Source organism: Amblyraja radiata, chromosome 17, assembly GCF_010909765.2.
Source record: "Amblyraja radiata isolate CabotCenter1 chromosome 17, sAmbRad1.1.pri, whole genome shotgun sequence".
Taxonomy (NCBI): domain Eukaryota; kingdom Metazoa; phylum Chordata; class Chondrichthyes; order Rajiformes; family Rajidae; genus Amblyraja; species Amblyraja radiata.
In genome coordinates, this window is record NC_045972.1 from 32873996 (window position 1) to 32993350 (window position 119355).

The 119355-nt window shown below is 42.4% G+C and overlaps 1 protein-coding gene and 1 long non-coding RNA gene across 8 annotated transcripts; one reads left to right on the forward strand and one right to left on the reverse strand.

Annotated features, from left to right (window-relative positions):
• The first annotated feature begins 37541 nt into the window (after positions 1-37541).
• Positions 37542-42923, forward strand: LOC116982690. The gene is made up of 4 exons (XR_004414516.1): positions 37542-37797; positions 41362-41502; positions 41993-42140; positions 42632-42923. It is a non-coding gene; the product is annotated as an uncharacterized LOC116982690 (long non-coding RNA).
• Positions 42924-45097: 2174 nt separating this feature from the next.
• LOC116982691 (anillin-like) lies at positions 45098-98550 on the reverse strand. Of its 7 annotated transcripts, none has more exons than XM_033036052.1 (25): positions 98476-98550; positions 96049-96169; positions 93070-93270; positions 92816-92925; positions 91562-91628; positions 88448-88626; positions 80886-80993; positions 77394-77529; positions 76527-76661; positions 74566-74849; positions 69681-69823; positions 64582-64723; positions 63924-64059; positions 62486-62668; positions 61371-61497; positions 60080-60128; positions 59929-59982; positions 56889-56924; positions 53245-53266; positions 52141-52250; positions 48773-48826; positions 48094-48180; positions 47700-47807; positions 46744-46916; positions 45098-46076 (listed from the first exon to the last, which is right to left on the reverse strand). In XM_033036052.1, exons 2-25 carry the CDS (start codon positions 96137-96139, stop codon positions 45953-45955), a joined length of 2859 nt encoding a protein of 952 aa, XP_032891943.1. In that variant the 5' UTR covers positions 96140-96169; positions 98476-98550; the 3' UTR covers positions 45098-45952. The 7 variants fall into 7 exon arrangements, with proteins under 7 accessions (XP_032891943.1, XP_032891945.1, XP_032891946.1 ...); XM_033036054.1 differs by having other exon boundaries at positions 98454-98492; XM_033036055.1 differs by lacking the exon at positions 98476-98550 and adding an exon at positions 98426-98446.
• Between the last annotated feature and the right edge of the window lie 20805 nt (positions 98551-119355).

Genomic DNA, 119355 nt, shown 5'->3' on the forward strand with positions numbered 1-119355 from the left:
CAGCTACCACTCTCTGAGTAAAGAAGTTCCCCCTCATGTTACCCCTAAATGTCTGTCCCTTAATTCTCAAGTCATGTCCTCTTGTTTGAATCTTCCCTACTCTCAGTGAGAAAAGCTTATTCACGTCAACTCTGTCTATCCCTCTCATCATTTTAAAGGCCTCTATCAAGTCCCCCTTTAACCTTCTGCACTCCAAAGAATAAAGACCTAACTTGTTCAACCTTACGGTACACAAAATTGCTGGGGAAACTCAGCGGGTGCAGCAGCATCTATGGAGCGAAGGAAATAGGCGACGTTTCGGGCCGAAACCCTTCTTCAGACTGATGGGGGGTGGGGAAAGAAAGAAGGGAAAAGGGAGGAGGAGGAGGAGCCCGAGGGCGGGCGGATGGGAGGGTGGGAGGAGACAGCTAGAGGGTGAAGGAAGGGGAGGAGACAGCACAGGCTAGCCAAATTGGGGGAATTCGATGTTGATGCCATAAGGACGCAAGGACCCCAGACGGAATATGAGGTGCTGTTCCTCCAATTTCCGCTGTTGCTCACTCTGGCAATGGAGGAGACCCAGGACAGAGAGGTCGGATTGGGAATGGGAGGGGGAGTTGAAGTGCTGAGCCACCGGGAGGTCAGGTAGGTTAATGCGGACTGAGCGGAGGTGTTCGGCGAAATAGGTAGGGAACTGGAGCTGGAAGCCGTGGGGTATGAGATGATGGCGCAGGCAGGACCCGAGGAAGCAAACCTACCTGACCTCCCGGTGGCTCAGCACTTCAACTCCCCCTCCCATTCCCAATCCGACCTCTCTGTCCTGGGTCTCCTCCATTGCCAGAGTGAGCAACAGCGGAAATTGGAGGAACAGCACCTCATATTCCGTCTGGGGTCCTTGCGTCCTTATGGCATCAACATCGAATTCCCCCAATTTGGCTAGCCTGTGCTGTCTCCTCCCCTTCCTTCACCCTCTAGCTGTCTCCTCCCACCCTCCCATCCGCCCGCCCTCGGGCTCCTCCTCCTCCTCCCTTTTCCCTTCTTTCTTTCCCCACCCCCCATCAGTCTGAAGAAGGGTTTCGGCCCGAAACGTCGCCTATTTCCTTCGCTCCATAGATGCTGCTGCACCCGCTGAGTTTCCCCAGCAATTTTGTGTACCTTCGATATTCCAGCATCTGCAGTTCCCTTTTGAACACTTGTTCAACCTTTCTCTGTAACTTAGTTGCTGAAACCCAGGCAACATTCTAGTAAATCTCCTCTGTACTCTCTCTGTTTTGTTGACATCCTTCCTAAAATTAGGCGACCAAAATTGTACACCATACTCCAGAATTGGCCTCACCAATGCCTTGTACAATTTTAACATTACATCCCAACTTCTATACTCAATGCTCTGATTTATAAAGGCCAGCACACCAAAAGCTTTCTTTACCACCCTATCTATATGAGATTCCACCTTCAGGGAACTGTGCACAGTTATTCCTAGATCCCTCTGTTCAACTGCATTCCTCAATTCCCTACCATTTACCATGTACGTCCTATTTTGATTTGTCCTGCCAAGATGTAGCACCTCACACTTATCAGCATTAAACTCCATCTGTGACTCCATCTACTCCACCATTCATTCCTGTGGTACTCCAGTACATTCAGCATGTGGACCGAACTTCGTACATGTTCTATGTGTAAATGGCATCAAAAAATGGCGATGTGCGTGTGTAAGCTATGTAAAACAAATTTCAATGTGCGGTGCATACATGACAATAAAGAACCATTGACACATTGAATCATTAAACCATTGATGACTGATCTATCTTTCCCTTTCAACCCCATTCTCCTGCCTTCTCCCCATAACCTTTGTTTGACACCTTTACTAATCAATAACCTGTCAATCTCCGCTTTAAAAATCTGCTAAATCTGACAGGCACTGATCATCCCAAATTTCTCGTTCACATGTAACGTTCACATGTGCAGGAGTCACACTTATGACCTGAAAATGTAATACAAGGCACAAAACACAAACAGAGCCTGCTTCCATTAGACTGGCAGTTACCATGGGGAAATGTAATCAGAGAAACTGTATATCGCGATGAGTTGACAACCGGGAGAATGAGGGAGGTTGGAAATTAAGCAGAATTTGAGTTGATTCATATACACATCCTTCCTGTACTGGGGCAACCAGATGTGTACATGGATGTGCAGGGATATGGATCACGTGCAGGCAGAGTAGATTAGTTTCTCTTGGCATCATGTTGGGCACAGTCATTGTGGGCCAAAGAGCCTGCTCCTGCGCTGTACAGTGCAATGTTCTGTACGGCACAGTGGCATAGCTAGTAGTGTTTAAGAAGGAACTGCAGATGCTGGAAAATCGAAGGTAGACAAAAGTGCTGGAGAAACTCAGCGGGTGTGGCAGCATCTATGGATTGAAGGAAATAGGCAACATTTCAGGCCGAAACCCTTCTTCAGACATACAGACTTCAAACATACAGCATAGCTAATAGAGCTGTTGCCTCACAGTGCTAGAGACCCAGATTCTAGCCTGACCTCTGATGTTACCTGTGCGGAGTGATCACATTCTCCCTGCAATCAGGTGGGATTCCTTGCTGCTCAACTTTCCTTGCACATTCCAAAGAAATGCGGGTTGGGAGGTTAATTGGCCACTGCAAATTGGCCCTAGTATGGGTGAGTGATAGAATCCAGGAGGAGTTGATGACAATGTGGTAAGAATAAAATAATGGGATCAATATAGGATTAGTATAAATGGGTTTTGAATTTGATTTTTCCCCTATTTCCCACTGCTGATTTTAATCTGAGGATTTTATAATAAGACCTAGGTGGGTGATATATAATATTGATGGAAGGATGTGTAAATTCCACCTGCCTTCATTGTGTGAAATTGAACCTGGAAAGGCCAGTGATGAATATAACACTGGGTGGTGAAGCTGTCAACCTTTACAATTGCTTTAAGGAGAGGAAACTTCTGTTTACCAGTAATGTGCTCACATCTGTTTCCTGTTGGCCTTTCTTTATAAAAGCTCTCTGCTGTGTCACCAAATGGAATGAGCAGCTTTCTTCATGACCTGCCTTGGATGGGTGAAGCAGAGGGAGAATGGTGCGGCCTTGACATCATTCCATTGCTTGCCACAATAAGTTTGCTTCTTTAAAAAACTAATTGAGCTCATTATCAGTTTAGTGAGATTGCAACTGGAAGATCTTGCTGGCAACTAACACATAATAACTGATTGAGATTACTCAGTTGAGCAAAATGAGCAATCCAAGCAAAATTAAAGATATCCTTTCTCAATTTATAATCAATTGGATTACCAGGCAGACTTCCTTCATTTGTTTACCCACACCCACTAGAATCCACTGCACATTGCCCATTTTGCAATCTCTTATCCATGTATCCCATTTCTTGGCTCACATCTTCTCAAACATTATATTGGTACCTCTTTTATATCATTTCCTGGCCCTTATTTCCAGCCACTTGCTGGACTCTCCCTTCCATTCTGTCTCTTTCTTTCTCCGACCTGGCTCTGTACCCATTATAAGCTGTTCTTTATCATCTTCCAGTTCTGTTGAAACACTGTTACCCTGGAACGTTGACTCTTTCTGTCTCTGCAGCAGCTGTCTGACCTGCTGAGTACTTGAAGCATTCTATGTTTTTCTCTCAGTACCTATGATAGTTTGCTTTGATGGACAATGCAGTGAGCTATCAGTCCATCCTGACTGTCGGAATATGTCTTGGTTTTGAATGGGTTGGAGAGGTGTCACTCTATATTGTGTGTTGTGCACATGTCTGAAAGTCTGGCAGAAAGGAACTTCAAACATCTGACACATTTCATCATATTGCAACTATTTATTTGAAGCAGAGGAGCTCAAGCAAGAGAGCCATTTTTATCCTAGAAGTATCTCTAATGGACCATTTTAATTATATTTTTCAGTGGTTACATGACATTTGGCGGCATGTGGTCAGAGTTTAGCCAAACTCCCAATTCATGGAGGACAGTGCGTTCCCTATATTTCATCAATAAACACAGACTACAGCAAAACTCTGCAAATCTACCTTCCAACTATTTTAAATCCAAATGTTTCACCCTCTGGTTCACCAGGTGATTTTAGTCCTGCATTATTTCTGCTTACTAGGGCCCCAGTTCCCATCAACTTCTTGGGAAATTTATTATTATACCGTGTAACATCTAAAAAACAATAATAATAAGTGTTTCAGTATTAACTGAATTATACATGCATTTAGACAAGGGCTGATTAGGGAGAGTCAGTGTGATTTTGTACATGTCTCGTGAATCTGATTGAGATTTTTGAAGATGTGAGCAAAAAGGTTGATGAGGGCAGAGCTGTAGATGTATATATGGACTTCAGCAAAGCATTCAACAAGGTTCCACATGGTAGTCTACACTGGGAGGTTAGATCGCATAGGATTCAAGGAGAGATAGCTGAATGGATAGAAAATTGGCTTCATGGAATGGTGGAAGGTTGCTTCTCTGATTGGAGGCCTGTGACTAGTGGTTCAAGCCTCAAGGTTCGGTGCTGAGCCCATTACTGTTTGTCATCTACTGTATATCAATGATTTGGATGAGCATGTACATGACAAGATTAGCAAATTTGCAGATGATACAAAATGGGTGGTATTGCTGATCATGGAGCAGATTCTCGATCGGTTGGCCAGGTGGGCTGAGGAATGGTTGATGGAATTTAATACAGAGAGAAACATAGAAAATAGATGCAGGAGTAGGCCATATGGCCCTTCGAGCCTGCACCGCCATTCAATATGATCATGGCTGATCATCCAACTCAGTATCCTGTATCTGCCTTCTCTCCATACCTCCTGATCCCTTTAGCCACAAGGGCCACATCTAACTCCATCTTAAATATAGCCAATGAACTGGCCTCAACTACCTTCTGTGGCAGAGAATTCCAGAGATTCACCACTCTCTGTGTGAAAAATGTTTTCCTCATCTCGGTCCTAAATCCTCTTATCCTTAAACTGTGACCCCTTGTTCTGGACTTCCCCAACATCGGGAACAATCTTCCTGCATCTAGCCTGTCCAACCCCAGAGAAATGTGAGGTGTTGCACTTTGGAAAGTCTAACATGGGCAGGACCTACACAGTGAAAGGTAAGGCTCTGGTAAAGCTCTGTTGTAGAGCAGAAGGATCTAGAAGTGCAGATGCATCGTTCTGTGAAAGTGGCATCACAGGTAGATAGTGTGGTACAAAGGGAGCACTAATTTCCCTGATTCTGCTTCAACATCCCATTCCGTCAAGGCCAGTCCATCCACTGTGCACCTGTCTTCACAACATTACGCTTTGTTACCCAAACCTAACAAAATGTCCTGCAACCATTGTCTAGATATCCTGCAACCATTGCCTTTTGAGGTAGAGCTCTTGATTCCCACTGTCTTGGTGCGATGATTTCATCCTGAATAATCTTCTGCTCAGAGTCTGACTTGCTATCACAAGGAGGGGTCAATTAGTGAGCGAGGGAGTGCCACAAATAGCAGCTTTATTATAAAAGCTGATTGGGCCTTGACCTGTCTGGAGTTTAGAAGAATGAGAGGTGATCCCATTGAAATGTATAAAGTTTCTAGTTAATTTAGACAATGGCAATGCAAGGAATGAGTTTCCACTGACTAAGATGTCTAGAACTGAGGGCTACAGTCTCAAAGCAAGGGGTCGGACACTGAGAACAGAAATGAGAAGAAAGTTCTTCAGAGGTTGATGAATCTTTGTCTCTTTGAGGGCATTGGAAGCTCATTCACTGAGAATATTCAAAAGGGAAATGGATAGATTTATGCACATTAAGGGAATCAAGGCATGTGGAGATTGTGCAGGAAAGTGGTGCTGAAGTAGAAGATCATATGTGATCATATTGAATGGGGAAACAGGCACGAGGGGCTGAATAGTGAGCAAATTCTTATGAATGTATTGGCTATAATTTTAAAGTCATGTCTTGTATTTGATCCTCAGACTTTTTATTCTCCAAACTATTGAAATTGTTTCAATATTTTATACAGCTTTACTTTCTATACTTATACAGTCCAGCCAATTTAATTAAAGTTACCTGCATATTAATCCTCTGCATAGATAGGAAAGACAGATAGACTTTTTTTCCAGGGTAGAAATATCCTAGAGGGCATAGCTATAAGGTGAGAAGGGGAAAGTTTAATGGAGACGTGCATGGAGAGTGGTGGGACTCTGAAACACATTGCCAGGGGTGATGGTGGAGGCAGATACAAGAGTGGTGTTTAAGAGGCTTTTAGATAGGCACATGGAAGTGCAAAGAATAGAGGAATATGGATCATGTACAGACAGATGAGATCATGAACGGCACAAACATTGTGGGCCGAAGGGTCTATTCCTGTGTTGTATTGTTCTATGTTCTATGTTCTTTGTATCATTATAGTACAATCTGACTATGATTATAATACTCCTTGTCTGGGTGGAAATGGCAATAGACTGATAGGGCCAAAATTATTGTAGTATATGTGGGGAGGGGCGAGAGAGAACATGTCCTCATGTGATTGCCCAGCTCACGGATTCTCTCCTGGGTCATGAACTATTAGGAAAAGGTAAGGTCAATCCTCTCTTAATGCAAAAACAATTCATATTGCAAGGATTGTTTTGTTTTTGGGAAGTGCTAAAACAAGGGCTAACTTGACTACGCACACTGTATTTCACAATCCTGAATATTTCACACTGGGTAACAGCTTATGTTGCATTTGTGAAATGCTGTTGATTATTTTGTCACAATAAACACAAGATGTGAATAATGTTTCATTCACAAAAAGAAAATGTTGCCAGTCATGCAATGAAAGACAATGCATGCACAGTGTGATCTGAGCAAGAATGGAGGACTCACGTGGAAAAAGAAAAAGATGGAATAATTCCATATTGTTCCCTACCATTTAGTTTAGTTTAGTTTAGAGATACAGCCGGAAACAGGCCCTTCGGCCCACCGAGTCCGTACCGACCAGCGATCCACGCACATTAACACTACCCTAGACACACGAGGATAATTTACACTTATACAAAGTATACAAACCCAAGCCAATTAACCTACAAACCTGTACGTCTTTGGACTCCGAAGATCTTGGAGAAAACCCACACAGTCATGGAGAGAACATACAAACTCCGTACAGACAGCACCTGTAGTCAGGATCGAACCCGGGTCTCCGGCGCTGCAAGCGCTGTAGGGCAGCAACTCTACCGCTGCACCACCGTGCCGCCATAATTTATATGGAAAGTCGTCTGACTTCAGGAATAAAGAAAATGATAGCTAAATTGAGAGGGTTGTGAAAATAAACTGTGGATGTAGTGGGGAAATCGTAAGAAAACAGAAATGCGTTAAGTAATCAAACATGAGAACAGTGCAGATGCTGGAAATCTGAAATAAAAACACTATATGCTGGAAACACTCAGCAGGTCAGGCAGCATCTGAGGAGAGAGAAAATCAAAGATAACATTTCAGGTCACAGACCTCTCATAGGAACTGGGAAAGTGAGAAAAAACAAGTTAATTTTATATAGCAGAGAAGGCACAGGAGGGATGGATAGGACAAAGGAATAAGGATTATGGGTGGCATGGTGGTGCAGCAGTAGAGTTGCTGCCTTACAGCACCAGGAACCTGGGTTTGATCCTGAAGATGTAACAGATGTATCTCCCTTTCTCCTTCAAGGAGACCGTCTGTTCTGGGTCACCATCTCATACTTCCATCTCCATTATCCAGCTCCCTGTACAATCGTGGGGTCTGCCACACTCATCCTTTCATCTTACTAAACCTTTCTATTGTCCAGGATCCCAATCATTTTCCAGGCAAAGCAGTGGTTTACTTGCGCTTCCTCCAGCTTAGCATCACAATGTGTTCATCTTTTCTGTGGAGAGACCAGGCAACCGGTTTGCCGAACACCTCTGTCCCATCTGCAAGGGCGACTCCCAGCTTTCCAGTCAGTTGCCACTTTAATCCTTCATCCCACTCTCACTCTAAACTCAACCTCTCCCTGTTGCAGTCAAGCTCAGAGTACGCTGAGAAATAACACCTCAATCACAGCCTCCAGACTCTTCACTGAGCTCAACATCATCGCAGAATCACTGTTTCTACCATTTTTATTCCAGCTAACCTTCCTCTGATAATTTCAGATCATAATTCTGTTTCCCCACTTACATTTTCTCCAGACTGCTTATTAACAGTGATCATTTTCTGTCACCTTGCTCTGTCCACCTTCCCAGTTGTCCATCCTGATGTAGAACAAGTCATTTATCCATCCTCACTGTTACCTTTCTCTGCATCTTAAAACTCAAGTCACCTCTAACTTTGCTGAGTTCTGAAGAAAGATCTTTGACCTGAAACTGAAGACAGACACAAATTGCTGGAGTAACTCAGCAGGCCAGGCAGCTTCCCTGGAGAAAAGGAATAGGTGACGTTTCTTCAGACTGGGAGACACCTCTTCATTCTGAGTGTCAGAGGAAAGGGAAACTAGAGGAATGAAAAGGCACAGAACAAATCCTGCAACTGATCTTGTTTATTTCACCACAGATCAGATACCGATGTTGTCACTTTCCAGGGGATGAATCAAAGGTGAGAGGTTTCATCTGGATAAAAATATCCAGGGTGTATTTTAAAGGAAAGGATTGTCACATCTAGGTGGTTTGCTCACACAGTCAAAATTGTGGTCCTGAAATCTTCATCATATCATGAAGATGAAGAAGAACTAAAACTTGAAAATCCTGTAAGAAATACAAATTGAATGATTGATATTGTACTGCAGCTTGACAGGACAAGGGAATAGAGTCAAAATACAAATGGAAGGTATATCAACAGGGCTCTGATTCTCAGTAAAAGACAATTCACAGCCTGAATTATTAAAGGAATGTGACTTTTGGAACTGCAGAAAGGTTACTTGCAAGGTTACCAGGCACAGACAGAGAAGACTGCTCACTGCTAATATTAGCACACAATGGGACAGCACTATTAATCGTTACTGCTGCCCCAGCTGGTGTTTTGTTGAAACTCTAAATTTCTTTCTAAAGATCCAGGATAATTAGATCAGATAACCTGACCTGCCAGGTGCTGTTGCCGACCGTGTTCCCTGTCCATTTGACAGTCTATGGAAAAAGGGTTTAATCTACACAGCCGCAGTCAATGGGCAAAGGACAGTCTCTTCAGAACGGAAACAGAAACAGGATTAGCTGCTATACATATGGCAGCAGATACAGAAGCCTGAAGTCACACAACACCCAGGTTCATAAACAGCTACTTTCCTGAACCATAGGTTCCTGAACCAACCTGCACAACACGAATCCTACATCGGCAACAGAGCACCAAGGACGGCCTCTTGCATTATCACGGCCTTGTTTTCTAATTCTGTGTTAGACTAATGACTTATTTATTTGGACAGTTTTCCTTTTCATTGGCTTGTGCAGTGGCTGCACCGTGGCTACACAGCGCAGCAGTAGAGTTGCTGTCTTACAGCGCCAGAAACCCTGGGCAGATTGCAGAAAGAGTATTTCCTGGTATAAAGTCAAACATGAATAATGACCACATGGAATTGGATGGTCTAGGATTTCTAGCATTGCACTAGAGGGGTTGAAGTTGACTGAACTGGACTTCAGTGTTACTCCTGCTCTTGAGATAAAGGCTAATAGCTTCTATTGGCAAACTGCCTTATCACAGACATTGATAGCCTTCACTAAAATCATATAGCCGATACAGTCCCAGAACTTAGATAACGTTCACATGGCAAATACTTCCAGTGGTTCAACTAAAATCAGGTAATTTCACCCTTGGCAAGTATGGGACCCAGATGCATTCATTTGTAGCATTTGCAAGGATGCCTTGGAAGGAATCTATTAGATTAAGATTGGCCCTCTGAGGAAAAGCTAATTAATGATACCTGGGCGACACACACTAATGCAATCAGGATCTATGTGGAAGTTTACGCTTCAGGGCATGAAAAGGAGTTTTCACCTTAGGGAAAATGAGGGAAAGAGGTGGAGCTAGTATTACAATTTAAGAGAAAATTGCAGATTTACACACACATATTCAGATAGCACAGAGCACAATTTATACAACAGAGAAACGTAGGAGAATGGAATGTAACACAGAATCTATATCTCAGGAACTGATTACATGTAAATGTAAAGCAGCATGTTACACCATTTTCATATAATCAAAAAACATGCATTTCCCAAATCTTTTCTGTTGCTCAGGAACAAATCAAATGTTCTGTGTTAATTCTAGCTGAGTCGTTAATTTTAAATCTGAACTGATGGGGTATTGAGCCAAAAAACACTTCTGGAGGAACTCAGGACGTTAGGCAACATCTGACCCACTGAATTCCTCCAACAGTGTGTTTATTGCAGAAACCAGGAACTGCAGGAGCTGGTTTGCTTTTTATTGCCCCAGATTCCGTCATTTGCAGTTTCTAGTGTCTCCACTGATAGGATTTTGTTGACCAAATGTTTGAGAGATACAGGCAAAGGTGCCTGCATGTGAAATTCACACACCGAACCATCGCAGTTGCTGAATTATAGAAAAGGCTGAAAGTAGTTTAAGGTGTCCAGATATGTTCCTATAAATCCTGCAGTCCATCAGGACATTTTATGATAACACTAAGGTAGATTTTTTTTGAAGTTCTAAGGAGATGAGATAACAGGTTTTCCTCTCCATAGCTGGACCAGAGTGAACAATTGTAGCGTTGGCTGACCAAGGCCAATGTGACTTGCAGCAGTCTAGAATTAAATCAGGTATCTTATTTTAGTTTAGAGATACAGCATGGAAAGTGGTCCTTTGGACCACTGAATCCACGCTGACCAGCCACTTCCTACAATTAGCCAGTGAACCTGCATGTCTTTGGGATGTGGGGGAAACTGGAGCACCCAGACGAAACCCACGCGATCACAGAGAGAACGCACAAACTTCTCACATATTGCACCCGAGGTCAGGACCAAATGAGGGTTTTGGTGCCGTGAGGCAGCTGTTCGACCAGCTGCACCACTGTGCTGCCCCTCTTGGCTTTTCAGCTATTTGTAACACTAGGAAACATATTTAACCAGTAAGGTGCATTGCACTTTACTTCTGTCATTAGTGCTGCATTGAGCATGTGAGAACATTATAGATTTGAGGAAGGCCAATTGTCTAATTATAGTTGTGCCTTTGAGAGAGACCCGGTACTTTGTCATTATCATTCCCTGTTGGCCTTTTGACAATTCCATAAATTTGAATCTCTGCTATTCTATTTTGGACTTACTGTATGTGTTAATGAACTTGAAGTTAGGTACAAAGTTGTCTTTGAGAGTTTAAACAGCCTCTCAGTATTCTACACTTCCAATAATAATTAGAAGTAATTTTGCACAATGCAGGAGTCATCCTTCCTCCAGAATGAAAGGTCTGGATTGCTCCAGTTTTCCCTCATAACCAGATCACCTATGATGAACTATTTTGTCGGTCTTCTCTCTTGCTCCCCAGCGATTGTAGTCATGGGTATTTAGCTTAAAATATATGACATCAGGTGTCGGCCCGATAAAATAAAGATTTCTCTTCCTTCATCTGTGAAGTATCTATTGATTAACATAGTTTGATAATACAATACAATACAATACAATACAATACAATTCAATTTATTGTCATTTGGACCCCGTGAGGTCCAAACGAAATGCCGTTTCTGCAGCCATACATTACAACAAATAGACCCAAGACACAACATATTTTACATAAACATCCATCACATTGCTGTGATGGAAGGCCAAAAAAACTTCTCTCTCCACTGCACTCTCCCCCCCCATGTCAGAGTCAAAGTCAAAGCCCCCGGCGGGCGATGGCGAATTGTCCCGTGGCCATTAAACCACGCCGGGTAATGCAAGTTCGCGCACCGGGTCTTGGTGTTAGAGCCCCCGGTGCGCGCTCGCAGCCCGCCGCCATTCCAAGCCGCGCGGGGCGGTGCTGTAAGGCCCCGCTCCAGGAGCTCTTCAACCCCGCAACTCGGGCGGGAGAAGTCGCCGTTGCGGAAGCCCCGAAAAGCGGTCTCCCTCCAGGGACCCGCGGGCTCCCGGTGCCGTCCGCCAAACCCGCAGTTGCAGCCACCGAATCTCCGGGGGTCGGGCCGCAGCAGCGTCCACCACAGCTCCACCCGCTCTGGACTCGGCCAGCTCCGCGACGGTGAGGTGAGTGTCGGCACTGGAGCCCCCGGTTTTCCTGTTGGAGGCCGCTCCTCGTTGCAGCCCCAACGACAACGGAGACCCGACAAAGAAAAGGTCGGGTCTCCCGTGCAGGGAGAGATTTAAAAGTTTCCCCCTCCCCCCCACACCACCCCCACCCCCCCCACACACATACCCCAACAAAAATAACAAAAACTACATTAAAACATAGACATAAAATAATAAAAACGCAGACGGACTGCAGAGGCCGCTGCTGGCGAGAGCCTCTGTGGTGATGAAAGGCATTAAGATGAATTTTAGGGGGAATTTTAGGGGGAAACACCGATTATCCTGCAAGCACCAACACCAAACCTAAGTCATCATACTCAAATACCACTCGCAAATACTCAGACACAGACACAGACACACACACACAGACACACACACACTCAGACACAGACACATATACACTCAGACACACACACTCAGACACAGACACATATACATTCAGACACACACAATCAGACACACGCACATACACTCAGACACATACACGCAGACACACCCACACACTCAGACACACGCACACACCGGGCGAATGAATGAATGAATGAATGAATGAATGAATGAATGGCGAGGAGAGACAATAGTTCACTGGACGATCCCAATGGAGGTGAATCTACCTGAACTGTATGAAAAAAAAGAATTTTGCTGTACCTTGGTACAGGTGATAATAAAGAACCAATGAACCAATGAAACATTGGACCAAAGAGACCTAACTTCTGAGGAGGTTAAGGTGTTTATTGAGCCTGGATGTTGCGGTTCCAGAACATATCTTCACAGGATTGAACCATGTTCCAAAAACCTTGAGGACCAACAGGAACAATGAAACCTATTATCTTTTTGGGTTGGAATCTTGGGTTGACTTCCATCAGACTTCTGTGCATCTTCACCACATAAGGGCTGTACCAGGTATCATTGGCTGGGATTCATTCAGCCAATTGGTTTGACTATCACAAATACTCAGCTGGGTGAATGTGGTATCCACTTTGCCGTTCGGACCTTTCCTTTCCTCTGCTCGGTTTCATTGATAAATTGGCTGCGATGGAGACCAAGTCACATTGGGAATGTATTCCCCGGATGAAATTCATATATTGGAGGCTTCAGGGCGTGGAGATGACAGGATGTGATAATGAATCCTCCAGGGAACTGAGGTGAGAGCAGCTGTCTGCCTGGGGACTCCTTGCCCGTAGTTGTCCAGCAGGTTCCAATGTTTGAAGAACGCAGCGACCTCAACTGAGCACAGCACCAGCCCTCAGTCACCAGTGATAAGCTGTGCCCAATATGTGAGCTAGTGTTTTCTGGAAATTATTTATTAGGAACAGAACTGGAAGTCAACTCACTCCTCAAGTTGTCAAGCACTATATGTTTTATCTGTTCGGCTTGGTGATTTAGTTCCAAATCCTCTGTTGTCACACAGTGATATCTATTCCAAACCATCCAGGACAGCACCGGGGAGCTGGAGACGGGATAGGTTTTTTTATTTCTTAGAAAACTAATCAAGTCAACAGCTCCTTCACTGCTGCTGTCCGATCAGAGACCTGCATCATAGAGTTGATCTGGCATTTTGATGTTTCCCTCCATAATGTTCTCAACAGGTCGAAAGATGAGCATTCTCGAGGGTTCATTTTCAATTCCACCAAAACCTTTCAGGTGTGAGGGCGGCACAGTGGCGCAGTATTTGAGTTTTCTACCTTACAACGCCAGAGACGAGGGTTCGATCCAGACTACGGGTGCTGTCTGTACAGAGTTTGTACGTTCTCCCCGTGACCGTGTGGGTTTTCTCTAGGTACTCTGGCTTCCTCCCACATTCCAAAGATGTACAGGTTTAAATGTTAATTGGCTTCTGTAAAATTGTAAACTGTGTCTAGTGTGTAGGATAGTGCTAGTGTACGGGGTGATCACTAGTTGGTGCAGATTCAGTGGGCCAAAGGGCCTGTTTCCATACTGTACCTTTAAAGTCTAATGTACATTTTCCATGTTCTTTTGAAGGAGATTGTTCTTGGATTTTCCTGAGATCTATTTTGATAGTTCGAAGCTGGCTGCAGAGCTGAGGTTGAGGAGAAATGCTGTTGGAACATTCATAGAGTGGAGTGGCTTTGGGCCATGTGAACCTTGAGTACTGATTCACCCATTTTTGGAGGTAATCTTCACCTGCATCCCTACATCATCCCTACATCAGGAAACCAAAGATAAAGCCAACTAGCTGCAATGATACCAACCAAATAACCACAGAGCACACATTAAACAAAACTACTTGACTCAACATAACAATGTCACCTGATAACTTACATCCAATTTGGTAAATGTTCTGTGAACTATTCTGTTCTCTGGATCAACAATTTAAGAATTGTATTTTAAGCAATAATCTTCTTTGTTACTCTCACATTAACTCAGGTATGCACCATAGAGTAATCTTCCTTGAGCTATCACTGACCAGCTGCATTTAATAATAACCTTATAACGAGCTTGACCAGAAGAGAGTTATCAAGGTCAGCCCTGGATATTTGAGTATATACAAATCATCGGTTAAGGAAAGACCTGTCTATTCCTCTGTCTGAGTTTATCACATTGAGAGTGTGCTTATTCTATCCATGATAGTGAATGAGTGTTTATCACGCTGTTATATAGGTACTTTTCTGAAAGTTGCTTTACAAAGGAGGGCATCTTATATCAATTGAACATTGCATTCTGGAGGGTCAGCCGCAGCCTTCAAATATCCACCAATTGTTTGCAAGAAAACATGGAAAGAATCCCCAGCATTAATATACTGACACATAGAAACATTCACCTGGAAGTACTGTAGTTAATAAATTATCTTCCCGAATTCAGACTCTCCCCGGGGTTCTAGAGTACAATTCTAGAGTACAACTAATTAGCAGTAAGGGCAGTACAGTGGCACAATGCTAGAGTTGTTGCCTTACAGATCCAAAGGCCCGGGTTTGATCCTGCCTACGGGTGCTGGCCGTATTGGGGTTTGTACGTTCTCCCTGTGACCACATGGGTTTTCTCCGGGTACTGTGGTTTCCTGCCACATTCCAGACTTGCAGGTTCCTTCCACTTACCTTTTAGGTGGAGACATGGACCGGATCCATGAAGGCTGCAGGAAAGCTGGCGGGGGAGAACCGCGGAGTAGCGGGCAGCCGGCAGCAGCAGCCAAAGGCACGCTAATCTCCCGTAATGGGAACAGCTGTGCCCGACTTTCGCTCTCGACTTGCTCCCGCACCGGGCCCGGCCGGGCGGGAGAGGGAAGCAAAAATTAATGTTCCCCGCGCAGTATCCAGGGATATACAATAGAGTTTATACACAAGTACAGCCCTCCAGTTCAACATATACTGAACCGAATGTTCGTGCCTCCTGATAAAGGAATATCAAAAGCGCAAGCTGAACTGAAGCGGCTTTACATAAAAGGTGTAATTGAGAAAACTCAACACGAACCATTAGAATTCAGGTCCAATATATTTATCAAAAACAAAAAAGATGATGGTTATCGCATCATCATAGATCTGACAAAATAGATACCTTTGTTACTCCTTAACAATTAATTTCCAAAGGTTACTTCAATGACCAGCATCGATTTAAAAGATGCTTACTATTCAGTGCCTCTACGAGGTGACCACAGATGTTACTTAAAATTCAACTGGATGGGACAACTCTGACAGTATAAAGCACTGCCAAATGGGTTATCATCAGCCCCAGGCTGTTCACAAAAAATTTGAAAACAGCCCTAGCGTTTCTACGGAAACGTACTCACATGGTCATGGCATATTTGGATGACATACTCATTGTGGACAAAACTTTGGAATTGGCCAAACAAACTGTAACAGCCACAAAAAAGTTATTTGGAAAACTGGGATTCATTTTCCATCCAGTTAAATCTAAACTAACGCCTTCCACTACTATGGACTATCTGGGGTTTCACCATTGACTCAGTTCACATGTCGGTGACTCTGCCTAAGGGAAAGGCTAGAGATTTAATAGAGGCTTGCAATAACCTCATTGACATCAGCAAACCATCCACCAGATTGGTAGCAAAGTAATGGGCATAATGATGGCTGCCTTTCCAGCCACACAATTTGGACCTCTATACCAAAACTTACAGAGAGCAAAATACAAGCACTCTAAATTATGCAGGTCACTTTGACAGATCTATGAAACTACCAATCAAGCTAAAATGGAACTAAAATGGTGGATAGATAACATCTGGCTTTGTTCCAATCCAATCATTGTCAGTAACCCTTCCATGGTACTACAAACTGATGCCAGTGCACTTGGGTGGGGAGCCACCAATACCATCACCAGCTGTGGAGGTAGATGGACTGCCCAGGAGGCATCATTATTACTCACACTGGGCATAAACTACCTGGAAATGTTGGGGCATTACATGGCCAAAAGTCATATTGTACTGGGTCATATCACCAGCATGTTAGACACAGATAGACAATACCACCGTGGTAGCATACATTAACCACAGGGTGGAAACAAATCGACATCATGTGACAATCTGGCTATACAATTTGGCAATGGTGTATCCAGAGAGATATTTGGATATCAGCCACTTACCTACCAGGAAGACTAAATTTAGTGGCAGACACCAGGTCACACAAATTTAATGAAAACACCAAATGGATGTTGAATAAAATAGTATTTGCTGATATCACAGCAAAATATGGAACACCAGATATCGATTTATTCGCATCTAGACTTAACCACCAGTTATCAAATTATGTTTCATGGGAACTAGACCCTGGGGCAGCGGCGACAGATGCATTTTTGCTGCATTGGGGGGGGGGGGGGATATTGTCTATTTACGCATTCCCTCCTTTCCCTGCCTCATCAGTCGGGTATTAAGGAAATACAACAAGACTCTGCATCTGGTATTGGTAGTACCCGATTGGCCTACACAACCATGGTTCCCAGTGGTATCAAACATGGTATTAGAACCATGTATCACCATCCCTCATAGACCAGATTTACTGCTACAGTCTATATCAGGGAGTGGGCGATGCTCTGCCATAAAAACAACATCACCTACAGAGACATGAACATCCCGTCTGTTCTGGAATATCTGGCAGGCCTCCTCTATGATGAGGGGCTCAGTTACAGTGCCATCAACTGCGCCAGAAGTGCCCTATCGACTTACCTATGGCAGGGGACAGAGCATTACACTGTTGGGACTCACCCACTGGTACAAAACTTATGAGGGGAATTTTTAATACTATCCCCCAAGAACCAGATACTCCCAATTATGGGATGTAAGAATTATCCTGAAGATGCTCAGGAATTGGTCTCCAGCAACAGTTCTGTCCCTACACAGACTGACATTAAAACAGTCATACTAATGGTATTGGTCACGGCACAGAGGATACAGTCACTGCAAAAACTAGAATGGACAACATGACTTCCTCAACAGAAAATATTACGTCTCATATTTATGAGTTAGTAAGCAGAACAGAAAGGGATCAGCAGGCCTCAATATACAATTAGGTCATACCCAACAGATGACCGTCTGTGTATAGTAAGACATCTGTCGTTATTCATGGAGAAAACGAAAATCCTAAGAGGCAATGAAAAGGCACATTTTGGTCAGCCACTAGCAACCACACCAAGCGTGACGGTCCAGACCATCTCAAGATGGCGGAAACAGGTGCTAACACAGGCTGGGGTGGATACTAATATTTTTAAAATCTCTTTCCACCAGGGCTGCAGCCACATCGGCAGCGATACAGTTGGATGTACCAATGGACCAAATCCTCAAGGCAGCAGGATGGTCTAGGGAAAACATTCCAATTATTTTATAATAAACCAGTAATGAAACCTGGAACGTTTGCAGAAACAATTTTAAGTTCTGTAAATTAATTTAAACCATAAAAAGGGTTTCAATGTCGAATTCATGTCCAAATTATGTTAACACAATTCCTCCTACAGTCAAGGCATACGTGATGCATGGACTCGTTTCCACGGCATGAAACCACAGAGCTTTAAAATCTTCACATAGTCACTCACGTGACTCCGAAGTAAAATAGTAAGATTAAACGAGAACTTACCAGTTTGAAGTTTGATCTGTATTTTATGAGGAGTTACGATGAGGGATTACGTGCCCTCCGCTCCCACCCTGATCATATACTTAACTGGTATCTCTTCTCTAATCTTACTATGTTTAGTCATTACAGTTATCTGTGATTTCACACCGCTGCTTTGAAGAATGACACGCATGCGTCCTGGCGGGTTTCTTCACGTAATCCCTCATCGTAACTCCTCATAAAATACAGATCAAACTTCAAACTGGTAAGTTCTCGTTTAATCTTACTATTCTTTACCCGTTCCCAACTAGTTCAGGGGCCACTTGTACGTTGGCATTGGGACTATCCTGTCATGACATGCTTACTCAATGAGACAGCCAGAGAAAGCCTCTCAACGATTTACTTGCTGTTTGTCTTCCAAGGTATTATTGAGAAGTGAAAATCCTGGAAGTAATGTCAATGCAGAAATGTTCATAAGAGTAATAAACATCAGCTCAATTTAAACAGAGATTGGATCAGCCTAAAGAAGCAATAAGGAAAAAAGTTCTTTGTTTTAGCCAAGAAAGGGAGAGAGGAAGTCTATTTCTTCACTGTTAAATACATTTTTGAACTTTGTCCAGGTAGAGTATATTTACTTTTCTAGAAAGTCCTGTCTTGCTTATTCTTCCAAGCGAACCCAAATTCTTTGCATTTAACCTGTGGTGACTCAGAGTCTGTCTGTGCCTTGCTTTTGAGCAACAGGATGTACGTTTGGATTCTATTTTAATAAAACCACTTCCACAAGGATATTTTAAAGGGTCAAAAACAATTGGCAGCTCTTATTAACATGGGATAAGCTTGGAAAATACAACTTCTTTCCCACTGCGACAACACAGGCCTTTTAAAAAAAATCTCTGTCAGACTGTTATTGTCCCAGTCAGGTATCAAACACAGCTGCTTCATGGGGGTTTGTAGCTCTGAGCTATGGTCTAATATGCCGAGAAGAAATAAAGTGTTTCTTGGGGAAGTTACTCAGCAAATCACATCTGCCTCTCGTTACTGTTCTTGTAACTAATGCATGTGAACAGTAGACCTATAGTCCCTTAAAGATTGTACCACCTCATTATTATATAAATTTGATTGGTCCATTCTCTCTATTCGCCCATATCTCCTCCTTCTGTATCCCCCCCCCCCCCCCCCCCCCACATCTATCCAATGTCTCCGCAATCCTTTGTGTGGAGAAACCTCTCTGAAGTACTATTCTTGGACTCAAAAAACCCATAACAATGGTCTCTTTAGAAGCATTGGTTTGGGGCAGTAGAGACATAGAGAGATACAGCACAGAATCAGGTCCTTCAGCCCACCAAATCTGCATCGACCATCAACCACCCATTCGTTCTAATCCTACATTAATCCTATTGCGTTCGATTCTCCTCGCATTCCCATCATCTTCCCCCCCCCCCCCCCAGATTTAACCACTCATCTACATATTCGGGACAATTTACAGTTAGCTATTAACTTACCAACTCTTAAATCTTTGGGAGATAGGAGGAAACTAGAATGCCAAGAAGAAACTCACAAGGTCACAGGGCGAACATGCAAACTCCACACAGACATCAACCATATTCAGCATTGAACTCAAGTTTTGGGTGCTGTGAGGCAGCAGCTCTACCCGCTTCACCATTGCACCACCCAATATTGAACATAAAACAGTTCAGCATAGGAACAAGTCCTTCGGCCCACAATGTTTGTGTTGAACATGATGCCAAGATAATCTCCTCCCTACATTCCCTGTCACTCCCCACCTTCCATTCTTATTAGATTACACCATTTGCACCCTTTTGTTTTCCCCACTTTCACCTCCAGCCATCACCAACCCTCTTTCCCCCTCTCCCATCTGCCAATTGATATGAATCACCTGCCAGTGATCCTGACCTGCCCCTTCTCCTCATCTCCTTCTATCCCATCAGTCTGAAGAAGGACCTTGGCGTGAAACATTACCTGTCCTTTTCATTCCACAGATGCTGCCTAATCCACTGAGTTCCTCCAGCAGTTTTTTTTACTCAAGATTCCAGCATCCACACTCTCTTGTGTCTCCATACATTCCTTCATCCCAGAACCAATTCCTGGCTCCCAAAAATCTCCCAGTAGCTCCCTCAAGTGGTCATTGCTCATCGTTGGTCTGATGAGAGATGCCAGACTGTTTAGTTTTTGGCTCATTCCTTACACTTTATGGCCTAGTCCTCCCTCCCTAATAATATCAACTTCCACTGAATGGTAGTTTAGACCAAAATAATCCAATGGACATATTCCAGGGGTGACTGTAACACTCAGACGAATGATCGTGAATGAGACTAGTTCATGAAATGTACGTGGAATAAGAAGATAACATTTGTAATTATGACCTGGAATCCGTTGTATTGTTGTAAAAGTTCTTCCAATTCAATGATGATTCAAGGAAGGAAATCTTACTCCCACCTTTAAGTGCCTGTTTAGTGCTTCAGAACATTGCTCAAGTTATTGCATACAGTAAATGCAAGTCATTGCCTTATTTTCCTTAAGTCCCGCTGAGTTACTCCAGCATTTTGTGTCTATCTTCAGTGTTTAACAAGCATCTGTAGTTCCTTTCTACACCCTTAATTCTCCAGTTCTAATCTGGAATATTTTAATTTTAATTCACCTCCCCACATATCTGCCTACAAATGTAAACATATGAGGTAAACCTTTCTTGAATTCTGTATTTTAATAGGATTCATAAAAGATCTTTCAAATACACCAGTGTCTGTATTGAACTAAGTCAATTACTTTTCATTGAGTTTTGATGTCAAACAAACATTGTGGGTTTAATGAAAAAAGCACCAATGTGAAAAACAAACATGTACAAAAGTGGAGGAACAGCCCTCACCTCTCCAGCAGACCAGAGTTAGGACAGAGTTTCATCAAGTTGGGAAAAGGTTAATATAACGTGGTTGTTTTGTGCAGGAGGAGAGCAACTGACTGGCAATGAAACTGAAGAAGCCAAATGGGAATACAATCAATAATATCAGCACTGCGGCAATGAAGGCAAAGCAATGATCTCATTCTGCCTCATGTCATATGCAGCAAGCACACTGAGCAGAGCAGAGAATATGAGCAGACCTATGTCAGTGAACAAGAGACAGTGAGGGGGGGGGGGTGATGCGGTATTAGTCAAGGAGAATGTTGAGCTGGGTAGTGGGGGAGGGGTGGGTGTAAATGAAAAAAGCATTGGATTGTGTACATGAAAGTATAAACATGTGAATGAAAATAAGAAGAATGCAAAAATGTTCACTCTTTTAAAAAAAGGCTTTCAAGTGAGTTTAATATCACAGTTCAAATGGTCGTGATGCTTTTCACAACTGGATGCTGATATTTGTAAAAATGATTGTCCCAAAAATGATGGTCTGAAAAATTATATTTGCTGTTAATAACTTGCATCTTATCGCAGCACAGAAGGCCATTCAATCCATTGAAGAGGATGATCTCTTTGTTCGAATGTGATCACATCCAGACAAGCTGCACCCAAAACCAAAGATCCTATAGCGGATCTTTGCCCAAAACTGGAGCCGGAGATTAAAGTTCCACAACATCTTAATAACTGCAGTTACAAAATTCCGTCCCTGAGTACAGGAGACTGCAGATTCTGTAATCATGAGAAAAAAACAAACGGCTGGAGAAACTCAGCAGGTCAAGCAACATCTATGGGGGCAAAAGGAATGGTTGATGTTTTAGCCTGATGGTCAACCTGAAACATTGACCATCTCTTTCCCCCCACATTTGCAGCCTATCCCACCGAGTTCCTCCAGCAGTTTGTTTTTTGTCCCTTAGTGTGTGGGACATTGAATACAGAAGTGAGGAGGTTATACTCAAACTTTATATAACCTTGGTCAGACTTCAGCTGGAATACAAAGGACAAAGGACAAAGGACAAAGGACAAAGGACATTTATTGTCACATACACCAATTGGTGCAGTGAAATTTGAGTTACCATGCAGCACACAAGATAAGATAAACACAACACTATAGAATTGAACATAAAACATGAAAACTGGGTGCAGTTCTGGTCACTGAGGTATAGGGAAGATGTTATAGTGCTGGAGAAGGTGAACAGGCATTCCACCAGGAGGTTGCCTGGGATGGAGCATTTCAGCTGTGAGGATAGATTGGAGAAGCTTGATGTGTCCTCCATAGAGTGGAGGGAGTTAAGAGGGGGATATTATTGAGATATATGAAAACATATATTTCCCTCCTGGGATAGAATTTCCCTCCTGGGATAAAAATAATTATATCGTATCGTATCGTAACATGAAATGTATTGTTAGAGTAGGCTACAGGAAACTTATCCCCATCTCAGAGGTGAATGAAACCGGAGAACATATAGTGATGAATAAGAGATGTAGAGGGGATCTGAGGGGGACCTTTTTCACCCAGAGTGTGGTGAGTACCTGGAATACCCTGCCTGAGAGTGGTGGAAGCAGAGCCATTGACAGCATTTAAGAAGTGTCGAGACAAGCACTTGAATTGCCCAGGCAGAGAAGTCTATGGGCCAAGTGCTGGGTGATGGTCATTCCACTGAGGCCACTAATCAGTGTGGATGAGTTGAGCCGAACTGCCTGTTTCCATGCTGTATTAGTTCAAGTTCAAGTTTATTGTCATGTGTCCCTGATAGGACAATGAAATTCTTGCTTTGCTTCAGCACACAGAACATAATAGGCATTTACTACAAAACACATGAATAAATAAACTGATAAAGTGCAAATAACAAATAATGGGTTATTAATGTTCAGAGTTTTGTCCGAGCCAGGTTTAATAGCCTGATGGATGTGGGGAAGTAGCTGTTCCTGAACCTGGTTGTTGCAGTCTTCAGGCTCCTGTACCTTCTGCCTGAAGGTAGCAGGGAGATGAGTGTGTGGCCTGGATGGTGTGGTATTATTATGTAAACATCAATATGACTTGCAATGTTGCCATCATACTGATCTTGTGGTGAGTTGTGAATGCAGCCCAGCTCATCATGCAAATAAGTCTTTCTGATAACATTAGGTATTTCATCTAATTACAGCAAAGTGCACAATCCCCAGACAATCAAGAATACAAACTCTGGCTGGTTCCATCTCCTGCCCTCGCAATAACAGAAGCAAACTAGAGTACCGTGCCTCATGTGTATTCAGCCGTAACACTGGACCTTATTGATCGGTGTAAATTATTGGGCATTGAGTTGTCTTAATTCCTCAAACAAGAATGTATTTCAAAATTGTGAGGAGATTTTAATACGGAGAAGAACTGTCCCCTTAGGAGAGATTAGCAACCGGAGGACAATTTACAAGGTGATTAGCAAATGATTGAGAGGACCTTTGATTTCATTCATGGATATTTTTCCTCTTCATTCCACCGAATTAAATGTATTCAGAAGGAATATGTATGGATGGAAAATGTTTTGAGGGCTATGGATAGAAAAGATTTAGTGGGACATGGATGAAATGCAGGCAAATGGGACTAGCTTCGATGGCGAGCTGGGGCTGTGGGACTGTTTCTGTGTTGTATGACTCTCAAACGTCTTTCCTCCAACACAATGATTTATTTTTGAGCTGCAATGGTATTGTCTAAAAGTGGGGAAAGTAGCTTTCAGAAGGAATTCACGATATACTTGAAGTGGAAGAATTTCCATGGCAACGGAATGACCGCAGAGGGGTGAAACTAATTGGAAAGCTCTTTTGAAAAAGCCACAAATGATGTTACTTGAACAAAATGGAAAGAGAGCCTGTTTCAGAGAACCTGAAGTGTTAGCACGTGATAGATTGAAAACAAATTAGCCAAATGTCTCTGAACGAATGGTCCCCCTGAAAAACAAACTAATTTTTCACTGCGAGGTGGTCAAACTTATTGCGCACTTTCAGTATTTCTCTTTTTGTTTAACACCAGTTTTCTAGCATTCACCACGGTGTCCCAGGAACAATCCTCAGGGAACTGACAACACAGTCAGTCAAGTTTTGGCCCATCTTGGAACAGCTTGATTAAAGACTGAGAACAAAAGGAAAAGGCAAGTTCCCACCCAACATGCCTAGAATTATTAGGTTAGCAGCCGATTTTGATTGATTAATTGATCGAAAGATTCAACATAGAAAAAAAGGCCCTACGACCCATTGTGTCCACACCAACCATCGACCCGCCATTTACGCTAGTACCATCGTGCTAGTTCTATCACGCTAGCTACTTTGCGCTAGTTCTCCCTACACACTGGGGTAATTTTACATAGGCCTACAAACCCTCACGTCCTTGGGATGTGGGGGAGAAACCAGAGCATCCGGAGGAACACATGTGGTCACAGGTAGAATGTGCAGACTCCATACAGATGGCAGCTGAGGTCAGAATCAAACCCATTGGATCTCTGGCATTGTAAGGCAGCAGCTTTACCAGCTGCGCCATTGTACACATTTTTGAGGAAGGTTTTATCCTAACTAGCCACAGTACAGACATGAAACGCTTATCCCATTGACTCTTTTGGAAATGGTAACCTAAAGCATGGATGTGATTCCATACCTGTCTGACCCTTCTGGTTTTTCATGTGCTCGCCAACATAGCAAGTGTGCACAGACTAGGTGACCTTGGGGGAAAAACGAGACTAAAATCTGTGATCTTTCTGCAATATGTAGATGTTGGTGAGGTTTGTGTAGGACTGACTCTGGGTGTCTGGAATCGTATCTTGCCACTGATGTGAAGTAATGCATGACTGGGATCAACAAGCATTGGATCATTCTGTTTGGCAGATCCGGATAGAAAATCATGCTTTGTTCATATGAAGAAGCACAAATGGAGGAAGCAAAGAGGAACAAAAACTCAAGAACCACAGCATTCCTACATGTCTATGATACATGTATCAGGGAATTTATGTGCCCATATTGGCCTACTCAGCCATCTATGCACGCTTTGAAACGCTATAAACTAGATGGTCTCACTCGAGGACAGATGACGAACAACAACAATCAACAAGATCAACCTTGGAAATGATTGAGGATGTTTTGCTTAAAAAAGAACTGCAGATGCTGGAAAAATCGAAGGTAGACAAAAAAGCTGGAGAAACTCAACGGGTGAGGCAGCATCTATGGAGCGAAGGAATAGGCGACGTTTCTCGACCCGAAACATTGTCTATTCCTTCGCTCCATGGATGCTGCCTCAGCCGCTGAGTTTCTCCAGCTTTTTTGGCTATCGAGGATGTTTTGTTGATCTCCAGCTCACCGCAAGACGAGGTTCACACATGAAGATAAACCGGATCCAACCATGAAATCATGTCCAGAATCTGAGACTTCAGCATGAGATGTGGGGGAGGGGAGGGTGCGGCGTGGGTGTGCTAAGTGAAGGATACAATTAATAACTCTATTGTGTAAAACATTTTCCAATTCTATTGTGCAAAGAACTAGAATCAACTGGACCAACTTATGCTCTTTCTCAACACAACCAGGGATGAGCTCCCATTATCCAGTCAGCATGTATCAATTCACTGGCTCCCCACACAGTTGCATGACAGAAGTCCAAGAAGAATAGATTTTATGTCTGAAACGCAACAACACAACACACCATGTACTATGGATAACAACACTCTGTTCTCTAACATTAGAACCAAATGTCCATTCACCAGTTCCATGAGCTGGTCACTGTCAAGGCCAAAATGCACAGGCCTGGGATCTCAATTTTCTGTCTGCATGGTACTCACGGTCTACTTTACTGCTGCAGTTGACCCAAGCAGTCTTGGATTTAGGAAAGGGTTACATTTGGGCTAGGTTCACATTGCTGCCAAGCCAGAGCTGTAATGGTTGGATGAGGACAAAGGAATGGACGACAAATGCAATGCAGCTCTATTCCAAACCGTTTGATCTCCCAGTCCACATCACTCAAGCCTTCTACATACCTGTAGAATCAGGGATATGTGTGACTGCTGAAACCTGTGATGACGCAGTGGGAGTGCTGCCTGATTCACCGCTGGATAAGGGTGCTCCTCTACACTATGGCTCTTCCGATTTTGAAGTGCAACCATAAAGATGAAACAAGAAATACTATATTTAAAACATATTTCAGGATGCAGGAGAAGGCGCTAGGGGATGTATTGAAGCTCAGTGCAGCCTTTTTAAACGTTTTTGGGAACAGGATCAAAGTACAAAGGCATGGACTCAGAGGGTCTGGTTCCTGAGTATTAGCCTCCCAAACAATTCATGGGAAAATTGTTTATAAACCTCGAGTAGCATTGTTTATACACCTCGAGTAGCTTTGATGTATTGTAAATAACATGGATGGATTTGATTGTACAATGAATATAGAGAAAGACACCCACTGATTGCATTATATTCACTGTATGTATTTTTGATGAATAACGTATTATTTGATTTTTTTTCCATGAATCATTATTTTTTTCAAACTTCAAAGAACATTTTCCACAAGGATCTCCTGGGCTCAATGATGAGAATTGCCTCTTCATGCTGGTTGAACAGGCAATGGTGTTTTTGATAATAAGGATGCCAAGGGAAATGAGGTTGAGTGCAGCAAAGTATACTAGATGGAAAGCTTCATGCAGGCAAAGAATTTCATTGCACCCTGGTGCCGATGACAATAAACTAATGTAATCTAATCTAAGATTGCCAATGATCTTCCTCAAATACAGAGCAGGAACATTTGGGCTGACTGCTCCCGCCATTTCTTATTAACTTAAAGACCACAAACAGAAAGCATACCAGGAAATAAATGAGACATGACACAATTTTGATTAAAAACTTTAATCAATGTACACAATGCTAAATAAAGTCTGGAATATGATATATTTGATAAATGGTTAAAAAAAAGGTTATTTTGATGATTGATTATATTTTGTATTACACCTGTACATCGCAGTGCACGTACAGAAAATTAGAACTAACATCTCAGTCAAACAATAATTCTGCAAGGATGACACTGAGCTCACCAGCAGATCTCCTCAAATTCATCCTTGCAGGGCACCCTGGAGACTATTGCAGACAATGGGATGGAAACAAGATCCAGGCCTTTATTTCTTAAATTATTTAATTTGAGACTAAAATACTAATATTTCATGCACAGGACAAAGGTGTCTGGCTGCAGAATGAATTTCAATATCACAAATGGCACTCAGTGGAGTTTGACCCCTTTTCTTGGTTACATTTGGGTCAAATTATTCAAATCTTGCACTTTTGGAAAGCTGGCAGAAGGTCATTAGAACTCTATCAGGTGGAAGTGTCATATTGGGGGAGATGGTCTCCAGCTTAGGGTTGAGGTGGAAGTCCACCACACAAACATTCCTCACCATGTTCTACACATAAATTAAAAATTCTCACACAAGGAAACTAAACAGGATGGCTCACTTGTTTGACCAATGGCAAGCATAAACAAGACATTTCACATTTTCAACCCATTCAATCCAGACTAGGACTGCACAGTGGTAGAGTTGCTGTCTTACAGTGCCAGAGACCAGGATTCAATCCTGATTGCATGTGCTGTCTATACGGAGTTTGTACGTTCTCCCCGTGACCTGCATGGGATTTCTCGGGAAGCTCCGGTTTCTTTACACACTCCAAAGACGTACGGGTTTGTAGTCGAATTGGCTTGGTAAAAATGGAAAATTCTCCCTAGTGTGTGTAGGATAGTGTTGGTGTGCAGGGAATGCTGTATTGTTTACAGTTTTGGTCTCCTAATTTGAGGAAGGACATCCTTGTGATTGAGGCAGTGCAGCGTAGGTTCACGAGATTGATCCCTGGGATGGAGGGACTGACATATGAGGAAAGATTGAAAAGACTAGGCTTGTATTCACTGGAGTTTAGAAGGATGAGGGGGGATCTTATAGAAACATATAAAATTATAAAAGGACTGGACAAGCTAGATGCAGGAAAAATGTTCCCAATGTTGAGTGAGTCCAGAACCAGGGGCCACAGTCTAAGAATAAAGGGGAGGCCATTTAAGACTGAGGTGAGAAAAAACATTTTCACCCAGAGAGTTGTGAATTTGTGGAATTCCTTGCCACAGAAGGCAGTGGAGGCCAAATCACTGGATGGATTTAAGAGAGAGTTAGATAGAGCTCTCGGAGCTAGTGGAATCAATGGGTATGGGGAGAAGGCAGGCACGAGTTATTGATTGGGGACGATCAGCCATGATCACAATGAATGGCGGTGCTGGCTCGGGGCCGAATGGCCTCCTCCTGCACCTATTTTCTATGTTTCTATTTTCTATGTAAGTGCTGGTCAGCGCAGACTCGGTGGGCCAAAGGGCCTGTTAGGCTGTGTCACTAAAGCTAGCTATAAGAGCAATCCCAGTTGTCCTATTATTTCCTTCTAAACTATTCTCTCTCACACACCGATTTTGACACCACTATCAACCCACACACACGCGCTTCTCTTACTACCCTTCAACACCATGACTAATTCATCTAAAAAACCACAGGTCATTGGGAATCAAGGGGACCCAAAGGAAACCCACACAGTCACGGGGAGAGCTTGCAAATTCTACACTGTCAGCACCACAGGTTAGGATTCAACCCGAGTCACTGGAGTTGTGAGACAGCTGCATTAATGTGTGGAGGGAGGTATTAGAAGGGAAGAAATATAACATTTGAGTGTTATTGAGGTTTACAGAAGGAAGTGGAAATGCAAGAATGCACAGGAGACGTTATGAAGGTGGATATCATGCTAAGTTGAGTAAAAAAGGGTTGTTCTAATATGTACTCAAACATTAGCAGCATGCAGACTGGATAAAATTATATTGATTTGAAACTTTCAACAGCATTTTGTAAATAAGATTCGGGCCGGTGCCATGATTTAATCAAGCACAGTTCATCACGCTATTAAAGAAATAAGGATTTCATGATTGAAACTGAAGTGATTAATGACTATCTAGATGCTGGTTAACTTCTCTTGTCTGGTGGTGAACTTGTTTTCATATTTGGAGGCATTCTAATTTTGGCCAATGTTTGAAAAGATGAGAGGGTGAGCTACAGATGGTGGCAGTGAACATATAGTGACACATAAAACATTACACATTAATAATAAACAATTATTGATTAAATATGTGAATTAAATAAAATACCAGAGCAAAAGGATGCTACAGATTTTTGGTTATTGAGTAGAGTTACTACTCGTGGAAAAAAGCTGTTTTTATATCTGGCTGTGGCAGCTTTGACAGTCCGGAGTCGCCTTCCAGAGGGAAGTGATTCAAAGAGTTTGTGGCCAGGTTGAGAAGGGTCAGAGATGATCTTACCCGCTCGCTTCCTGGCTCTTGCAATGTACAGTTCGTCAATGGAGGGAAGGTTGCAGCCAATAGCCGTTTCAGCTGATCGGACAATTAATCTCTATATAATCAAAAATATTATTTTTTGCACAATACATGTGAATCAAACTGTTGTGAATATTTAGTTCAAAAATAATGATCATGGAGACAGAATAACACAAAATATAGACGATTTAGGCGGCTTATGGCATGATTGTCCAAAAAAAAGGATTTAAATCATCTTGCGTGTGCGTGTTTCTGGAATTTGATCGATCGGAACGTTGCCGTTGCAGTTAATTGTGACCCCATATTGGCAGGAAAGACACTGCCGATCCGTATGGGGCCCAAATAACATTTTCGCAACATAAAATGAGACTAAAGCCACCCCAAGAAGCAAGACTATATGTGAAATACACGACTTACCCTTTGTTTTGTCCTGTTTTTGTGATCCGTCAGGTTGTAGGCATCGAGGGCGTTCGAAGTCGCTTTTTACTTGAATCCAGCGATTAAATTGTGCATCAATTTAAAAAATAAATAAACCGGGAACCGCTAGCAGCCCGAGGAAATCCTTCTCCGACAAGCGATACAAACCTGCATTCCTGCATTTTATTCCACCCCCACCCCAAAGGCGCCAGAGTCGCGCACATGGCCAGTGGCAGAACTGCAGCGCCGCTGAAGGTAGGTTTTGTAACATCGTTACCTTATTGACTCCTCCCCTTCTCAGCTCTCCCTCAGCCCTCTGGCTCCTCCACTTCCTTTCTTCTTCCCGCCCCCCACCCTACATCAGTCTGAAGAAGGGTTTCGGCCCGAAACGTTGCCTATTTCCTTCGCTCCATAGATGCTGCCGCACCCGCTGAGTTTCTCCAGCACTTTTATCTACCAAGATTAGAAGTTGTTCAGCCAGAACTGAACACGCTTCTCGGCATCTGCATACAGTGGTGTCTGTCTTGTCGCTTCTTGTGCACGGTGGTGGAAAGATTGGTGGATTAGGGCCGCGACGTGAACGCTCTTTCCTTGACCCCGTTAACATGATGTAAATAACAAAATGTATTAACAGCATTTTACCTTCACATCAGAGCATATTTTTTTACTCTGAAGCTCACAGTATAGTTGACAAATGGCTATGGAGGAATTAATGTGCCAGTTATCTGCAGGCACAGACTGTAACTGAGCTGGAGGAAGTGTGCTTGATGCTGGATTCTCTTTAACTTCGCTCAGCCCAAGCTCGAAGGAGGCAACACCCATCATTGCCAGATAATAACAGATCCATATCACGAGAGCCCTCGGTCTGACACAGCTCAGTCACGCAAGGCATTTGAGGAAGTAAATCATTTAGTGCACTGACTATTATTACAGATAAATATGGAAGAAAAGAACACCACTCAAAGATCACATGAAACCACTTAAAATAGTTAAAGCTAGATAAAAATGCTGGAAAAACTCAGCAGGCGAGGCAGCATCTATGGAGTAAAGGAAAAGGTGACGTTTCGGGTCAAGACCCTTCTTCAGACTGTAGTGGGGGTGGTGGGAGCGGGAAGATGAAAGGAACAGGAGGAGACAGTGGGCTGTGGGAGGGCTGGGAAGGGGAGGGGAAAGAGGGAGAAAACAAGTACTACCTGAAATTGGATAAAATAAAATAAAATTGTTTGATTATTTTGTTTTGATTATTTTGTTTTTGATCATTTATAGCTTCAAGATTCATAAAATGATTTATTTATCTTCCTTGAAATATTGAACCGTAATTAACCAGCAAACATATTACATCCTATTTATCTTCAGTCCAACAATGATGCCACATGGTGAGGCTTATAATGGAGGAGTGTGGCGGTGCTCGATTACCTTTGGGTTGGGGCAGAAGATGGTGGGCCAACATTGTGGCCAGCAGGCAATGCATGAGTGTATGATGGACATTAAGCATGCAATGTGGTGCCAGACACTAACTTTACCTCAATGGTGCACATTTTACCTATCAGAGTGGCTCACAAAAACAGGGAAGCAGATCTTATCCGTCAATTTAAGTTCTGGCTTTGCATTAGTTCAAGAGCTTCATCTTAACTAACCAGCTTACAGGTCTTACCTTTCCACCTATACTGATCATCTCCAAACCATTCTCTTGACTGCCATTATCTTCAGCATCCCTTGGCTAACATTTGCCTGAGCCCCCTGCATCCCCAACATCAGCCTAATTTGCCCCTCTTCCCCCATCAACTGAGTCCCGTCACCTCATCACTTGCCATCTGACACGCTCCTTTCTCCAACTCTTTTCCTCCAACACTGCTTTGTTTCATCATGAGAGGATGTGGAGAGAAAATGTAATACACTGTTCTCTGGTCTTCAAAACCCGTGCCTGACAAAATATCGTATCTTCTTCATTATCAGGTGTCAAGCCAAGAGCTGCTTTGAGGGAGATTTAAGTTGTCCCAATGCAAGAGTAAAATGGACACAAATAATGAAGACGTTTCTTTACTGGGAGAATGTGGGGTAGGGAAAAGGTTGAAAGAAATATATCTCGAAATCCCTCATGGCTGACCATGGGTGTCTCCAGGGTTGGAGGACGCCTGTGCGTGACTTTTTTTTTTAACGTGGAGAGACTGGTGCACAGACAGCCACCACATGGTCCTTGACAGATCTAGGTCAGGATCCAGTGGCATGGAGTCCAAGACGACTGGAGACCCTTTTCTGCTGCAACCTTCATCCGCCTTCCCAGCCGTTGTGATGCTCCACTAAGATCAGCCATCATCCTCTGCCTGTTCCACCGTTGAGGTCTTGGTTGGATTGCTCTTTGTCAGTGTCCTCCCCCTCGACCTTACCGCCATGGGTGGCCCTACCAGGAGCATAGCTCCAGATGCCGTCACTCTCAGGATCTCAGGACCGCACAAGCTTCTCCACCACTACAAGGTGACAATCCATGAAAATAGGCCACGTTGTTCAATAAGGCACAAGACACTGCAGATACTAGAATCTGGTGCAAAAAAAGAAGAGCTACTGGAGGAACTCAGAGGATTAAAACTGCATCTGTGGAGGGATGGATAGTCAGAGCTTCGCATCAAGATCTTTCATTGTTCAAAAGGCTTGTGTGTTCAGTGAGCAATACTGCTACCCTATTGTCAGAGAAGATGTAACTCGCACTGTAACAATATACTGGAACTGGAAAGAACTGTTCAAAACAACACCCACATTTTAAAAACAATCCATCATTGTAACTAAAAATATTCCACAGGAAATGCAACAATGTCACCAGTATGTATCACCAATTGTTGCAACATATGCAATTAATTCATTGCATTAAAAGAGACAAAGTGTCGAAGTAACTCAGTGGACCAGGCAGCATCTCTGGAGAACATGGATAGGTGGCATTTCATGTTGGGACCTTTCTTTCTAATTTTTTGCATTAGTTAATACTTAACCTCTGATGCTAGGGTACTGAATCAAATGATGCTCTCTTCATGGCTTTAGAAACAGGTTTCCTGCATTGAATTGCTTTGCTCCATTTTCAGAGACAAATTGAAAATCTCAATTACACCTGACCTCACCTTTACCTTCCAATCAGCTCCAGGACCTAAAAATGGACATATGGATGTGGCAGACCTCCCGCCTGTGTGATCAATACTGCCACTGTGAAAATGCAGGCACTTTAAGAAAGGAAGAGGAGGAGCCAGAGGGCTGAGGAGACAATAAGGACTACTGGAAATTGGAGAAATCAATGTTCATGCTGCTGGGGTATAAACTGCCCAAGCGAAATATGAGGTGCTGCTCCTCCAATTTCCAGTGGTCCTCACTCTGGCCATGGAGGAGGCCCAGGACAGAAAGGTCGGATTCGGAATGGGAGGGTGAGTTGAAGTGCTGAGCCACTGGGAGATCAGGTAGGTTTTTGTGGACCGAGCGGAGGTGTTCAGCAAAACAATCGCCCAGCCTATGCTTGGTCTCACCGACGTAGATCAGCTGACATCTGGAGCAGCGGATGCAATAGATGAGGTTGGAGGAGATGCAGGTGAACCTCTGTCGCACCTGGAACGACTGCTTGGGTCCTTGAATGGAGTCGAGGGGGGAGGTAAAGCGACAAGTGTAGCATTTCTTGCGGCTGCGAGGGAAAGTGCTCGGAGAGGGGGTGGTACGGGTGAGAAGGGAAGAATTGACCAGGGAGTTACGGAGGGAGCGGTCTTTGTGGAAAGCAGACAGGGGGGGAGAGATGGGAAGATGTGGCGAGTGGTGGGGTCACGTTGGAAGTGGCGAAAATGACAGAAGACTATTTGTTGTATTTTACCGGCTAGTGGGGTGGAAGGTGAGGACTAGGGGGATACTGCCCTTACGAGTGGGGGGATGAGGAGAGAGATATTGTTCCGGGGTATTGAAGAAACCCTGGTGAGAGCCTCATCTATAGTAGGGGAGGGGAACCCGTTCCCTAAAGAATGAGGACATTTCCGATGCGAGTTTGTTTGCGGCCTAGACAGAAAGGTTGATATGGGACTGGGAAGTTAAATTGGTTAGCAACCCAGGAGATCAAGCAAGGTTTGGCAGAACAGTTGCCTAGTCTATGCTTGGTCTTGCCTATGTCAAGGAGCCCACGTTGGGAGCACAAAATGCAGTAGTTGAGGTTAGAGGAGGTGTATAACTGACCAAGTAGCAAACTATGTACCAATTATTGAAGGGTATTGGAATAGTACCGAGATAGGTTTTGATCTCCTGATACAAGGCATGCAATGCAGATCTTGGAAAGAGGTGGCTTCTTAAAGGGAGAGATTTAGAAGCACAGTCAGGGTTCTTTATCAGATGTTGCCCTGATTCAGCAGAGAAGACTTACACGAGAAGAAGCCAAATTCCAGCTGAAAATACTGGCAAAAATCTCACCAATGGCTGCCTTTATATAAAACAAAGTAACTCAAATGAACTTCATTAAAAAAGACTTGGAATGGAAACTTAAATGTGCAACCTGTGCTAACATTTGACTAAATTTTCAACTTTTAGGGAAATTCTCTATCTCTTTTACAAACTGCCATGTGAATAGCCAGGTTATAAGTGATAGGAGTAGAATTAGGCCCATCAAGTCTATCTATTGCTCCCTCCTAACCCCATTCTCCCGCCTTCTCCTCATAACCTCTGACATAACCCCATCAAAACCCTATCTATCTCTGCCTTAAAATTATCCACTGACGGCCTCCACAGCCTTCTGTGGCAAAGAATTCCACAGATTCTCCACCCTCTGACTAATGCAATTTCTCCTCATCTCCTTCCTAAAAGAACGTCCTTTAATTCCGAGGCTATGACCTCTAGTCCTAGACTCTCCCACTAGTGGAAACATCCTCTCCACATCCACTTGATCCAAGCCTTTCACTATTATGTACATTTCAATGAGGTCCCCCCTCCTTCTTCTGAACTCCAGCAAGTGCAGGCCCAGTGCCGACAAACGCTCATCATAGGTTAACCTACCCATTCCTGGGTTCACCTACTCATTCCCAGAGTAGTCCTGGTCGATGTCCAGTATATTATAATCAGTAAGCTAACTATCTTAACTTTCCAATTTTAATACGTATGTAAACATCAAAGACACTGCATATGAGTGGGTAATATCGATTGGTTTTGAAGTTCTTGGTGCCCTGCAGCAGTGAATATCCTTTCACTCTAGAGACAAGTTACAATGTAACTTACAATATTCTTACAGGATTTATCATGGCTCAAATTTTATATTACTTTTCTCCTGACCGAGCACTTTTAATGTATAACTAGACCAAGTGGGACCCGTTGTGTACGAAGTTGTATAAACACTGAGTCATTCAGCTTTGTATATAAGTTCTTTATTGGCATAAACATATAGCGCGAATACACATAATTGGTGTAGGTTTAAGCTCCAAGATGAATCTGAGGAATAGCCGAACCGGCGCACTAGATGATGTAGTAGAAACCTGACTGGATTACGGATCGGGTGTACAACAGTAAAAACCAGACATGGATCAAATCAGCTAATAGTGATTGATCTACACGTTGGGTCCCTGTCACATGGGAGGCCTGGTCCCCCAACGCAATATTCGACCACTCAATATTCCAACTGTGCAGGTCGGCTCTCCCTCATTTTAATCTTTTAAAAAAGTGCAATTGTACTAAAGTTTTTAATTCTTTAATGTGATGTAGGTGCCATCTTTAGTTATCAAAATCTAATAATTAAACTTTCAATTTAGAGAGCAATTAAAAGGCTTTGCAATCACATATGTGCAGGGTTAGGCTGGCAGATTCTTCCCTGAGGACATTTGCTGCCAAGGACTCAATGTCCTGGGATAGCAACATTTTAGCCGGTAGAGCTACAATCCCATTGTGACGTCTTAGCTGCCGGTGCAGATTTGAAGAAATCCTTCTCAAAGTGGGATCTTGTAAAGCTAAAAATGTTAATAACTTGTAAAATATAACATCAATCAGAACAAAACTGGACAAAAACCACCATAGGACAATTGTGAGTAAGGAAAAATTTTAGTGCTATCGTGTACCGTTTTGGCGTAGTTCTGGGTAGATAGATAGATAGATGTTTTAGTAATATACTAGACCAAGTGGGACCCATTGGGTCCCTGTCACACTGGAGGCATGGTCCCCCAACGTAATATTCCACCACTCACCCATAGCCCCAGATGGAGGCCTGGTCCCCAATGCAACCTGTTCCCCAATGTAAGATTCCACCACTCATCCTTTTCCCCAACACAACCCGTTCCCCCAATACAATATCCCACCACACACCTATAGCCCCCAACTGTGCAGGCACGGCTCATACACACCCTCCCCCTTGTCTTCACCCTCCCTCTTCTCTCCCCTGTCCACCTCCCCTCCTCCACTCCCTCCCTCACCTCTCCCTTTCCCTTTCCCATTCCCTACCCTCAGTCACTCCCTCTCTCACCTCTCCCCTATCGCACTCCCCCACTAAACACAATGTCTCCTATCATCCCCCACTCATTCTCTCTCCTTTAAGAAATCTCTTCTGTAAGAAATCTCTCATTGCATTGGGTGGAGCTTATTCCTACACTGTTGATTAGCCGCTGAACTGTTCACAGCATCTTATGTAAATGTGATTGTGATTGGAGGTCTGTGAGATCCCATTGTGACATCATAGCTGCAAACTGCCAGAATCTCCCATCATCTGTCAAGTTATTGTTCTCAAAGTGGATTTAAAAAAAACTTTTAAATGTCAATGACTTGTGAAATATAACATCAATCTGAACAAAACATTATACAAACCACCACAGGACAATGGTGAGTAAGGTGCTGCAAAAAATGTTAGCACTACCATGTCGGTGATCTCATGGGGATAGATGGATGGATGGATGGATGGATGGAACATTTCCCACTACTATGAGCTACAATTTTAAAAAGCCCCCATTATTATTCAGCGCACTGAGATATTGTCTAAGTTTCAGCACATTAACCTGCCCTCTCATCATAGAAAATGCTAGTCATTGATCGGGTCAAGCCGCATCTCTGGGGAGAGAAACAATTGCCGTTTCAGTCAAGGGCCTTTCATCAAAAGGGGAAAGCCAACTGATATGTTGGGTCTTGCCCTGTGCGACACTGCATCAGAATAATAATACATAACTCAAAGGAAAAGCGACTGTGACACACTAAAATAATGAGCTATGGTGCTATTTGGACTGATTTGCTCAGAAAGATGTTGACAACAAGTTTATATTAGCGGTGCAGCTGATGCCAAAATTCATCAAGAGGTGATGAATTAATCTTGCTATTACCAATCTCAAAGTAGGAGATTGGAGAGCACAACTTCTTTCAGCTGCAATATAAACCTGGAATGACGATGTGAAGCAATCTCCAGGCACCCACCTGTTTGCAAGAAACTGCATTGCCTGTCACGGAACAGAACAGGCGCTCTGGACCAAAGATCGTTTCTCTGGACGGTCAGATGTCAATCAGGCGGAATTCACGGTCCTGATTGGCTCTTCCGCGGCAGGTCACCGCCCCCCCCCCCCCCCCCCCCGCGGGAGTTTCGTCACCGCGCACGGCGTAGTTACCATGGAGATGGCTGGGAGGAGGGGCAAGCGGAGGGTTCTCCATCTTTCCCTCCGTCTCCATGAGGCGGCAGCAGGTGAGGTGAGTGTCCGCTCCGTACTCGGGGTAACAGGGCGGCCCCGATCGCCAGTCAGGCACTTTCCCTCCGTGAGGCGGCGGGCCAGGTGCGTGTGCGCTCCCGCTCCAAGCTCGGGGTATCAGGGCGGCCACGGCACCTCCAGCTGCGAGGGTCGAGGAGGCCGCGTGTTGGGCCCTCCGGCGGCGGGTCAGATAACGCGCTACAATCCCAGGTTTATTCGTATTCAATCCCACGTCTATTTGGTACTTTCAATCCAATTTTACGGTAAGTAAATTGATTCTGAATGTTCTTAGGATTTAAATTAACACAACTAGTAAAGCTGCAGCCTGGCAACTCCATTGGTAAACCTTCTGATTTAGTATCGCCAAAGCTCGGCGTGGTCATTCATACTGAGATACAAAGTCTGAATTACAGGTGGTGTAACAGATGGAGCGCTCCAGCGACCCCAGTTCGATCCTGACCTCTGCGCGGTTTGCACATTTTCCCTGCGAGCACGTGGGTTTCCTAGGCTGCTCCAACTTCCTCCAACATCTCAAAGACTTACCCACTGATTCCCATTGTTATCTAGACAACACTTCTTCCCACCCTGCTTCCTGTAAACCCCCTACTCCCAATTCCTCTGTCTATGCAGCATCTGTGCTCAGGATGAAGTTTCCCATGACAGGTCATTGGAGATGTCCTCATTCTTTAGTGAATGGGGGTTTCCCTCTTCCATTTTAAACGAGGCTCTCACTACGGTCTCCGCTCTTGCTTCCCCTCCCCTCATTCGTAACAAGGACAGAGTCCCCCTCCCCTGTCCTCACCTTCCACCCTATCAGCTGTCACATACAACATATAATCCTCCAACGGATCCCACTACTTGCCACACCTTCCCATCTCCACCCATTTTGGTGTTCTGCAGAGACTGTTCCCACCACAACTCTGTGGTCAACTCGTCCCTTCCCACCCAAACCACCCCCTCCCCAGGTACTTTCCCAGCAACCGCAGGAGATGCAACACCTGTCCCTTTACCTCCCCCCTTGACTCCACCCAAGGATCCCAAGTCTTTTCAGGTGAGGCAGAGGTTCACTTGCACTTCCTCCAACCGCATCTACTGTATCCGTTGTTCCAGGTGTTAACTCCTGTATATCGGCGAGACCAAGCACAGGGTCTGCGATTGTTTTGCTGAACACCTCTGCTTAGTCTGTCTTAACTAACCTAATCTCCTGGTTGCTCAGCACTTTAACTGCCCCTTTCATTCACAATCTGACCTTTCTGTCCTGGGCCGCCTCCATTGTCAGAGAGTGCGGCCCAGTGCAAATTGGAGGAACAGCACCTCATATTTCGCTTGGGTAGCTTACACCCCAACGGTATGAACATTGACTTATCTAACTTCAAGTAGCCCTTGTTTTCTCTTTCTCTCCATCCCCTCCCCTTCCCAGTTCTTCCACCAGTCTTGCTGTCTCCGACTAGATTTTATCTCTGTACCGCCCACTCCCCTGACATCAGTCTGAAGAAGGGTCTCGACCCAAAATGGCACCCATTCCTTTCTTTCCTTCTGCTGCCTGTCCTGCTGAGTTACTCCAGCATTTATGTGTCTGTCTTTATACAAGTGTTTGGGTTGGGATACATTTCCTTTCTGTTATGCCCACATGCAGAGTCGGTCAATTCAGGCTGTCAATTCATTGGAGTGTTTTACTTGTCCATGTCTTTTTTCTCCTTTCCTGGCTCTGTGATGAGTAATGTTTGGCATGTATTACCTGAACAGCCTGTGATGAGTTGTGGAAAGTTACACTGAGAGCTTGGGACTTTCTTTCTGTTTCCTTGAATCCATGTTCTAATGATCTAATGAGCAGTAAATGTTGAAGTACTGCAAGCACATGATTCTTACAATTGTTGGAGAACTGTAGAACACTGGCATTTTTGTAGAGCCATTTATGTCTTTAATGTGGAAAGCATTTAGTGACATCCTCTGAAATACGGCAAGATCCTTGTATGACAGTAGGAAAAATAAGTTATCTGTTGTAAATGCTGGTTGTGGTTCCTGTGGAGAAAATCTCTGCTCTTCAAAACATTGTCCTTAATCTTTTGCAGCAGTCTGAGAGCAGAGGTAGCTTCGTTTGCCATCTGCTATAAAATGATTGCTCCAACAGTATAGGGTAACCCCTGTTCGATTAATGCCAACAAATGCTGCCAAAACAGTTCAAAAGGTTATTCATTGCATTGGTGTTTGAGGTGATATTTGGAATCTTGTGTGTTATGAATATGTCATGCAGTATGTCAGGATAGTACATCACGCAGTGGGCCGAAGGGCCTGTTTCCATGCTGCATAACACCATTGCTCTAAACTACCTTTGACATATTTGTCAGATCTGAAAATTGTTGGTTCACATGCTTGATCAATGGTGTTTTATCATTAATGTTTTATTATTATTAATGTTTAATGCTTTCTGAGTCATTCGTAACTGTCACTATGTCATGTTGTTACTTGTGGGCCGAGCACCAAGGCAAATTCCTTGTATGTGAATACTTGGCCAATCAACTTACTTACTTATTCCCCCATTAAGTTGCGTTGTGTGTTATGATGAAGTGAGCATTATCAGCAATACGCTTCCAGCCCGAACTCTAGACTGATCCAAAGACGTCTTATTAATATTCAATACTCATATCCTTGAACAGTGCACCATATCGACCTCGCCAAGAGACTGACGGGATGGGGTTATCTCGCATACATATATTCAGTGAGGTGCTTATTTGAAATGAATTAATGAAAACATTCATGAAACCACGATGTCCAGGGAATGAGGAGATGGGTAGGCAATCAGATGTACATGCAATACAGCCTAACATTAGCATTTCTTGCTGTTAGCAGTTTTAAATTCAAATAAACTAACTCATCAAAGCTATTACTCCATCAGAATTAATGGTATTTAGGATTTAGCTATGGATTTACATTGATTAACACCTTCAAAATACCTGTTAGAATATATTGACTCATGGGAGGGAACCATGATATTGACAGGAATCCCAGGGGGAGAATGTGCAAGCTTCACAGACAGTAACTTGTCGGGATTGAATGTGGAGCTGCAGTGTTAAATGCTGCACCACTGTGCTACCCATATCTTATCAGCACAATGAGCAGGAGGAACAAGGAAATCAATTCAGCACAAGGAAATCAATTTTTTTTAAATCAAGAACTCTTTGCCCATTAAATCAAAATTACAACGGGTATGGGCATATTACGTAGTAATCTGGAGACCTGGACTAATATGAAAAAACAGGAAGTTCAAATCCCTGTAGATTTGTTAAAAAAATAATTTTGTGACAACTGGAAATAAAAGATGGCGATCAGTAAGTGAATATCATGACTTGTGATGATTGCTATGTTACAAAATTGCCATAAATGTAATGCATGTCTTTTAGGAGAGGATGCTTTTCAGCGTTGTTGGTGTGGTCTTTATTTGATTCCAGCCCGACATCAATATGATTAATGCCTAATTATCCTTCCAGGTGGTTTTTGCTGTTGTGCTGCTTGCATAATGTCCTCACAGAATGGTGCCATTTTGGGGGGAAATGTGTTGTCACCGGCTGTGTGGAGTATCTGGGATTGTTGGCGAGCACCTGCACTGCCAGATGGCCCATTATCCTGACAAATAATTTCAGTGAAAAGCTATTGCATCAGTGACAAATGTCGACATTGATTAATGTGGAAATTGCAGGAAGGGGGGAAATCCCACAATTAGACGCAGTTAATTACCCCCTTTACACATCCATTGCCATCAATGTTTTTCTCCTTTAAAGATATCAAACTAATTTTCACATGTTTTTATTTCTCTTGCGTTTCTTTAGTCTGCTGAGGGCAAATATGGAAGAATGGGCTAGAGAGAGTGCGGAGATGGAAGGCAATGATCTTGTTTACAATGCTGAAAGCCACACATCAGAGAAGACCTGATGGGACAATGTAGTGCACGGATAGTTGTATTTGAAAAGGTATGTTTGGAACTTGATCAGAAGCAATAAGTTAAAATCAACTGAGTAATTGGACTTTTTAAAATAAATTAAAGAATCCTCATGCCTAATTTTGATTTTATAAAATGTACTTAATTTTTAGATTGATTGTGGAATTGTTCTCTTCCATCTAGTTTTGAATGATTTGCTAGTAAATCTGAACAACCATAAGAAGATTTGAAGCTTTGACTCAAGAAACATGGACAGTTTGTAGAACAGTTATATAGATACTTCCTTTCCCCTGATCTATATACAGATTTTTAGCATATATCCACTTTGGGAGCAATTACAGCGGCCAATTAACGTAAAAACCCACATGTCTTTGGGATGTGGGAGGAAACCCTCGCAGACACAGGAATTATGCGCAAGCTCCATGCAAAAGAAAGAACCCGAGGACAGCTTCACAAACAATAACTTTCAGGCCAAGTATTTAAAGATGTTTCACTAACCTTTTCTATTTGTTGGGAAACAGGATGCAGTCCCAATCTCGGTAAGGCATTTGTGAGGAAAGGTTGCCTAGTCTCCTATGAAGATGTTGGAAATACATGTGAAATGAATAATCGATGGGTGATACTGGAAACCATTGATGTCAAAACAGGGTGATATGCAAGGATAATGAGGTACAATACGATATATATATATATATATATTTTTTTTTGGACCATTGCAAGATGGTTTGATTGACAGGGTAAATGGCAGGATTTGTTTGGTATGCATGTTATAATCTTGGGTTCTATTAATAAACAATGTATTGATCAATATTTTTGCAGTAATTTTATGACTGTTATAATACTGTATATACTACACATATAAACTTTTTTTTGCATTCTGTTTAAAGGTTATTTTGACATTAAGCCCTGTTTTTTTTTCCAAGTCCCTGTGCCCAAGTTCAATGATGAGTGATGTTTGGCATGTATTATCTGAACAGTCAGTGAGGAGTGTTAAAATAATTACTCTGAGAACTTGATCTTTATTTTACTGACTGTAGCTGCCTCTTGCAGAGACGGCAAAGATGCTTACAACGCTGAGGCAATAAGTGCAGTACAGGGGAGGGGAGGGGGGTTGGAGAATGTTTTTGACAGGTTACTTCACTCATGGCGATTTGTTTCAGATGCAATGGAATGCAGAACTGGCCATTTGTAAACAAGACTACCACACACTGTTCTCAGATGTAACATGCATCAGATAATTTCCATAAACACCAGTCAGTGTAATTGGATTGAAAGTCTCATCCCAGAGGAGACACACACACACAGGAGGGACCCATTCATCTTTGATGGTATGCTGATGGCTGACATTTTGTAGCTGATCAAGAAGAAAGCCCACGTGAAGAACTGAGGTCGTTCTGGAATGTGTCTGATGTGGAAATTCTTGAAATAAAGGCCTTCTGGCAATTTTGTTTTTTTGGTCTTGTTCTTTGAACAATGCTGTGATGCTGGGGCATAGAGGAACATTACATTTAGATGCAGTTCACTTAAGAGCTTGCATAAAGTGTGGGCAACCCATGTTATGGTGGAAACACCCATACAGAATTCACAAATCCATACATGACCACTTATAAATGGCATAACTCAATAACACTTAGGTTAAAAGCTGATAAGTATCTGCAGTTACTTGGAAATGCTAATGTGGGCTTAAATATTTCTAAATTTAGAGCCAAAAATTAAAGCTATACTTGCTGGCCTAGTGAGTATAGATGAATCCTGAGTCAGAGGGCATAGTGTGCCTGAAAAACTGTCCATATTTTGATTTTCCACAATATGAAACCATATTTGGCAATCCCTCAAATAATGTTTTTCTTAATAATAATGAGTACTACAGCTGCTGGTCATGGTAGGGGACAAGCTGAGATTTGCTTTGAACTAGATAAACTGGCTTTGGGTAAATGTTTACTGGTTTGAGATAAGACCATGGTTCTAAGGCCCTTCTGAAGCCCCATTTACTATGCTGCCATCAACTTCAAGTAGGTTTATCGACTTCCCATTCATGGCACGTTATAGATTGTTTCAATGCCCTGGTGTATGCAAATCACCCCAAGTGAGAGAAGACATACCCTTTTACCCAAAGATCCTATAGCAGAGCAAGATGGGTTACTCTCACGCAAACGTGTAGTACGTTCATGGGCGATTTTATGACTCATTTTAGTAACCTGCCCCCGCCATCTTGCTTCCGGCCAAAGATTGGATCCGCAGCGGGGAGAAGGAGTGCGCGGCCCGGGGCAGCGGGGAGAAGGAGTGCGCGGCCCGGGGCAGCGGGGAGAGGGAGTGCGCGGCCCGGGGCAGCGGGGAGAAGGAGTGCGCGGCCCGGGGCAGCGGGGCGAGAGAGTGCGGGGAGAAGGAGTGCGCGGCCCGGGGCAGCGGGGAGAGAGAGTGCGGGGAGAAGGAGTGCGGGGTCCGGGGCAGCGGGAAGGAGGAGGGGGGGGGGAGACATTGTAGTGAGGGGGCAGGCGAGGGAGTGCCGGGGGGGGGGGGGGGGGGGGAGGATAAGGCCTAGTGTGTGAAGTTGCGGGGAGGTTTACAATGTTTCTTATTTAATGTCCCTTGTCTAGTCTGAAATAAAGTTCATTATTGGATCAGAAGAAATATAATTGTGTGTGTTATATGATTATATACATTTATATAATTTTCATGTATGTGTGTTTATAAACATTTTATTCTTTAACAAGAATTAACAGAATTATGAACTAACAGAATTATAAATCTAACCCTATATCACGCACAAAAACGTCCCCCGCAATGTCAATCACCCTGCGAGTCGGGTCGGTTCCGGTTACTACAAAATCAACGCAAACACTGCTTGTGAACCATTTAAAAAGAAATGATTTAAAAAACATTAAAAAAAAGACAATTACCAGAACCAAATTTTATTCTTGACAAGAAGTATGAACTGACAGATTTATGAATCTAACCCACACAAACTGTTTCCCCACAACATTGATTACACTGCGAGTCGGGTCGGGTAGGCTCAGGTTACTAAAATGGGCGTGGAAAAATGCCCATGATCCCCTCCATAGCGTACTACACGTCAGTCCATTGCATTTCGCAGGAGTAGCCTATCTTGCTCTGCTACAAGATCTTTGCTTTTACCTCTCTTTCCTAATGGTTACCAGCTGCAACAAAGTAAATATATTTAGCATTCTGCATTAACTACTTATATAAGTCTGCACTACAACACTGAAGCTAAATGCTTATGGGGTGACTGCATATTTGGTCAACTAGAACTGGGCTTTGGACAGGGAGTCTGATTTTGGTGTCAATGCTCATCTTCCAACTAAGCTTTTACAGCGAGACAGGCAGAAAATCCCACTTCACACTTGTTCTTAACCCATATTTTAATTGTTTGTATGTTATCCACCTTGTCTTGCATGTTTAGCTTTATTTAAGTTATCTTCCCCAACCTTTCCCTACACTTAACTGAATCTAAGACTACATACTGGCCCAAGAAGCTTGCTGATTAACCTGAATAATTCCAGCACCTGCAGTGTGTGGTTCATTTTATTGCTAGGCTATGAAATTAGTTCCAGTTTCAGAGAATGCAAGATGGCAATTGAACCTGAACAAAATAGGGAACAAGTGCACACGTTTAAATATTTATTTATTTTAATGACATGTATACAGAAAAGTTAATACATTAGGACAAATAAGATGTAGATATAGGATAGAAGATAGAAATAATAGATTGACATACATGTGCAAAGTTAATCATTTGTCATCTTGCCAAAGAGTTAATCTTGCAAGGAAATTCTGGCCTTGATTAAATAGTGATTTCTGAACTATTCTCTCCCCCTCCCACCTCCCCAATTATTACAAGCCAGTCCCTGCTCAAATTTCAAGATTTGCAGAAACAACTAGTCTCCATAAGACTGGTCAAAAATGGATATACTTATCTATCCCCTCATTTGTAAATTAGACTAGTCAGCCGTGGAATTGCCATCTTAGTCAAAATCTGTCCAATATTCTTATGCTGACAATTTGCTGAAGCGATTCAGGCTTATATTGAGCAAATCGGAGACCCCTTAACACTCCCATGAAGTAGTCAATGGTGCTGCCATATTTAAGCGTGTCTGATTTGGCATTCCTTGTATATCATATTGGGAAACTAGCTCTGACCTCTTAAAATAACCTGGAATTTCACAGGTTAGGATGGTGTTTCACACATAAAAAATTCCAAGCTTTTCAATATACCGGGGCAGGAATCCAAAAGATACCAACAAGGAAGAGTTCCGGAAATACCATTTTTTTTTAAAAACGTTCTTTGGATTAAATTTAATTTAATAATTTTTAGCAGCAATTATATAACTGGTTGGATATGTAGTCAACTACTTGCAAAGCACTTAAATATCAAATGCAGCCACGTCCCTTGTACCATTTGTAGTGGAATGGAATAGTACAGTAGTGAGGATGGCTGTGGTAGAGGATGAATAATCTCATTTTCAGATTCCATCCCTGCATGCCAAGTGTGGTATCTGCTGCCATGTCCTGAGGTTGATCAGGACTTGGTTAAGTTTCTCCATCCACAAATTCCTCTCTTCTTTCGTGTCAGCTGACAGCCAGTGTCTGCAAGTAACAGTAGCAGGTTACAAGGTAGCATTGGTTTGTATTCCACATGTTGAATAAAAGTTTTTCTTATGAAATACTAAGTATTTCACTTGCATAGCAAAAGTCTTGTCTTAAATCCAAGTCTTCCTAGCAACATTGCAGGCACTGCAATTCATGCAGATAATACAACCACTGCCTCTCAGCATCAGTACGTTTCAATCCTGACCACGGGTTCTCTTCCCCCACCGCATAAAATATGGGTTGTATTTTGCCGTGTGATAGAATTGGTGGGGAGGGGGATAATGAGTGCAGGGAAAATAACAAAGGGATTAATGCAAATGAGTGGGTTGATAGTGTAGACAGAGGGTCAAGTTCTGTTCTGCACCAACAAACAAGTGGAAAAACAGGAATAAACACAAAAGATCTACCATTCACCGATTCTACTACAAATCTGAAGTTTACAAAAAACATAACAGCCTAATGAACCACCAGACAGCAACATGTAACGCCATAAAGAGGTGAAAATGGATGCGAAGATAGCCAAACAACATGTTTCTCCCATATACCAGGACCATGAAATTAGGTGAAAGTTTAATGGCATCTTTTTTGAGAAGCAGTGGCTTGGAGAAATGTTTCGCAAACCCATTTCAAAATTAAGCATTTAATAATGGCTAATCCAACTTACTTGGTAAAGCAGAATTTGTCTCGACACTGTACAATTAGTGTTTCATGATCATCTTTAGACAGAGGCGATGCTGTGATCAGCTCCAAGGTTTTACGCCTGGAACAGAACTCACGACTGGCAGGTTCAATCTTGTCTGTGGTACAGTTGGCCAAGTTAATGCACCCAATAGGTTTCTGGACAAAATAAAGTTTTCCAATGCATTAATTTCCTGGGATAAATAAAGTTATATCGTATAATAATACAAATGTATAAATTGTTGTTATATGGCCAGCAATTCAAAGTAACTAATTACACCACACAAATTTTAATAGCAGGTATTTGAGTGAAGCCCAAAAGATGTACACTACATTCCAAAGCATTCAGAGAATTTTCCAAATCTTGAATCATTTATTGTTTCCTGGGTACACCTCAACCATAATAATGACCAGTATGGCAGTTCCTTAAAAATACAAAAGAAACTGGAATCTAAAATGATTAATATTGGTGAATTTGTGGATCCCAGTCAAGGCAGAGAACCTGTAATTATTCTCAAGGTCATTGACTGAAGAGCAAAAAAATCTGCTGGCGTTTCTATTCAATGCTCTTCCATACAGATATGGGAAGTAGAATCAAGCCCAGCCACAATGGCCCAGTGTTCAGATGCTCTGCTATCTACCAGATTATATAAAGAATTTCAATTTAATAAGTAAAAATATTGCTAGTACCTTTGGAATCATATGGTTTAAACAAGGGTTATCAAGGGGAGGAGGGGAGACTATGATGAAAGTTGTTTTGTAAACAGTGAAAGTGCAGATAAATTGTGAACTTGCATAGTAATATTAATTTTGGCAAAGGAAAAATAGATTTGCATTTAGTCTTGATTTTTACAATTCTACTTCATTTTGAAGTGGCAAATCATCCAATTGATTTGGATAGAGTACAAATCTGTAGTGAAAAAGTTGTATGTTATTAATCACCGTGTGTTTCTCTTCATTGGGGTAAGTCCAATAGGAAAGTGTGTTGCCAGACAACACAAACCACCGGCGATGCCATGCACCAAACCCACTCACATCCTCAAATATAGTCTGTGAAAAGAGGCAGTATCAGTACAAAATGATTCCATATTCAAGAACTAGGCAAAGCAGCTTTTGAAACTTCTTATTGCGCTGCTTGGTCAACAAAAGACAAGACAAATTTATTGGAGAATCCATTGTACACATCGGAATACTTCAGGCATTGCTGTTCTATATTAACAAACATCTTTAAATGGGTGTTTGGTAGACTGAGCATGAGTGGGAAGAAACCAAATTGCATCAATATCCTATTTGTAATACATTCACTTCAAAAAAAACTTTAAAAAACAGCAATTACCAGGAATCCCGAATACTCAATGGTGGAGTGAAAATGGCACTGCAGTTTCAAATATACGGCACCTTCAAGGGGAGATAGGAATGGGACCTGCATTTAGGTAAAGGAAATGCATTAGTACTTCAGGATAACTAATTTTACAGTACACCTCCATATATTTAATTCCAGCCCAACAGAAAGCTAACACGAATAGAAACAAGCTCACATACGTATGGAATAATAAAATTAGTAAAGGTTAACCACACTGTAAGGAACCAGAATGAGAATTTTGCAAGTGCAATAAATAGGGAAGCAAGCCATAGCTCAGTCCAGGCAACTTCTGCACTATGCCATGCCATGCTATGCTTGAAAAAATTCAAAATAGAACCATACAAAATCAAGGCAGAAATGGAGGAAATTCCAACCAGCTGGATCAGCTACTGCTACTTTGCACAAAGCTGTAGTTTCGACTAGAGAATATATGCAAGTTATCCATTTCCACACACTCCAAAATGAAAATCACAATTCAGTATAATATACAGCCACTACTGTATGAAATTTAAATATTAGAACAAAGAACAAATTTTGCTTTTGCAAATAGCAGGCAATCCAAAATACATTTTCTAGTCACAAACTAAAGCTGTGATACACAAAGGAAAATCTAATGATTAGAAGCATCTTGATATTAGTTAACTGCAGCAACCTTTTCCTGAAACTCATCTCCAAGCAGTTGCCTGACTTTTCCATCAAGCTTCATCTATAGTAAAGAGAGCACAAGCAAAAATTAATTGACATTTACAGCTTGCAAGTTTTGTTTTAAAAAGAGGAACCATCTCTGTCTGAATAGCACTTAAGATACCTCATCTGTTCTCACGTTCCAATGACTAATCTGCAGCTCAGACATTATGTGAACAATCACAAGAATGAGCACTGGAAGTTTTCTACAAAGATAATTCACAATGACCAGCAACCCATTGAGAAGAACATCACAAAGTAACCATTTCCATAAAGAGCAAAACTCAGTGGAAGGACTGATCCTCTGTTTCATGTTTAGCCTAACATAGCCTTTTGAGATTAGTTGCAAACTTTAATTGGGGTATTAAGTTTCATAGCGGCATAACATTCTAAATAGCTTACAGAGCATAAATGTTACTTGTTGTTAAACATATATGCATCTGTGAGTAGCGGGGATGATAATGGGCAACATCCCTGCAGTACACGTGCAACCAAGGAATTTTAGAGTTGTTGAGTTCAGGTCTGAAGCGCAAACATTGCACAGCATCAGGGAAGAATTGCCCGTATATTTGCGCATAAGGCGTTCACATCCCTTAGCTTAGGTAGGTTTAGAATACTAGAGGGGCTGTCCCACTGCAGCGACCTATTCTGCGAGTTAAGAAGAGTGTCTTCGACCTTCAAGCTGGAGGGCACTCGCCTGGAAAACCTCAAGCTGGATCGACCGTCAGGGTTGAATGCGAGCTGGATCAACCGACCGCACATACACACACACACATCGCAAAGGCGGGGGCCAGGGAAAGCGGGAGAGCACTGTCTGAAATTCAGACCCACGATGAAGAGGAAGGAAAGACGGCTGCACAGTCCTTTAGAGAGCGCGGAGGGGGGGGGGGGGGGGGGGGGGAAGGGAGGATAGAAGGAGTGGAGACACTTTTAAGAAGTACTAGACCAAGTGCAGACCCGTTGGGTCTGTTCCCCCAACATGCAGTTGCAGGGGGGCCTCCACTGCACTACGAGTTAAAAAGAACCATGCCGACCAAATTTTACTTGCGGGAATTTTTTCAACATGCTGAAAAATTTTCTGCGACCTATCTGAGGCCGCCCGCGAGTATTCGGGAACTTCCCTCGAGCATGAAGGAGAGTTCCAGTGGCCTCATAGGGCCTCCTAGGACCACATGTCGACTATGCTGCGAGTTTGAGTCGAGGGCAAACTCGTCTAAACTCGCAGATTAGGTCGCCGTAGTGGGATATCCCCTTAACAGATAGTATGCAATCACAGCAAATATGCAACTACCAGCTTTAATTAACAGGCAGTCCACGTATATTTGGTAATTCAGAACATTACACCTGGGTGGGTTGTCTGACTGACCATAGATTCCTAATCGGGACAGGATCGAGGGGAAATTACATGACTCATGTAGTGGCAAATCTTTAGAATTTTCCACCCAAGGGAGCTGCGTAGCCTGGTACATTCAAGGCGGATGGGAATTTTGAGGTTAAGGGAACCGACAGACCAAGAGAGATAAAAAGGTCAGCTATGCCCGTGCAACCCAAGGCGGCCTTGTTGAGCTACTCCCGCTTCTACCCCTATGTTCATTAGACTGCAACGAGAGACTTGATTGTATAATATAGTCATATGTAGCTATTCTATTACAAGTGTCTAGTGAGAGGTATAAAGCATCCTCCTCTCACTACAGTGAATATGCAGAGGCAAGGAGGAAGAGGCTGGTTTGTGTGATTGGCTAGGTTAGTTTCACAACTGCAATTTTTTTTGCAGTTTTGGGCAGAGATGTTGCCAAACCAAGCTGAGATGCATCTCCCAAAAGGATGCTTTTTATGGTGCATCTGTAGAAGTTGGTAATAATCATGGAGACATGCCAAAATTGCTTAGTCTTCTGAGGAGGTAGAGGTATTGCTGTGCTTACTTGGCCATAGCTTCAATGTGGTTGGTCCAGGACAAATCGTTGGTGATATTTATTGTTAGGAACGTGAAGCTCTCCACCACTTTGGCATAATTGATGCTGGCAGGGATCTAAAAGAGACTGATTGGTTCAGGAGTCTGATAGCAGTAGGAAAGAAGCTGCCCAGGCAACTTTTCCAAGAAAGTAGGAGAAAGGAATGAGTGGCAGGCATTCTTTATACGTTGAGCCTTCCTGATGCAAAGTAGTGAAAATGGACAAGATGGAAAGAAATGACGAGCCCATGATGTACGAGTTGAATATCTCACAGGTAAGCTGTATATTCAGAGTTTTATGGTCCTACAAGAATCAAAATAACCAGGATGGGGCAGAAAGAGTTAAATCAAAAATCCAGCCATGATTTTAATACGCAAGAGAAGACTTGAAATGTTGGATAGCCTGTTTCTACTTCTTAGACTCCAGTATTTAGAAGTTGGAAATTTATAGTCTACCCATAATTCTCTTATAAAACAATGCCAAAAATCAATTGGATACAAGTCTACTAAATCCTTAAGAACAAATAGTAAATCAAAATTGTTACTGCTTACAAAAAAATGTCAAGTTATCTTTCTTTGGGTAAAGATACTGTCTAAAATGTCAATCACCAGGCTAAATTCTATCGTGGAAGCACTAAACAGTTTCAACAATTGAATAGCTCGGGTGAAAAGGTAATGAGAAGCTCAAAGATAAACATTATGAGAAATCCAGCATGCTAAAAATCAATAGAGTGATACCACCAAAACTGTGGTAAGAAAGACAGGGAAGTTCACTGCACAGAACTCAATATATGAAAAGCGTGCTTAAGAGCTGCGCAATTTATGCCTTCAAGGATTAAAATTTGACTGGCGCAGATTAATGGTCTCATTCATAAATTGCCCGCCCCATCAATTATGAAGTTTCAGCAATTTAGAAATCTGAGATGATCTTAAATCACATTTTGTCCCTAGTTTGGACCAGATCATTCCTCCAGCTGCAACCACCATCTCATGGGTTAATTTTGGGTCAAAACCCTTCATCTGGACTGATATGGTAAAGGGGAAGTAACCAGTATAAAGAGGTGGGGGTGCAGGGGTGAAAGGGGCAGGGCAAGAGTTAGCAGGCGATTTTGGATACAGGCGTAAAGAGGTTGATAGAGAAATCTGGTGGGGAGGGAGGGGTGGAGATAGCAGAGGATGGGAGGCAATGAGAGGAGAACAAGCAGCTACAGATTCTAGAATCTAATAGGAAGGGAAAGTGAAGAATGGAACTGAATGAGATGTGGTAGCTGATGGGAACAAGAGGGAGGGGGAGGGGAAGGGGAACCAGTGGGAGCAGTGTATGGCGGAGCCTGGGAAAAGAAAGATACCGCCTATGACCAACATATTGAAAACTCAAGACTTACTTTGTCCAGTGCAAACTTGTCTTTGCCCAGAGATGCCAGAGTGATTGTGTGAGACCCAACCAGTACAAACCTACTGGCACGTATCGAACTGCCAAGAACAGGACTAGCACCTACAAAGAACAGTGGAAAGTGCAAGCAAGTGTTAAGTGAGCAGTAATGAAGTAAACAACAAAGGTAGAGTGTTAAATTAGAACAAGAATATTTAAGGGCATCCACAATGAGCGTGAAGAATAGTGAAATACAAGGCTGTTTTCACAAAACTGTTTAGGTCGAATAAACATTTAATGCCGATAGATTTAAGGATAATGAAATCGTTAAGCAAAAATGGATCTAGACAGGCCATGATATAATTGAAAGGCAGCACTGGATGAATAGTTTACCTATGCCCATGTTCCATCTGGTCATTCACAAACCATATATTCATTGCAAGCAATACTGATCAATGGGAAATAAGAAAGTCATATGCCATTCTGCAGATCTCCACTACAAGGTGGATAGGATTACAACAGCTTCCGCACCCCAAAAGGAAAAAAGGTCCTATGCTCTGCAAAAAGACATATTGACCACTGACAAGTGCCGTAAATATAGTGGATTGGGCAGGGACAAAGGAAAAGATAAGCAAATCCCAATCTATACATCTATGTGTCCAGAAAAACAGGAACAAGCCTGCTTCTCCATTCACGTGCCTGCTCAAGTACTTAGCGTCTTCTTTCATTTGACTTAATATGACAAATAACATTTGAAGTAAAACTAGTAGCTCATACCTACTCCAATCTGCAGTAAGAAAAACAATCTTAGATGGTTACAATGTTACTACATGGTATTTAAATACAATGATAACCTAGAGTTATATTATCACAATAGCAACAGTGGTGCACCCACTTTGAGTAGTTAACAGAGGATTCAATCACTGCACCATAAGGTCCAGATCAAAACAACATTCTGGTGAAAGATACAAGTGAATGGTCATCGTAAGATCTATTGTGATTGTATGATTGTACACTACTGCATAGAAAGAGATTAGATTTTTAAAAAACTACTAATGCAGTGACAATAACATTTAATAATTGTATTTTATGCAAATGTTGATTTCCATTAACTCACCAGGCGACTGTAAGTTTGTTTTCTGAAAAGGAAAAAGAATACAACATGAACTCTTTCCTTCTGGTGATTGGTTCTGAGAAGTACAATTCTAGAAACAAACCAAAGCATTAGATTCACCATGTTATGCACAGTAAAGATTGCATTTCAGCTTGTAAAGAAAAGTACAATCACGAACAAGGCATGCTGATGTGTTGTGAAGGGGAGGGGTGACAAATCAATCTTGAGGCACAAGCCTCAGGCATTTTCCTGTACCTGGTGTTAAAATGAAATGCTTTCTTCTGATTCAACAGCAAACTTAATTGACGGATGCGTTTCCATACAATACTAACAGCTACAAAGTACAAATAGTAAAGCAGCAACATGATCTGAAACATATACCTTTAACCTTTCAAGTACATTTGAACCTGCTGAAGGGAATTGCCAGTGTCTATCTCAGAAGAAGCTGAATGTCAGCTCTCAGACACCTCATCATTCCTCCCAAACACTAATATGACTCAAGATCTGCGGAAATAATGCGCAAATATGGAAGGAGGCAATTTAGGCCCATCACATCCACACCAGCCCAAACAGCAACCCAATTCTGCAAATTCTTCATTTTAACTATTCGCCCCACATTACAATCAACATCCCACCTTGTGCCAGGAGAATTTTACAGTGCTAATTAACTTACCGACCTGCAAATCGTTGTGATGTGGGAGGAAAGCAGAGCATCTGGGAGAAAACTCAGTTACAGGAAGAACACACAAACTCAATGCAGACAGCGCCCACGGTCAGGATTGAACTCAGGTTGCTGAAGCCGAGACCACAGCTGCTAAATATATTTTTCCATTGTGCATTCCTGAGAAATCTATTTAATTAAAAGTCTCATCTTGACCACTTCGTGTCTGCGCTGTATATCGATTTTAGAAAAAATTAGAAAAACCGCTACCCTGTATCGCTGTGATTTTTAGCGGTCTTATTCAGTCTTCCTCCGCTGAGCCAGCCCTGAGGATTTTTCCCATCGATGAAAAACATTTTTTTTTATGAGTTTAAAAAACCATGAGATCAGCTGATTGGTCCTCTCGCCTATAAAACCCCGGATGCCTGGACATGAGTCAGTCACTGCAAGATCGTGAGGGAGAGGCCACGGCTGTCATTCTAAGGCGTGAATCAACTGAACTGTGAGTCTGCAATGTACTTGCAATAAATGATTTGTTAGCTCTTAATGACAATCCCATGAGTTGTTTGGTCTGCTGCCCTGCCTGTGCTTGAAAGTGCAATGTTTTATTAGGTCAGATTGTGTTTGGAAGGAATAAATGCTTAATAGGTCCGACTGTTTAGTCCAAAAGTCCCGCTCATTTCGTGACTTCCGCTTAGTGGACAGATCGCACTGACTGCGTAATTTCCACGGAGTGCAGAGGTCACGCTGATTGCGGAAGTGCTGCTGACTGCAGAAGCCCCTCAGCTGTGTGTAGATTCAAGAAGGTTTACTGTCATATACATGGTGTGTGTGTGTGTGTGTGTGTGTGTGTGCATGTGTGAGTCTGAGATTGCGTGTGAGTCTGGGTGCGAGTGTGAGACACACACACGGTCCTCACCCCTTTGCCCAACTTAGGTGACAGTTTAGTTCCCAGTATCCATCAGAGGCTCATCAACTCCCCAGCATTAATCCTCCCTTTCCCTATGGCTGCCACTCCGTCAGACATAATTCTCAACCACATCTCCATTTCCTGCACTTCACTCACCCTTTTTTCGATAAGTATGTCATCTTCCACCCAAATTCGGCAGATCATCCTTCAATATTTCTGCCTCCTCCAACAGGATTCCACCACCAACCCACATTCCCATCCCCATCAACATTCCAAAGGGATATCCCCTTAAATGTCCTGTTACAAACCATTCTCCATCTCACAATATCCCATCCAAACGAAGATTTGGCACCTGCTATTTTACATCTATCTCAATATCTACGGAACCAAGCAATCTTTCTTTACGAAACAGAAGTTTAGTGCATTGCATTCATAGGGTTCTGCACATTAAATGGAACAAATTCAAGTATCCCCCTATCTCACCTACAGTATCTTCTACAGATGTAGGTATACTTTATATCAAATTTGTTTCATTTCTTCTTCATGCCTCCTACTGCTGATCTTTAACTCAATGTTACCTTGACAATACCGATTGCATTAGACACTCATGTTCTCTCCATGACCTAAAACATGCTTGTCTTCTCAGTTTTCCATTTCTGATAAAGAATCCTTGACCAGAAACTTAAAATGTGTCTCGCCACAGACACTGGATGACTTCCAGTATTTCCTGCAGATTTTAAGCTGCAAATACATTTACTCCGATCAGCTTAGACATGCATCACACAGGCCATGTTACTGGTGATTATTTCTTTGCATTTACTGCAAATAACATATTCTGTCATGCAACTTCATTGGAATTTTGCCCAATTTTTTAGTTACTACATTAAAACATTGCAAATTTTAAAACTTCAGTATGGGCAAAAGGTAAACCAATAGCATGCATTTTATGGCTTTTGTCTATTAAACATCTTCAGCATCCCACAACTTTGTATTCCAATTCTAACTGTGAAAACACTCTAGAAACAATCTGGCATAAAAACCTAATCTTTGACAAATCGTCAAAGTTTCTTCCAAATTCTCCCAACTCCTAACAGATGTACCTTGGTAACATTTAATATTTTGGATGGGCTTACATGCCAGCTTGCCCTCTTAGCGACACTCTAGCATCAATTCTTTAATTTGGCTGTTCATGGATTTAAAGACAGTTTCTCTTTTTCTGACATGCATAACAATTTTTTTGTTAATGAGAGAAGAGTGTTACGTGACTTTTCTCAGGGCCTCAAGAGTTATTCATAAATTTAAACATCTCTACATTTTAAGCCATATACTCCCTTCCCATTTCTTCAATTTCAGTTGAAGTTTTTGTGACAAATTAATTTACTTCTAGTAATTACAATTGAATGAGAACTTTCCGACATTTCCTCTCAAAGCACCAAAATCTTTACCCACTCATCCATTCAATTGTAAATTCAGCACAAGCAATGATCATGTCTTTGACCTAACATTAATTCTTAGCTCCTGAACATTATCAAAAAAACAAAGTTTAACAGCTCCTAAGGTAGAGGTAGGTGTGGATTTGGGAGAGGACAATGGAATTGTGAGAATTTTGGTGGAGGGGGAGGGGAGTTGGAGAGAAAATGGGTTCAACGGCAGTTGGCAATGGTAAAACACATTGGAAGATTAGCAAGGCTACCGCATAAGCAGATTCATGCACCCCACAGCCACAGACCAACTAAATTCTAGCAGTGTAAAAATAGGCCTCAATCCTATAAATACCTCTTGTGCAAGTGGTGTGGGTTCATATCCAACAGCCACACTTGCACAAGTGAATGTTATGGATGATTGCAATATGTTAGACTGGCAAAATAAAACCCAATGGTGGAGAGGCCTGCTTCTTCACTACTGATGACAAAAGGGCTCTGCAAATGTTAAACAAGAGTAGCACATCTCCAGGAAGAAAGATAGTACACGATCATGCTGAGCAATTAGATCTTGATCAAATGCCTTCACGTGTCACTCAAATGTTGTGTCATGTGAACCAGCTATCATGATTTTAAAGCAAATAAGTGTACTTACAGTTATTGACGTCAGGAGCTTTTTAGGTGTTAAAGCCTGTACAGTAGTAAAGAAACATTAGATTTCATTTTGACTTTTTTTTTGCAAACACATCAAAGTGACCTGCATTAATTATTGCAGCAGGAACATTTCATTCAAACACTCAAATCTAGATAGCTCCACTATACATCTGAATCAAAGATCCTTAAGTACAGATATATTTTCAATTTATAACTCACAGCACTCAGCCTTACAACAGGATTATCATGTTGAACATGAGCTTGGAGCTATTGACTAGCACTTTACAAACTTCTTGGAATTGCACTGCACTTACGGTGTATCTCAGTTTTAAGATTAAAATGGGAATATAGATCCTGATAAAATGTAAGACTTGTAATCAACATTAGGTTTGTGGGGAGATCAACACTGATGGAATGCTTTGCAGCTTGTGCTGGAATAATACCAAGTTTTCATTTTATGAATCAAGCATTACAGCATTATTTATTTGCAGACTAAAATTAGAGCTGCAAGAAATTTTAGAGCCATCAATGGAAAGATTTCATTGCAGTAAATCACAAGATTTGAGTTTTGCCAGTGATTGTGTCGAGGCTTCATTGAGCCCAAAACCAATGAACATAGGTCATATTTTTAGAACAAATTAATCAAGTTGAAGATCTATAAAGTGAGTGGCTTATAGCATGTACATTTAGAATTAGCAAATGACATTCATGCTCCTTGACAGGCTCCACAGCCCAATTTGTCCATGGCGACCAAGATGGCCCATCTGGTCTAATTCCATGTGCCAGCTTCTGGCCCATATCTACACCTTTCCTATCCATTCAAAATGTATTTTTGAATGTTATTGTAACTGCTTCAACTATATCCTCTTGCATTTGTTCCATATACCCACCACCCATTGCTTCCTGCCATAAAGCCGTTTCTGTATTCAGTTAGCTAGCTCTCTCTGGATCCAATTAGACCTAATCTTCAAGACTAATATACCATAAGGAACCTGAAGTTTTGCTTAAATCAATATGGACTAAGTCTATTGCCTTACCATGGTCAACCTTCTTGGTTATTTTATTTTTTTTTTTTTAAAACCTCAAAACTCATGACGTGACCTCTCATGTACTAAACCATGCTGACTAACCCAAATCAAACTCCATCCATCCAAATGTATGTATACCATACCCCAGAGAATCCTCTCTAGTAACTTGCCCAACACAGAAGTTAGGTATACTGGTCTATAGTTCTGAGTTCTTTTCCATCTTTGCAGCCCTTAGGTAGAGGCACAACATTAGCCATTTTTGTCTTCTGGCACCTCAATGAAAATTTTTATATCTCAGCCATTTATGCATTGAAGTCTCATCTCTTGCAGCTCCACACATAAATGATCATTTTGGTTACTGAGGGGCCTCTATTCACTCCCTAGTTCTCTCTTCAATCCCCTATGCTCCTCTATTGATGCACTTCATCCCAGCTATACACTCCTGAGCCATATCATTTTCCTAGACCAGAGCCTCACTTTCATAGAAACATATAAAAATAGGTGCAGGAGTAGGCCATTCAGCCCTTCGAGCCTGCACCACCATTCAATATGATCATCCAACTCGGTATCCTGTACCGGCCTTCTCTCCATATCCCCTGGTCCCTTTAGCCACAAGGGCCACATCTAACTCCCTCTTAAATTTAGCCAATCTGTGGCAGAGAATTCCAGAGATTCACCACTCTCCGTGTGAAAAATGTTTTTCTCAAATCGGTCCTAAAAGATTTCCCCCTTATCCTTAAACTGTGACCCCTTGTTCTGGACTTCGCCAACATCGGGAAATATCTTCCTGCATCTAGCCTGTCCAACCCCATAAGAATTTTGTAAGCTTCTATAAGATTCCCCCCTCAATCTTCTAAATTCTGGCGCGTACAAGCCGAGTCTATCCAGTTTTTCTTCATATGAAAGTCCTGACATCCCAGGAATCAGTCTGGTTCATCATCCAGGTTTCCTTCAATCAAACAGGAACATGCATCCCATTTTCAGAACATCCCTTTGCCTGCAAACAACCTAGTCCAATCAACTTTTCTAAGTTCCTGAAAATATAATCAAAATTAGCCTTGCTCCAGTTTAGAACTGTGGACTAACTGTGGCCTGTCCTTATCGATAACTATTTTGAAAGCTAATAAAACTGGTCACTGGTACCAATTGGCTCACATACTGACACTTCAGTCATTTGTCCTGTGCAATTCCCTAAGAGTATGTCAAGCTTTGTCCTCTCCCCTGTAGAATCCACTACAGATTGCCTGAGGAAACTTACCTGGACACTAAGCCCTTGGCACCACAGTAGTCCAAGTCGATATCAGGAATGTTAAACTCCAAAAAATAAAATCAGTACACTTAAGACCGTTTAACTGCATCAATTTCAACATATTTTACAATTTGCTTGCTGGTGGGTAACATAAGAAAAGCAATAACTTTGTAACTCGTATGCAGAAGTGAAAATCACAAGCAGGTTTTTCAATTTATTAAACCTCAGCATGTTCCTTCAAATATCAAATTATAATAAATTGCCTATCAAGAGAATAGAGACTCCGAGGTACCATTATGTAACAAGTAAGATAAACTTCATTAAATTAACATAAGTTCAGAATCTTGGGAAATTGTGGGTGGGGCCACGAGTTGCTTCAAAGCTGTAGTATCCAGATCAGCCCCAGGCAAGGAGCATTCCATAATGTGCAAAGGAGTTATTCGTTTGCAACATGCAACAAATCAACTTTAAATTGGCTGAAAGTTGCACAATATATTTCAGCAGTAAAGGATGCTTACTGTGAAAATTAACTCCAGATAGATTGGTTTTTCCTTTAAAATTATATGATTAAAGTGAAAGACTACAGAAAAATCAGTTAATAATTTCAAGCATGACCGAGGAGTGGACAATGGTTCAATTATAAGATGCATCTTTTGGGCTCATAAGCAACCACCTCTAACACCAATCGTGAAAGAGAATCAAGGACACAATATGACAAACCAAATGAAAGTTTACAGATTAGATGACTTGCTTTGAAACATCACCTTGGATCTTGACAATCTTCGCTTCTCAGCAGTGGTTACATTTAAAGACTGAGCCTACAGGGGACAAAAAAGTAAATCAATTTGCTACATAATAAATTGGGAGTTTTAAAACACCATCAATTAGCTTAATAATTGAATGCACTATGCTTACCAAGCTGTACACCTCCACATCAATTTCAAACTTGTAATGAATATCACTCCTGGAAGATCATTAAGATAGATCACATTTTAAAAAGACAATATATCAATAATTTAGCTTAGTGTGTCAATGCCTACAGTTAGGAGGCAAATTGGTCAGATATAATCAGAGAAATCATTCACGGTGTCATGCAATGAATTTTCGAATTAAGAAAATATTTTCTTTTGTCCCAAAATCGAACTTTAAAGAAATTGTACAAATGGTAAAATGAATGAGAATCTGGATTTAATCCCCAAACCAATATGTTAATCTTAAATCTTTTTATGGGAATAGCATTAAAACCAAGGAAAGGGTACAACAAAATTTATGGCACAAAAAACTGTTGAATTTTGAATATGTGGCTTTGAATTTTTCCTCTACAAGTTTGTGGGGAGATTTATGATAGTAGGCAGCTAACTGAAACTTCCCATTTAAACAATGCAAGGTTTATTCTTGGAGGGCTCTTCATGTATCACTCCGCCATTCATTGTGATCATGGCTGATCGGTCCCCTATCAATAACCCGTGCCTGCCTTCTCCCCATATCCCTTGACTCCACTAGCCCCTAGAGCTCTATCTAACTTTCTCTTAAATCCATCCAGTGACTTGGCCTCCATTGCCCTCTGTGGCAGGGAATTCCACAAATTCACAACTCTCTAAGTTAAAGTTTTTTCTCACCTCAGTCTTAAATGACCTGCTCTTTATTCTAAGACTGTGGACCCTGGTTCTGGACTCGCCCCACATTGGGAACATTTTTCCTGCATTTATCTTGTCCAGTCCTTTTATAATTTTTATATGTTTCTATAAGGTCTCCCCTCATCCTTCTAAACTCCAGTGAATACAAGCCTAGTATTTTCAATCTTTCCTCATATGACAGTCCCACCATCCCAGGGATCAATCTCGTGAACCTATGCTGCACTGCCTCAATCACAAGGATGTCCTTCCTCAAATTAGGAGACCAAAACTGTACACAATACTCCAGATGTGGTCTCACCAGAGCCATATACAACTGCAGAAGAACCTCTTAACTCCTATACTGAAATCCTCTTGTTATGAAGGCCAACATTCCATTAGTTTTCTTCACTGCCTGCTGTACCTGTAAGCCAACTTTCAGTGACCGGTGTACAAGGACGCCCAGGTCTCGCTGCACCTCCCCCTTACCTAACCTAAGATGTACCACAAGTGTTTAAGTCAGTGGTAATCCAACTCTCTCTTAAGCATATTTTTATTTTTTTTTGCAGACAACCTTAGAGATGGGAACTCACAGTGTAATGATGGTTGGGAAAATAATGGTATCACTCTGGTGAGCATCCTTTGCTGTTGCTAGTGGAGTTGCTATAATATTGTGTGGACCATATTTGATCATCAGCAAGAAATAATGCGTGGGCTTTCCTGAAGAAGAGAAGCAGAAATGTAAAATACGTATAAATATAGGTGGTTTCATTACACAAGATTTTTCAAACATAGGTATTTTTGAAGTTAAATCATTGCCATTCAAGCATCCTTTGATCTACCCTCAAAATGCACTTTCAACACAAATTATCAGACCAATCTTTGAAATTGTGTTGTTCATAATTCCTGGGTCAAAAAAATCTAGAATTCAACCAACATCACTGTGCCTTCACCAGAAGCACTGCAAAACTCGGGCAAACATCTAGTTGAAGAATATTCCAGATGCCTGAGTGTTTGTATGAAGAAGTTATGTTGATGTGGTACATGCCTGTCACATTCACCAGTTGTAATTTAGTTACAACTAGGTGTCACTAGGAGCAGAATATACAGCAAGCATCTTTATTGCCCTCCAACCTGCATAGCACATCTTTATTACATCCTCAGACCTTGTAATTAATTGACAAATATAAGGGAGGCAATTTGCTGGCTCATTGAGCATGTATCCACCAAAGAATGAATATACAATATAAATATTTAGGAGGCATTTACTCAGACAGTGCATTAAGGGTCAGGGTCCATATATAGGCAGGTGTGTTGTTTAGATTAGCAACATGGTTTTGCACAGATATCATAGGCCTATTCCTATGCTGTACTGTTCTACACTCTGACTCAGTGCAAATTGCGATTTAGCACAGAAAAATATTTCAGAGGGTTCAGTTTGTGGAATTTGTTTTAAACACCTGGAGGTTGGAAATACTGAAAAGATGCAGTTGGTTTTCGGAGTAAAAACATTGTTCAAGAAATGTACCTACTTTACAGTATTAAACAAGTAAAGCAGGCTAAGTAAGCTGGTTTAAAGGTTTCATGGTATTTATCATTAACTAAGCAACAATAACTTTTGATATAAAACAATATTATCAACAATCAAAATGAAACAAATTATGACTTTTTTCCATCTGATTCTCTGTGCACTTTATACCTCCCTTACCTTCTTTACATAATGCTTGAGACACAAATTCAGCTTTCAGAGGCAGGTGAAGATTAGAGATGCAGACATCGCCATAGCAGGGCTCAAGCCCATTTGTCAACTGGGCTGCTTCACCTCGGGATCCCGCATAACCTTCTCCTTTCAGCCTACTCAGCTCAGTTAGTAATGCAACACGTTTCTCAGCTTTAAAGTGAAACAATACATTTGAGATAATTAATTTCTAGTAAAGTTTCTGCCAAAATAGCATTCAACAAATTTAATATCTAATCAGAATAGTGCATCATATAAATGCCACAGACTGTTGGCATTCACACTATACATTCAACACAGTAAAAAGGTTAACAAAGGTTAACATAAAAAGACTTAACATTTGATAAATTTATGTTACTGAGCAAAAACAGTCTAAGAATACTGTATCATAAACTGAAATAATTCTATGACAATGGAGGCATAAACTGCCAATTTGGAGTGAATAAGGACTCAAGTAACAGTGTTGAATGAAGTTAGTGATATGAAGACACAGTTCACAGTGGGATAGGAAAAAAGACAGGTTTAGGGATCATGATTATGAAGGAAATGCATATTAAAAAAAGGTTCTGATTTCCTCCAATGCTATTTCATCTTGGAAGAGATAAAGTTAATTAATTAAAAAACATTACAGATTTTCGGTGACTCCAGGAGAGAAGACGGTGCAAGGGAGGAGAGGGCGGGGGAGGCGGTAATCTGAAGATCTGAAGCCACAGCTCCCCCTCTACCCTCCAGTTCCCATCACCGCCGCCTCCTCCTTCCCTGGAGCCGCCGACATACTCCACCTTGGAAGCGACAGCAGGTGAGAGGGAAGGGAGCCCAATGGTGCCCGACGGGGCACATTGTAACACAAAATGCTGGAGTAATTCAGCTGACTGAATTAGTCTGAGGGAGGGTCCCAATGTCACCTATCCATGTTCTCCCAAGATCCTGACCCACTGAATTACTCCAGCATGTTGTGTCCTCTCAGTGGGAGAGGATGGGCTCGGAGACAGTGGGAGCCGGAGATGAGTCGGTAGGTCATTAGTGTTTGTTTATATTTTCTATTTAAGTTTCTGGTACCCCATGGTGCATTAGACCCGGAAGGGGTGTCATTAACGGACCAGAAGTGTATTGCCGTTTCATTATTACATTACCTTTGTTAGTCCAGAATATCTGATAATCTAGGAAAAGTCTCTGGAACAGAGGGTGCTGGTGGAAAAAAAGTGTTCAATCTGTACTGCACTGCCAAGAATTATTGAGCAATTTCCCTGAAGATTTAAGCTGCCCAATTTCAGCTACAAAAGGAAACTCTCCAGTGTTACCCATTATGTAGGAAAAATCTCTCCTCTACTATTGTTTACTTGCACAGCATTGATTAATTCCAGCTACGCATAGCATCGGTCTGTGTTTCTGGCTCAGTGTTACTCACAAGCAATAAGAAGGTGACGCTCTGCTTCTGCTTCTTCCCATGAGCCTTTGCCGTGTTCTTTGTCTGTACAACAATTTAGTGCCTGGCTCGCCTGATGCATGATGTTGTGCAGTCTCTTAATTTCATCGTTAAGTATCTGTAAGGAAGGGGAAAAGAGTGATCTTATCAGTTGACCTTACAAATAAAGTATCCCATTTATAACTTGGTCTTTCACATTAATTGGCCATTGAGCTTTCAGAAAATTTCTGGTGATTAACATTACCATTTTCCCTCAGGGATAAAGTAATTAATGGAATTTGAATTGCCTCTAGTGTGGATTGACCTTACGATTCAAGACATTTAAATTTCCTTTTCTATTCCTCAATCTAATCCCGGTCATCACCAACTAACATGGATGTATTCACTTCAATTCCCAATCCATAAATCTAATTTGTTAAAGAGGCGAATCTCCAAAATTACAAAAACATAAGCAGCATGAAAGATCATTAGTAGTATTTTTAAAGTGCAGTAGCAATTAACTATGTGGCTGATTTAGGATTCAATTTTAAAATTCAGTAAATATTTGATCCTTTTATTCACCAAGGTCCCAGATGCTGCTTTGCTGTTGCACTTTGAGCAAGATTGTGGAAAAATACCTGGAGATAATAACTTCCTGTACCTTTATTTTCTCTTTCGTAGTGACTTGCTTTGTTTCAAAAACAGAACCTTCTGCTCCTCCTTGGGTATTTGTCTTGCTGATTTCCTTGTTTTTCCTTTCTTGCTGTCGAGCACTGCGACGTTGAGTTCTGTACAAATCAATACTGAAGATAAAAAAGAAACACTTCAGTGCTATACTAATGCAATGAAGACACAATGCATTATCTCCATAAAAAAGTGAAATACTGTATATCAATGCTGTGTGTTTTAATGGAAAAAGGACAAGGTCCTTAAAGAGGTGATTTTAAAATACCATTGAAAACATGGGATCAACAGAGATTTGACCAAAATATTTCAAGTAGAAATCATTGATGCCCTTGTTTTCTCCATACTTAACCATTATAATACTTTATCCCATTTTGCCCTTACATAAATTTGCTACTCATTCGGCAAAATCTCAACTCACTCAAAATTCCATCCTTGCTGACACCAATTTTTAATAATCTCAGTCTCCTTTCAAATTGCTCACTGCATTTTAAATAGGGTAAGAGGGTCCTTGCACCGAGGAAGTTTACCAGAACTAAGTCAATAGGTTCGGTTGGAGAAGTTAGCATTATTCACTTTGGTGCAAACGAACTTGGTGCTGGTGACCTGGATCTATTATATTATGAGAGGTCTGGAAGATTACAACAGGTTTAGATATGGGCAATATTTAAAAGGCAGGGGGTGATGATTAAGTAAATGCAACAAGATGTAAAAATCTAGAATTCAATTCCAACAAGAGGTGAAAAGGAAATTGCCACACATGTGCAGAAAATACAAACGTGCTCTTTCAGGACACATCAGGATTGTTCTACAAAGGCAGCATGGGACTAAATAGGCCCACTGGCCTCTAGTGTCATCCGATTATGACCGACATTTACAAGATTAATGCACCACAATTCTGGCCCAAGACCAGCTCGAAATTATTCCGCTATGGAGAACCAAATTGTCATATGCAAAGGCATTAAGCTCTGAAATGCTTCCAAATTTCAATGCATTCTCTACTTCCCTCCATTTTAAAATGCTCTCTGAAGCTGTTGCTGTGTTAAAATTTTATGAACTGGTAGTGTTGCTTTTTAATTAGTCTTGCTAGTATTTTGCCAAAGGCACAATCTAAATACATGCTGTGCCACTCTTCACCGTAGAGAAAAAGATACCAAACACTGCAGTGTAATTAAAAATGAATCAATAACTGGTCCAATAAAGGGAAGCACACGCAAGGTGAATTAAAAAACAAATCCCAGAGTATGAGGTTGAGAAATCTGCAGACACTTAAAACAATATTCCAAAAGCCCTTGAATCAGAAAGTTTCTCTTTAGACCTTGATGGTCACCTCCAAATAACTCAATTGTGTTATGAATTAACCTCAATTATACTAATAATTTGACCCAACACAGCCATATGTACAAGTTTATTTGCAATAATAATCACATTCAAAGTTAAAGATATACAGTATTTACACACCAAAAAGTGGGCAAAACACTGCCTGATCTTTTTCAAAGCAGGTTTGAGAGCATTCAATTTTGAATTAAAATGAGAAAAACTGGAGCAGCTTCTAAATGTTTAGTCCAAGAACAAACAAGACCCAAAGTGATTTGGAGTGGGTGCATGTTGTCAGGCACAAAACCCCAAAGTAGATAACCATGTAGCAACTTTTAATCAAGTAGAGACAAAAATGAAAAGAGAGGCCTTTCAACAATACTAACAACAGGTCAAGTGGCACCTCTGGAAGACATGGATTGGCGATGTATCCGATTGGAACCCAGGGGAGACAGATGTTTACATCCACCTCCAACCTCATCTACTGCATTCCAATGTGACCTCCTGTACCCCACTGAATTCTCTAATTTTAGATAACTAACTCACAACCCCCCCCCCCCCCGCCCGCTATCTCTTCCTCATGTCCCATGGACTTTCACCCATTTTTCCCCTCTCCTTTCACACCCTCAAGCCTCACAATTCACACCTCTTCCATCTTTATCTTGCTCCTTTTCATCTGACCTTTGTCAAACCACCTGCCTATCAAAAACCTCTCAACTGTATCAACCACTCGTCAGGCTTTGTCCTGGCCCACCTCTCCTCCAGTTTTCTCCTGCCCCATCACAATCAGCCTGAAAAAGGGTTCCAACCCGAACCATCACCTGTCTATGTTCTCCAGATGCCGCCTGACCTGCTGAGTTACAAAATAGACACCAGAGTGCTGGAGTAAGCCAGCATCTGCAGTTCCTCGTTTCTCCATGTTCATACCATTGGGCTGCAAGCTACCTCAGTGGAATACGAGGTGATGTTCCCCTTACGATTTTAAAGGGGCTGGTGTACTGTGTGATCGACTTTGGAAGGAATGCAATGTCGAGTCACCAGAATGCTTCAACATTTGAAGCACAATATTAGGAGAGTGATCATAAATTAAGCTTCTAATCATATATCAGAAGATGTAGAGCTAATTAATATTTGCAAGAATTGATATGCTCGAGGGAAGGCATTTTAGACTAAATTCAGAATAAAATTACATACAAAACGAGAAAGGAAGAATGTAAGCATGCAGGTGCAGCAGGCAGTGAAGAAAGCTAATAGCTTGTTGGCCTTCAATGCGAGAGGATGAGTTTAGGAGCAAGGAGCCCCTACTGTGGTTGTACAGGGCCCTGGTGAGACTGTAGAATCCACTAAATCTCACGACCGAAAGTAAAGCACAAGCAACACCAAGCTTTGCCAAACACCTTGTGCCTCGTTTATTCCAAAGCACCCTTTTAACAAAAAATCTCTTCAGAACTCCTCATGTGCAGCTAAGGCCAATTCGTGCCTTTTAACCTGCGGAGTTCTTAACCCGCTCTTGTCTCTCCACCTCATCTCCGGCTCTGGCCCCTCTAGCGGTAACAAACTGTACGATAAACCATGTGGGCATGAAGTCGACACAGGTCCCCACTTAGCCACCGAGTCACACAAGGTTTGTCCTGGCTTTGTCCTGCCCCGTACCGGTCTGGCGCATTGATTTTACAGCCTGATCTCGTTTGGTACTGCAGTGTGGGAGGTCTTTGACAGGAAGTGTTCGTGTCCTGTGACTTCACCCGCTCGATGAGTGAGGTTGTCGGTTGGTTTTGACACCTTTAAACATATTACCAAAAGAACATTTGCAGCAGTTATGTCCTTTGGCAGGAAGTGTGTCCTTTGGCCATTTCTTGTCAGTTAGTCTAATGTTTAACCCGTCAGATGGGTATAGTCGGGTTTAACAGCTAGTATCATAAAAGGCCTTTAGAAATTTCCTTGCAACCTGTATATTTTGTTATGCATAAATTACGTGGGAAGCAAGAGTGTTTCTGTACCAATAGCAATGATGACCCATGCTTTGGCCTTGTCATGGTAATTTTCGGTCCCTCACAGAAAACATGCTTGCATCAATCTGTAGTGTGCATGGTTAAGCATATATATGACCATGGTCCAGGATTTATTGACACAGGTTGATCATACGCTGAATAATACAACCACATTTTTGTTTGGAAGTGGAAAGAACTAATAGAAATTGCATTAATTGCAATGTTTAAAAAGAGTTGAGATACTGTATTATAATTTTGCTGCATGTCATTGTGGTATATATCATGTCTTGATTGGTGAATATGTTTAGTTTGTGACTTTATTTGAAGCAGAAATATGTGAATGCTTCATTGAGCATAATTCCGACTGGTAACTACACACTTCGTCCGAGCACATTATCGCACGCATCATGCAAACCGGCTTAAATGACCACCTAAACTGTCATTTGGCAACTTAAAAAGCTGCCAAAGTTGCCCGGCTGGCAACAGGGAAAAAAAGTTAAGTGACAGCCCTGCACATTGGGCCTCTTATGCATAGTTGTGTCGGCAAGAGTCCTTTTAGCAACTTTGAAGGCTTGCACTGCATCCTCGGGTAAACCCAACGGTTTCTTTGAAGACAATTTGTCCGATCCTTTGATTAAGTTGGTCAAGGGTAATAGGGAACCTGCGGCGTTCGGTAGAAATTTCTCAACCCCAAAAATCATCGTAATTGTTTTAACGAATTTGGCACTGGGTAATTTCGGATTTCCTGCACCTTTGATTCGCTGGGCAGGATGCCATTCTCCGTCATGCGATGCCCGAGGATAAGTGAGTTCGCGAGCGCCAAACACGCATTAGTTCGTGTTAATGATAATGCTGGGTTGGAGGCTGGTAAGGTGAGAGATAGTCAATGCCAGACGGCAGATGCAGTTCACGCATGCGCGAGTGCAGCAATCACTCAAGCGACGATTTCATAAATCCACCAGCAAAGAAAAGTGTGAAAGAAAGTCCGCTCCGATAATAGGGTTTGCGACTGTTAAAATCCAGCGAAACGTTTTCTGCAGACCGAAGTCAAGCATGACTGATTTCTGACCGAATGTCTGTATGCTAGAATTGTTCGCGGCAGTGAGAACACATCTGGGGTTAGGGTGTAAACGCTCTTAGGAACTGGGAGGACGACTGATAATTCGGCGCCGGAGTCAATAAGATATTGCATACCCGAAAGGCAGTCAAAGAGAAAAAGGTGAGGGGATAGTTTGGCCATGGGCAGCAGTCGCCTCTACCGGGCCTCGTCGTTTCCCGGGTTGGTCTTCAAGAAGAGCGGGTTTTTGCAAGCCAAAAGTTCTATTGCCAGTCACAAATTTTAAGGGATACTAGACCAAGTGGGCCCCATCCCCAACGGGGGAGAGGGCGGCAGTCGGCGCTTCCCGGAGCCAATGAATGGACTCTATTTTTGGGTCGGTGTCGGCGCTCCCTGGAGCCAATCAATCATGCTCACATTGGAGGGGGCAACTATATTATCGCCACACAGAATATTGGAACAGTCTGGGAGGGACTGATTGGCTCCTCATCTAATTGCAGATAAATATTGAAGACCAAGCTGGCTCATTGAAAGAGGGCTTACTGAACACAAAGTTTGTCAGTTGCAAAATGAAGATTAATGCCCTTATGTTGCACAATAATCAAAGTAGCATGTATAGCTAAAGGTGGTTTGGAACAGGTTCAATTCTGCAATAAAAAGTGTATACTGAGATACATCTGTGGGAAATAAGGGAAAGATCCATTGTATTACCTGTAGAATGGTGTACCATCCACTGCTGGTGAAAGATTTCCAGTTTGATTTTGATTCTGCCCAGTATTCTCCATCTTGAAAGAGGAATAGATGGAGGGACTGGATTCCGTTAGACTGTTGTTCAATGATGTCAGTACCGTGGCCTACCCAAATACAGAAGAAAAAACTTAAGATGGGTGACATAAACTAATCCAAACCCAATTCTTTACAACCCAGTGATATGAAAAGAATAGCACCTCATATTTCGCTTGGGCAGCTTACACCCCAGCAGTATATTGATTTCTCTACTAACCCCTGCATTCCCTCTCTCTGCCCCCTCCCCCATCTTAGTCATCCTATCAGTTCCACTGTTCGCATCCATATATCCCTTAAGGGCATGTCCCACTGCGGCAACCTAATTGGCGAGTTTAGAAGAGTTTGAAAAAGTGTCATGTTGAAGACCTCCTTCAACTAGCTTCAGGAAAATTGGACACCGAATAGTGGAGAGTGACGACGACCTCCTTCGATCTCCCTTTGACTATGTTGAAGACTATCTATGACTACCTTCGACTACCGTCGATTACCTACAAATAACATGCTGACCTACTTCGACTAAACCTACGAGTAAAAACAAAATCGATTTTTCCATGGCGACCTTTTTTCAGCATGTTGAAAAATACGCCGCGACCTAGCTGAGACCTCGAGTACGCAGGGACTACTCTCGAGCATGAAGGAGAGTTACAAAGACCTCCTAGGACCTCATGTCGACCATGCTGCGAGTACGAGTCAAGGGCAAACTCTTCTACGCTCACCAATTAGGTCGCCGCAGTGGGACAGGACCTTAAGTTATCACCTCTTCCACATTCAACAATGGACCATTGTAGGCTTCATCTTTCATTGGCCATCTGTGCCGGCTCAGATTTGTTCTGAACATTTTCATACCTCTAGTTTCCCTCTACCTTGACTCTCAGTTTGAGGGGTTTCGCCCCAAAACGTCACCCATTCCTTTTCTCCTGAGAGCTACCTGACCTGCATAGTTACTCCAGCAATATGTCTATCTTCTATGCAAATGCAAACCCCAGGCTCTTTCAAAATACAATAATAATAATAATAATAATAATAATAAAAATAAATTTTATTTATGGGCGCCTTTCAAAAGTCTCAAGGACACCTTACAAAAATTTAGCAGGTAGAGGAAAAACATGTAAGGGGAATGAAATAAATAGTAGAGACATGACTAGTACACAAAGTAAAGACAGAATTCAATACAAAACACAATACGAGGCAATTAATGCACAGATGAAAAGGGAGGGGGACGTGGGGCTAAGGATAGGCAGAGGTGAAGAGATGGGTCTTGAGGCGGGACTGGAAGATGGTGAGGGACACGGAATTGCGGATCAGTTGGGGGAGGGAGTTCCAGAGCCTGGGAGCTGCCCTGGAGAAGGCTCTGTCCCCAAAACTGCGGAGGTTGGACTTGTGCATGGAGAGGAGACCGGCTGATGTGGATCTGAGGGACCGTGAGGGTTGGTAGGGGGAGAGGAGGTCAGTGAGATATGGGGGGGGCAGATGGTGGAGGGCTTTGTAGGTGAGGGTCAGGATTTTGTAGGTGATCCGGTGGGAGATGGGAAGCCAGTGAAGTTGTTTGAGGACTGGAGTTATGTGATGCCAGGATTTGGTGTGGGTGATGAGTCGGGCGGCTGCGTTCTGGACCAGTTGGAGTCGGTTGATGTAGGTGGAGCTGAAGCCAAGGAGAAGTGAGTTGCAATAGTCCAGTCGGGAGGAGATGAAGGCATGGATGAGTCTTTCAGCAGCGGGCGGTGTGAGAGAGGGTCTGAGTTTGGCGATGTTGCGGAGATGAAAGAAGGAGGTTTTAATGACATGGCGGATGTGAGGCTCAAGGGAGAGAGTGGAATCAAAGATCACGCCAAGGTTGCGGGCCTGGGGAGATGGGGAGACAGTGGTGCCGTCGATGGTGAGAGTGGGGTTATTGATATTGTTGAGTGTGGCTTTGGAGCCTATGAGGAGGAATTCTGTCTTATCGCTGTTGAGTTTGAGGAAATTATGTTGCATCCAGGTTTTTATAGCTGACAAACAGGAGTTGATATGGGAGAGGGGGGGGATTTGGTGCCAAGGTAGATCTGGGTGTCATCAGCGTAACAGTGGAAGTCCAGGTTGAAGTGGCGGAGTATCTGACCAAGGGGGAGGATGTAGATGATGAAGAGGAGGGGGCCGAGTACGGAGCCTTGGGGAACGCCTTGAGTGACTGTGGCTGTAGCAGAGGTGTGGTTGTGGAGAGAGATGAAGTGGGATCTGTTGGAAAGGTAGGAACGAGCCAGCTGAGTGCAGAGCCTTCAATGCCGAGGTCTTTGAGTCTAGTGAGCAGGATGTTATGGTTCACTGTATCGAAGGCTGCGCTCAGGTCGAGGAGGATGAGGATGTTGAGGGAACCAGTGTCAGCAGAGGTGAGGAGGTCGTTGAGGACTTTGAGGAGAGCAGTTTCTGTGCTATGGAGGGGGCGAAAGCCAGATTGGAGGGGTTCAAATAGGTTATAACCAAGGAGGTGGGAATGAAGTTGCGACGCAACTATACGTTCCAGGGTTTTTGAAAGAAAAGGGGAGGTTTGAGATTGGGCGGTAGTTAATGAGAGGAGGGATCAAGACCAGGTTTCTTTAAGATTGGTGTAACAGCAGCAGTTTTGAAAGCGGAGGGGACAATGAGGAGTTGAAGAGATTAGTGAGGTAGGGGCAGAGAACGGGGAGGCAGGACTTCAACAGGGGAGTGGGGAGAGGGTCAAGGGAGCTGGTAGTGGGTTTGGAAGAGCTGATGAGTTTGGAGATTTCAATAGGGGTGACCAGGTCAAACTGGGAGAGGAAGCAGTGTGGAGGAGGGGTAAGGAGGTTAGTGATGATGAAAGGAGGGGCCTTGGTAGGTGGTGGAGTAGATGCTGGGGAGTCGGGTACAGGGGATAAAGATTGATAGATGGTGCTGATTTTATCAGCAAAAAAGTGGAGGAATGAGTTGCAGAGATCCGGAGTAGAGGTAGGGAGTGTTGGCTCGAGGCTTGAGGAGGTTGCCCACTGTGGAGAAGAGGGTTCTGTGGTTTAGGCAGGGATCGGTGAATATGGAGGAGAGGTAGGCAGATTTTGCAGCAATGAGGGCATCTTTGTAGTCAGTGAGGTGGAGTTTGTAAGCTTCAAGGTAGACTGTGAGAGATGATTTATTTGTGAGTCGTTCAAGTCGGCGACCAGTCTGTTTCAGTTTACGAAGTGCAGGTGTGTACCAGGGTGAAGATGTTACAATGATCAATGTAAATTCACAAAATGTAGATTACTGACAAAATCTATTGATTTTATACACATTTATCATCTTGTCTACCAGCTCAAAACAATGTTAAAATTTACAAGCTGATCACTAAGCAAACCTTAAACACAGTAAAAATTAATTTTGCCTACTCCCACTTGAAAAGGGTATCGCTTGATCTTGGCAACCAATCACGGGTGCACATCGTCTACCATTATGCTTTGCTTTAAAAACAAAATCTATTTCCCATTTTCCACAATTGAAGAATGCCAAAAACTGATACATTTTGGCTATATCTCAGATCTTACGCCAAATTCAATATTGGACAAATTAGACAAACAAGATGAATGTTTTGTATCAAATGCATCTATTTGATTTTAATAATCCACCAATAGAGGTTCAATTTGCTGTGGCAGCATCTAAAATTGAAATTGCCATGTTATACAAAGCAACCAACCATAGAAAACAGGAATTGTTTAAATCAGAAGGCATCAACCAAGCTTCTCTCACATTGTTGTATCAAAATTGAGGACAGTTCAGAGAGAAAAAAAACGTATGTTTCTACCACAACACATAAACTAATATTAGACACCAAATGGATATTTCAAGTGTATTAAGCAGATATAGTGGCAGAGGTGAGAGTTGGAATAGAGGTCATTACTGCAAAGAGGGACTAAATGAGCTACTACTACTAATTCTCAAGTCTCGACTGTGAATATATCAAGACAGATTCGAATAGAGAAGGATGGCATAAAAAAAAAATTTGTCAGATCAAAAGCTTAACAGACAGGTGCAACTGTGAACCCTCCCTGAAATGCATCAAAAACTAACAAGCTTCGGTTTACAGATTGGATATGCAGTGCCTTTCAAGTTGCCCTGATGAGAATGAACAATTAGAATAGTCCAAAGGTTATTGGTTTTGAAAACCAAAGCAATTTTATTTGCACTAGCCAGAGCTGCCCAGGTCCAGTGTGGCAAATACAAGGCTTTAAACTTCAGCCAAATCTGGAACAGTTATAATCTTCTTTAGATTTTCTTCTGAATGATTTGTAATAGGAAATGTTCAGAATGATAGTATGGCAAAACAGGCCGAGAGTTAAAACTACCACAAATTCTGGAAACTTGGAGCAGGCATCCAGCAGTATATGGTCTGAATTTACACTGTAGTTTAATTTAAATAACTATAAAAATATATTAATGACCATAGTAGTTCTCACAGCCCCTCAAGCTATCTCCATAATTTGGTAAGATCATAACTAGACATGCAATTTTCTTTTTGAAAAAGTGCTTCACTATAGTTCAATCCTCTGTAATTCAGAACCACTTGAATGGACTGATTATTTACAATTATATGTTAACTAAAATATCTCATCCGTCACAATGTAATTGAGACAGTTACTGCTTAGTCCTCTGCAGATTAGCGGACAGCCTGCAGTTTTTCCAATATTTAAAAAAAATCATGAACTCGGGAGTGCAAAAAGCAGAAAATAAGTTATTTTTGTAGATATCTAGGCAAGTTAGACCATTTCACAATCCATACTTTTAATTAAAAAGCGGTCAAACTAAAAACATATAGTACGACACGTGAAGGTCTTAGAGTACTTACCAAAGGAGCCATGGCATCTAATTTGATTGATTTGGCAAGTGGAGACACCACAGCTATTCTGGGAAGAGTCAGCTCATCTTTTTTTTCTTTTACCTCATTTTCAGATTTTGCCTCATCACTTTGCTCCTCAGTTTCAGGTTTATCCAACTCTACCACCATGTGGTCTTCAGCCTCAGGTTCATGTTCTATTTCTTCCTTTACATCATCCATGTCAAGCACGTCTTTAAACAGCTCATCAATTATTTCAGAGTTATTTAGCTCTTCCTGAGAGGACGATTCCAATTCTGAGAGAGAAATAAAGCCTCTACTTGGATGCATGGCAAAGCAAATGTATTGGTACAAAATATGTCTCTTTTAGATTACTGCAAAATTCCATTCACAGAAAGGGTTAAAACAAGGCTGAACAATTTTAGCATCTTTCAGCAATCTTTTACAAATCTGCAGGTCAGCAAAGTCTATATGATGCGGCAAAGCTAATTAGTCAAGCGATGCATACATGCAAAGATTCTGGGGATAAGATATGCATATTTGGATAGATGGGGGCTGATTAGTCAGCATGGGTTTCTACTTGGGAGATCGTAGATTAATAATTTGATAACAAGTTTTTTTAAATTAGTAACAAGAAGATTGACAAGGACAAGGTCATAGATGTCACCTTTATGGACTTCAACAAGACCTATTAGGCTGCTATAGGTTAGATCACATGGAATCCGGCGAGAGCTGCAAACTAGATACAAAATGGGCTGAAGGGAAGGAAGCAGAGGATGCTGGTGGAAGGTTGTTTGTCGGATAGAGGCCTGTGACAAGTAGTGCGCCTCAAGTTTGCAGATGTCATTAAAATAGGTGAAATCGTAGACAATGAAGATAGCCATAAAAAATTACAGCAGAATTTTGATCAGTTGGGCAAGTGGGCCGAGGGATAGCTCTGAGTTTAATGCATATAAATGAGGTGTTGCATTTTTGGAAGTAATCCCAGGGTAGTTAAACTACCTTCACAGTGAATGGTAGGGCCCTGGAAAGTGTTGCAGAACAGAGGAATCTAGGAGTACGGGTAAATGGTCTTGACCCGAAACGTCACCCATTCCTTCTCTCCAGAGATTCTGCCTGTCCTGCTGAGTTACTCCAGCATTGTGTCTACCTTCGATTTAAACCAGCATTTGCAGTTCTTTCCTACACAGTACAGGTAAATGGTTCCTTGAAAGTGGTGTCACAGGTAGATGGGTGGTAAAGGTGGTTTTTGGTATGTTGGCCTTCATTAGTCAGAATACTGAGCATAGATATTAGGATATATAATATTAAAGTTGTACAAGACATTCGTGAGACCGCATTTGGAGTATTGTGTTCAGTTTGGTCACCCTACTTTAGAAAGGATGTCATTAAGTTGGATATTGCCAGGAGTCAAGCTACAGGGATGGGTTGCGCAGGCTAGGACTTTATTCCTTGGAGTGCAGGAGACTGAGGGGTGATCTTATTGAAGTGTATAAAATCATGAAGGGAATAGATAGGGTGAAAGCCGAGTCCTTTACCCAGAGTAGAGGAATAATGAACCAGAGGACACAGGTTTAAGGTGAGAGGAAAGATTTACATTGAACCCGAGGGACAGCTTTTACACTCAAAGGGAGATGGGTAAATGGAAAAGCGACCAGATAAGGTACTGTAATTGAGGCAGGTGCTATAACATCATTGAAAGGACACTTGGACATATGGATAGGAAACATTTAGAGTGATATGGACCAAATGCTAACAAATTGGACTAGCTTGGATGGAGCATCTTGGTCGTCAAGGACGAGTTGTTCCAACGGGCATGTTTCAATGCTGTATGACTATATCCCATTTATAAAAGAGCATCAAAAAGAGGAATATTTCTACTTGTAGAGGCATCTTCATTCCTCAAACTGCAACTATATACAGAAATAAATTGCATCTGATAATTTCAAGTGGCCACAACAATGTTCTCATACCAATCTCAGAGATGCACTTTTCATCACTGTCAGTTTCTATATATTCTGACGATGGAATAGTTTGTGGCTCTAATGCAAAGGTGACCTTCTTTAGGGGAGTAGACCAATCCATGGGTTCTTTTCCCTTGCCGTCACCTAGTTTGGGATGAACACATTTTGCAAGGGTTACATGTTACGGGAGGAAAGCAAAATAGCAGGTAAATCGGAGGTATAAAGTTAATTATAATGTGCATTTTTATTCAGATGTGCATCTAAATACTTCAGTGATAGATCAGGACAGTGAGTTGGGAAGAAACAGAGTGTTAACATTTATTCCCATTATGTTTAATTCAAAATTATGGAAGAAACAAAAATTTAATTGACTGTAAACCCAACACATCAAATGGTGGGTCCTGTAGTTAAAAACAAGCTCTCATCACTTTCAAAATACAATTAAAAAAAATAATCAGAATTAATAACACAAGAGAATATATCCCAGAGAGTTGTGAATCTGTGGAATTCTCTGCCACAAAGGCAGTGGAGGCCAATTCACTGGATGTTTTCAAGAGAGAGTTAGATTTAGCTCTTAGGGCTAAAGGAATCGAGGGATATGAGGAAAAAGCCAGAACGGGGAACTGATTTTGGATGATCAGCCATGTTCATATTGAATGGCGATGCTGGCTCAAAGGGCCAAATGGCCTACTCCAGCACCTATTTTCTACGAAGCAGAGCTAAAATTTCAGTTTGTAGCTTGATTGTGGCGGTGCAGTTAAGCAAGGCAGACACTATGCAGAGGTGGTGTCATCGCTGACAGCATGCAACAAGCAAGAACACAAAACTCTTTTGTAAACCAACATCTGCAGTTCCTTGTTTCAACACAAATCTTACCTATGTCTTCAGTAATATGTAGGATTTCCTCATCATTTGGAGTGAACTTAAACCCCAAAGTGGTATAATTGCCAGGAAACATGTCCATTTGCGATTCTTTGCCTTCTTTCATCTCTGTCTGTTGTACTGTAATCTCCTTTTGAGGAAAGAATCAACAAAATTCGTGATTTTATGGGAGGCACAGTATCACCTATTTCAGCAATACCTTCAATTAATGATACACATAGAAAATAGGTGCAGGTGTAGGCCATTTGGCCCTTCAAGCCAGCACCGCCATTCAATGTGATCATGGCTGATCATCCACAATCAGTATCCCATTCTCACCACTCACAAGGCAATGCAGTTGAACATGATAGAAAAGTATTTAGACACAGATGATCATCAGCGTAGAACTATCAGGAATAACAACGATGAGATGAAATACAGGAGATAGAGAATCCTGTGACATGGTGTCAAGACAACAACATAGCCTTCTATGTCAGCAAGTCGAAACAGGTTGGTTGTTGATCCAGAGAGCGAACACAAAGCTGCCCTCATCAACAAGCTTCAATAGAGATGGTCAACAGCTGCAAATTCTAAAGCATCCACATTGCCAGCAACCTAATCAGATACCTTCACCACTGATATAGTGATCAAAAATTGCATCAACACATTTACTTTCTTAAGCGTCCGAGGTTTTGGCATGTCCATGAGAACACTCAAACTTCTGCAGATACTCCATGGAGTGTATTCTGACGAGGTGCATCTCGCCTGATGTGGCAACTGTTCTGCTCTCAACGCCCCTAACGTGGAGAATAGTGAGCACAAGCCAGTCCATCACAGGCTCATCAGTTCCTCCCATCCAATCCATTCTTACAGTGTATTGCATCAGGAAGGCTTGAAGTATTCTCAATGACACCTGCCAACCTGGCTATTTCCTGTTCTCTCTTCTGCCTTCTGGGAGAAGATACAGGAGCTTGGACTTCAAGACTTAAGAACAGCCTTTTGCCATTCCCATCAGACATCTAAACCAATGACATTTCACACCCACTTCGCAGAGGGATCGCCACATAATCCTACTTTTAATTCCACACTTTAGTTGTAACACAATTTTTTTTTTGAACTACTTCAGATTACATAGAAAATAGGTGCAGGAGGAGGCCATTTGACCCTTCGAGCCAGCACTGCCATTCATTGTGATCATGGCTGAACATCCACAATCAGTAACCCGAGCCTGCCTCCTCCCCATATCCCTCGATTCCGCTAGCCCCAAGAGATCTAACTCTTTTAAATTCATCCAGTGAATTGGCCTCTACTGCCTTCTGTGGCAGAGAATTCCACAAATTCACAACTGTGAGAATTTTTTTTTTCCCCTCATCTCAGTTTTAAATGGCCTCCCCATGATTCTTAGACTGTGGCCCCTGATTCTGGACTTCCCCAACATTGGGAAATTTTTTCCTGCATCTAGCTTGTCCTGTCCTTTTATTTCATGTTTCTATAAGATGCCCTCTTATCCTTCTAAATTCCAGTGAATACAAGCCCAGCCTCTCCAATCTTTCCTCATGACACTCGCCATCCCAGGGATTAACCTCGTGAATCTACGCTGCACTACCTCAATAGCATGGATGTCCTTACTCAAATTAGACCAAAACTGCACGCAATACTCCAGATGTGGTCTCACCAGGGCCCTGTACAACTGCAGAGGGACCTCTTTACTCCTATACTCAAATCCTCTCGTTATGAAGGCCAACATGCCATTAACATTCTTCACTGCCTGGTGTACCTGCATGTTTACTTTCAGTGACTGGTGTACAAGGACACCCAGGTCTCGTTGCACTTCCCATTTCTTAATCTGACACCATTGAGATAATAATCTGCTTCCTTTTTCTTGCCACCAAAGTGGATAACCTTACATTTATCTACATTATACTGCATCTGCCGTGCATCTGCCCACTCACTCAACCTGTCCAAGTCACCCTGCAACCTCCTAGCATCCTCTTCGCAGTTCACACTGTAACCCAGCTTTGTGTAATCTGCAAATTTGCTAGTGTTACTTTTAATTCAATCATCTAAATCATTAATATATTGTGAATAGTTGCGGCACTCCACTCACCACTGCCTGCCAATCTGATCTGGCCAGGTTTTCTGATGTTTCAATCGATTGAACTACAATCATTCCATCATTCTGCCCTTTTGTATTTGTTGTACAAAAGGTTTTGGGATTTTCTTTAATCTGACTCAAAGTCATCCATGGCCCCCTTTTAATCACCCGCTTGAGTTCTTTCCTTCTGGCTTTATATCCTTAAAAGCCCCACTTTATTTATTTTCTTAAACATTGAATTCGCTTCCTTTGTCTTTTTGAACAAATTTACAACCCTTTGTTCATCCAAAGTTTCCCCTACTTTGCCAGCCTTATCTCTTCTCCTTACTGGAACATGCCGGTCCTGAAGTTTGTTCAACTGCCATTTAAACAACTCCCATGCCAGAAGTAGACTTACCCCAGAACAAATGCTTCCAACACACCCTCCCGAGCTCTTGCCCAATAACATTGTAATTTGCCTTACTCCATTTTAGTACCTTCCCACAAGGTCCCCAAAATGCTCTTTGAATAAAACACCATTGACCTGGTCAGATCAATTTCCCAACACTAGGTCCAGTATGTTCTCTTCTTGGGATGTCTATCTACATACTGTTTCGGGAACCCTTCTTGGATGTACTTAAATTCTACCTCCTCCAAGCCTTCGGCTGAGCAAGTCCCAGTCAATGATGGGGAAGTTAATGTCACCCGATAAGACAGCGATAATGCTTTGGCATATTTTGGTAAGATGTCTACATATCAGTTCCTCTGTCTCCCACTGGCTATTGGGGGGCCTATAGTATAATCCCATTAGAGTGCTTAAACCCTTCTTACTTTTGAGCTTAGTTGAGTAACCAGATATTTGTCTGCTTGCTTTATTTGTTATATCAAAGACATGCTTGTACAATTCCCCACATTACAAGCTAGATGCCAGGAGCTGTGGGTGTGCCAGCACATCTGATGAGACATGGGTAGTCCTGAAGGGTTTTTTGCATCCAATGCAATTACACATTTCTTGGCACTGGGTTGGCTTAAGATAACTGGCCTGGCTTAAGATAACTGGCTTGAGAAGGGAGAATCTTCACGAGGTTGAAAACAATAATTTACTGGAATGCACTCAAGCATCGGCAATGTTTCTGCTTCAATTTTTGCATATGTGCTGGAATATAGCATTTGCCAGGAAGATAATCAAGGGGAACTGGCTCCTTTGGTTAAACAGGCCTCTGCCATTCATAACTGGATGCAACAGCAATAGTGTGTGCGCTACTGTGGTGAACACTTACTGCTCATCACGTGCAGTGCCATTGAAGCCTCATCAGGTTGACAAATAATGATTGAACCATTGAAAGTGGAGATACCAGTGGGGAAAACAATTCTGTTGAATAACATCCACCACCTATATTCTTCTAGAGGGAATAAAGTTCATTGTCTCTTACCTCAAGAGTTTCCTCACTTCCTGTGCAGGTCCTGGATGTTTTCTTTTTTACCCAAGGATTCTTCCCCTCAGTCTTGCCCCGAAGCATTGCTAGCTCCCGCTCGCGCTCCTAGAGACAGGAAAGCCAAGGTGTCAATCCATAGAATCAGAAACCCATCCACCACCCCACGTTCAGCAAAGAACAAACAGCAAATAAGTAATCTTTTACATTACAAGATGCCAATTAATCCTGGTCTAGTTTTCAAAATACACGACATATTACCAAGAGGAAAAAATGTTTACATTGAATTTTGCACGTTACCTATTCTTAGGGGATAACTAGGGGATGACAGAAGAGCAGTTCTTTGACTCAGCATTCACAATTGAAATCAGCAGGGAAAATGTAGCACGTACAATGTATGTTTTTTTTGTCCTTTGACAATAGGCTCTAGTTAATATGGGCCCATAAAATGACTAGTATGGCAAGCAAAGAAAAAAAAGAAAAAGCAGACATCGAGCCAAGAACTACATAATGCACACCTTTGTACACCGCAAGACTCCCACCTATAAAAACTTTAGTGTCAGTGTTAGAAATGTAATAAAAACATACACCCATGAACAAGTACAACTACAAAAGTTTAAAAAAATTCCAAACAGAACACTCCTACTTAGTTGAACCGTCCACTTGATAATTTGTACAAAATATCATCAAAATTCAAAAGCACCAGAGCCTGGGCAATTTCCCTGGGCTGGCTGCAGGGAATTACTATTGATCCTCACACCATGGAATCAGGCAGTAAATGAGACTCAGGGGACATACTGCAAAGACCCAGCCCTAACATGGTATAAGGTTTTAGACAGAAGACAAAGCAGAGGGCAGAACTTTTTCACCTAAGAGGCATTTTAAATATCTTTGACACTAGAAGAAATTATTTGTTTTTATTGTTATTAAAATTGATGTTGCAAAAAAAATCAAAAACAAATAAAAAATATTGTCACTCTCAGGTCTGGAATTGCCATCAAAATGAACGGTTCTTCAGCATTACACTTGAGAATCCAAGAAATACTTAATTGCTGCTCTCCAAATGGATTGCCTTGACAGTACAGCGTCAGTCTGCTGCTGTGCCATCTGCTGATCAATGCATCCCGACTGTCCATGCATCTGTTCAACTCCAGGACTGGTGCATAAATAGCCACCATGCCCTCAAAAAAAACAGTGACAGTCAGCAAGTCTCATCCTGAAGAGTTGTATTGATTGTTCAACTTTTCTTGTCCCAACAATCGCTCTTCAGTTATTGCTCACTCTTTTTGGAGTTGTAGTCATTCCATTACAATCCTCAAATTTTTAACGTTTACCATCTTCTGAAGTCAGCCTTTCAATTTATCCACAACTTTTAGTCCAACTTTCTATAAAAGTTACAACTTTCCATAAAATTGTGATATCACTGTACTCAGTCTTACCTTAATTGATAAACTTAAATTCATTTCAATCTATGAATTGTTAGAATTTTCTCAGTCATTTGCTAGTTAAAAAGGCTTGCATCAAAAAGATTCTAGTTAAAATTTCCATTCAAGTTTACTTCGCCTGCTCAATTAACAGCTTTAAAAAAAAAAAAGTTAGTAGCCAAAGCAGTCAATAATCTCACCCCATTCCTCAAAAAAAGTTAAGATAATTTCATCAACACCCTCATTCATCACTTCGAGCAAGACTTGGTCACACCGCAGGTAAAAGGTAAGAGGACAGAAAGGGAACGGGTGGCCAATAGCCAGCAAAGCAGTAGGCAGGTAGTGCAGGAGTCCCCTGCGGTCATCTCCCTCCTAAACAGGTATACCATTTTGGATACTGTTGAGGGAGATGGCTCATCAGGGGAATGCAGCAGCAGCCAAGTTCATGGCACCGTGGGTGGCTCTGCGGCACATGAGGGGGGGAAAAAGAGTGGAAGGGCAATAGTAATAGGGGATTCAATTGTCAGGGGAATAGATAAGCGTTTCTGCGGCCGCAAACGAGACTCCAGGATGGTATGTTGCCTCCCTGGTGCAAGGGTCAGGGATGTCACTGAACGGCTGCAGAACATTCTGGAGGGGGAGGGTGAACAGCCAGTTGCCGTGGTGCATATTGGCACCAACGATATAGGTAAAAAAAAGGGATGAGGTCCTACAAGATGAATTTAGGGAGCTAGGAGATAAACTTAAAAGTAGGACCTCAAAGGTAATAATCTCTGGATTACTACCAGTACCACGGGCCAGTCAGAGTAGAAATAGGAGGATATTGCAGATGAATACGTGGCTTGAAAAATGGTGCAAGGGGGAGGGATTCAAATTTTTAGGGCATTGGAACCAGTTCTGGGGGAGGTGGGACCAGTACAAACAGGACGGTCTGCACCTGTGCTGGAATGGAACCAATGTCCTTGGGGGAGTGTTTGCTAGTGCTGTCGGGGAGGATTTAAACTAATGTGGCAGGGGGATGGGTACAAGAGCAGAGAGGCAGGGGGCGGGGTGTAAAATGAGGGTAGAAGCAATAGGTAGCAAGGTGAAAAGTAAAAGTGGCAGGCAGACAAAACCAGGGCAAAAATCAAAAAGGGCCACTTTTCAACATCATTGTATAAGGGGTAAGAGAGTTGTACAAACAAGCCTGAAGGCTTTGTGTCTCAATGCAAGGAGTATTCGTAATAAGGTGGATGAGTTGAACGTGCAGATAGCTATTAATGATTATGATATAGTTGGGATCACAGAGACATGGCTCCAGGGTGATCAAGGCTGGGAGCTGAACATCCAGGGATATTCAATACTCAGGAGGGATAGAGAGAAAGGAAAAGGAGGTGGGGTAGCGTTGCTGGTTAGAGAGGAGATTAACGCAATGGAAAGGAAGGACATTAGTTTGGAGGATGTGGAATTGGTATGGGTAGAGCTGCGAAACACTAAGGGGCAGAAAACGCTGGTGGGTGTTGTGTACAGGCCACCTAACAGTAGTAGTGAAGTTGGAGATGGTATCAAACAGGAAATTAGAAATGCGTGCGACAAAGGCAAAACAGTTATAATGGGTGACTTCAATCTACATATAGATTAGGCGAATCAAATTGGCAGGGGTGCTGAGGAAGAGGATTTCTTGGAATGTATGCGCGATAGTTATCTAAATCAACATCTATCTATCACTTGTACGTGCCCCCTTGGGCAAGAGTGACCATAATATGGTTGAGTTCTTCATTAGGATGGAGAGTGACATTGTTAATTCAGAAACAATGGTTCTGAACTTAAAGAAAGGTAACTTTGAGGGTATGAGACGTGAATTGGCCAAGATTGACTGGCAATTAATTCTAAAAGGGTTGACGGTGGATATGCAATGGAAGACATTTAAAGACTGCATGGATGAACTACAAAAATTGTTCATCCCAGTTTGGCAAAATAATAAATCAGGGAAGGTAGTGCATCCGTGGATAACAAGGAAAATCAGGGATAGTATCAAAGCGAAGGATGATGCGTACAAATTAGCCAGAAAAAGCAGCATACTGGGAGAACTTCAAAGACCAGCAGAGGAGGACAAAGGGCTTAATTAGGAAAGGAAAAATAGATTATGAAAGAAAACTGGCAGGGAACATAAAAACTGACTGCAAAAGTTTTTATAGATATGTGAAAAGAAAGAGATTAGTTAAAACAAATGTAGGTCCCTTGCAGTCAGACACAGGTGAGTTGATCATGGGGAACAAGGATATGGCGGACCAATTGAATAACTACTTTGGTTCAGTCTTCACTAAGGAAGACATAAAAAATCTGCCGGAAATAGCAGGGGTCAAAGGAGTTGGAGGAATTGAGTGAAATCCAGGTTAGTCGGGAAGTGGTGTTGGGTAAATTGAATGGATTAAAGGCAGATAAATCCCCAGGGCAAGATAGGCTGCATCCCAGAGTACTTAAGGAAGTAGCTCCAGAAATAGTGAATGCATTAGTAATAATCTTTCAAAACTCTTTAGATTCTGGAGTAGTCCCTGAGGATTGGCGGGTAGCAAACGTAACCCCACTTTTTAAGAAGGGAGGGAGAGAGAAAACGGGGAATTACAGACCAGTTAGTCTAACATCGGTAGTGGGGAAACTGCTAGAGTCAGTTATTAAAGATGGGATAGCAGCACATTTGGAAAGTGGTGAAATCATTGGACAAAGTCAGCATGGATTTAGGAAAGGTAAAACATGTCTAACGAATCTTATAGAATTTTTCGAGGATGTAACTAGATTAGATTAGATATAATTTATTGCCACAGCCAGGCTGGTGGAAATTTGGGTTGTCTGCAGCGATACAATAATAAAGAACACACAACCACAATAAAACTGCAACACAAACTTCCACCACAGCATTCATCACTGTGGTGGAAGGCACAAAATTTGGCCAGTCCTCCTCCATTTCCCCCCCGTGGTCAGGACCAGAGTCCAGAGTCAGTCCAGGATCGGCTCTTCCTCACCGGAGACCGCGGCTTTAAGTTGTTGTAGGCCGCAGGCCGGCGGTCAAGATTTAAAGTCCCCGCCGCAGCCAGAAGCACCGTAGACTGCAGGGCCGGCGGTCGAAGCTCCCCTCCAGGGGTGATGGTAAGTCCATGCCGGACCCGCGGTAGAAGTCGGCCGCGGGCCGGCAGTGATGGCTTCTTCTTCCCCCGGGTCCCCAACGTGAGATCCCGGGCTGTAGACGCCGCACCAGCTGGAGCTCTGCAGACCGCGGCTTCAGGCTGCGACTTCAGGCTGCCGGCTGCCCCGGGCCAGCGAAACGGAGCGCTCCCCTCCAGCGAGGGCTCACCCGCTCCACGCCAAGAGTCCACGCTGCGCCCGCCGCTGAAGCCCCGGGCGCGTCTCCGGGAAAGGCCGCGTCGATCCTTGATGTTAGGCCACGGGGGAGGCGACCTGGAAAAACTTGCCTCTTCGTGTTCGAGGCGACCGAAGCGGTTCCCCCTTACCCCCCCCCACATAAAACACACAAAGAAACATTAAATACAGACTTTAAAACATACTAAAAAAATAAAAAAAGGTTGAAAAACTGACGAGCTGCATGACATGGCTGCTGCCAGAGCAGCGCCCCCTACACCTCTACTAGTAGCGTGGATAGGGGAGAACCAGTGGATGTGGTGTATCTGGACTTCCAGAAGGCTTTCGACAAGGTCCCACATAAGAGATTAGTATACAAACTTAAAGCACACGGCATTGGGGGTTCAGTATTGATGTGGATAGAGAACTGGCTGGCAAACAGGAAGCAAAGAGTAGGAGTAAACCTGTCCTTTTCACAATGGCAGGCAGTGACTAGTGGGGTACCGCAAGGCTCAGTGCTGGGACCCCAGCTATTTACAATATATATTAATGATCTGGATGAGGGAATTGAAGGCAATATCTCCAAGTTTGCAGATGACACTAAGCTGGAGGGCAGTGTTAGCTGTGAGGAGGATGCTAGGAGACTACAAGGTGGATAGGCTGGGTGAGTGGGCAAATGTTTGGCAGATGCAGTATAATGTGGATAAATGTGGTTATCCATTTTGGTGGCAAAAACAGGAAAGCAGACTATTATCTAAATGGTGGCCGATTAGGAAAAGGGGAGATACAGCGAGACCTGGGTGTCATGGTACACCAGTCATTGAAAGTAGGCATGCAGGTGCAGCAGGCAGTGAAGAAAGCGAATGGTATGTTAGCTTTCATAGCAAAAGGATTTGAGTATAGGAGCAGGGAGGTTCTACTGCAGTTGTACAGGGTCTTGGTGAGACCACACCTGGAGTATTGCGTACAGTTTTGGTCTCCAAATCTGAGGAAGGACATTATTGCCATAGAGGGAGTGCAGAGAAGGTTCACCAGACTGATTCCTGTGATGTCAGGACTGTCTTATGAAGAAAGACTGGATAGACTTGGTTTATACTCTCTAGAATTTAGGAGATTGAGAGGGGACCTTATAGAAACTTACAAAATTCATGGAATTCCGGATTTACATCTATCACTTACAGTAAATCAAAGAAATTTCTTTGATTACTGTTTGATAATTGGGAAAAAAATCATATTGAAATTTTGGAAGGGAACATTATCCCCCACAACCAAAATGTGGGCAACAGAGATGATGGAGACGTTACATCTGGAAAGAATTAGATTTGTCCTATTGGACAAGTATAATTCTTTTGAACAGATATGGTCTCCATATATACAGTATTTAGAGAAGTAGCTGTTCTTGGCAACACAGCTCGGCGTGCACCCTGCGGGATTTGGTGAGAATAATTCATTTTTATATTGGAATTAACATATATGTCTTTATTGATACTATCACTTGTAGTAGTGTTATTAATAATACATATTGTGGTTACTCAAATTTTTTTTTTTTTTTTTTTTTTTCGTTTCTCTTTTCTTTCTTATATATAATCAAATTATTATTTAATCACTCTCTTAATGATTTATAACTGTTCTATTCTTTCTCTATCATTATTTCTAAAAAAATAGTAGGTAAGTATTACTAGTGTTTTACTTAATGCAAATTGAATTAATTTGATATAAAGTTGTTTGAAGCATTGTAATTGATTACCTTTAATAAAAAAATATATTAAAAAAAGAAACTTACAAAATTCTTAAGGGGTTGGACAGGCTAGATGCAGGAAGATTGCTCCCGATGTTGGGGAAGTCCAGGACAAGGGGTCACAGCTTAAGGATAAGGGGGAAATCCTTTAAAACCGAGATGAGAAGAACTTTTTTCACACAGAGAGTGGTGAATCTCTGGAACTCTCTGCCACAGAGGGTAGTCGAGGCCAGTTCATTGGCTATATTTAAGAGGGAGTTAGATGTGGCCCTTGTGGCTAAGGGGATCAGAGGGTATGGAGAGAAGGCAGGTACGGGATACTGAGTTGGATGATCAGCCATGATCATATTGAATGGCGGTGCAGGCTCGAAGGGCCGAATGGCCTACTCCTGCACCTAATTTCTATGTTTCTAATACCAGGCATCTCAGCTCCATTTGACAAAGTCTGGCTCACTCCAAATCAATCCCATCTCAAAGTTAGCAAGCAAGTCATCCAACTACCACCTTGTCTGTTCTCGCCAAAACGGAACTCCAGTTCATCTCAATCCCATAATAGTTTATTTTGAGCTTCAATAACATTGCATTTCCCAAGTTCAGGTAGAGGCAGGCTACTGCTAGCTTGTTGCAAGAAAAGTCTGTTAATTTAGCAATCTCAGGATTTTGGTAATGCCGGACTATTGGATGATGTTTCTTTTATTACCCCAACACACAATGTACAAAAAGGAATTCAGTATTAGAATAAAATTTCCAAGGAACCTACTTTAAAGTAAGTGCAGGAACCATAGTTCCTGTGAGCTAGATGCCAAACCATCAGGGTTTCAAAGTATTCAGATAGCAGATTATTAAAGTCTTATTGTACACATTATCATTCACATCACTCAGCCTTGTTTAATTCTTCACCATCAAAAATAACCATGTTTAACTTTTCCTTTATTTACCTCCTCAGTTATTCCTTCGTGGGTCCAATTCCAAATTTGGGAATTCTGCAATTCAAACACTTATTCAAGTTGTGGTTCATTAAGCCGGTTTACATTTGTGTTAATAAATCAAGATATGAAGTTTACCCTTTTTATCCGAATAACATGAGAGGCACTGGGAGTAGAGTTCTGAAACAGCATTGCCTGAATGGCTTTGGTATTTGGAGTTACTTCAGGGCTGAGGAAGTTTCCCATTTGTCCTTGGTTCTGTTTCTCATGATTCATCTCTTCAAATTTGTCTCGAACTGCTTGCACAACAATGCTACCTGTATTTAAATAAGGAAAGAATAGATTATAATTGATTAAAAAGTGGTCTTTATTCACATGATCTGGAAGTATTTTTTTAATTTCATAGCTGTGCATTGGGTTGTATACAAAAAATGATAACTAGCCAGAACAAGCTACACTGCCGGTAAATGATCTCCATCTGCTACTCCTAAAAGTTATGTATCCAATCCAGAACTATAAAATGCTTAGCTAATATTTTTACATTGCCTCCATTGCCTTAGCATTTAAGCTCCTGGGAACCATAATCTCCAAGGACCTTAAGTGGGGAGTTACCATCGACTCCACAGTCAAAAAGGCACAACAGAGGATGTACTTCCTGCGGCAGCTGAGGAAGCACAATCTACCACAGACAATGATGGTCGAATTCTACACGGCCATCGTAGAGTCTGTTCTCACTTTCTTCATTATGGTCTGGTTTGGCTCAGCCTCCAAGCATGACACCTGGAGGCTGCAGTGAATCGTCCGATCAGCAGAGAAGATTATTGGCTGCAACCTTCCCTCCATTGATGAACTGTACACTGCAAGGGCCAGGAAGCAAGCGGGCAAAATCATCTCTGACCCCTCTCACCCTGGCCACAAACTCTTTGAATTACTTCCCTCTGGAAGGCGACTCCGGACTGTCAAAGCTGCCACAGCCAGACATAAAAATAGTTTTTATCCACGAGTAGTTGCTCTACTCAACAGCCAAAAATCTGTAGCCTGCCTTTGATCTGGTATTTTGTTGGTTCACATGCTTGATGAATGGTGTTTTATCATTAATGTTTTATTATTATTAATGTTTAGTGTTTTCCGAGTCATTTGTAACTGTCACTGTATGACATGTTGTTAGTTGTGGGCTGGGAGCACCAAGGCAAATTCCTTGTATGTGAATACTCGGCCAATAAACTTACTTACTTAACAAAATCACATTATAGATGTATATACATGTAATATCATGCCCAAAGCAAGATCAATAGCCAGTTTCTTAAGATTGGCCAGGGGATACATTTTGGCCAGGACTTCATATCTCTGTACACTTTTACAGATAGTAAAGCAGACGAGGACAAAGATATTGTCTGTAGCACTCCACCAATCCCGCCTTTATGGTAGAGCGGCCAGACGGAAGCCACTCCTCAGTAAGAGGCACATGACAGCCCGCTTGGAGTTTGCCAAAAGGCGCTTAAAGGACTCTCAGAACATGAGAAACAAGATTCTCTGGTCTGATGAAACCACGATTGAACTCTTTGGCCTAAATGCCATGTGTCACGTCTGGAGAAACATAGAAAATAGGTGCAGGAGTAGGCCATTCAGCCCTTCGAGCCAGCCATTCAATATGATCATGGCTGTAAACCAGGCACCTGTAAACCTGGCCAATACCATACCTACGGTGAAGCATGGTGGTGGCAGCATCATGCCGTGGGGATGTTTTTCAGCGGCAGGAACTGGGAGACTAGTCAGGATCGAGGGAAAGATGAACAGAGCAAAGCACAGAGAGATCCTTGATGAAAACCTGCTCCAGAGCGTTCTGGACCTCAGACTGGGGCGGAGGTTCACCTGCCAACAGGATAACGACCCTAAGCACACAGCCAAGACAACGCAGTAGTGGCTTAGTGACAAGTCTGGGAATGTCCTTGAGTGGCCCAGCCAGAGCCCAGACTTGAACCCGATCGAACATCTCTGGAGGGACCTGAAAATAGCTGTGCATCGATGCTCCCCATCCAACCTGACAGAGCTTGAGGGAATTTGCAGAGAAGAATGACAGAAATTACCCAAATACAGGTGTGCCAAGCTTGTAGTGTCATACTCAAGATGACTTGAGGCTGTAATCGCTGCCAAAGGTCCTTCAACAAAGTACTGAGTAAAGTGTCTGAATACTTACATAAATGTGATATTTGTTATTTATTTTCAATTACTTTACAAAAATTTCTAGACGCCAGTTTTCACTTTTTTATTATGGGGTATTGTGCGTAGATTGATGATTAAAAAAAAGTTTAATCCATTTTAGAATAAGGCTGTAATGTAACGTAACAAAATGTGGAAAAGTGAAGGGGTCTGAATACTTTCTGAATGCACTGTATCACCATATAGCAAGGACTATACAGCTACAAATTGGTCTTGTGTCTCCAACTTGAGCCAGAAACCAGACTCCCCATTCTCCACGAGGATGTGACAGTGCGCCTGATGTCCGATATAAAAATAACTGGTTGAAACAGAGATCTGGCATTATCCTTGAACACAAAACTAACTGTTCAAGTTAGCAACATTTCAGAGCTGGGAAAGATTGGCGATTCACGAATAATAAGGAGCTTTTAAAGTTGTAGAGAAACAGGGGAGGCCAGGGTGTAGGGAATCCTAAAGAATGGCAGTGATAGTGAACAGCAAGAAAAGATTGAATAACTAAAGTGGCAGGTGGTATGCACCAGCTAGCTAAGAATGGCAAAGGCTAGATAATTAGAGGCCACATCTATTGAAATAATATTTGGCTAGGAAATAAAATCATGTCTAGAGAAAAGAAATGCTAGAAAGACAAGATAAGGCTTGAATGGATGATCACCTGATTTCATTGGATTGGATTCAATTTATTGTTATTATCTCATAAAAGACAACGAAATGGATTTTCCTTACAATCAAGTAACATAAAATAAATAATGAATAAATAAAACATTTTTTTTTTTTTTTAAAGCACAACCTTCTGGATTATGAATTTAGTATTGTGTCATGTCATAAAATGAAGGGCACTTCCATTAAGGAATTGATGGATTAGTGTTAGAGGCTGAAGACAGGCACAGCAGAGTGGGGGTAATATTAAATTGTACAACCACAATTCAGGGTCATATTTATAAAACGACTAGAGGTTATGCAAACCAGTAATCAATCTATATGTTTACAAAAGATCATAATAGTAAGACAATAAGTCAAGCGTAGCACACTTACTTGAGATTAATGAAGTTTTCACATCCATAGAAGGCACGACGGTTTGATCTTTAGTCTCTTTTCTGGCCTGTTTCCACAAAAGAGTGTTAAAATCTAAATATTTAACGTGGTTCATTTGGAATTTTGCAACAAATAGGGATGCTAAAGGGTATGTAGCTCAAAAGTTAATTGATTTGTAAAAAGTACAACAACAATCCTCGAGAAGCATCACAAAGCAATCCCAGGTGTACAAGCCTGGGGGACTTGCCCGATCCCAGTGTCTTACCCAATAAATAGTTTTAATTCCTCAAGGTTCATATGCAAGGGATTAATTTGCTTTGTTGCTAATGTACAAACTGCAGATTGCACCATTTGTATTGTTAGTGCTTTTATTGTAACAATTCGTCCTCGGGTGCCTGAAAGAATCTTAAAATCTGGGTACTACACAAAACAGGTCACTAAAAGCTTGAAAAGATAATTTAAGAGGCAGAGATATTAAACTGTTTAAAAGGATTGTTTGGTGCAGTAGGGTAGAAGGTTGAAGAGATCCCAGAATTGCAGGCATTTGCAGCTGAAGACAGTTGCTAATGATGGATTCAGTTAAAATAAACAGAAGGACAGTCAAGTGGCCAGAACTGGAGAATGCAGATTAGCAAGGGCTAGTTTGGAGATGGGAATTGGAGGGTTGGGATGAATTCGGAAATAGAAGACAATTTTAAAATGTCATGGCCAGATTGTAGCAAGACATGATGGTCAGAGAAGGGAGAAGAGTAGCAAGGTAATATGGCAAGAATATCCATGATGCGGCCAGTGCGGGTGACAGAAGAATATCTTGTGATGAAAACCAAAGTAAGGGCATGGTATTATCATTTAGGTTATTGACAAGGGCAATTGACTGATACAAATACATGGTTACAGTAATATGGCCCATTCAGTTTCTGCCAGCAGTTACACTGCAGCTTTAAATTCTTTACATTCTGATATTTATACAGCTTTTTCTTTTAAACAATTGAAGCGGCCTCCACAAATAATCCTAGCATTGTATTCCACACGCTAATCACTGTCATTTTGATTCGATCACCAATCACATAGAACAGCGCAGGAACATGCACTTTGTATCTCCAAGCTCTTAACACCCATGTTGATGAGAACAGGGCAACTGCTTATTCCTTTCATGATTTCAAATGTTTCTACCAGACTTCTTGACAGCCTCGTATTCCAAAAACAACGGTTATTTCCAGTTGATTGCCACGATTCAAGGACCAATTGAATTACCTTCTTAATAGCTGGTCTGATGAGATCATTCTTCCAGGCGTTGATCATTTCTGCTGGAGAAGCCATTCCATATTTTGTGTCTGAAGGTAACCGTGCATTGGAGAGAAGATCTAAATAGATGGTGTATGTCATTACAATCATCTTCTTACAATAGCTGTGCCACTGTTGCTTATACAATGATATTTATAAACATGATATAGCTAGCTTCCTAACTTACAAAGATATCCCGTTTCAAAGTAAGGCACAACACATACCATCAGAACACAATTCTTTCTTCTGTTCAGCTAGTCTTCGAAGCCGTGATTTCACCGAGGGAACCATGGGAGTGTCTGGCTTGACTTCATGCTCAAGGTTTCTAAACTTTGATGACATATGAGATTCCACAGGATTAATGTTTTCCATCTCTTCATCCAAGGACAAAGGCTTTTGACTATTTAGAGAATCTAGAGACGATGCTGGAAGGAGTAAGGTGGTGTACAATAAGGGTTTAAAATAAACAATTCCATTTAAAAATCAAATAAAACACGCTGGAATCCCTTCTCCCTCACCCAGCCACTTTCGCCAGTTATCTCACAGTACACATAATCTCTGGTTATCAACATCTCTGTTGCTATATTCATTTCCTCTCAAAAATAAAACCTTCTGAAAAACATCCGCACAACTGCCCCTGCTCAGTAAGAACAACCCCAGACTCTAGTTTCAAGAAAACTGCACCACTTCACCACTGAAATGAACTGAAGTGTGTGGTGCCCAGTAATGCTTAATTCTACAGATGTTTTTAAGAATAGCATCAAAGTTTTGATTTTGTATTCCGTTCTTCTTAAACCATTACTGTAGGAAAGAACTGCAGATGTTGGTTTAAACGTGACAAATAGGCAGACTCAAAATGCTGGAATGGCAGGACAGGCAGAATCTCTGGAGAGAAGGAATAGGTGACATTTCAGGTCGAGACCCTTCTTCAGACTGATGTCAGGGGAGTGGGCGGCACAAAGATAGAATGTAGATATAGAATGCTGGAGTAACTCAGCGGGGCAGGCAGCATCTCTGGAGAGAAGGAATGGGTGATGTTTCGCGTAGAGACATTTCTTCAGAGATAGAATGTAGTCGGAGTCAGTGAGAGAACTGGGAAGGGGAAGGGGATGGAGATAGAGGGAGAGCAAGGGTTATTTGAAGTCATAGAAATTAATGTTCAAACCGCTGGGGTGTAAACTACCCAAGCAAACTATGAGGTGCTGTTCCTCCAATTTGTGCTGGGCCTCACTCTGACAATGGAGGAGGCCCAGGAAAGAAAGGTCAGATTGGGAATGGATGGGGGAGTTAAAGCGCTGAGCAACCAGGAGATCAAGTGCTGAGCAACCAGGAGATCAGGTTGGTTAAGGCAGACTGAGTGGAGGAGTTCAGCGAAACAATTACCGAGCCTGCGCTTGGTCCCGCTGATATGCACGAGTTGACACATGGAACAGCGCATACAGTAGATGAGGTTGGAGGAGGTGCAAGTGAACCTCTGTCTCACCTGAAAAGACTGTCGGGGTCCTTGGATGGAGTCGACGGGGGGAGGTAAAGGGACAGGTGTTGCATCTCCTGCGGTTGCAGGGCAAAGTACATGAAAGGGGTGGAGATGGGAAGATGTAGCCAGTCGTGGGATCCCGTTGGAGGTGGCGAAAATGTTGGAGGATTATATGCTGTATGCAACGGCTGATGGGGTGGAAGGCGAGGATAAGGGGGACTCTGTCCTTATTACGAATGGGGGGGGGGGGGGGGAAGAGAGAGCGCAAGAGTGGAGCTGTGGGATATTGAGGAGACCCTTGTGAGAGCTTCATCTTTAATGGAAGGGGGGAACCCCCGTTCCCTAAAGAATCGGAGATGTCCTCATTCTTTAGGAAATGGGGGTTTCCCCCTTCCATTATAGATGAGGCTCTCGCTAGGGCTTGCTCGATATCCCACTGCTCCGCTCTTGCTCCCCCTTATGTTACAAGGACAATGTACCCCTTCTTTTTTGTGTCTACCTTCTTAAACCATTGTTTTGCCACCTTCAAAAAAAAAGAATAAACATATTTTGGCATCTACCTCTATTTATTTTATATTCAGAGGGTTTGCTAGTCGAAGAGATTTTCAGGTCTTTAAATAAGTTGCCACATTACAAAAGCGCTAAAAACAGGGTTCTTGAAATAAGCTCATGCCAACAGAGCTCTTCACTTGGAACTCACTTTTACAAAATGAAATTTCCCAAATTTCTTTCCCACAAGAAAGATTTTTTTCAATAAAATGTATCTGCTTCTTGGAGACATAACTAATAACAAGCACAAAGCAACGATGATAAAGTTGCCTTAGAGCAACATGTATTTTTAGAGAAACAAGAAACTGTAAAAAAAACTAAAAGGGTTGGATCGGATGCGGTAGATGAGGTCAGTGGAGGTGCACATAAACCTGTCTCACTTGAAAGGATTGCTGGGATCCCTGGTAGGAGGCAAGGGAGAAGGTATAGGGACCCATACCTATAGGGAGGCATGGAGATAGACACAAAATTCTGGAGTAACACAGCAGGACAGGAAGCATCTCCGGAGAGAAGTAATGGGTGACATTTCGGGTCGAGACCCTTTTTCAGGCTGATGTCAGGGGAATGGGCGGTACAGAGATAAAATGTAGCCAGGGACAATAAGACTGGTAAGAGAACTGGGGAGGGGGAGGGGGAGGGGATGGAGAGAGAGGGAAAGCAAGGGCTACTTCAGGTATGGAGATGTCTATTTTTTATCTTCCAGTTCAAATGCAACACATGGCTTAAAATGTTCTTAAAAGGGAGTGATAGATTTTACAATTTTTCCATGCTGGGACTAAAAACAAGTTTGTAAATAGGTAAATAAGAGAGTTTGGAGCAAGATCAATTACAAAGGCAGGGGAATCAATGCAAGTTAATAAGCAAAGTTTAAGAAACCATGGAAAGTAGTTTGGAAATAAATTAAAGATGATTTGAAGAAGCACCTCAGGTTGTTAATGAATTTCACTAATCTTCTAGTCATTTACAATTTCAATAGTTTAAAAGGATGTGGTCAAATGACCATGCCTAGTAGGCAACAGCCAAGTTAGTTTCTGGTTTGTAATTGACATAATACCTCAATGGAAAATGAAAAAGTACACAGATCAGTAGAATGTGACCACTCTATTTTTGTACCACAAAGGCAGTGTGGGAAAACCTATAGAGTAGAATTGCTTGCAGTTTAACCAGTGTAACTCACCTCCCTCATTTCCTTCATTGTCTGTGGAAGGCTGCCTCAAGCGCTTCAAAGGGCTGCGCAACATCGACTCCACAGTGCAAAGAGATGACATGTTTTTATATCACTTTAAGTACAATGTTGTCTGCAAAGCAAGAGTAGAAAGGCCCAAATAATAATGCAACTTGCTATCACATCTACAATTTTCAAAATGAGATGCATAAGCAAAGTTCCGTCATACGCCCAAAAAGACAAATTATCAACAAATTCCATACTACTCAGCTGTGAACGGCTATGTCATTGCAGAATGACTCATCACCAAAACTTTCGAGCAAGATTTCATCTGGATCTAACAGAAAGTCAATTAATTGCTGAACAACATCTTGCTTTAAAGTTTTGGTGATGAGACATTTTGCAATAATATGGCTGTTCACTTCGAGACCCATCCATTCATCCGTTTACTTGTTGGCTCTCAAAATGTTTCTTGTCAACCAATGACAGACTGACGAGATGGGCAACCACTCCATTTCTTCTCTTACTAGGAAGACATATCTAAGATCTCAAGAAGCCTCTACCAATCCCATTACCCACAAAAATGCACAAATCCAACATCATAATCAACAGGAGATTTTGTGTTGCCCCACTTAAAATACAAGTTAAGTTGTGCTGAATGTGTTGGAAAGAACATTACAGCAAAGTTTGGGGACGACAAAATAGTGGTAAACTCCCTCAGCAAGGACAAATCCTGGCAAATGATAAGATGGATACAGGCGAGGGTTCTATTGGCCGGTGGATGGTGTAAGTAGCAAAGGCCAGAGGTGAAAAGGAGACAAAACATAAGGAGAGAAGGGGAGTGAAGTGAGGAGGAACAAGATAGAATCAAGATATTTGAAGAGTTCAGTTCAGCAGCAGGAGGCAGAAACAATGTACCAAGGCAGATCTACTTGTGAGCTTTGGATGGAGATAGTAACAGACACTGCAGGATTAGGGAACTACAAGATTAGATGTTATGCAGGGGAGATCAGAGACAATAAGATTGGAGATGCTCTGGGAGGTGGTGTCCTGGTGTTTATCAAAGGCATGGTCGAGGAGTAGGTAGAGGACTATCGTAGGTGTCCAATAGTTGATGTCTGGCCTCAGTATGACAGAGGTTATCTTGCAGACAACAACAACCTTTTCAACAGATTTGACGACAATATAGGGATTGTTATTGAGTGAGCAGAGGGGCAAGATTGGAGTGGGCAAGGGGAAGAGTGAAGTCAAAACAGTTAATATCACGGAACCAGTGGGAAATAAATGAGAGGGTAGAAGACTGGCAGCGGGAGTCCAGGAGCAGAAGAGTGACTTGAATGCGGCCAATTTGCTCATCAGGACCCACGCCCCGAGGTGGCCGCATTTATCACGTTTAATGCGAATGAAAACAGTGGGATTGATCAGCCTCCACCACGCCCCCACTCCACCCTATGGCCGGTGGGTGAAAGCTGCCAAGTTTGAATTGCGAACGATGGGCGAGCCCTTGGTGTTTGGCACATTGCTGGTCCCGCAGGCATTCCTGAGCTGGGCGGCCACGGGGCAATATTCCTCCGTATAAGCACCGCGGTTACATGAAGCTCATGCGGGGAAAGACTTCGCCTGCAAACGCGCCTTGAGTTTACTGGAGCACCCCTCAATTAAACATACATCGCCAATCGGCAGCCAATTGTGCTGTCACAGATTACACGTGAAAAGGGGCCCTTCACCCAGACCGCCTCCAGGAAGAAGCAAAGATAGAGCTCCTCTAGTATCTTTGGGTAGAAGTGTTGTGGTAGAAGCGACAGAGGCTGAGGGAGCTCCGGCGCTCGGCATGAATGGCCCCACCAGAATGCACTCAGTCTGCAACCAACAACCGACCCGTCCGCACCCTGCGCGGTGACAAGTTCTTATTCCCGGTCCCCCCCCCTGCACCGCCTCCTTATTCCCGGTCCCCCTCACACCGCCTTATTCCCGGTCCCCACCCTCCTGTAACGTCTCCTTATTCCCGGTCCCCCCGCACCGTCTCCTTATTCCCGGTCCCCCTCACACCGCCTCCTTATTCCCGGTCCCCCCCCCTGCACCGTCTCCTTATTCCCGGTCCCCCTCACATCGTCTCCTTATTCCCGGTCCCCCTCACACCGCCTTATTCCCGCCTGCACCGCCTCCTTATTCCCGGTCCCCCTGCACCGTCTCCTTATTCCCGGTCCCCCCGCACCGTCTCCTTATTCCCGGTCCCCCTGCACCGTCTCCTTATTCCCGGTCCCCCCGCACCGTCTCCTTATTCCCGGTCCCCCTGCACCGTCTCCTTATTCCCGGTCCCCCCGCACCGTCTCCTTATTCCCGGTCCCCCTCACACCGTCTCCTTATTCCCGATCCCCCCCGCCCGCACCGTCTCCTTATTCCCGGTCCCTCCTCACCTCCTTCGGCTGCTCTGCTCACTCGCGCACATCAACCGCCGCTCCTCTTGTTCAAATTCCGGCGCCCTTTCCCGCGCATGCGCATCAACAAACAGTCACTCAGTGTTTAGCCAGACAAGGAGACAGCCACGTGGGCGGTGGCCTCCTTGGCAGTGCGTCCCTACCGGTGGGAGGGCGGTATGATCCTGCCAATCTGCCATTCGTCTATCGGCAAGGGGATTGAGCTCACACACGTTTATATTTGGAAAAGTGAATGACCTTTATGTTTTATCCATTTTTAACGCTATGGTTGATCTGAGGGGCAGTCACGGTGGCTTGATAAAAATGTTAAATTGTCCAAGTTGGCGATATGCAGAGTACTGCCCTGCCGACTACAAAATTCAGAAGGTTGAGAATACCATACTTTTTAAATTTAGATTACTTGTTCTGGTGATTTAATGTGTTTATAATTAATTGCTAGAGAAAGGGATTCATTCTTTTGAAATTCAAATACTCCCAAGTTAAATTATGAAACGAGTCGTTTACAGCAAATATCAGGCAGCTGGAAATGAATGGAAAGGATAATCGACCATCTGGAGAACATGGATAAATGATGCTGTGGTTCGAGACTCTATCTGAGACATCTCCATCCTTTCCATGTTCTCCAGAGAAGCTGCATAACCTGCTGAATTTCACCAGCACTTCGTGTCCTTTTATATATTAATCAGCATCTGCAGTTCTTTACTTCTATATGCCATAAGAAGCATGTTGTTAAGCTGGAAAGAGTGCAGAGAAGATTTATAATGATGTTGCCAGGATTTGAAGGCTTGAGCTGTGGGGAGAGGGTAGGCAGACTAGTACTTTATTCCTTAGATCGCTGGAGGCTGATTATAGACGTGTGCAAGATTACGAGGGGAATAGATAGGGTGAATGCAGTCTTTCATTCCAGGCACCCACTTTGCCCCTCTTATTTTAATATTATAGGGTGATTAATACTAGAGTCATGCAGCACAGACTGACTCATCTGACCACAGAGCCAACACTGAACAACAAGCACATGCTTCCCGTTTTGTTGTATTATAATATACACAAATCCCGTTTTGTTATAGAGTCCTGGTTGTATTATATTCTGCTAAATTCTCTGAGCTTTTATGTGCTGCTCCCCATGAGCCTTAATTTTAACCTCCCGCCCACCATCCAGGGACCCAAGGATTCGTAGACGAAGTAGCAATTCACTTCTAATTTATTCAGTGCTCATTATGTGGTCTCCAGAGTTGAGAAACCAAACAAAACACGTATTTGGCCAGAAGGGTGATCCTCAAGAGAGCCAAGAGTCAAGTCAAGAGTCTGTCCCAGATAGGACAATGAAATTCCTACTTGCTGCAGCACAACAGAATATGTAAACACAGTACATAACGGGAAAAGGGAAAAAAAAAGTTCAGTGTGTGTAAACACATGCACACATACTGAATAAATAACAAATATAGTGCAATAATAATAATATTCTGTTGCAGTTCAGAGCTTATATGTTGTTGTGTTTAATAGCCTGGTGGCTGTAGGGAAGAAGCTGTTCCTGAACCTGGACGTTACAGTTTTCAGGCTCCTGTACCTTCTTCCCAATGGCATTGGTGAAATGGGTGTGTGTCCAGGATGGTGTGGGTCTTTGATGATGTTGGCTGCCTTTTTGAGGCAGCGACTTCGATAGATCCCTTCGATGGTCGGGAGGTCAAAGCCGGTGATGAACTAGGCAGTGGTCACAATCTTTTGCAGTCTTTTTCGCTCCTAGATGTTCAAGTTGCTGAACCAGGCCACGATGCAACCAGTCAGTATGCTCTCTACTGTGCATCTGTAGAAGTTCAGGAGAACCCTCTTTAACATGGCGAATCTCCGTAATCTTCTCAGGAAGTAGAGTGGCTGATGTACCTTCTTTATAATTGCATCAGTGTGCTGGATCCAGGAAAGATCTTCGGAAATATGCACGCCCAGGAATTTGAAGTTTTTGACCCTCTCCACAATCGATCTCACTTCTATACTCTGACTCATCACCATCTGTGATTCGTCTAACAACAGTGATGTCGTCGGCACTATGTCCGGTTATGCAGTCATGGGTATAGAATGAGTAAAGCAGGGGGCTGAGCATGCAGCCTTGAGGTGCTCCCGTACTGATTGTTACTGAGGATGAAGTGTTTCTGCCAATTCGAACTGTCTGTGGTCTGTGGATGAGGAAGTCGAGGATCCAATTGCAGAGGGATGAACTGAGCTTCCACTTACCTGTCACATTAAGTTCTGCACCTCCTTTCCACTCTGACCTCACTGTCTTTTGTCTCTTACAACTTAAATTTGGGTTGACAAGATCTCATTTTACTATTAGGCCACTCACACCCTCAGAACTCAATGTGGAATTCAACAATTTCAATTTCAATTTTCAGTTTGCACAATAAGAAGCCCGTACAAACAATAATCAGCCCGAAATATTAGTTTTGTATCTGTCATCCCAGGTGCTGTATTTGTGCCAGATATCCACCATCTGCCGTATTTTATTTCTCCAGTTTCTCCCGGTTTCAACTATTTTCCTCACTTCTCACCTGTTTTAACATCTCCTTACCTTCACATCTCCTCGCCTTTCCAGCCATTCCCTCTATTCTTTCCACCTCTTCTTCTACTCCACAACTTAAATTATGTTTGATTTCTATGAATTCTCAATTCCAATGAGATATCATTAACATGAAACACTATATATTTTTCACCCTCCGTAAACTCTACCTGACCAGCTGAGTATTTCCTGTGTCCTATTTTTTTTTTAAATTTTAGTTTTCCAGGATCTGCACTTTATCAGTTTGTTAGATAAGTTTGGCTAAGATTTAAAGAAACAACTCATGAATAATGTATTGTATGTCAGTGAGAAGCATAAATATGAGGAGAAAAATGAAATATGGAGAGGAAAATAAAATACGTTTTGGAAATGTGAAAGGGATGTCTGCAATAACTGAAGTTATTAAAATAACTTGAGATCAGTACCTAGATGTTGTGACGGAAACTGACAATCTACTTGAGCTTTATAAGCCTCAGGAAATTGCAAGATGAGAAAGTGGGTATGAGAAAAAAATATTTTAAAGGTAAAGAACTGCCTCAGTTTATGCCCAATGCAATTTCTTATTTGAAGCAACAGCAATAGCAAACTGGCTTTTCAGATTAGATGGAGTTGCCAATAACAGCACCACATGTCTAGCAAGCAGGCTCACTGAGAAAAACAATTAGATGCTTGGAGAAAATGCTTGGGCTCACCTGGAAGAACACATAAATGATGGGGCCATCTGCAAGGACATCTAGCAAACGGATAAGATGAACTTTTCTTTCTCAATGTCATCCGAGACTAGCTCGGTGTCTGGTGTAATAAATATCCCTGGTTTTAAGAACAAAGAAGCACAGCTAGTTTTAAAATCATAGTAAACTTTTGTTAGTAGTTTAGGATACAAGCACTCGCTTATTGATTATATAAGTGCATGCTCTATGCGAGCTCATGTGATTTCACCTTGGGGTAAGATCTGGAAGAGTGCCAGAACATTCATTCTCCAGTCCAGCCATCGAAAACAGGAGTCTCTGATGGGCAGAAGGCTGTGATACTGCCACTCATGTCGGTGAAACCTTGACAAACTGAAATTTGTAGCTTTATCAATTATTTTCCCTGTGTTTTGCTAAAATATTGTTGTTTGTTATTCTAAAATGTTCTTTGCCCATTCATTAATCAGAATCCACAAATCTGTTTATATTTTATTACATTAATTCGGACAGCACAGTGGCGCAACAGTAGAGTTGCTGCCGCGCCAGAGCCCTGGATTTGATCCTGACTATGGGTGCTGTCTGTACAGAGTTTATACGTTCCCTCTGTGACTGCATGGGTTTTCTCTGGGTGCTCTAATTTCCTCCCACGCGCCAAAGACTTATAGGTTTATAGGTTTATAGGTTAATTGGCTTCAGTAAGTTGTTAAATAGTCCCTAGTATGTGTAGTTAGTCTACGGGGTGGGCCAAAGGCCTGTTCCGCGCTGTATCTCTAAATTCTAAAGCAAGGTAGCTGCATGGCTTCTAACCTTGATCAATCTATGTGAAAGGGAAGAATGTAGCACCAAGTGCAAAAGGAATGGGGATAATATGAGATAAACTTAGATTTTAAAGGACTGTAATTTATCAGAATGAGATCTCATTAAAATCATAGTAAACTTTTGTTAGTAGTTTTGGATACAAACACTCGCTTATTGATTATATAAGTGCATGCTCTATGTGAGCTCACATGATTTCACCTTGAGCCATGATCTGGAAGAGCGCCAGAACATTCATTCTCCGGGCCAGCCATCAAAAACAGGAGTCTCTGATGGGCAGAAGGCTGTGATACTGCTTCTGTTCTTTCCTCATTTTCATTTTTCCACAGGATGGTTTCATTTTGCACTGGTGGAACAGAGGTAGAATGACGAGCAATTAATCATCCTGCCAATGACATTGGTTCAGCATTGTATGATTTTTTAAAACATAATTTGCACAGGATTTCATGTGACATGCATTCAAACAATTAATGAGGCAGAGGCTGGGGCTGTGACTACAGTTATGTCATCATAATTAGTGATGTTAGAAAATTTGAGTTGAGCAGAGTGATGCCATTTTCAGCGAGTCAATAAAGAGACGGTATCTACCAGTGGGTGCACCGGGAAAGTTATTCCTAAACAATGGAAACATCAAACCTGTTTTTTGCGCTTGATCTTATTCAAGAGGAACCAAAGAATCTTAATTATGTGCCGCAGAGAGACTGCAGGTCAGGATATATTGCAAGACCGTACCAGGTACTGTGAAGTATCCCAAGAAACAGTAGATATTTCAAGGCAGGGCTTATGCAATTACCTTCCTTCGGTAAACAGAAATGATGGGAAATTGTAAAGAGATCTATCATTCAGGAATATATTGTATCTGTACCTATTCCTATTTATTCTTATTCCTATTACCTTAACATTGTGATAACAGCATTCCTTGCACTGAGATTTAGTTCACAGTCAGAAGACTTTTCTGATGATGCACAACCATCCACACAGTCACTAGGTGAAATGCCTTCTGCTGAGGAAAGGTCCCTGCTCATTAAGAATGCCCTAATGGGCACATGAGTGCAGTGAGTGGCTGCCTGTACACACAGAGAGTTGTTAATTTGTGGAATTCTCTGCCTCAGAAGGCAGTGGAGGCTGATTCACTGGATGCATTCAAAAGAGAGTTAGATAGAGCTCCTAGGGGTAGCAAAATCAAGGGATATGGGGAGAAGGAAGGAACAGGATACTGATTGTGGATGATCAGCCATGATCACATTGAACGGCGGTGCTGGCTCGAAGGGCCTAATAGCCTACTCCTGCACCTATTGTCTATGTGTCTATGTACTTGTGAGAAGCTAACAACTCGTATGTTGCAAAATATACTTGGCGAATAAAGTGTGATTCTGATTCTGGCAAATACTGTGCTTTTGATGCTGTGTGTTCCTCACTGAAATACATGTAGGTGAAATCATGTCTCAGAGAATGGGTGACTGCTCAGTCAATGTGTTGAACTCTCCTTTTCGTTGATACGGCAAATACCTGGTGTTGTATGAAAGACCCTGTAATGAAGAGTGTTGCCAGCATCGCTGTGTTTGTACTTATTTTTAATGTTATCTTCACTTGTCCTCCATCTACTAGCATGTATTAAAGAGTTGTTTCATGACTTTATCCATATCACTAGTCTAAATTGGATCAAGACCCACTCATCCATTATCCCCTAGCCTATAGTAGTTCTTAGTTTGGTAACGCCTCAGATTTAAGATGCTCATCCTTGTTTTGAGATTCCTACGTGGTCTTAACTTTCCCAGTTTCTGTAACCTTCTTTACCGTTACAACATCCTACATTCCTCGGCTCTTCCAACTACAGCTTGAACTTTGATGAGTGTAGTCCACCATTGGTGATCCTGCCAAGTTCAAAATTCTGGAATTCCCTCTCTAAACATCCTCAACCATTCTCATATAGGTAGTTGTCTCTTGCATCAAGTCTCCGGACCCATCCACGCCGGAAAAGACTAGTCAAGACTGAAGTAGCAGCACCAGCAAGTGTTCTTTTCAAACTTTATTAAGACTGAGAAAACACAACAAATAAATAAAACATTAATACAAGGAAGAATGTAACATAAAAATGGGGACATTGATGTAGAGTGGGATCTGGTGGTGCAGTCCATAGTTCCGTAAAGGGGCAAAGGGTGGTATGAAGGCTTATGGCTGCTTGCCTTCAGCTGGGTTGTTGACTACAAGTGTTGGGTAGTCATGTTGTAACGGTATAAAGCTTTAGTTAGGCCACATTGAAGCATTATTTAACCTCTAGTTTAGCCACATTTGGAATACTGTGTGCAGTTCTGGTCGCCACATTGCATGAAAAGTGTGGAGGCTTTGGAGAGGTTGCAGAAGTGGTTCACCAGTAATTTTCCTGTATTAACTATAAAGTGAGGTTGGATAAACCTGGATTGTTTTTCCTGCACCATTGGAATCTGAGGGGAGACGTGATGGGAGTTTAAAAAATGATGAGAGGCATAGATAGGATAGATAATCAGAAACATTTTTGTAGAGTAGAAATGTCAAATACCAGAGGGTGAGCCCATGCCATGGGCACTCGCAATCCACATACATTCTTACCTCTGGTTTCACAATTCGTAACTCTTCGATCCTTTTGTCTCCCACATTATGTCTTTTTCATCTCTAGCCTTTGTCCAGCCATCTGCCTGTCAAACCCATCTCACCTGTGTTTACCTATTACCTGTCACATTTTGTCTGACCCCTCCTTTTTTCCAACTTTCGTTCCAAACCTCCCCTCCCCACCACAACCAGTCTGAAGAAGGGTCTCAACCCGAAACGCCACTTAACCATGCTGCCTGACCTGCTGAGTTGCACTAGAACTTTGTGTCATTGTCAGCACATACATCATAAATTGAAGCTCCTGTGCTGTCCTGTTCTATTATTTTTGTTCTCTATTACAAGAAACTACCCACTTATATTTCCTAAATTAACAGCAACAAAACACCAGGTGATACAATGCACTAATAATGATCTATTCCCTTTAATAACTTAAGCAGCTTTAACTCTTGACTATATCTGTAACTTTAGGTTTAGGTTTAGGATTATTATTGTCACGTGTACCGAGGTAAAGAGAAAAGCTTTATTTTGCATGCTATCCAAACAGATCAGATATATAAATTCATCTGTTACCTCTGGATAACTCTAATAACAAGTTATACTGATGCTCACACGAACAAACTCATTCCCATTATTAAAGGTGCTTATCCCTGTTGGCAGATTCCTTGCAAATTGCCCAAGTTTACCCTGAACTGTTATATCATTGTACAACAACAGTGACAATTTGATTGATGCAACCTCTACTTTGATTGTATTATCTTTATCATGGTATTAATAATAATAATAATAATATATCTTTTATTGTCATTGCACGTCAGTGCAGCGAGATTTAGTGTGCAGCTCCACTGATGTACAAGAAAGGTAAATAAATACAATACATAAATAAACAAGCTGAATTGATTGACGTGACCATCTGAGGGAGACTGTCCAAAGGGGGTGGGTGGGGGGGCACTCATTAGGGCCGGTTCAGAGCCGCTATAGCTCTTGGGATGAAACTGTTCCTGAGTCTGGAGGTTCGGGCGTAGAAGGCCTTGTAACGTCTGCCGGAGGGAAGTAGTTGAAACAGACCGTGGCAGGGGTGTGATGAGTCCTTATGGATGCTGAGGGCCTTCCTGAGGCACCGCGTGTGGTAGATGCCCTCCAAGGCTGGTAGCTCTGTCCCGATGATCCTCTGCGCTCTGTTGACGACGCGCTGAAGAGCTCTCCTCTCCGCCTCCGTGCAGCTGAGATACCACACAGAGATGCCATACGTTAGTATGCTCTCTGTGGTGCAGCGGTAGAACGTTGTCAGCAGCTGTTGGGGCAGACCAGTCTTTTTTAATGTCCTCAGGAAGAACAGTCGTTGCTGTGCCTTCTTGACCAGCGCGGCGGTGTTTGTGGACCATGTGAGGTCTTCTGAAATGTGAGTGCCCAGAAACTTAAAGCTGGACACTCTCTCCACACTTTCCCCATAAATGGAGATTGGGGCGTATTCTCCAGAATGGGACCTCCTGAAGTCAATAATCAGCTCCTTGGTCTTGGAGGTGTTTAGTGCCAAGTTGTTATTGGCGCACCAGTCCGCCAGGTTCTGCACCTCCGCTCTGTAGTTTGTTTCATCACCGTTGGTGATCAGCCCAATCACTGTTGTGTCGTCTGCAAACTTCACGATGGTGTTGGTGTCGAATGCAGGGACACAGTCGTGAGTGAAGAGGGAGTAGAGCATGGGGCTTAGTACACAACCCTGTGGTGTGCCGGTGCTCAGGGTGATGGTGGAGGACAGGTGCGGGCCCAGTCTCACTGCCTGCGGTCGCTCCGTGAGAAAGTTCAGGATCCAAGCGCATATCGGTGAGCTGAGGCCTAGCTGGTGGAGTTTGGTGGTGAGCTTGGTGGGGATGACCGTATTGAATGCAGAGCTATAGTCAATGAAGAGCATCCTCACATACGTGCCCTGTCTGTCCAGGTGAGTCAGGACAGTGTGAAGGGCCAGAGAGATGGCATCCTCTGTCGATCTATTTGCCCTGTATGCAAATTGATGGGAGTCCAGTGAGGCAGGGATGCTGGATTTAATATGGGAGAGGACCAGCCTTTCGAAGCACTTCATGGGGATTGGAGTCAGGGCAACCGGCCGGTAGTCGTTGAGGTTTGTGATTTTGGACTTTTTCGGCACCGGCACTATGGTGGCTGTTTTCAGGCACTTGGGGACCGTTGCCAGAGATAGAGAGAGATTGAAGTTTCTCGTGAATACCTCCGCCAGCTGTCCAGCACAGTCCTTTAATACTCTTCCCTGTACACCATCCGGGCCTGCAGCCTTGCGTGGATTGATCCTACGCAGAGCGCACTGTACCTCCTGAGTGCTCAGTGTTAAGGCCTGTCCCTCCGCTATGGCTGGGGTTATTCCACACCTGGTGGTGTTGCCAGTATCGAACCGGGCAAAGAAGATGTTTAGTTCGTTGGCCAGTGTGATATCACCGTGGGGGCAGGCGGGGCTGCTCTTGTAGTCAGTGATGTCCCTGACACCCTGCCACATGCTTCTGGTGTCCGCGGTATTGAAGTGGTCTTCTACCCTTTGCCTGTGGATGACATTGGCCTTTTTTATGCCTCTGTTCAGGTTCGCCCTGGCCGCACTGTAAGCAGAAGTGTCCCTGGATTTAAAGGCGTTGTTGCGTGCCCTTAGTAGATCCTGAACCTCCTTGTTCATCCAGGGTTTCCGGTTTGGGAACATCTTTATTTGCTTGTCCACTGTGACAGTCTCCACACAGCAGTTGATGTAGGAGAGCACAGTGGATGTGTACTCCTCCAAGTCTACCTCTGTGCCACTGGTAGCCTGTTGTGCAAACAGGTCCCAGTTGGTGCGATCAAAGCAGTCCTGGAGTTGTAGGGTTGCGTCCTCGGGCCATATTTTGACCGTCCTTATTGCAGGTTTGGTCTTGCGGATGAGGGGTCTGTATGCAGGCAGTAGAAACAGTGAGAGGTGATCGGATTGTCCCAGGGATTGGCAGGGGAGAGCTCTGTATGCGTCCTTGATGTTGGTGTACACTTTATCCAACGTGTTTGAGCCCCTGGTAGGGCACTGCACTATTAACTATTAATAGTGCAGTGCTATTACTATAAACTATTAAATGTTTGCTGGAAGTTTTGTGAAGTGTCCACCCAAAAGAAGCTCATCCAGTTGGGCCTATTTCCTTCGCTCCATAGATGCTGCTGCACCCGCTGAGTTTCTCCAGCATTTTTGTGTACCTTTCATCCAGTTGGATGTTTTGTCTATTGTCATGTAAAGATGTTTTGATGGTAACAGTTCTGTTATTCAACAGTTTGAAAGCTGGTGAATTGTTTTCAATCTAGCAACACTTTGAGCATTAACATTTCCAAAGGGCTTTTGGGTTGAGACCAGACTTAGTGGAACCATGGTTGCTACTAACTCTCTGTGCCTTTGGTATTGGTATTGGTTCTTTATTGTTACGTGTACTGCGTACTATCCAGTCAAATCACAGCATATATGAGTACAATCAAGCCATACACAAGTACAACAGGGACATTGAGAGAGAGGTTGTTGTCCTGACATCATGTTACTAAGCCAGACTATATGGGTTCAGCAAAGGAAACAACCAATTGAATTACAACCACCACATGCCATTGGTCTGATTGCTCTCCATCCTGTTTGTGCTTCCATATGAATAGCTCCTCCATCATTTCCTTCAGCTAATAACTTGTTCATTAAAACATCCATTGGTTTCTCACAGCATGTTTGGTCAGGTTTTATTTGTGTGGCCACAAAATTGCCTTTACAGTATGGCTACTTGGCATCTTTAATGTTAGATTATTTTGAGTGAAATATGTTCTTATTGCATGTTCGACTGGACTATCGCTCTCCTTTAAAATATTCCTTAAGATCCTGTTCTCTGATAAGCTTTTGGTTTTCTTCCCTAATATTGCTTTGTGTGGATTGCGGGTGATAATGCTTGTGTGAATTTTATTATATTTTATTGAAAAAGTTGTCACAAGGAACTGCGGATGCTGGTTTGCACATAAAATGCACTAAGTGCTGGAGTAACTCAGTGAATCAAGCAGCATCTCTGGAGAACATTGGTAGCTGAAGTTTCTGGATTGGACCTGAAACTTCGTACAAGTTTAGGTCATACTTATTGTCCCATAGACAATGTCCAGGATCAGAAATACTAAGACTATTAACAATTGTGTTGCATCCTTTACTCCTATTATTCCTCAAATGCAATATACCAAAAGCTTTGCAAATCAAGTAAATTCTGCTGCTGTCTAACTTTAATGTTAATATATTTGATTTGCTAGACAATCACCCTGCTGAATACTGAAGACTTGTACTCAGGAAATAGCTGTAATTTTAACACGCTATTTCAATGCCAATGGCAATCTACTCAACAATGTGGAAATTGTCTGCCCATAAAAGCAACGTGACAGAAGATGTAATTGGCATTGCTATCAAGTAGCTAATATCAATAGTCTGTTCATTGATTCACAGATTGGATTTCTCCAAGACCTAATCACAATCACAGGAACAGCACCTCATATTTTACTTGGGCAGCTTACAACCCAGTGGCATGAATATTGATTTGTCTAATTTTGTAGGACATTAGTTTAGTTTAGTTTAGCTTAGAGATACAGCATGGAAACAGGCCCTTTGGCCCACCAAGTCCATGCTGACTATCGATCACTCCTTCACACTTCTTCTTTCGTGTGACGTGCACAGCCTAAAGTTGTCGGACAACTTGTTCTATTTGATCTTCCGTTTGTGCACGTCGAGTTGATTGCATTAGTCGAAACAGGGCGGAACACGTGAAGGTTGCAATCTTCCACCCCTCCTTCACACTAGTTCCACATTATTACACTTTCTCATCTACTTCCGACACCCTTGGGGCAATTTTACAGAGGCAAATTAACCTACAATCCCACACGTCTTTGGGATGTAGGAGGAAACCGGAGCACCTGGAGGAAACCCACATGGTCACAGGGAGAAGGTGCAAACTCCACACAGATAGTACCCGAGGTCAGGGTCGAACCCGGGTCTCTGGTAATTTGAGGCAGCAGCTCTTCTAGTTGCACCACTGGGAAGCCTTAAAGTCCCTGTATATTCATGGGGAGGAATTTTCATGATTGATTTTCATGACTGCTGTAAGTGCCTTTGTCGTGGTCAAACATGATGCCCATGTTAATGTGAGGTGGTCCGGATATTTACTTATTGTGCTTCAACATTACTATGATAAAACTACTGATACATCATAGCTCCATAGTCTGAAATGCTTTGCCTTCTCATAAGACAGTTCAGACTTGGGGACTGTTGAGTAACTGGACTCATTTACAAACTAAAGCAGGCAATAGATTTATCTTTTAATGACAGTAGAAAACCATTTTTTTAAATTAACAGTGGGTCCTACTTGGTCTAGTTATCTTTTAAAAATAAATCCAGATTATTTAATTAACTGATTTTAAATTCACCAGCTCTGTTGTGTGATTAAACCTAGTGCTTCCAGATCTGTCCATCAGCCTGAAACATGAACTCCATTTCCCTTTCTACAATTCTGCCTGGCATGCTGGTGTTTCAAACATTCTCTGTTTGTTTTTCAGAATTGGAGCAATCTGTTTTTTATTAATCAAATCATCAAGATCGCCAGTGCTGTAACCTGTCATAGACTCTTCCATGCGATTACAGCTAAATCTTAGCTGTTAGACAAGATATTTTGTACTTACTGGTATTTTGAGTCAAATGCTCTTGGGAGAAGGCTGCTCTGAAGCAGATAACCTGCAAAGATTGTTCTTCATGAGACAATGTTACACACCGTTACATTCCACTGACAACATGAATGAGGAATGCCATCCAACTACACTGTCCCATTCATGATGTCACTGGGGGTGACTATTGTTGGAGGTTACTTTGTGACCCCACGTTAAAAAGGAAGTGAATGTCACTAATTTGTCCCCAAACTTTAAATTAGGAGCTGAGGAGATTATGGAATGAATTACGAGATGTTTAAAACTCTAAAGTAGATGAAGAGAGTCTGTCTCCAGTAACTAAGGCATCCAGAAAAATTGGACATGAGATTAGATTAAATATAATAATACAGGCAGCAAAGTGTTGCAATGTCAGCATTAGTGATTGAAGCGAAGTGTGTGCCTCAGAATTTTCTTGATGAAATTTACACTACATTTTTATTAAAGAATATGTTCATTATTGGCCTCCAGAGAGAAAGAAGCGAGTGTCCAGGGAAAGCTTATTTTATGTACCTATTGGTACAAACTTTGGCGCAAAACTGATACCAGAGCCTAATTCTGCAGGAGCCTACTGTCCAGCCTTTGAAGTGCATTGTTCAGAGCTTGCTACTCAACAGGCCTTAGAGGAATAGGACGGTAAGGCTTGGCTTGCTACTTTTTCATTGAAATATATTAACTGCCTTGCTACTTTTTAGCTATACTTGGACCTGGTTGTAAATAATCAATTGTCCTCCCTATACAGACTGCAGCAGATCATGGCTTAACTCCATTCCTTCAGAACTTTAACCTGCTTGCTGCCAAGATTTTTTTTCACTTGTGTACTCTGACTTGAGTGTACTCGGGAGTGGCACAGAGCAGGTGTATATTCCAACTCATGCCTGTATTCCAACATGCCAAATCCGATCAGCCCAATTCTTACCAACTGATGCCTGCTCCTAATTTGCTAATTCTGATTTTAAACTTCTTGTCATTGTTTTGTTCCTTATCTCTTCATGGCCTTGGCTCGCATTACCTCTCCATCCTTTTTCAGCCCAATAGCGCAAGAAAGGTACACTCCTCCCAATTCTACTTTTTGCACTATTTCATCTTTCCATCATTGACAGTCATATCTTCAGCTGCCCATCTCAACTTCTCCTTTGTCCTTTAAGTGCTCCTTTAGACTTTCCACTTTGATCAAACCATCATTAGTTCACCAACTATTATTGCTCAGCCCACCTGAAGGGGGAGCACTGGTCTAGGCAATCAACACCCTTGCATTCAAGGCCTGCGAAAGAGCTCTGCAAGAAATTGTACTTCTTCAGCTCGTCAGCCCATGAGATACACTGGACATCTCCATCTCCCATTTTTGTACCTCTCCCATCCTACTCCACACATCCATATACTCTTCATGCTCTTAAAACGATATATGTGCAGCTATGATGTCCGGATCCCCTTTTAGTGAAGGCTGCTTCCAATTGTAATCTGGCGTAAGATTACAGTTCTCTCTTAAGGGTCTGTCCCACCTTTACGACTTAATTCAAAACCTCTGCCGAGTTTAAAGGACCTAAAAAAAATAATCAATATTGTGGTAATCTACGAACTCCTACGACCTTCCACGACTCTTGTGTGGGTGTGCAGGTTAATTGGCCTCTGTAAATTGTCACCAGTGTGTAGGAAGTGGATGAGAAAATGGTATAACATGGAACAAGAGTGAATGAGTAATCGATTGTGGGAGTTGAGTCGTTGAGCCAAAGGGCCTGTGTCCATGCTGCCTTTATACTAAACTAAACACCTCCTCTATGAATATTCACAACACTCCTCAAGGCTGCGTAATCAGTCCCTTACTGTACTCCCGAAACATTCACAACTGTACAGCCAAATTCTGCTTTAACTCCATCTAAAAGTTAACAGGTGACACCACCACAGTGGATCAGATTGCAAACAACCACGATCATGGAGTACACATAGGAGCTAGGGAGATTAGTAGTATGGTGTCAAGGACAACAATCTCTCCCTCAATATCAGCAAAATGAAGGAGCTGATCATTAACTTCAGGAAGCGGGGTAGAGTACACACCCCTGTCTCTATCAATGGTGCTAAAGTTAAGATGGTCAACAGTTTCAAGTTCCTGAGTGCAAATATCATCAACAAATGGTCCTGGTCCACCCTCTTTAACGCTATGTCCAGGAAAGCACACTAATATCTCTACCTTCCCAGAAGGCTAAGGAAATTCGACATGTAGCCAATGACTCTTACCATTTTCTACAGATCCATTGTAGAAAGCATCCTATTGGGATTCATGAAGGCTTGGGTTGGCAATTGACCTGCCAGGACTGCAAGAAATCACAGAGTTGTGAACACAGCCCAGTCTATCATGCAAAGCATCCTCGTCCCATCGACTCCATTTGTAATGCATGCCGACTAGGGTAAGCAACCAACATCAGTCTGAAGAAGGGTCTCGACCTGAAACATCACTACATTCCTTCTCTCCAGGGATGCTGCCTGGCCCGCTGAGTTACTCCAGCTTTTTGTGTCTATCATCAAGGTCTGCTCACTCCCTCGGTCATTCTCTTTTTTCCCTTTATCGTGGGGCAGAAGATACAAAAGCTTGATATCGTGTACCACCACCAGATTCAAGAAGAACAGCTTCTTTCCCGCTGTTATCAGACTCTCTGAACGAATCTCTCAGAAGGGAAGAATGAATTCCTGATCTCTCACTCTACCTCATTGTGGTAGTTTACGTTCTATGTATTTCTAACACTATTTTCTTCATTCTGTTTCTTTATCTATCTTGCACTACATATTATATTCATGTGTAGTGTAATTTCCTGGATAGGTCACAAACCAATGCTTTTCAGTGTATCTCAGTACACGTGACAATAATAAACCAATTCCAAAGGTCCCTGCAGCTGCTTGTATGATTTATTTTGCCTGACAGATTACTGACATAGTTGGTGAAAGCCTATGAATGCTGTTAAAGTCACATTCCTTGCACAGTCCACACCACCACCTGCTGCTTTACCCACAGCTGCAAGAATGATGCCCAGCTGTTGCCTTTGCATTATCCAAAGCTGACTTAGAGCAGATCACTTTGTCTCGGATTACTGAAGGTCCAAGGCATGATGGCCCCTGCAGCAAGCCAGTTTTTTTCTCACACATTATGGAAACCATGAAGAAAACGGAATCCTAAATCAATAAATTTAAAGTTCAAATTCAATTTTAACGGACTGGCTTACCTTATTTCCTTTCTCTATCCCCAGCACTTTTTCTTTTCTACGTTTAAATCTGTTTTGGAATATTTCTTTCTTTTCTCTTCTATAAAATTCTCTATGTGTATTGCACTCTGTTCTGTGAGACAATTAATCTGATATGTAGCCAGAGAGAAACACAAATTTCTCCTTTTCCAAAGTGATAGAGTCATGTAGCACAGTAACAGGCCCTTCTGCCCAGTTCGTCCATGCCGACCAAGGCACCTCATCCAAGCTAATCCTATCTGCCCACAGTTAGCGGACATTGCTCTAAACCGCTCGTACCCATGTACCTGTCTAAGTGTCTTTTAAATGGTTACAGTGCCTACTTTACTACCTCCTTTGGCAGCGTGTTCCGTATACCCACCACCCTCAGAGTTAAAAGATTGCACCTTAGGTTCTACTGCTCTCGTGAAGCATTGAAATTACCCTGGCAGTGAGATGAGAATGTGAGGGGGGAATTAGAATGGAGAAAAGCAAAATCATTAAAAGAAGATAGAACTTCAGATGGAGGGTCAGTCAGGAAGGCAAAGAGAACATAAAAGATAATAGTGCATGGTAACAACAGTGGTAATGATAACCAAGACATATCAGGAATGGACAAGCATAAAATTGCACCACAAATGTTCAGAAAAAAAATGGAAAGAAAAAATTATTCTCTTTATCTGAATGCACACAACGCTCATTTCAAGAGAGAAGAAGTGATGGCACAAATAGACGTAAATGGGAATGATCTGAAAGCCATTAAACAGACACAGTTGCAAAGTGACTAAGGCAAACAATTGAATGTATTTAGAAGGATTTGCAGAATGGAAAATGAGATAGCACAGGTCTGTTAATAAAGGATGAGATTACTGTGAAGTGAGGAGTGATATTGGCACTGAAGCTCAAGATCCTGAATTGAAAATATAGAAGTCACTGGTGGAAAAATTTTTAGGTCACCTAACAATAGCTCTACCTTCGGACATAAATAGTCGATTGTAAAAAAAAATAATTGCAATGAATGTGAGTAATTTTAATCATCATATAGTTTGGATAAATCAAATTGACAAAGAGAGTCTTTAAGACAAGTTCAGAGAGTGTATTTGGGATGCTTTCTGCGAACAACACATTGAGGAACCAACCAGACTATTTTAGAGATAGTATCATGTAATGTTGAAATAAATGATACTCAAGGAAAGAATGATTATTGTAAGGTAGAAATTAGCATTCAGTTGGGCTTGTAGGTAGGACTTGATATTACAATCCCTACTATAATTGGCACCTTCTTACTATCTTGAGTGGGGGTAGGGGTAAAAACGTAATTGGGGTCATCAGGTGGGCACTCTCCTTCCTTGGTGTTTCGTTGCTAGGCCCATGACACCCGGCTCCCCGCCGTTTTACCCCTCTTGCTGGTCATTTTGCAGCCCAGTTGGAGTCCTTCCTCTTCAGCCACAGCCAGTTGCTGCTTCGCTCGGCAGCCTCTGACAGCGGCCTGAAGGCTTGCCAGAAGGCCTGTTCTCGAACTTCCATCGCCATGGTGAAGGCTAGCGGGGAGATGGTGCAACCTGCCATTATTCCCACTTCCAGTGATTGCCATGATTTTGTGCATTCTGTTGTTTAATACAGAATTGCAAATCTTGGAAGTAGTTTCTGACCAGGTTTGTAATATTCTTTGGCACATGAAAGAACTCGAAGGCTGTCCAGAGGAGAGAATGGGAACAAATTAGAGTGAGATGCTATGAATCCCAAACTTAGATAAAGGCAGTCACAATGGGAAACTGGGAAAAATATTTAAGCAATAGAAGAGTAAAATAGTGATGGTAGATATTCAGGAGATCTCAGTTAAGATGCATTCAGTAGGATATAACGACTCTGGAGAAGGATGGAATACCCTTGGGGAACTAAGGAAGTTAAGGATAGTCTCATTGTGCATTGTGAAGATTAGTGGGAGGCCAAAAGATTTGGATATCTTTAGAAACCAATGAAAGATCATGAAAACAAAATTATAAAAAGGGGAGAAAACAGAGAAAAAATAATATCAAAATAGTCTAAAAACAATGAAAGATAGTTTAAAAAAAGACACAGAGTGCTGGAGTAAGTCTGTGGGTCAGGCAGCATCTCTGGTCCATGAAAAGGTGATGGTTTGGGTCGGGACTATTCCTCAGACATGAGAGAAGGGGGAGAAAGCTGGAAGAGAGAAGAGGCAGGATAGTGTGTGTGTGTGTGTGTGTGGGGGGGGGGGGGGGGGGGGGGGTGACAGGCAGATCTTGGCAAAGGCCAGAGATGAAAATGCAGAAGATGTGAGACAAAAGGACTGAAGAGCTGTAAATTCTGAAGCTAGAAGAAAGAATGTAGGTGGGAAGGAAAGGGGTAGGGGAGAAATATGTGCAAGTTCAGGTAGGGCATAGGGGAGCGGAGTGTAAATAAAGGGGAATGCTGTTGTAGGGGAAGAAGGGAGGGTTGAGGGTTTTGTAGTGACCTAAAATTTGAGAATTCAATATTCATACCGTTGGGTTGTATGCTACCCAAATGGAATATGAGGTCTTATTCTGCGAGTTTGCATGCAGCCTCACTGGAGGAGTCCCTGGACAGAAAGGTCGGTATAGGAATGCAAAGAGGAGTGTTAAAAATCAGGAGATCCTGTAGACCTTAGCAGACCAAGCACAAGTATTCCATGAAATGGTTGCTGTCAACTTACTTTGAGGATATGACTGGAGAATTAATAATGAAAAATATATAAGTGGCAGTGATTCTAAAAAAATATTTTAGATTGGTCTTTACAGTAAAAGGCACCAAAACAATCCAATTATAATAGAAAATCAAGGCACTAAAAAGAGGACATTTAAAAAAATCTTGACACAAATCCTTATATCACCTGTCCCTATATCTCATCCCTCACATCCATCAGGAGAAGAAGCCTTTCCAGTTGAGATAGAGGTTCATATGCATGTCCTCTAACCTCATCTACTGCATTTGGTTCTCCTGATGTAGCCTTCCTAACATCGGCGAGATCAAACGTGGTCGCCAACCATTTCGCCGAATACAGGAGGTTTAAATGCAACATTACAGAGTGTGGGTAAGACTGCATCCAGGGTTACTATGTAGAGTCTTGGTCTTGTAGTTATGGAATGATATCCCTGCACTGGAGGCAGTGCAGAGAGGGTTTACTGGATTGATTCCTTTGATGAAGGAGTTAACATAAGGGGAACGTTTGAGTAGGTTTAGCTTCAATGAAAGGAGTTTAGAAGAAGGAGGGGTAATCGTATTCAACATGGAAGATTTAAAAAAACATTGGCAAGGTGGCTTAAGATATTGCCAGAGAGGATTCCCCTGGTGGAAGGTACATAAAAGTAGTTTCAGAATAAGAGGTTATCCATTTAAGAGGATCATGAATCTCAGGAATTACCCACAAAGTATTTTCTAATCATCCTTTTTTAAGCTTTCTTAAGGTATTGCTCAAGGTGATGGTTCAATGTGATGACAACAAGATATGTTTTGCTTACAGGAAAACCTGAGGCTTTCCAACACATTGCAAGACCATGTGGCCGCTGAAGAACATGTATGAAAGTGACGAGCTTCACCTCCCTGCTATATCTTCCCTCCTGGTAATATTGTTGTCAATTGCACAAAATGGCTAGTAAATATCTTAGTGCTTGGTTGCTTCATGCAGATTAATGTGAGGTCTAAAGTGTTGCTGGAAAACATATTCTGCTACTCAATAATAAAAAAAACAAGCAGCTTGCTTACAAATTAACATTAATAGACTCATATTTTGAACTGTTTATACATAACCAGACATCAGCACCTGAAGTACAGGTTGAATTTGCCCACGTCTGTCTGGGATAAACCATGTGGACCATATCATAATTAGTTTCTACTAATCTATATGAACTGCATTTACTTCCTGGTGCTGGATTTTTAACATAATAATAATACATTTTTATTTTTATTTATGGGCGCCTTTCAAGAGTCTCAAGGACACCGTACAAAAATTTTGCAGGTAGAGGAAAAACATGTAAGGGGAATGAAATAAATAGTAGAGACATGACTAGTACACAAAGTAAAGACAGAGTTCAATACAAAACACAATACGAGGCAATTAATGCACAGATGAAAAGGGAGGGGGACGTGGGGTTAAGGATAGGCAGAGGTGAAGAGATGGGTCTTGAGGCGGGGCTGGAAGATGGTGAGGGACACGGAATTGCGGATCAGTTGGGGGAGGGAGTTCCAGAGCCTGGGAGCTGCCCTGGAGAAGGCTCTGTCCCCAAAACTGCGGAGGTTGGACTTGTGGATGGAGAGGAGACCGGCTGATGTGGATCTGAGGGACCGTGAGGGTTGGTAGGGGGAGAGGAGGTCAGTGAGATATGGGGGGGGGGGCCAGATGGTGGAGGGCTTTGTAGGTGAGGATCAGGATTTTGTAGTTGATCCGGTGGGAGATGGGAAGCCAGTGAAGTTGTTTGAGGACTGGAGTGATGTGATGCCAGGATTTGGTGTGGGTGATGAGTCGGGCGGCTGCGTTCTGGACCAGTTGGAGTCGGTTGATGTAGGTGGAGCTGATGCCAAGGAGAAGTGAGTTGCAGTAGTCCAGTCGGGAGGAGATGAAGGCATGGATGAGTCTTTCAGCAGCGGGAGGTGTGAGAGAGGGTCTGAGTTTGGCGATGTTGCGGAGTTGAAAGAAGAAGGTTTTAATGACATGGCGGATTGAGGTTCAATGGAGAGGGTGGAATCAAAGATCACGCCAAGGTTGCGGGCCTGGGGAGATGGGGAGACAGTGGTGCCGTCGATGGTGAGAGTGGGGTTATTGATTTTGTTGAGTGTGGCTTTGGAGCCTATGAGGAGGAATTCTGTCTTATTGCTGTTGAGTTTGAGGAAATTATGTTGCATCCAGGTTTTTATAGCTGACAAACAGGAGTTGATATGGGAGAGGGGGGGGGGGGTTGTGGGGGGATTTGGTGCCAAGGTAGATCTGGGTGTCATCAGCGTAACAGTGGAAGTCCAGGTTGAAGTGGCGGAGTATCTGACCAAGGGGGAGGATGTAGATGATGAAGAGGAGGGGGCCGAGTACGGAGCCTTGGGGAACGCCTTGAGTGACTGTGGCTGTAGCAGAGGTGTGGTTGTGGAGAGAGATGAAGTGGTATCTGTTGGAAAGGTAGGAACGGAGCCAGCTGAGTGCAGAGCCTTCAATGCCGAGGTCTTTGAGTCTGGTGAGCAGGATGTTATGGTTCACTGTATCGAAGGCTGCGCTCAGGTCGAGGAGGATGAGGATGTTGAGGGAACCAGTGTCAGCAGAGGTGAGGAGGTCGTTGAGG

Coding starts and splice junctions, on each gene's coding strand:
- LOC116982691 (XM_033036052.1), bottom strand. CDS start 96,139: ATGTCATCTCTTTGCACTGTGGAGTCGATGTTGCGCAGCCCTTTGAAG. Junction 77,530..80,885: donor GAAGTGAGGAAACTCTTGAG/GTAAGAGACAAT, acceptor TTTCCTCAAAAG/GAGATTACAGTACAACAGAC. Junction 47,808..48,093: donor TTGAGTATTCGGGATTCCTG/GTAATTGCTGTT, acceptor CTCTTTTCACAG/ACTATATTTGAGGATGTGAG.